Here is a 144179-nt window from a genome sequence, read left to right as displayed (position 1 = left end):
TTTCCTAATGTCTAATCTAAACCTCTCTTGCTGCAGTTTAAGCCCATTGCTCCTTGTTCTATCCTCAGAGGCCAAGGAGAGCAATTTTTCTCCCTCCTCTTTGTAAACCTCTTTGAGGTACTTGAACACTGCTACCATGTTCCCTCTAAGTTTTCTCTTTTCTAAACAAGCCCAGTTCTTTCAGTCTTTCCTCATAACTCACGTTCTTTAGACATTTAATCATTCTTGTTGCTCTTCTCTGGACCTTCTTCAATTTCTCCACATCTTTCTTGAAATGTGGTGCCCAGAACTGGACACAGTGCTCCAACGGAGGCCTAATGGGTGCTGAGTAGAGCGGAAGAATGTCTTCTTGTGTCCTGCTCACAGCACTCCTGTTAATACATCCCAGAATCATGTTTTCTTTTTTTTGCAACAGCATCACTTTGTTGACTTATATTTAGCTTGTGGTCCACTATGACCCCTGGATCCCTTTCCTCAGGACTCCTTCCTAGACAGTCACTTCCCATTCTATATATATGAAGCTAATTGTTTCTTCCTAAGTGAAGTACTTTGCATTTGTCCTTATTAAACTTCATCCTGTTTACCTCAGGCCATTTCTACAGTTTGTCCAGATCATTTTGAATTACAAGCCTATCCTTCAAAGCAGTGGCAACCCCTCTTAGCTTGGTATCATCTGCAAACTTAATAAGCATACTCTCTATGCCAATAATGAACTCATTGTTGAAGATATTGAATAGAACCGGTCCCAAAACAGACCCCTACAGAACTCCACTTTTTATGCCCTTCCAACATGACTGCAAACCATTAATAACTACTCTCTGAGAACGGTTATCCACTCAGTTATGCACCCACCTTATAGTGGCCCCATCTAATTTGTATTTGCTTAGTTTATTGATAAGAAGATCATTCAAGACCATGTCAAATGCCACAATAAAGTATAGATGTATCACATCTACCACTTCCCTTAATCCACAAGACTTGTTATCCTGTCAAAAAAAAGCTATCAGATTGGTCTGGCATGATTTGTTCTTTACAAATCCATGCTGAATGTTACCTATCACCTTATTTTCTTCCAGATGTTTGCAGATAAATTCCTTATTATTTGCTCCATTATCTTTCCCAGCACAGAAGTTAAACTGATTGGTCTGTTGTTTCCTGGGTATAGATGGGCACTATTTTTGCCCTTTTCCGGTCTTCTGGAATCTCTCCTGACTTCCAGGATTTTCAAAGATGACAGCTAAAGGCTCAGAAACCTCCTGTGTCAGCTCCTTAGGTATTCTATGATGCATTTCATCAGGCCCTGGTGACTTGAAGGCATCTAATTTTTCTAAGTAATTTTTAACTTGTTCGTTATGTATTTTACCCTCTAAACCTAACCCTTGCCACTAGCATGCATTATGTTAGGCATTTCTGCATCAGTTTTCTTGGTGAAGACCGAAACAAAGAAGTCATTAAGCACCTCTGCCATTTCCAGGTTTTCTGATATTATTTCTCCATCCTCACTGAGTAGTGGGCCTACCCTATCCTTGGTCTTCCTCTTGCTCCTAATATATTTAAAGAATGACTTGTTGTTTCCCTTTATGTCTCTAGCTAGTTTGAGCTCATTCTGTGCCTTGGCCTTTCTAATTTTGCCCCTGCATACATTTATTGTTTGCTTTTATACATCTTTTGTAATTTCTCCTAATTCCACTTTTTATATGACTCCTTTTTGATTTTGAGATTCTGCAAGATCTCCTGGCTAAGCCAAGGTAGTTTTTTTACCATACTTTGTATCTTTCCTATGTGGTGGTATAGTTTGCTTTTGGGCCTTTAATAATGTCCCTTTGAAAAACTCCAAACTCTCTTTGGTTGTTTTTTCTCTTAATTTTGCTTCCCAGGGGACCTTACCTATCAGCTCTCTGAGTTTACCAAAATTTGTTTTCCTGAAATCCATTGTCTCTATTTTGCTGTTCTCCCTTCCACTATTTCTCAGAATCATGAACTCTGTAATCTGTTGATCTGTTGATTACTGTTGACAGAATGTCTTGGAAATGTGAACGTTCCACAGTGGAGACCAGTTTTGTCAAGAAAACTCTGTAGTGTAGACATAACCATTGAGAGGAAGATACTAAAGGGAAATAGCAGTAGCTATTGAATGTCTTCAGGTAAAAGGTTTTGGATAAGCTTGTAAAAGGAAGACTTGTAGTGGTGCTCCTGGCTGGAAAAGGTTAGGAGCTGATAGCCAACGAAGCACTGAGGATGTGTCCTGCAGAGAAAAGAACCTTGGGGCAGAATGATTGGTTCAGTGGATTAAAAAACTATTTGTGAGGGCTGACAACTTAGCTCTGTATTGAAAGCAGGATTAGAAAAAGGCCTCCAGTAGGAATTGCTGTAGGGCTGCAGGCTTGTAGACCTGCTCCTTTGAGGTCCTAAGCAGGGCTTTTTCATACCCTTGTACCAAAGGAGAGATGAAGGTGCACCCTTGGTATAGAATGCTTTGATCAGGAAGGTGGAAAGACTGTTTTTGTTTTGCTTTCTTTTCTGAGATGTTATTAATCAAGAGGGGAAGACTCTGTGCTTTGTCTGCATGTCTAAACCACATCTAAACTATCAGTCTGCCAGATGGGAAACTGGGCCTACCAACAGGAGTCTGCAGCCCAGAGGGCAGACTTAGGCATTCTGAATCCCAATGCTGGAAAGATAAAACAACTGTAGAACAATCCTCACTAATCCTCTATTGTCCATCATTACAATTATTCTTTGTGTAAACCAACTGCTAGGGTTTTTTTGTATGACTTTTGAAGGCCAATGATTTAAAAAGATAGGTAGCTTTCCAAAGGGGTTGTCATTCAGTCAGAGGTCAGCCACATCACTAGGTCTGAATAAATCTCTAGGTCTGAACACAGCATAGGACCTTAGAGTTCTCCTCCTTGTGTGGGGAAACCAGGTCTCACTGAGAAGTTGAAGTGTGTTTCACTCCCTCCTAAATCACTGCTGGTCCTGAAATGATAGAATCCACTTATTCCTTCCACCCGACAGGCTCTGTAGCCGACTCTGGCACCAGTGAGTCTGGATTCTTTGTACTCCTTACTTACTTCTATCTCAGAGGCTATATTTCCTCCTGCTGGAAGCTGAATCTTTGAAGCTAGCTCCCATCCCCTGAACTGTGCATCTCAATAGTTTCAGTCCCATGCTGGCTGTTGCAGACTTGCACTTGCCTGCCTTGGTGTATGAAATGGGTATCCGGCTTTGTAGCTCCCTAATCTGACCCTCTGTTTCCATGCTCTCTGTGTCTCAGGCACCATTTGGAAATTCTGGAGGATCTTTGGCCTGTCTGCTGCCCTCAGATAGGAGTCCTACTTAGTACAGTGAGGTAAACACTTCATACTTTTCTCACTGAAGTTGCTTTTGGGCTGGTTTGTGGGTACTGCTGCTTATATTCCAAAATGATATAAAGGGGTCCGCATGTGTAATGCTCCCCCAACTGTTCTGGCAGGAGCAATGCGTGGAAGGAGCATACATGGTCACATGGTCCACCTTTAAAGGCTGAGGGGAGCAAGGGTACAGTGGCAGAGCAGGAAAGTAAGAAGGGATCCAGAGCCTTTTGTCTTCCGGTCATGGCCAAGCTGCCAGCCTGTGATGCTGCCCAGTGCAGTGCAATGGCTACGCTCTCACAGGCAGCCTTGGGCAATATTCCAAACATGTGGTGTGACCTAAGATTGCCTGTGAGAGTGCCTGAGAAAAGACAGAGCACACTGTTCCACCCCCCACCTCTGCCCGGTAATGTGCCTCGGAGAGGGCATAAGGAGACTGAGGGGGACCCAGGCTCAGGGAACGAATGAGTCATGTGGGGGGTTACATTTTTGCTCCCTACTCAGCTAATGCTCCCTTCATGTCCCTCCCACTAGTTGCCCCACTTCCAGGCAAGAAATGTTGAAATTCTCCATTAAAGAAAGCACATACCACCCACACGCTCCTCTGCTTTCTGCCAGGTGAACATTCTGAAGCAAAGACAACTTTTCATATCTGAATCTTTCTCCAGTTTTTCCTGAAAATAGCAAAACATTCAGACTAAAATCACCAAGTGTCTTGATCTTGTGAAAGTAATGAACAAAACATACCTCCCCAACCCCTACCCTTTGATGTTTCTTCAGCGTTCACATCTGGATACACAGAAAATAAGTAGATATCTCTTTTTATGTTGCCAACCTCATGCACCGAAAAATTATGAGCCAGACCACCAAAAATCTTGACGCTTAAAAATAAAAAACTTAATTTGTTTTCTGTTTGTTTTTGGTTTTCAGTCTTCATGAATTTGGGGTTTGTTTGTTTGTTTGTTTGCTTGTTTGTTTTCAAACTCTTCCCCACAACCATAAGTAAGGAAAATACAACTGGAAAGAGATAAGTTGCATGGAAAACATTGGCCCCAAACTGAAATATTTCCATTTGAACATAGCACTGTGTTGTCTCACAAGAGGCATAATTCAGGCACCTCATGTTCCCACTTTTTACAGGCCAAGTTCCCAAATCATACTACAACACCCAAAATATTTGATTTTATTCAGAGCCCTAACTGCCATCCAAAAACAGTTTTAATGGGGCATATCTAATAAGCCGGACTGAAAAGATCTTTTGATTGTGTGGGGCTTTGTGTTTAAGATGAGAATATCTCCTTTGCTTGTCTCTTGGAGCTAGGGCTTAAAGTGGTAGGCATCCGTCAGTCCCAGAGGACTATGGTGTGTTGTTCCACTGGGGTAGGATCGACAGCAGCATCTAGCGTGGCTGTGAAGTCCGATTCTTGAGTGACAGTCTTTTCCGCACAGGTTACAGGAGAACACTGATCCCTGGTTGATGGACTGGGGGCGGGACTTCCTCAGGGTTCTTTTCTCTTCTGCTTGTTGCCTGAGGTTGTCTTCATACTGGGACAGTCCTTTTTTCACCTGTTGCTTCCACAGGCATCGATCGGTGGTGAGTGTCTCCCAGGTGGCAGTGCTGATGTTAGCAGCCTTCAAGTCACGCTTGCACACATCTTTGTAGCGGAGATGAGGTCTTCCAACCAGCCTGGTCCCTGTCGCCAGTTCACCATAGAGCAAATCCTTAGGTATGTGACTGTCCTGCATGCGGGAGATGTGACCTAGCCATCCCAGGCGTCTCTGCTTGACCAAAGTGTGCATGATGGCAGTCCCTGCTCGTTCAAGCACCGTGTTGCTGGTCACCTTGTCCCACCAGGAGATTCCCAGGATGCATCTCAGGGAATGCATATGAAATGTGTTGAGCCTCTTTTCATACTTGGAGCTCAGCTTCCAAGTTTTGCAGCCGTACAGGAGGGTACTCAGTATGCAGGCTGTATAGACTTGTGCTTTGGTGTGCTCTGTGAGTTTCCTGTTGGACCATACTCTTTTTGTTAGCCTGGATAGTGTGGTGGCAGCCATTCCGATACGTTTGTTAATCTCACTTTCAAGGGAGAGGTTGTTGGATATTGTGGAGCCCAGGTAAACGAACTCGTGGACAACTTCCAGCTGGTGATCGTTTATGCTTATGCCAAGCAGATGGTTAGTGTCCTGACTTATCACTTGCGTTTTCTTGATATTGATGATAAGCCCGATCTCTTTGCAGACATCCGCAAAGCGATTCATGAGGTGCTGTAGTTCCTCCTGCATATGAGTTGTAATAGCTGCATCATCTGCAAAGAGGAAGTCTCACAAGCACCTTGTTTGCACTTTGGTCCTTGCTTTTAGCCTAGACAGCTGGAAAAGCTTGCCATCAGATCTTGTGTGAAGGTAAATGCCTGTTGTGGCTGACCCAAAGGCATATTTGAGCAGGACGGAAAAAAATATTCCAAAAAGCGTAGGGGCCAGAATGCAACCCTGCTTCACTCCACTGTGGATACTGAAAGGTTCAGTGGTGGATCCATCATAGGCAATGACTCCCTTCATGTCCTCGTGGAAAGACTTGATAATATTGAGCAGGGTGTGGGGACAGCCAATCTTTTCCAGAATTTGAAAAAGACCATTTCTGCTAACAAGGTCAAAAGCCTTGGTTAGGTCGATGAACGCAATACAGAGTGGCCTTTGCTATTCCCTGCACTTTTCCTGCAGCTGCCTAAGGGAAAATATCATATCGATGGTAGATCTTTTAGCTCTAAACCCTCACTGTGAATCAGGATAGATTCATTCTGCAAGGACTTGGAGCCTCTTTAATACTACCCGGGCAAAGAGCTTTCCAACAATACTAAGGAGGGATATACCACGATAGTTGTTACAGTCGCTCCTGTCACCCTTGGTCTTGTAAAGAGTGACTATGTTGGCATCTCTCATGTCTTGTGGTACTTTCCGCTCCTTCCAACACTGACACAGCAGCCCATGCAGTTCTGGAATCAGGCTGCTCTTAGCACACTTGAGAATTTCTGATGGAATGCCATCTTCACCTGGGGCTTTCCCAACTGCCAATGCGTCAAGTGCCTGGCTGACCTGTTGGTACATTGTCGAGCTCTGACAAAGTTGGACGGCACCTAATGGCATTCAGTGCTTCTTCTGTGACAGTGTTCTCTGAAGCATACAACTCTGAGTAATGCTCTACCCACCTTTCCATCTGTTTGGAGCGGTCCTTAAGGATCTCTCCATTGAGTGCCTTCAGGGGAGCAATCTTATTTTGAATTGGTCCAATGGCTTCCCTGATTCCATCATACATGCCCTTTATGTTGCCATTGTCTGCATAGTTGTGGATTCTGGAGCAGGGCTGAAGCAAGTAGTCATTAGTACAGCGCTTGGTTGTCCTTTGGACTTCACCACGAGTGGCCCTGAGTATCTGCAAGTTCCTCTCACTAGGGGATGTCTTGTATGTCGTGGCTGCAAGCCACTTCTCCTCAACAATGGGCAGCAGCTCTTCTGAGTGTGCTTCAAACCAGTCAGCTGACTTCATCTGCTTCTTACTGAAAGTCAACATCGCTGTGTTGTAGATGGTGTCCCTAAGGTATGCCCACCTTCCGCTGGCATCTGCACTGGTTGGGACAGGAAGGGCCGCATCAAGGGCACGGGTAAACTGTGCAACCCTCTCGGGGTCTTTGGTCATACAGATGTTGATTCATGGCCTACCCGCATTCTTTGTTCGATACAGCCTCCGAGGTTGAAGCCTGATCTTGCTGGCAATGAGTGAATGGTCGGAGTCGCAGTCTGCACTATGATAGCTGCGAGTCAGCTTGACGTTGCCTATGCAGATGCGCCTTACAAGGATCAAGTCCAGCTGGTGCCAGTGTTTGGAGCTGGGATGATGCCATGACACACTGTGCTGGGGCTTGGTCTTGAAAAAGGTGTTGGTAACACAGAGACTGTGCTGGCAGCAAAGCTCCAGCAGTCCCTACCCATTCTCATTTAACTTCCCAACTCCGAAATGCCCTAAGCATGTGGGCCAGCTGGAATGGTCAGCACCTACTCTTGCGTTAAAATCCCCAAGAATGATCAGTGGCTCGCGAGTTGGAATTTCTTCAGTTGCAATGCTGAGCTCATCATAAAACTTGTCCTTAGCTTCTTGGGAAGTGGTCAGTGTTGGAGCATAGGCACTGATGATGTTGATCAGGCCTGCAGATGTTTGCACCTGGAGTTGTATAAGCCTTTCTGAGCGCCCTGTGGGTGGTGTGATGGAGCCAATCAGACTATTCTCGATTGCGAAACTCGTGCCGTGCTCTTTGGTCTCACTAGGGGGTTTTCCCATCCAGAAAAAAGTGAAATCTTTCTCCTTTAGACTGCTGGAAGATGAGAGTCTTGTCTCCTGAAGGGCGACAATGTCTATTTTTACCCTTCTCAGTTCATTGTTAATAACCGCTGTCTTGCGGATATCATCTATGTCTTCAAGGTTGTCTGAAAGTCCAGTTATCATGGTTCTAACATTCCAGGTGCCCAGTCTAAGAACCAGGGGCTTTTGTGTTTCTTTCTTTTTGTTTGGTGCACAGATTTCAGACCACCTGTTGGGATTGATCCCTAAGCTCCACGCACCCAGTGAAGCAAATGGACTGTGGCGAGACAGCACCTTATTGGCTCGGGGGCTGCCCAGTTTGAGGTGGGCAGTAGCTGTCCAATGAGGCTATGATGACCCCTCCCACTGTCGGAAGCAACCCCTGGCATCAAGCTCTTCACCAACGAGCTATGACTTATAACCAGTATACTGTTGCATGCCGTGTTATGCCAAAGCTGTGAGGCGACGCTGGAGTGTCCTCTCCAGGGCACATGCCTGGGCAAATTTTGTATGGAGGATGAGCTGTTGCCCATGTAGCAGATCCCCCCCTCTCCATGTTGCTGATGAATCCAAAGGAACGGTGAGCCGGTACAGTTTGGCATCAGCAGCATCGCAGGAGTTGCCAGGAAGATGTCAAAAGTAACATCAGGCTGCCTTCGGGTCTCCAACTCCGGATTTTTCCTCAGGGTTAACTCCCAAAGCCCTTCCCTAGAATGGGTGTGACCGCAAGGGCTTAAAGTACACAACAAATATATGCAAGATTTGCCCTTTTTGTGTAAATTACATCCACCCAGTTTGTCTACATGTGGACGTTACAGTGATTGTGACAGGGTGAGGCCAGAGGGCTAGCTTACCAGGGGAGAGTAGCAGCACTAAAAAGCAGAAACAGCTCTGGCTAATCAAGTATCATCACAGATACCACAGGAGCAGCAGGGGTGGGAGACAGGAGGTCTTGGGGGGAGGGCTGCTATAAATCAGTTAGGGCCAGCTGGTCCCACTTGAGGCTGCCATGGGTCTCTGAAAGGCCTTTCTTGGCTCCCAGTAGAGAGGGTGAGGAGATTAGAGCAGGCAAGGAAAGAGTTAGGCAGTAGTGAAGGTAAATATCAACAATACCAGAGGCAGCAGAGGAGGTGAGGAGCTCCTACAGGGAGTACTTGTGCTCCTTGGTCCTGGCATTCTCAGAGTTCAGCCAGAGGCTGGGAAGGCCTGGTTATTCATCCTGGCTGGACCAGGGGAATCCTACCTACTGCCCTTAGAGTCAAAGAATGAAGCCTGAACCCCAGCAAGGGCAAGCAGGCCACATAACTGTGGCAGTGTGGACTGAAAAGAGGTCTGTGGCCTAGGAGTGGTACTGACGCTGATGCCTGGTATAAGGTAGGATGGGAATTTAAAATGTTGTCATTCCAGTAATACACCCTTAATCTGGTATGAGGGTGTTATTTCTCTTCCTCAGCTTAGTTTATGAACCATTGGAAGCCTGAAAAAAGCCACTCTACTCTGGAAGAAGAGTATCCACACAGTGTCCATGCCAGTACAATGCCAAGGTTTTAAATTTGCTATGGTGTACTGATGTCATTGATGTCATTGAACCTTTATGTACTGGGGCCTGCTGACGAGGGGAGGGTTAAAATGAAAGCCTAGGGGTCAGCATTTAAGTCATACCTTCATTCCAGTGCTCTTCTTGGCTATGTCTACACGTGCACGCTACATCGAAGTAGCTAATTTCGAAGTAGCGACATCGAAATAGCCTATTTCGATGAATAGCGTCTACACGTCCTCCAGGGCCGGCAACACCGATGTTCAACTTCTACGTTGCGCAGCCCAACATCGAAATAGGCGCAGCGAGGGAACGTCTACACGCCCAAGTAGCACACATCGAAATAGGGATGCCAGGCACAGCTGCAGACAGGGTCACCGGGCGGACTAGCGCTTCCGGGGCAACAGCTAGCCGCTCCCTTAAAGGGCCCCTCCCAGACACACTCAGCCTGCACAGCACGCGGTCTGAGGAGCCATAGGCACACAGACCCCGGGCGCCACAGTCATGGACCCCCAGCAGCAGCAGCAGCAGCAGCAGCAGCAGCAGCAGACAGAGGTCCACCCAGCCCTCCCGGCAGGAGCAGGGCTTGCCCTGCTCCGTGCCATGCGGGAGGCAGCTGAGCACCTCCTTGCCCCAGAGGAGGAGATGCCCCCAGGGCAGCAGGGCTCAACCCCTACCCCTGCAGCACCCCGCCCCCCCGCCGCCTCACACGCCGGTGGCTGTGGAGCTACCCCACCAGCACCGACTGGTGGGAGCGGCTGGTGCTTGGGGAGTGGGACGACGACCGCTGGCTCAGGAACTTCAGGATGAGCCGGCAGACATTTCTGGAGCTGTGCCAGTGGCTCACCCCCGCACTCAGGCACCAGGACACCGCCATGCGGCGTGCCCTCACAGTGCAGAAATGGGTCGGCATCGCTGTCTGGAAGCTGGCCACTCCAGACAGCTACCGATCCGTGGGCCAGCAGTTTGGTGTCGGCAAGGCCACCGTCGGGGCTGTCTTCATGGAGGTAAGCGAACCCACGGGGGGAGGGCAGGGCAGGGGAGGCCAGGGCAGGGGAGGGAAGGGTAGGGGAGGCGGGCCAGAGCAGGGGAGGGCAGGGCAGGGCAGGGGGGCCAGGGCAGGGCAGGGCAGGGCCACGCACACCCTGCTCACCCCTCATTGGTGCTGTCCCATGTGCTTTCTCTGCAGGTTGTGCGTGCCATCAATGCCATGCTCCTGCACAGGCTCGTGAGGCTGGGGGACCCACATGCCACCATCGCCACCTTTGCCACCCTGGGCTTCCCCAACTGCTTCGGGGCTCTGGATGGGACTCACATCCCCATCCGCGCCCCGCATCACAGTGGAGGACGATACCTGAATCGAAAGGGCTACCATTCTGTCGTCCTCCAGGCCTTGGTGGACAGCCGGGGACGTTTCCAGGACATTTACGTGGGCTGGCCTGGCAGCACCCACGACGCCCGGGTTTTCTGGAACTCGGGCCTGTGCCACCGGCTGGAGGCGGGGACCTACATCCCCCAGCGGGAGATCCCTCTGGGGAACACCACCATGCCCTTCTGTGTCATCGCAGATGCGGCCTACCCCCTCTGGCCGTGGCTCATGCACCCCTACACGGGCCATCTCTCCGCTAGCCAGGAGCGCTTCAACCAGCGCCTGAACCATGCGCGCCAGGTGGTGGAGCATTCATTTGGCCGCCTGAAGGGACGCTGGAGATGTCTCCTGACCCGCCTGGATGCGGGCCCCAACAACATCCCCCAGATTGTGGGTGCCTGCTGCGCCCTGCACAATTTGGTAGAGAGCAAGGGGGACACCTTTTTCCAGGGCTGGGCTGCGGAGGCCGGCAGGGCAGACGTCCAGCCACCTGCTGCCCCCAGTCGGCAGGTGGACCCCGAGGGGACCCGGGTCCGGGAGGCCCTGCGGGCCCACTTTGATGAACAGGCCGCGGGGTGAACTCTGCCCAGGCCCCCTACTGCCCGCCCCTTCCTCCACCACACTCCTGCCCCAACGCCTACACCATGGAGCACCCCACCGCACCCCGCTCCCACTTGTCCTGGACAAATGACAGCACGCACTTGTGGCTGAACTTAAACTTTTTTTTCTCTTTCCGAACCTTTTTTTTGGAACTGTAAATAAATATTTGAACCAAAAACCAAAAACTACGTGCAAACACGTTGAACAAAAGCAATATGTACAAAAATAAAACAATACAAAGAAACAACAGTCCTCAATAATCAAAAGAAAACCAGGGAGGATAAAGGGGAGAACTATTTACATGGGGAGGATGGGGCAAACTGGGGGCAGAAAAGGACAGGGTCCAACTATATACAAGGGGGGGGGCCACGTCCCGGGCCCCTCGCCCCTATAGCCCGGCACCGGGCGTTGGCGGCCGGGAGCCCCGCCGCGGTCGCAGCCTGGTCCGTGGCTGGGTGGGGGCGGGCTGGACCGGAAGGTACGGTGGCCGGCGAGTGTCAGGTGGCTCCAGGGGTCCCTCAGCGCTCCGGCCCTCGCCGGTGGGTGGCGGGGCGACGGCGGACGGGACGGCGACGGGCGGAGCAGCTGGTGGTGGGGCTGCAGGAGCAGGCAGGGCGGGCAATGTGGCGGCCAGCACGGCATGGGGGGCCAGGTAGTCCACCAAGCGGTTAAATGTGTCCATGTAGGCCCCCCATGCCTCCTGGCGCCAGGCCAGCGCCCGCTCCTGCAGCTGGAGGTGCTGCTCCGCGACCTCCAGCTGCCGATGGTGGATGGCCAGCAGCTGGGGGTCCGTCGCCGCTGGCTGTTGGTGGCGCGGGGTCTGCCGTCTAGCCCACCATGGGGCCGGTCGGTCCTCGGCCGAGGGGCTGGCCTGGAGCGATGGTCCCGGAGGGCTGTCCAGGACGACTGACACCTCGCCGGCGCTCTCTTCCAGTCCTTCTGATGGTGCAGGTGCAGGACACAGGAGAGGAGGGGGGGAAGAAGAATGGAGACAGGCGTTAGTGTGGACCCCGAGCCGTGGCCTTTGTCCCCCCAGCCCTGTGCTGCAGGTTCCCCATCCCCGTCCCCGGGAGATGCTGCTGTGATGGATGGGGTTCAGGGGTCCCCCTGCCCTGCACCCCGTCCCCTGGTGGGAGCGACTCTCACTTCACCCCCCAGGGTCTGACAGCAGGAGAGGTTTCTTAGGCCACAGATGCCCAGTTTCTCCCAGGAGTGACAGCACCAGCTGTCGGAAGAGACAGTCCTTCCAACCCATCCTGGGGAGAAGACCCCAAGGGGTGCCCCTCTGGGATGCAGCTTTCCCCCTCCTCAGGCTGGCTGCCTTCCAGCTCTCCCTTCCCCTAGCCTCTACCTGTGGGCCCCGCCCTCGCCTCCCAAGTCCAAGCCAGCTCGGCTCCTCCCTCCTGTTTGTTCAGGGCAGAGGTGTCACCTGCCAGCTGTAGCCCCAGGATCCTCCTTTGCCCCTGGGAGCTATTCGGCTCTTGTTGCTCATATGTAGCCTGAGTCTCCCTTTGGCACTCCCCCCACTCCATCACATGCTGGTGCTGCGGGGTGTCCCACCCCCTCCTCCCGGGGGCCCCTCGAGGTTCTGCTCCCCCCTGGCCCGGGGATGGGGCATGGCACTGTCATGCGGGGTGCGGGGGGCAGGGGCTGATGCAGTGCTGTGAGGGCCATGGCCCTGGTGTCCTTGGGGCCATGGCCATGTGAGCATGTGGGGGGCCCTGGACACATCTCTCTTACCCCCGCCCCTCAAGCCCAGGGGTGTCCACCAGAGGGGGGCACCTACCTGTCGGTCCGCTCCCACAGTCAGGAGATCCCCGGGGGGCGGAGGCCCTGCTGCTGCTCCGGGATGCCAGGAGAAGGATCTGCAGCCTGGATTCTGCGGAGGAGGAGCCCCCCTCCTCCTCCTCCTCCTCCTCCTGCTGCGATGTCCCGGGGATGGCCTCCGGGGGGGGGGGGCCCCTGGGGTGCGGGGCTTGCCTCCGGGGTGGACTCCGTCTGCAGGGCCTGCTGGGGCTCGTCAGCCGAGGTGTCAAGGGTGGCCGGAGGGGAGGAGGTGTGCCGGGGGCCTAGGATGTCCCTGAGCTCCCTGTAAAAGGGGCAAGTGACGGGGGCGGCCCCAGATCGGCTGGCCGCATCCCGGGCCCGGGAGTAACCCTGCCGCAGCTCCTTGACCTTACTCCTGACGTGGTCAGGAGTGCGGGCAGGGTGACCCCGGGCAGCCAGGCCATCGGCCAGCCGAGCGAACGCATCCGCGTTCCGCCTCTTGCTCCCCATTACCTGGGGCATCTCCTCCTTGCTCCAGAGCCCCAGCAGGTCCCACAGCTCGGCCTCCGTCCAGGAGGGGCCCCGCTGCCGCTTGCCAGCCTGGCTGCCCTGGCTCCCCTTGGGGGGGGGTCCCCTGGGGGCACTGGGGGGGCTGCCGGCCAGCCATCGCAGCTCTGGGGGGGGCTGAGGGTGGTGCAGGCTGGCCGTGTGTGCAGGCTGCAGCCTGCACGTTCCCTCAGCTTCCTGCAGAGGAAGGGAGGGGGAGGGGACCTTTAAGGGGCCGCTCCACACGGCCACCAGTGAGCTGAGGGGCTGGAGAGAGCGTCTCTCAACCCCCCAGCTGATGGCCGCCATGGAGGACCCGGCAATTTCGACGTTGCGGGACGCGGATCGTCTACACGGTCCCTACTTCGACATTGAACGTCGAAGTAGGGCGCTATTCCGATCCCCTCATGAGGTTAGCGACTTCGACGTCTCGCCGCCTAACGTCGAAGTTAACTTCGAAATAGCGCCCGACGCGTGTAGCCGCGACGGGCGCTATTTCGATGTTAGTGCCGCTACTTCGAAGTAGTGTGCACGTGTAGACGCAGCTCTTGAGTGCTGGTAAAATATTCTGATGCTTCTCAGAACTCTAGCCAGGTCTGTGTGTGGGAGAATTGGGGCTGCAGTGCCAGAGCCTGGTGAGGGAAGCTAGTCCTGGACCAGGCATCCCTTTTCAGTGGGATGTACTGGGCCCTCCAAGCTGGCAGGAGCTGGGCCTAGGCAGGGAATGCTTGGCAGTGGTATGGTGCAGCCAGCACTGGGCAGAGGAGCATGGGGTTACACCACTGAGAGCACTGGGTAAAGCCAAAGCCAGGTAATATCAGGAGCTGGGTTGTACGGCTGCCGAGAATGCTGAGCTCCCTTGATGAGTACAGCTAGAGAGAGGCATGGCAGAACCAGTAGTGCTGAGGCATCTTCTGGGTCTTCTCTGTATTCCCTGTTGTGCCACTTTCTTTCCCCATTTCCCCTATGTCCTCCCTATGTCCTTCCCCAGGGCCTCCCATGGCCCTAGTGTTCAGCTGAGCCCTGCATTCACAGCAAATTGCTGCTGCTTTTGGGGTTCCAGTGCCTTTTTTTTTTCAGGACTGGGACACTGCTGTGAATCCAAGTGGCACTGTCATAGATGTAGTAGATGTCTGGTTACCATGCCTGACTTAAAAAGAGCAGACCCAGCCCACTTTGGGGCTGACTGGGAAGAAGAGTAGAGATTGGCTTCTCCTGATGTGAGAAGAACCTGGCGGTAGTCCAGAGACTGAGGAAGCTGGGTGGATAAGCTGCCTTTGTGGAAAGGCAATGAAGAGTCCTGTGGCACCTTATAGACTAACAGAAAAGTTTTGATCTTGAGCTTTCGTGAGCACAGACTCACTTCATCTGATGAAGTGTTTCTGTGCTCACGAAAGCTCATGCTCAAAACTTTTCTGTTAGTCTATAAGGTGCCACAGGACCCTTTGTTGCTGTTACAGATCCAGACTAACACGGCTACCCCTCCAATACTTTGTGGAAAGTATGACCAGATTCTCAGAGATTTCTTTTTACCCCTCAGAATTATATTCCTTGTAGGCCCAGGGTTGGCAGTATTCAGTCCTGAACTCATAACATTTTTACTGGGTGATGTCTAGATATTATAGACTACACACTCATTTTTGTCCCTGGCCCTGACCCAGACAACCTTTTGTCTGTTGACTTAAAATTAGCATGTGAGTAGTCCCTTGTGAAAGCAGTGAAATGCTTTGCTGGATCAAGACACATGTAAAAACCTGAAATCCAGATGTTCCAAACGTATGTCCAGACAACAAGAACATTTCAGATCTTAACATTCTTACAACCTGATATACAGAAAAGCTATTTACAGCAGGATTTATACTTCTGATTTTCTATCGTTTGAAGACCCATATATATAAAGGCAACTTTAAAAAGACGAGAGATATAAAAATAGTACCATTTAAAACCTTTTTTTTTAAGGCAAAACAGCTTTGTGCTCAAATGTAGCACAATGGGGTGGTATGATACCGTGGCTTCTTGGCACTGGAGATAATTAGACGTTTCCATTCCATTTCACACTTACAGCAGGGCAAAAAAATTGCACACAATGGTTTTTGGCAAAAAATGAAGTGTTTTTCAGATTTTTTTTGTGGGGTCACTTTTTGCTACACCTAAATAATAAAATCAAAACTTCAAAAAATGAAACAACTTGTTTCAATATTTCTGAAACAAATGATTAGATTTCAGTTCATAATTACTTTTTGTTTCACAATTTTCTTTAATTTATTAAAGCAAAGTTTTAAAATCGGTCAGCTGAAACATTTACATTCAGACAGAATCTGCTCAACAACCATTCAGATTCTGTTAACTTTCACAGTGCTGCAGAAGAAGCAGGCGGTAACAGATGCTGGGGGAAGGAGCTGGAAGGGATGGGCAGCTGGTGCATAAGTGAGCCGGAATGGAAGCTTATGGGATACATTCTGTTAATGCGGCAGTGATAGGTGACATGGAGGGATTGAATATCTTTGTGTGGGAGCAAACCTAGGAGATGGGAGGATGGACAGGTGCTGTGTGAGGAGCTGGCAGTGGGTCCTGAGCTGGGGCAAAGTATAAGAAGCCCATGTATAGTGTGTGTGATGAACTTTCAGACTGGAGTGAGCGTTAAACAGGGAAAGCATGCTTGTGCTAAAAGGAGGCATGTCAGTTACATACAATATAGGTCAAGAGGAGAGAGGTGGGAAAGCCTCTTGCCAGAATGGTGTCGCTCATCTAAAGATGATATGCTAATGTCCCAAAAAACTGTAAAACCATCTCCAGTTGGTGATGAACATGATTTGCTTTAGCATGGTGAAATGGGAAATCAAGTGGTGTACTGAACAATTTGTAAATTTTACGTTTTGGGTCATATGTTGTGGTACATGGATGTGACGCAAGAACGTTGGTTAACGTCACTGAGTTTTGCCTCTGAAATTCCTTCTTTCTAGGCTGCCCTTTCTCTTTGCATTTGTAGACTAAGAGGCTTCAGTGAAGTCCTAGAGGTTTTGTTTTCTTTATAGGAAAAGGCAGAAGATAAATAGTTTGAAGAAAAATAAGAGCTCTGTAGATGCAGACTGATCTGCTGCTGGCAATAGAAACTGAAAGGAAGACAATGTGGGGGTTTTTGCCTAGTACTTCTGGATCGTATAGGAAGTTAAAGACTCATGTATTTTTGTTCATTTTCAGCAAGTTACACAGAATTCTTTCTTCCAAAAGAATGATCCCTGAAGGAAGAGTTAGCTAGTAGTTACAGGTTGGCAGATATCTCTCAACGCTGCTAATTTCAAGAATGCCTGAACAGATGAAGAGGGGGCTGGAGGAGAAGGTTCAGAAATGTGCTGAGCAAACAAAGTTAATATAAGATTTCTCTTGGCTCTGCGTGTACGCATATACATGTTTCTTTTCTATTTGTTTCATTTTTGTCCTTGCATGTGATTGTTTTACAACTGCAGTGAATTGTTTGAATGAAAGAATATAAAGATTACACCTTTATTTCCAATTTCTTTCTCTGGCAAATGAAGGAAATACTTAAATAACGGCCATGAAAGATTTATTAATATGAAACTGAGAGTTTGTAACAGGAGCCACATGCATTATCTAACAAAAAATTGACTTTGTCTGAACAGAGGAGAGGAACAAGATCCTGAAGCTTGGGGCGTTTGTGTTTTTGGGGGTAAGGATTGTTTTGCATGTTGGGGAGAGATGTATGAGGGAAGGGAGAAGGCATTACGTCCCATCAGCTGGGGGGGAATACTGTCGAGAACATGAGGTGTTGCCAGTAGTGGAACTTGAGGTAGAGTTTTGCAGCTGTTGTATGAAGGAAAGGAGTTAGACATTGGTGGAGAGGCAGCGGGGGAAGGAAGGAGTATGAGGAGTCAAGAGTTTGTTGTGGTTTCCCCACTGGGGTGGGGAAGAGATGATTGGTAATGTGGGAGAGAGGAAACTTGGGAGAAACATGCAGTTTCAGTTGCCCTATACTTCTTGTCTACAAGTCTGAGCAAGCATGAAGGTGATGCGATTCAAAACTGAATGAGAATAAATATCTTAGGCTCCATCTACACTACAAGATAAAATCGAATTTAAAGGCATTAACTCAATATTAAAACGTTACTGTCTTTACTGTAAATACCATTAACTCAATTTAGTGAGCCTTAATACCGATAACAAAATATTAATATTACCTGATGGGTGTAGTATCAATTTTGAATTTAAAATTTTGACTAAAGGCTAGTGTAGAAGATCCATAACTTTAATTCAAATTTATTAGCCTCCAGAAGTGTCCCGTAGGTATCCCACAAAGGTACACGGTGACTCTCCATGTATGGCCATTTCCTTCGCCGCTTCTCTCCATCAGGTATGCAGGAAGGTCACAGGAAGCCTGCAGATTTTAGATTGAATTAGAATTTGAATTCTGCAGCACCCAGGCCTGCAAATATAATGGTCCAGACACAAGGATGACAGAACCAGGTAGGGAGGGACAGGGCTGATGGCACAGCTGCCTGCCATGCTGCCAATGTCCACAGAGGGTGCACAGCACATGGAACCCAGGCAGGTTTTGGGGAGGGTTGAATTCTGTTACGGGGTGCTCTGAAATCTGGGATAGTGCTTTGCATGCTGGGATCCGAACATGAAACACCCACAAGCAACAGGATCTAAAGCACTGTGGGATAGGTACCCACAATGCACTGCTCACGCTGTCCAACTTGCATAGGGCAATGGGGAAACCTGACATAGAAAAATGATGGGTTGAATTTCAAGGTTTGTGGACAGCCAAATTCGAATTCATAAGAACAAGGTTAAAAATTGAATTTATTAGAAATCAAATTTCTTGTAGTGTAAACGTAGTCTTGGGTGACAGAGGGCACCAAAGAGGGAGATGTGACTGTATTCCTAAATAAATGGCTAGCAGTATCCAGGGAAATGATAACCTTCACCTTAGTGTGGCACCTGCATAACAAGAGAAATGGTAATGCCCAGAAACATTCCTGCAATTTGAATCTAGTTAAGCACTGACCCTTCTGCCCTTTAAAAACTCTGAAATGCTCAGCCAGATTGCTCAAATGGTTGAATGGTCTAATATGTCAATGTGGAATGCAGATGTTGTATCCATTCCCTACATCCTACACTCCTCACCGCTTCCTGTGCCCACCAACGACTGTCCTACCAGTAACTTCTCCATTCATGCATGTAGGGGTTTACATCTCATAGGGAAGAGCTGGATAACCATCTTACTTCATTGTATGACCACGTATTTCAGCCAGATGGAGTTGAAATTTAGTTCTTCACATGTGATATGTATCAAAAAATATAAAATTGTTAATACGGCTGTAGTCATGCAGATGAATGGATATTCTTCTGCTCTCCTAGGCTGCGTCTACACGTGCACGCTACTTCGAAGTAGCGGCAGTAACTTCGACATAGCGCCCGTCACGTCTACACGTGTTGGGCGCTATTTCGAAGTTGAAATCGACGTTAGGCGGCGAGACGTCGAAGTCGCTAACCCCATGAGGGGATGGGAATAGCGCCCTACTTCGACGTTCAACATCGAAGTAGGGACGTGTAGACGATCCGCGTCCCGCAACATCGAAATAGCGGGGTCCTCCATGGCGGCCATCAGCTGGGGGGTTGAGAGATACTCTCTCTCCAGCCCTTGCGGGGCTCTGTGGTCACCGTGGGCAGCAGCCCTTAGCCCAGGGCTTCTGGCTGCTGCTGCTGCAGCTGGGGGTCCGTGCTGCATATACAGGGTCTGCAACTAGTTGTTGGCTCTGTGTATCTTGCACTGTTTAATGAAAGTGTGTCTGGGAGGGGCCCTTTAAGGGAGCGACTTGCTGTTGAGTCCGCCCCGTGACCCTGTCTGCAGCTGTGCCTGGCTCCCTTATTTCGATGTGTGGTACTTTGACGTGTAGACGTTCCCTCGCTGCGCCTATTTCGATGTCGGGCTGCGCAACGTCGAAGTTGAACATCGACGTTGCCAGCCCTGGAGGACGTGTAGACGTTATTCGTCGAAATAGACTATTTCGATGTCGCAACATCGAAATAAGCTATTTCGATGTTGGGTGCACGTGTAGACGTAGCCCTAGAAGACCCTACATACTTATCTGTCACTAGTAGCATGGTAAACAATTCTGAGGTCAGGTCTTTCTGAGTAGACAGACCCCAAGATGGAAGCTGTCACAGTTGCAGACCCCTCTCTTCCTGCTGAATATAAAATTGAATTCCTCCTTCATCTAGTACAATTTACATAGATTGCTATACTATGCTCCTGGGAGAAGTGGTAAGAAGAACTGAAGGTCAACAAACACAGGCGTTAGACCTAGAAGCAGAGCTTTTCAAAAATCTCACACAAAGCTTTTGTCTAAAATGCAGAAAAAAAATAACTCCCCCTTCCTTTTCAAACAAAAGTTTTCACTAAAACTTGTCATCAGTATCAAAGCTCTTATTTATTGTGACATTTTTAACTGTTTCTTTTTAAAAAGTTAGTGAATATTGTGTTGTCTTGTTGAAATAAAAATTACTGGAGGGGTCAAAATGTAGCAGAAACAACTATTTCAATATACTTCAGTTCTAGCATTGAATACATTTTGAGAAAAAATATAACTTTTTAAAGCAAATTTCAGTACTTCTGCTGATCTCAACTCTCATGATATTTCATAAGATGGTTGAGTGCAGAGTACCTCAGTGATCATTTAGATGTTTATGGGGTCAAACAAATATTAAATTGCATGTGGAAAATAGCTAGAAGGCAATGCGGGTTCTGGAGCTCAAAAAGAAGGTATTCCCTTCTGGAAATAAAGTTTAAGAAGCGGTCAGCTACATTTTGCACTATGGGCTTGCTCCAAAGTCCATTGTAGTAAATGAAAGATCCCTATGGGTTTAAACAGGCTTTGGGTCAACCTTAGCTGAAGTTGTCAATCAGTTTTTGTTAAATATACTGGGGGAAAGGTACTACATATTTTCCATCTAACATGGGAAGTTCTGGGCTTTCTCTCTAAGAGATGCACCAACTTCTGATAAGGAGGAGAAATGAGCTCTCTACGTTGATATTCCACAAGCAGTTGCTAATCTTGTCTGCATTAGTTGCTCACACATATTCATTTTGGCATCGGAGAGGATGATGAGCAGAGCAAAGAAGTAACTAGATTCTACAAGGGGATGTAGGGGGAGATAGATTTTCAAGTTCCACAGTCATGAGGTCCAAAAAGGAACTTCTGAGGACTCAGTATCAAGTTTTTAGCTTCCTTTGAAATTGCACTAATTACTGTAATAAAGGATGCTGTCTACTTACAAATGTGAATAAGGGCATGTGTTCTTACCATGTAAAAGAGAACCTCACTCCTTCACACAAACTGAGAAATTCTACAAGACTGACCCTTGGGTATTTATTAGCCATTTCCAGTTACTGTGTACTGATATTTATTTAACTTTGTTGAAATGAGACGCACAGGTTATGTCTACACTACAAAATAACTTTGAAGTTAACTTCAAAGTAAGGGGCTATTTCAAAATAGCCTGCAGAGCATCTACACACGCTTTTCCTTACTTCAAAGTAAGGGAGACTAACGTGAAGTCACTACTCCAATCCCCCCAGGGCACTGAGACACTCTGGCCAGCCCACTATGGCCCCTGTCAGCTGCCTGACAGGAAGCAGCTCCCTGGCAACCCCAAGCAGGAAGCTGAGAGCATGCCACAAGCAGGGGCAGCATGAGATCCCACTCGGACTGCCCCTGCTCGAGGCTCCAGCTAGTGCATGCACCCCCCTGCCACAGTGACAGCACAGCAGGATCCCTCTGCCCCCCACGGGCCCCAGATGAGAAGTCCAAGGGCTCACAGCGCCTGGGCAAGGGGTGTGCTAGGAGGGGACCCTCCTGGACCCTGGGGGAGCTGAAGGACCTCCTCACTCTGTGTGGGGAGGAGGAGGTCCTTCGGCAAACCGGCACCCGACAGCACAACACGGAGGTGTATGACAGGCTAGCCAATGGGCTTGCTGCCTGAGATCACCCAACTGCACCAGCAGCAGCATCTGTATAAAAGTAAAAGAACTGATGCAGGCATACTTCAAAGCCTGTGGTGCTGCCAGCTGGTGGGGGGCATGGCCTGTGCACTGCCCCCACTAGCTGCACAGTCTCCTGGGGCTGAGGGAGGTGACTGCCCCACAGCACCTCGTGGACACCGCCATTCCCCCACCCCCCTATGGACACTAATGATGAGGTTGGCCCCTCTGGCATCAGCAGCCCCCCGCAAGAGGACTGGCCCACCAAGACTGAGGGCGATGGCGAGGGCTCCAGCAACAGGACCCTCATCGTTGCCATCCTCTCCATGATGCCCAGCCAAGCCTCGCTGAGCCGAGTGGAGCTGAGCCTGATCCCCAGCAGGTTGCAGCCAGTAGGTACAGGGTGATTGGGATGTCACAAAGCCCCCAGGAATGCAGCCTCTCCAGAACAACCTGCAGCACACATGCCAGGGGATGGAGGGTGAGAAGCAAACATGTCCTGACCCTCACCAGGTGGCCACCCTGGGGCACCCTGGATCCCACAGGGCTCACAGGCCATTGGGTGCCAGGGGGTGCAATGGAGTGGGAGCCTCAGCCCCCTCTGTGTTGGGACCCAGCACTCCTGGGCCATCCCTTTCTGTCTTCACAGGTTCATCTTCAGGCAGCTGCTACAGCCCATTGGAGAGGGCCACAGCTGCAGGGGGCTGGGAGGCTACCCCATCCCCCCAGCCCCCATCCTCCCCATGGCCACAGCTGGGCCACATGAAGATGGTGCTGGAGGGATGAGGAGGTGGCCACCTCGTGAGGGTTGGAACATGTTCGCTTCCCCCAAAGCACCCACTGCATGATGGACCTGTCCCTAGCCACCTGCATCAAACTGGCTCAGAAGCTAGCCAGTGTGTGCGCACCTGCACCAGCCCCAGTGGCTTCCCCCTGCCCACCCTGTGGAGGCGGAGCCCATGGCACGCCCACCCCACTCCACCCCTACCTCCATGTGGTCCTGGCCTGTTGCAGCCCCACAGGGGGTCCTGGACCTGGGGCAGTAGGGGCAGCCATGGCAGCCACTGCAGCTCCCAGCCCTCCATGCCTCTGGGTGACTGAGCCTTCTCCCATCCCAGCCCCCTACCAAGTTCAGTCCCTGCAACCAGCCCCCCACTCCCCTCCATGGAGCATTCCCCCTGTGCACTGTACATAGTTTGACATGTTCTGTTTTGTTCATTTATTCCACCATAGGTCTGTGTATTTTTCCCACCCTAATCCTGAGTTCCCTGTGCCTGGTGGGGGAATGGTGAGGGGGGGATTGGGAGTGGGTGCATTTGGTGGTGAGCATGAGGGATGGGGAGTGGGGAGGCCTGTGGTGTGTAGTGTGGCTTGGAGGGTCAGTGCAGGCCCTGAGTGAAGGCCTGTTACAGGGCCTCCTGGACCCTGCCCCTTCCCTCTGGGCCTGGTGGCATGGGACAGCAGGTGGATGCTCATAGCCATCCCCCAGGTCCATGGCCGAGCCCTGGATGAAGGGCTGCTGTATTCCCTCCACAAGATTGTGGAGGGCATAGCATGTGGTGACTACCACGGGGACATTTGGGAGGCTGATGTTCAGCCTCATGAGAAGGCTGAGAAACCTCCCCTTCAGCCTGCAAAATTCCCACTCTACTGAGCCCCTGGCATGGTTGAGGCAGCTGTTGAGGGTGTCCTGGGCCAGTGTGGTGCATCTGGTATAGGGCCGCATGAGCCATGGAGCAGTGGGTACATGGTGTCAGCCATGATCCTGGGGGCATCATGATGTCCCTGAGCAGGAGCTCCCACAGGGGGACATACATACCTTCCTGCATGCGGTGTCCCAGCCACAAATTCTGAAACACCCAGGCATCATGGGCCCTGCCCAGCCTTCTCACGCACATGGCCAGGAAATGGCACCTTGTGTCCCCCAGGACCTGAAGTACCACCGAGTGGTACCCCTTCTTGTTAATGTAGGCACCCCCACTGTGGTCTGAAGCCCAGATCACCAGGTGCGTCCTGTCCAGGGCTCTGAAACAATTCAGGCACCCCAGCTCCGCGAATCGAGTGAGGGAAACATCCAGGTCCCCAAGGATGATGATGTGACACAGGAGCACTGTGTTGATGGCTCAGACAATCTGCAGGGGTGGAAGGACAGCACGTCCACGAATGCCAGACTGGGAGGCCCCCCGCCTCTCCCCGCCAAGGCCCCCCTGCCCCTGCTCCCATCCCCTCCAGGGGCCCTCTTCTCTTCCCCACCAAGGCCCACTTCTCCTCCCCTCCCCACCAGAGGCCCCCTTCCCCTCCTCCCCTCCATGCCAGGGCCCATTCTTCCTGCCCAGTGGCTCCTCCCCAGGGTGGGTCCGTGGGGGGCCTCGACTTACCTCTATCAGCACTCCTCTGACGGTGGCCTTGCTGACTCCAAATTGGTGGCTGATGGACTGGTGGCTATCGGGATTGGTCAGCCTCCACAGTGCAAAGGACACCCACTTCTGCACTGTGAGCGCTGGCCATATCTGGGTGTCCCGGTACTGGAAGACTGAGTGGAGCCAGTGGCAGGGGTCCTCGAATGTCTGCCAGGTCATCCTGAAGTTCCTCAGCCACTGCCCGTTATTCCAATCCTCCAGCACCAGCTGGTCCCACCACTCACTGCTGGTGGCGAAGGACCGTTGGAGCAAGATAATGGGGGCCTGAGGAAGGAGCAGCAGGGCCCTGGCCGGGGCCTGGAGGCTGGGGCCCAGGTGGGCAACCCAGCCACACAGCTGGAAAAGCACAGCTAGCAGCATGACCAGCAGGCTGGCCAGGGTGGAGAGGAGGTCCTCCTTGGGGCACATCTGGGTAGGCATGGTGCGCAGCTCTGTTCCCGAGCACATCGTCTGTCCCGCTGTGTGCAGCCTGGCAGCCTTGAGCACGTGTATGGAGGGGGTGTTGGGAGGGGCCCTTTAAGGGGTCAGTTGACTGCGAGCCCAGAAGGGCTTGTTGGCCATGAGACCCCACACCTGCATCATTTTCTGGCCCCTTACTTTGAAGTGGGGGCTATTGGTGTGTAGATGCTTTACTTCGAAGTAGAGGGAGCCTACTTCTAAGTAAGGGAGGACTGCTTTTTGTGTGTAGACACACTACTTTGAAGTTGCTCACTTCAAAGTTGTACTTTGAAGTAAGCAACTTCAAAGTTATTCTGTAGTGTAGATGTGGCCACAGTAACCTTGCCAAACAAAGACAGGCTGGTGGTGATAATTAACATCAGAAGGATTTTGATTCGTATTCTGACTTGTTTGTTTATCTTCTGTTTGCAATTCTTCCATATCTCTTTCAGGTAGTCTAAATTTTAAGAGAATGACCCTATACAAAATATTTAAAGTTTTTTTTTCCTGCTCTAAAAAAGGACCTTTTTAGGCTATTCTTCTACCGCCTTGTTTTTGAGCATTCTCCCTCATGTCTCTCTCTAAAACAGTCAGGGTTTTTTTCCTATTTAGTGTACTCTTGCATCTGTCCCTTTTCCCTCATATCATGTCTCTTTATGTCATGCTTCTCCTTTGTGTCAGTCCAGCTTTCATCCTTTCTTCTTTCCCCCTATATGCAGCATACATATGCATGTTTTCCTCTTTACGTAGCTGACAGCCACATGCTGTGCACCTCGCTCACGAAGGGAGTTTGCCTCCTAGGTTTGCCATGTACTGAGACAGGTTCATTTAACAGAAGCCCATACATTTGTGATCAAGAAAATTCCCATTTTTAGCTATAATAGATCAGTGCATACTATATTCATGGAACAAAAAAGCAGTCCTGTAACACTTCAAAGACTAACAAAATAATTTATTTGGTGATGAATTTTCTGCTTACTCTGAATTTTCCAGATCTGAAGAAGTGGGTCTGTCCCACAAAAGTTCATCACCTAATATATTATTTTGTTAGTCTTTAAAGTGCCACAGGACGGCTTTTTTGTTTTGTGAAGATACAGACTAATAGGGCTAACTCTCTGTGTATGTTCATGAAATGCAAGTTGATTTGAATTGATTCATCACTGTAAGGGTAGATGCCATTGTGTTGTACTTTCACCGGAAAAAAACAAAATGGAACTCATGATATTACACCACTCCTTACCGCCCATAGGATATCTGGGTCTTAGCCCACAAAATAGTTGCTGTGCTATTGCACAGGATGGGAGACGTAAGTGTTGAGTAAAGCTGGGAATTACTTGTGAAGTATTTGTTTTGTGGGAATTCTAATATGTGACACTCAATTCAGTTCATGGTCACACTGAATCAGATCAAAGGTCTTTATAGGCCAAGTATCCTGTCTTCTGACAAAGCCAATGCCAGGTGCCCCAGTAGGAAAGAACAGAACAGGCAGTCATCAAGTGATCCACCCCTGTCACCCATCCCCAGATTCTGACAAACAGAAAGAAGCTAAGTATACCATCCCTGCCTATCCAGGGTCATAGCCATTGATGGGCCTATCTTACATGAATTTATCTAATTCTTTTTGAACTCTATTAGATTCTTGGCCTTCACAACCTCCTCTGGCAAAGAGTTGCACAGGTTGACTGTGTGTTGTATGAAGTACTTCCTTTCATTTGTTTTAAACATTCTGATAATTTATTTCACTTGGGCTGTTTCTACACCAATTTCAGGAAGAAGAGACCTCCAGAAGAAAGACTTCCTTCCTGAAGACCCCCGGGGTCGCGCTTCTACATGGTGTTTTGGAGTCTGGAAGAACAGTCGTCCGGACTCCAAATCACATGACGTTATGCTAATGAGGCACAGGGAATTTGCATCCGCACCTCATGAGCATCTTTCGCTTCGTGGCTTGTGTAGAAGGAAGGAGGTAGCCTGTGCAGAAACAGCCTTGGGGTATGCTTACACCACAGCGTTATTCTGAAATAAGCTATTCGGAAAAGAGATTCTGGAAAAGCCTATTTTGAAATAATGCTGCTACACACACAATGCATTTTGAAATAGCACTTTGCTATTTTGAAATACAGCCTCTACACACAACAGAAGCAATTTCAAACAGAGCCTTGGATTCACTATGGTTTATTTCAAAATAAGCAATAGTCCCTGTCTAACCTGCATCTATTTTGAAATAGGTGTTATTCCTCATGCAATGAGGTTTACCTACTTCAACATAAGTCAACTGCTATTTCAAAATTATTTTGCATCAGTGGTTTTATTTGGTAGATGCTAGGAAAGTTATTTCAAAATAACATCTGTTATTTCAAAATAACTTTGCCGTATAGACATATCTTTGGCGATCTCTAGTTTTTGTGCTATGGAAAGAGTAAATAACTCCTCCTTATGCACTTTTTCCACACCAGTCCTGATTGTAGAAACCTCTATCATATCACCCCCTTACTCTCTTTTTCAAGCTGAAAAGTACCAGTTATATCTCTCCCCATATGGCAGCTATGCCATACCGCTAATAATTTTAGTTGCCAATTCACGCTTCTGGCTTCTGAAACACCAGAATGGAGAACAAATATGCAAACTCTCTGTCACATACACACATAATGCTCCTGACATAAAAGAAGGTGGGTAGTTACAGAAGTAGGCATCAAAATGCTCAAAATTCTTATCTTGACTCTGCTACTGATATTAACTCTTTGTACACTTCAGTATAGTAATATTACTTACTAACGTGTATATTTATAGACTGCTTTATAAGCAAAGTTCACATAGAAAATCAGTTTTGTATCCTGGGTTACAACCCTGGTCTGTTAACTTCTAGATAGAACTCATCAAAAATATGGAAAATCATTTCATGAAAAATATCTTTCACTGACAAATTTAAAATTTTGCAAATTTCCAATCTTCGGTTTCTACTCCTGTGTCTAATTATTGAAGCTTGACGATAATGTCTCCTTGGAAAACCACTTCTGTGCTTCTATTTTTCCATCTGAAAAATGTGGTCTATTGTGTTTTTACTTTATCCCAAGCAACTTACAAAATTATAAGTAGTTTGATATCCTCAGTCATGTAAGCATGTTCTAGCCCATATGCAGTGGGTGTGGTAAGGATGTGAATTCATCCCCTCACCCATATTCAGTTTATCGCCCTTCCTCCTTCCTGCACTGTGCAGGGGGGAGCCTACAGGGAATGATGGGGGAACTCAAGGCACCCTAGGAGCTAATTCCTTGGCCAGCTTCCTGCCTAGAGAGGAGAAAGGACTACATTTCCCAGCATGCTCTTGTCTACTAGCATCAGGAATCTAACTATGAACCTGACTTAGACACTGCTGTGAACTTACTGTCATGCAGAAAAATTTGCTGTTCCCTAAAATCTATTTCATTACTATTAGCCTACAAATAGTCTTAACAGAAAAACTCTGAAGATGAAGATGAATATTTTGGATTATTTTTTTCACTTGCAATATTATCGCAAGATCCTGGAAGGTAATTTCTATAAAAACCTTTATTACTGTGTAAATTTTGAGTGTGTTATAACAAAGTCATTTTACCAATCACGCCTTCCACTCAAGTTTTTCATTAGCCTCTCTTATGCACACTGATACCATGACTATTTTAAGCTCCCTTATATATAAAAATTCTTTTATATGGGCCTGATGTTTGAAATATTAGTGTCACTTCACAAATGGAGCAGCTTTGCAAAAATTTTAGGAAAGATTTCCCAATTTTGCAGCATAATATAGCTGAATCTCAGTGCTTATGAAGTCTCAGTGCCTATGATTTTCAAATGCATTATCTGTTCTGTGACAGCAACTCCTTACATAATTTTGTCAACTGGTATTCATGAACTACTTACATAACAGATAAAGAAACTGAAACTACTTCAAATAATGTAAAAATGAGAACTTCACAAGCAGAATAGATTAAATTTGACAATGATTTGTTACAAATGATTTGTATATCTGTAGAGTCCAACTTAAATAACAAATTTGGTGCCCATAGCCGTTGACAAATTCAGAATTAATTCTGATGACTGAAAAAGTTGTTAACTTAGAGCTAAGCTGGCTTTTTTCCTGGGCAGCAAAATTGAGACTTCCCGAAAGATAAAACCTGTTTTGTGGGGCTAGGGGATTATGAAGGAACTGGGGCTGAGGGGAAATGTGATTTTCAGACTTCTGAAAGAGTATTGAAGTACAAGAAAACAAAACACTAAAAGAGCTTGAAAATAAGGTCATACTTTGTGCTGGTGTAAATTGACACAACGCTGCTGAAGTTAGTGGTCCTATCTTGATAAATACCAGCTAAGGATTTAGCCCATTTTTGACAGTCTCGGTGACAAAATGTTTCATAGATATTTGCTTGATAGAACTTGTAGAATTTAGAGTTGTTTTGCTTGACTGATCCTTTGTGTGTGTGCCTTCCCTCTCCACCTACCATGCTGAGGGCTGTGTCATTTGGCATGACACCATTGTATTCAATTGAGTAGTGGCTGCGGGAGGCCAGACAGCATATGTCCTTGGGCCATACAATTGCTATTTAGTTACATGTACCCTGCAAAGCCAGAGGCACTCAAGGGAGGACAAAAAGAGTCACATTAGCAACAATAGTACCAAATGCCTATGCAGTGTTATGTAAATGCTTTTGGTGATGAAGTGTGTGCTATTTCTTCTCAGCTGCCTACAATGTTGTACTATGTATAGTAGGTTGTTTCTGCTTGCAATGAAGAATTCATAACTAATATTGTTGGCTACCTGTCCTGATGAAGTGAGTTAAAACTATATAGTGTCAGATGGGCTAATACCTTTGTCTTTTCTTAACAATGACTTCACTCGTATCTTCCTCCCACCACCTTTGTGAAGAAGAAGAAGAGTGGAAGCGGCTGCTTTTGAGATCTGTAGAACATGTCCAGCAGTTCCTTAATCTCAGGCTTTTTGTAAACACAAAGGTTGTGTCTTCACTAAAAGAAATCTTTGAAATAGCCATGCTAATGGCCATTTTGAAGAATACCAATTAGGCACTTAAATGCATATTCAGAGCCTCATTAGCATGCTGCTGGACGAGGCACTTCGAAATTGCTACTTTTTATTCTCGCATGGCTCGTCCAAACAGGGGTCCTCTTCAAATGGACCTCGCTATCTTCAAAATCCCCTTATTCCTATCTGGTCATAGAAATGAGGGGATTTCGAAGTTGGTGAGGTCCTTTCGAAAAGGACCCTCATCTGGATGAGCCATGCAGGGGCAAAAAGCAGCAATTTCGAAGTGCCATGGCTAGCGGCATGCTAATGAGGTGCTGAATTTGCATTTCAACGCTTCATTAGTATTCTTTGAAATGGCCATTAGCATGGCTGTTTCAAAGATTTCTCTTAGTGTAGATGTACCCATACTGTACAAATTTAATTAAAACCCCGACGAATCTAGGAAAGGATTTGCCTACGTACCAAACAAGTTTGGGTTTCTTATATAGTGCTGATTTAACTAAATCAGTTTCTAAACTGTTACCTTTCTGTTTGTTCACAAGGCCTTTTCCCTAACTAAATATAGAGATACAAAAAAATAATTTGACAAAAATCTTTAATTTCCTCTTATCACTGGAGCAACATAACCAAAAGTGGTATCAGTGTTCTCTTGTTAGAAGCAGAATGTTTATTGGCACTGCCATCAGAAGCTGTGCACTGATGGTACGGAGTAGGATTGAGAGAGTACAGAAGCTATTTAAATGTGTGTGTGGAGGGGGAGCAGGGATTCTTTAAATGTGTTGTAAAAGTAATTCTTTTTATTTTAACTAACCATCTAAGCGCTCCCCCACCAAGAAACAAAAAATGCAACTAACAATAAACGTAAATGCCTGGCTTTTCCATCCATTCATGTTGTCTCTTTTTTTTAAAAGCACTCTGGTTCTGATCCAATTCATCCTGAAGTTGAATAAAATATGAATATTTTAGTCATTTCAATACGCATTGGATTGGGCCCTTTGTAGCTAGGCTCTAAAGGTGTCTGCTTCCTATCATTTTGGTAATGCTGTATTTTACTCAAGTTACAAAAAATAAATTACTTGTAACAGTGTTGCCTTCCCTTTTAAAGCCCAGGAGACTTGGGGGTAGCTCAGCCCTGTTCAGTCAGTCCTACATGTGATTTAATTAATTGTATCCCAACCTGAGGGGCAGAAGTGAGGGAATCAGGTGTCAGTATGAGGCCCAGCTGTTCACCACAATCAAAAGAATATAAGAGTGTAAGAGAATGCAGTCAGGAGGTGGGCTAAGAACAGCACAGAGCATTTTAAGATCCTATGGGAAGCCCTGATATACAGGCTATAAGAAAAAAGGAGTCCCTGGGAAAAAATAGTAGGCCACTTGTACACATTCACAATCCTCCAGAAGATGATCTTCTGGAAGACAGCTTCTGGAGGATTGTCTTCCAGAAGATCACATCTACTGGTTAAACATGCTCCAAAAGATCTGCCCCTTCTTATGGAAGATCGGGTCTACACATGCATGGGTGCTCTTCTGGAAAAGCAGGGCAGGAAATGGTGTGGATGGGTCACGTGGACGGAGAGCCATTCTGGGGCTGCAGGCTACGTGGCCCTTTAAATGGACCCACCCAAACAGCCCCTCCCTGCACAAGCTGCCAAAGCCTCCTGTGCTGCTTGCAGCAAGGCTGATCCAGGTCCCTGTCCTGACTGCCCCAATCAGCAGGCATGGACCCCCAGCAGCTGCGGGCCAGCAGGATTACCCTGACTCACAGTCTGGCCATCCTCCTGGCCACTCTCCTTAGCCTCCTCTGGTGACAGAGACCCAGGCTCGTGGGTCCCGACCCTGCACCGCACCTACCAGACCCCTGCCTCCAAGGCTGCCCAGCATGTCTGGACCCACACCACCAGCACGGACTTGTGGGACAGGGTCATCGTGGGGGAGTGGGACAACAAATACTGGCTGTAGAATCTCCAAATGAAGAATGAGACCTTTCTGGAGATCTGCAGCTGGCTTGCCACCATGCTCTGCTGCCAGGACACCTGGATGAGGCTGACCCTCTCCATGGAGAAGTGCATGGCCATCACTATATGGAAACTGTCCACCCTGGACAGCTACTGGTCCATTGTGCGGCACTTCGGGGTGGGAACATCCACTGTCAGGGCCATCATAGTAGAAGTAAGCAATGCCCTGGGCCCCACCCCAGCCAGGGGAGTAGGGAGGGAGCTGAGGGGCATGGGGGACCCCAGCATCCAGGGGGCAGGGGGGCCAGGTTGGGGGGGTGGGTGGGCATAGCTCAGGGGGACCACCACACTCCCACTTCCAGAGGGGTGCCCCGGTGGGGGGCAGAGCCCCGTAGGTAGGGGGCCAGGGAAGGAGAAAGGGCACCCCATGCATGGCCATGAGTGTGCCCGCTCTCATTCCCATGCAGGTCATGACAGCCATCAATGACTTGCTGGTGCAGCGGCTGGTGCACATGGAGGACTTGGATGATCTCATCAAGGTCTTTGTGGAGCTTGGGTTCCCCTCAGGAACTGGGGCAATTGATGGGATGCATATCCCCATCAGGGTCCTGGACCACAGCAGCAGCCACTACGTGAACTGCAAGGGGTAATGCTCCATCACGCTCAAGGCCATGGTGGACTTGCTGGGGAGGTTCATGTACATTTACATGGGCTGGTCAAGCAGGGCACACAATGCATGCATCCTCTGGAACTCCGCACTGTTTCGCCGGATGGGGGATGGAACATTCATGCCCCGGCAGAAGAATGTCATCGGGGAGGTCTGGCCTACCCCTTGCATCCCTTGTTGATGTGTACACACATGGGCCGCCTCACACCCTCCCAGTGGCTGTTCAAAGCCCTGCTTACATGGGCCTGGTACCTGATCAAGTGCATTTTCAGCCATTTGAAGGTGAGGTTCAGATCTCACCTCACCTGCCTCAATGTGGGAGTGGAGAATATCCCACAGGTCATGGCTGCCTCCTGTGTCCTCCACAAGCTCATCAAGACATGTGAGGGGACCATCCCACAGGGCTGAATGGTGCAGCTGGCACCCATGTACCAGCAGCCCTCCATGGCCCCCGACAGGTGGTTCAACCATGATGAGGTCCACACTTGGGAGGCACTACAGGAAGCATTTGCCCAAGGGGAGTACTAACCTCCCTCACCCTCCTCCACAGGTCTCCCCTACCTCCTATCTTCCCCCACAATAATCAGGCATATGGGCGGGCGGGGCAGTGCCAACTGTAATAGTGTATATAAAACAAAACTTACAACCATAGGAAACAATTGTAAATAGTTGGTAGGAACCAATAAGCATAGATGTCAAAACCAGAACCTGCATAACTATGTACATGGGGGTCAGGGAATGGGAGCATACGAATTTGGATGGGGCCTGGAAGAGGGATGGTGGGGGCCCTACTCGAAGGATGGGGTGGAGGGCTGCAAGCCCCAGCACCTGTGAGTGCCCCTCCCACCACAGATGCACGGTCCCCTGCAGGGTGCTGATGAGGTCGGGAGTACCAGGAGGTAAGGGCAGTCTGTTGCAGGCCTGGGATCAGAAGTGGGGTGTGGGGAGATGGGACCCTCCAAGGGGCAAGCTGTGGCCACAAGCCAGGCCATGAGGCTCCTGAGGGCAGCTGTGGGCAGGCCTGGGGGCAGTAGGGCAGACAAGGCCTCAGGGTCATGGCCTGGGGGGGGCAGGAGCAGCAGGGGGGTCAGGGGAGCAGTGAGGCAGGGACCTCATGGGGAGCAGCAGGGGGCAGAAGCGGTTGGGGGCTGGTCAGCCAGGGCCCCACACAGGCCCCACACACTGTGCAGAGCATTCCCACCATCTCCTCCCATGTGTCCTGCCACCAGTTTAGTTCAGCATCATTGAGGGCCAGATGCCTCTCCACAAGGGTGTTCTGGTGGTGTAGGGTGGCTGTGTAGGCCACGTCCTCATCCTCATGACCCCAGCGTTGAACCTCTGGATCCATGGCCACCTTTCTGTGGGAGGTGGGGCTGGTCTGCGTCCGGCTGCCAGGCTGCTGAGTCCTCCAGCCTGGATGGAGCTAGTGGGCCCTGGGCTCCTTGTCCAGTTCTTCTGCCCCTTGGCTGGCACCACTGTAAGATGGGGTGGGGAGGAGGGGGGTCAGTGTCGCATCCGGACCCTGTGTGCCATGACCCTGGCTCCTATGGGTGGCTAGCCCCCACTCCAGACCCATGGAGTCTGGATCTCCCAAATGCTTGGTACACTGGCCTCTGGGGCACAATGCCGGGGTGGTGGCATTGTCTGTGCTGACCATCCCTGAGAATGGGCTTCTGGGCCTTGGGGGGCTTGCCTGGGGAGTGGATGGGTTGGGTGCTGGCATGCTGCCCGAGGGTCCCCTGGCACGCTCGTGGGGCTCTCCATAGGGGAATACTGCCAGACATTGCCTGCAGGCATGGCCATGGCCCCAGGCCCCATTCTGGCATGAGGCATCTGAGGTTGGGGCATCACCTTGGGGCCTGTGTGTGCCCTACACCCCTGGGGATGTGCCACGCATGTGCTTATCTGAGGTGGCCTCAAACAGGTCAGGTGATGCCTGACTGAAGGTGGCCTGGCTGCTGATGGCTGCGGGCAGCTCTACCGTGAGGGAACCATTGCAGGACTCCCCACTGTATGGGATCCACAGTGGCAGGGCCCTCCTTGCCCTCTGGTGCAGCATGGGCCTCTGCTGTGGCCAGTTGAATGGTGACCCAAGGTGGTGATGTGTCGTCCCCTGCCAGGAGGTCCCACAGCATCCTGAAGAAGGAGTAGCTGGCTGGGGCATGGCCAGACCTGTTGGTGCTGTCTCCTGCCCACATATACCCTGGCACAGCTCCTTCACTTTCAATCAGACCTGCTCAGGGGTCTGTGAGGGGTGGCCTCAGGCAGCCCTTGCCGAGCTGCGCGAATCTGGGAGCATTGCAGTGGTGCCCGCTGGTGTCCTGGAGGACGTCCTCATCATGCCACTGCCCCAGGTTATCCTGGAGCTGGCTTTCTCCAGGAGGTGGCCCTCCATTTAGGAGCCCGGTAGGGGTCCTGGCTGTCCTTGTTTGGGTTTCTGGAGCTGCCCTGGGGCCGTGGGGTGCTGGCCTGCTGGCCTTCTGACCAGCTTGGAGCTTGGTGCCTGATGCAGGGCCTCACTAGAGTGTGGCTGGTAGTTCTGCAAGCACTGCCTGCTTCCACACCCTCAGTTTCCTGCCATGGGGTCTCTGGGTCCTTGTAGCTTTAAAAGCCACAGGACCCAAAGACCATAGAGCCCAGCTGGGGCCGCCTGAAGCTTTTCCACTCTCTGGTGGGCTTCCGCCATGGTGGACTGCTTCTTCCAAAAGAAGCAGTCCACAAGCGTCTACACAGGCTTTCTTCCAGAAGATTTTTCTAGAAGAAGGCCCACTTCCTGGTTTCACAGCAGAGTAAGGAATCTAGAAGGCCATTTCTACACATATACGTTCTGATATATGCTAATATAAATCCTGAAATATGCTAATAAGGCATGGATGTAAATTCCCCATGCCTCATTAGCATAAGGTCACATGATTTGGAGTCCAAAAGAAGCTCTTTCAGACTCCAAAACAGCTTGTAGAGGCATGGCCCCTTGGGGGATCTTCTGGGCTTGGTATCATGAAATTTCATGAAAATTTTTGGGAAGAAGGGGCCTCCAGAAGGAGGACTTCCTTCCAGAAGACCCTCCAGGGGCCATGCTTCTACATGCTATTTTGGAGTCTGAAAGAGCTTCTTCTGGACTCCAAATCATCTGACTTCATGCTAATAAAGTGCAGGGAATTTACATCCATGCCTCATTAGTATATTCTGGATGTTTGTTAGCATGCCTTCTGAAAGTGGCATGTGTAGAAATGGCTGAAGATGTGGTGTCTTCTTCTGGAAGGAATCCAGAAGAGCACCTGGCATGTGTAAATGCACCACTGATCTTCCAGAAGAAGGCACTGCTCTTCTGGAAGATCATGCATGTGTAGAAGTGGCCCTAGAGTCCTTAGGAGGGAGAGCAAGGGGAAAACCTATCAGGCCTAAAAGAATCAAGTTGGTTGCATGTCTTGTTTGGATGTTTAAATTGGACTTCTCTTTCCCAGCCAGAGAATAAACTAATCAAACTGGGCTGGACTGAGTTGCTCAGAAGAATACCTCTGCAGCAGCTGATTTTCCCCCCTTCCCACCTGCATCCCCCGCAAAAAAAAAAAAAAAAGAGAGAGAGAGAGAGAGAATCAGAGAGAGAGAGGTATAGATGAAGTGCCTACCATATCACATCCTGGCATAAAGGGTAGGTTCTGGTGGTGGGTGCCCTTCCCCTATACAATGACTTGGGGAAAGATTTTTCAGACATGCAGTGGGCAAGTAAGTATGCAATTCCCATGGCCTTTCAAATGTCTTCTGGCAAATAGTTACACATATGGTTCCTGTTCCTCTACACATGAGTTCAAGATGTCTGTGGGGCTAGTCATGCTAAAAGTTAAGCACACCACTTTTACTCTTCCAAGTAAAAACATAGAATGATCAGAGTACAGTTCATATTGCACTCTCACTTCTGTTTTGGCTTTCACTTAATAAAAATGTTTATAATATAAAGGTAAATATTTTAGTAAACAGGCCTGTGTAAAAACTATCACATAAAGCCATGAGATTTTTAAAACACACAAATAAATAAATTAAGCAGATAAGCATATTTTTAGTATTTCTTCTATTTAGACACAATAATAAAAAGAAAAAAAAGCCACAGATACCAACTACAAGCCAGCACGTCACCTAGCATAAATTGATACCACTCCATTGACCCAGTTGAGGTTTCTGCTCTTTATCTGGACTTTCAGTAAGATCTCTCTGAAACCACCATCCTATCAGCCTGGATTTTCCATAGCAGTTTTTTTCAGTCCTGTGCTATGCCAGTGTTTGAAACAGAGTAAAGGTTAAAGTGGGATTTAGATGAGAAAAAAGGAGCTTTATTCCTCTAGGTAGTACATTTTCTCTGTTTGAAGAGTAAGGGATGAATTGGTGGTGCTTCTGCCAATGGGATGGGTCAACTTTTATTACCCCCTCAAACTCAGCTGTATTCTGGGCTAAGTAGCTACTCCCTAGGCTGGGGAAGATCTTTTAGCTATGGATGAGCTTATGCCTGCCTACAATCCTATACTCAGTAGGAATAGGATGGAACAGAGAAATCAGAGCTAGTGAGTAGGTCTTTGGGGAGACATGCTGTGCACACTAGTACTGTCCAATCCAAGAAATAAATTAGGAATACTGCAGACTATTATTGTTTGTGGCTATGTCTACACTAGACATAGAAGTCAACTGCAGATATGTGATTTTAGTTATCCAGTTGCATAGCTAAAATTAACTTATCTGTAGTCAACTTCCATGTCTGTCTACATAGGAGAAGGTCAAGGGGAGTGTTTCTCCCTGTAACCTTCCTTATTCCTTGCCTAGTGTGAGGAGCACAGAGGGTTGACTTTGATCCCTGAGAGCGCTGTGTGTGAAATAAAACCCCAGAAGATTGATCCTGAACTTGTTGATCTTCCGGGGTATTGTAGAGGTTGCTTGTGTCTGGCTTTAAATTACATCCTTATACATAAGCAATTTGACCACTTTTTTTGCATGATTTTTGTTTAGTTGGGAGTTTGTTTCTTTCCAGTCTTAGGAAAAAGCAGCAGCTGTTTCCCTTTTCTCATCCTTATTTTGCCCTGTTCATCATCTAGGGGTATGAGTCTCATGTCAAATGTGAGAGGCCCTGGATTTAATTCCCAGACAAGCCCTTGCTCTTCTGTTAGTCAGCAGGAGGGGTAGGGAAGTGGTTTGTGCATTAGCCTTGTAAATCCGGGCTTGTGAGTTCACTCCTTGACAAGGTCATACGGGGTCTGGATGAACGGGCTTCTCTAAAAAAGAATCTGTCAGGGAGGGTGCTCCCAAGAAGGCAGAGGACCGGACTCAATGACCTCTCCAGGTCCCTTCCAACTCTTTGAGATATGTGTATCTCCCTACTTTATTGTCAGAGATTCAGCAGAGAATAAATACCTTTGTTATAGAGAGTGGAAACTTAAATAAGTTGGCAAAACCTACAATTTTATAATGATGTCATCTTCTCTAGACTTTCCCATGTCTGTTAAATATAGCAGTCTCCCAAAGAAATAATTCAATGCAAATTTCATTTATGTTCACAAAACTTCTTGTGTCTTAAGTGCATATGTCAGAGGTTTATGACTCTAGGTTAAATCTTGTACTATGATTCCTCTTATACACAGGCAAGGCTACCACTGTACTGAAGACTTATCCATCTTTGTGCTCTTGGCTTTCTTTTTCCTCTGCATCCTAAAGATCTCCTTTTTCTTTAAAATTCTGTTTGTTCTTGGGTTCCTCTGTTCCAGACACCATGTCTTGCCTAGCACAGTTATTTTTCCACCAACTTACATATATCCATGGGGGGAATTCAGAAGTTTTACAACAGGTTAAATAAAAAGTACTAGCATAGAATCATAGCACACTAGGCTTGGAAGGGAGCTCGAGAAACTGAGTCCAGTCTCCTGCCCTCATGGCAGGACCAAGCACCTTCTAGACCATCCCTGATAGATGTCTAGCTAACTTACTCTTAAATATCTTCTCTAGGCAATTTATTCCAGGGTTTAACCACCCTGACAATAGTACATTTAGAATAATACTAGAAAAAACAGGTATCTCTAGTAAGCAAATAGTGAGTGTGTTTCACAGCAAAGATCTGGCTGGGAAGCATACACATTCCTAAAACCACTCATTAACATTCTTGACTGGCTTCTCCCAGCATCATCTGTAAAGAGGAGAGATGCAAATATGGGCTGAAAAGACTACCTTGGGGGTGGGGAATAGGAAAAAGCCTTCCAACGAAACATGTGAAAAGCAGAAGGAATCTAGAATAGTTTTCAGGACAGTGTGTATGCTGCTGCATGATTCAAATTAAAAATGGACATTGCGTAGGTAATAGGGATACCCTATTCAGTGAGGATATACGTGTAAATGCATTTCTTGATGATTGTCCAATATTCTGAAGATCATGCTGACACCCCAAAGATCAAAATGCAACTAAGCTATGATGATTCCCTACAGGGACAGCAAGGTGTCCCAATCTAACTGATCAAGGGGTCAATGAAAGGAAAGGCTCAGATTACATTGTACCTGACTTCTGTAGAGCAAGGACTAGGCATGTTAAACTCCCTTGAGGTTTTAATCCGATATTCTCTCACCTTAACATATGTTGCTTTTAATTAGACATCTTGAGTCCTAGCTTGCTTGGGAATTTAACTCAGATCATCCATGACAGAGAGAACCTTTCAGCCTCTGAGGAATGGTAGTGAAGAGATGGCGTCTGCAGCTGAACTCTCCAGTGTTCTTCCTCCAAAAAGAGGGCTCTGCAGAGGCCTCCTTCGTGAGGCGTGTCACTTGCTAGGATGTGATCTGATGGACACCTGGAGAAAGTCTTTATGTTAAAACTAAGTTTGCTCAGGATTCAGAATTTAGTTTGTCAAAACTTAAAAGAATAAAATTCATCCTCCCTACATAGCAGCTTTGCTGTTGGGATGCTGATGTTGAGGATAGGCCTGCAGATAAAATCATAGTACAGGAAAGGACCTAGAGAGGTCTAGAAGAGGAAGGGAGCTGGAAAAGTCATGTAAGCCAATCTTTTGCACTCAAGACAAGACAAATTATTTTTAGACCATCCCTGACAAGATGTCTAATATGGTCTTAAAAATCTCCAGTGTTGGAAATTTCCTAGACAAAGTATTCCAATTCTTAGCTATCCTGACTGAAAGTTTTTCCTCATATGAATCCTAACTCCTCTCCATCTTCTTGCTGCAATTTCTTTTATCACACCTCTTTGAATCTTCCCTTCTCCAGATTAAAAACACACTTTTTTCAGTTTTCCTTTGTGGGTCATATTTTCTAGACCTTTAGTTATTTTTGGTTGCTCTTTTCTGCACTTTTTCTAATTTGTGTATCTCTTTTCCTAAATATGACACCCAGAACTGGGCACAGTATGCAGTTGAGGCCTAATCAACACAAAGTAAAGTGGAGGAATTACTTCATGTGTCTTGTGTACAACTGTCCTCTTAATACATTCTAAAATGATCTCAGAGGAGTAGTCATCTTAGTCTGTATCTTCTGTATCTCCTGCTAGATTCCATAATGATCTTTGTCTTTTTTTGCAACAGTGCAATACTGTTGAGCCATATGTAATTAGTGATCTATAATGACCTTCAGATCACTTTCTGCAGTATTCCTTCCTTGGTAATCATTTGTTTTTTGATATATGTGCAACTGATTTTTCCTTCTTACGTGGACTAGTTTGCAGTTGTCCTTGAATTTCATCCTATTTATTTCAGTCCACTTCTCTAGTTTGTTCAGATCATTTTGAATCATTTTCTTAACCACTAGTAATCCCTCCCAATTTGGTATTATTGGCAAACTTTATCAGGACTCCACTTGATATGCCTTTCTAGCTTGATTGTGAAACAATGATAACTATTCGCTGGGAATGGTCTTCCACCCTGTTAAGCGTTCCCCGTGTAGTAGCTCCATCTAGGTTGTATTTCCCTACTTTATTTATAAGAAGGCCTCACAAGACAGTATCAAAATCCTTACTAAATCCTATACACTATGATGAGAGAGGAGATTTAAAAATTTAGATGGGATATACCATGTAAGAGATTCCAAAGTAATTATTCAAGAAGACTTCAGTGTATTCTGTTCTTTTTTTTCTGCTCTTTATTTTCAATACATAAAAGGGAGTACTAAAAGTGAGTGCTGTTTTTTACCTTGTAATAGATGATGAACTAATAGACATTTTCCAACACTTTCTATACTGTGGTGCTAACTATTTGAAATGTCTAATTGAAGACATAAGGCTGAAGTCCTAACAAGTAGTGGGATAACTTGTCAGAGGAAAATTAGAGGACAGATGAGACTGGAAGTTCTTAGGAAAATAATCAGAGCTAAGTAAAGTGCTTAATTTTGGGGAAAATGCAATTATCTAGTATGGTCTGCCATCAAAATCCAGTTACTTCGGACAAATGATCACACCTGTCATCATCCACCAAACACCAAAGTATAACCCAACTGTTATCAGCATGGAATTCAGAAGAAACTTTCAGAGGTCTGGTAGTGCATTATTATTTGCTATGTGTGTTATACACCTTCCTTTGAAACTTTTTGTACTGGCTATGGTTGGATTACAGGACACTGGGCTCAATGGATCTAATCTGATATGGCCATTCCGATGTTATACATGCTACTAGGTTCTGGCCAGAGGAAAATGAACCTGATAAAAACTGGTCAGAAGAAGCTTCATGGGGTTCATGAATTATACAGTTAGGGCTTGACTCTTATTTTAAAAAAAGTTCTTTCTCCCTGGTTGTAACTGCATCAAACTGGTAAGGTATTAGAAGGGATTTTTAGAAGTGCTCAGTTTTGACTCAGCAATGAGTGTTTTTGAAAATCCTGCCCTTGCTAATAACCCAGTGCTGCCTACTTCCCTTTGGTGTTTAAAAATGTGGCTTCCTGTTATGAAACAAAAGTCTAATGTGACACTGCGGGTCTATTTCTGCAGCCTCCAATCCTGAATGAATTCTCTGGTTGCTGCCACATTCTAAATGTTAATAGTACTGTTTTGCAAATTTCATCATCATCATCATCATCCTCAACAACAACAACAATAACAACCATGGGCTAAGCACCCATTCGTATCTGATGCCTCCCTCACTATTTCTTTCCATCTTTGCCTCTCCAGTGTAGAGTGGCTTAGTTTCTGTGGACTAGCTCTGCACCAATCTACTATATCATCTATCTATTCTCTGTGGGGTCTTCCTCTCCAATTCGAACTGTCCATTACGCTGAATAACAGGTTCTTGATTTTTTGTTAATCGTTCATTTTGCAGATGTGCCCTAATAGCTGTAACTTTCATCGTATAACCTTCTGCAGAAGGTTCTCTTTCAGCTGTCACTTCCTATATAATTCCTCGTTGGTGACCTCCTGCATCCCTCCTATTCTCAGGATCTTTCTATAACAACTCCTCTTAAATGGCAATATCGTTCTCTTAGAATCTTTCATTATCACCCATCTCTCACATCTGTACATAACATGCTGCTGAGTACATACATTTTCAAGATGCTCAGCTTCATTCCTAAGCTAATCACTTTGTTTTTCCAGACCTTATTCACCACCTTCACACTTGCTCTTGCTTTCAGTAGTCTAGTTGCTATTTCCTTCTTACAGTCTCAATCATATGTTATGTTGCTTCCCAGATATGTGAACTTCTCTACACTCTCTAGTTTGATCCTGTCTACACTGATCTTCCTTCTGATTTTCTTATCTCCAAACACCATTTTTGTTGATCAATGTTCACAATCAGTCCATACTGCTTTCCTTTCTCGTTTAGTACTTGTACTGTTCTCACTCACTTCTCTTCCTCTACTTCAATGATAATTATATCATCCACAACCCTCAAGTTGTTGATTTTCATCCCATGCACAGATGTCCCTTCTACCTTTTTCTTGATCTTGTCCATCAGTCTCTCTAGGTGCAAGATGAAGTTATTCAGTGATATCGGATCTCCTTATCTCATACCTTTACTCATTCTAAACCAACTTCCCATCTCTCCACATGTTCTCACCCTTGCCTCTACATTGTCATTGATATCCTTCAACAACCACATCAGTCTGCTATCCACTCCATATAACTCCAACACCATCCAAGTCACTTTCTGAGCTTTATTGGCAAATGCCTTCTGAAAACTGATGAAGCAATTGTTGATATTCTTTTGTCAAGCTTTCTCTGTTATCAATATTAATGCCAATATCTGCTTCATGGTACTTCTATCTTTCCTGAATCCTCCTTGCTCACCTGCTAGATGCTCTTCTCTATGCAATCTCAGTCTCTCCATGAGTATCATCATCAGCATCTTGCCTAGATCACTCATTAGGGCAACCATTCTGTAGTTCCTGCATTCTAATGAACTTCCTTTCTTGTGTATTGTCACTAGCATGGATATTGTCCATTTCTTAGGTGTCTTCCCTTCTTTGCATGCTATATTACATGGTCGGTGTATTTCCTGAATCATACTTTCTCCACCATATTTGATCATCTCTCCCATGACCTTATTTCCAGGGCTCTTTGTTTCACTGCTCTTTCTACTTTCTCCTTTGAAATATCAGTCTCACTTTCAATTCTCGATGGAGATATCTCTTTCAGTTCTGCAATCAGTCAATGTGAGACATGCGGATCCAACTGTGCTTTGTACAGATAGGTGCAATATTTCATCTGTCACTGTACAATCTTCTCCTTGTTCATGGGCACCTCGTCATTCTCATCTTTGATCACCATGTGCTTCAGCTGTCACTTACTATTAGTATTCCTGGTAATCTCATACACCTGCCTAGTCTTACACTTACTGAAATACTTCTCTATATCTTCACATTGCTCCTTTAACCATTTTGCCTTATCCTCTCTGGCCACATTCCTTACTTCATTGCATTTCACTCTATACTGCTGTTCTGCCCTCTCAGAAACACCACTTATGATCTTCAATGATCTCTTCTCTTGGACCAATTTCAGTGTCTCCTGTGTAATCCACTTCTTATTGATCATCTCTTCTTCTGGAACAGTCTGCATAATTGCCTCTTCTATTGCCGTGGCTATCCCTTCAACTCTCTTATCTAGTTCTTTCTCTGTGCCAGCATTCCTAATCTCTTTGAGCTATACTATCTGTGCATTCCCTATGTGTTCCTCGTCTAGCCTTGTCATGTCTCTTCTTTTCTTAAACTATGTATTACACTTGGGCCGTTTCTACACATGCCACTTTTTCTGAAAGTGGCATGTAATAAATGGTCTGAAAAATGCTAATGAGGCATGGATGTAAATTTCCAGCACCTCATTAGCATACAGTCACATGATTTGGAGTCCAGAAGAAGCTCTTCCTGACTCCAAAACAGCGTATAGAGGTGCAGCCCCTTCAGGGATCTCCTGGAAGGAAATCCTCCTTCCGGAGACCCCTTCTTCCTGAAAATTCCTGAAAAGGAGGATTTCCTTCTGGAAGTTCCCCCGGCAGCTGCACCTCTACGCTCTGTTTTGGAGTCTGGAAGAGCTTCTTCTGGACTCCAAATCATGTGACCGTATGCTAATGAGGCACTGGAAATTTATATCTGTGCCTCATTAGCATTTTTCGGGCCTTTTATTAGCATACCACTTGCAGAAAAAGTGGCATGTGTAGAAATGGCCTTTCTCTTGAATTTCATCTTGATGTTTGCAGTCACTAGACTGGTCCAAGACAATATCTGCTCCTTGGAAAGTTCGGCACTGGTGTACAGATGTTACCCATCTTTTTCTTATCAAGATATCCCATCTTCTTCTTATCAAGATCATATTTAACGTGTCTATCCTATTGCCATATCCACTTCGTATAGTCCTTTTGTTGGAATCTCATGTTGCAGGTCATCATCTCATGCTCCATAGCAAACTCTAGTAGTTTCTCACCTCTTTCATTTCTTTCCCTGTATCCAAACCTTCTGTGACTCTCTCCCAACCTTCCTTATCTGTTCCAGCCTCTGTGTTCCAATCTCTTCTGATGATCAACACATCTCTCTTCAGTATCTCCTCCAGCGTCATTTTCAAGTCTTTATAGAATAGCTCAATCTCTCCCTCCATACTGTCCAACATAGGCACATACACCTGGACAACTGAGATCTTGAATGGTGTTGCTTCAGATCTCACTACCATCATTCTTGCACTCATCAGTTTGTATCCAAACATTGCTCCTCTATCTCTTTTGCTAAGAAGGAATCTGACTCCTGCCTCATGCTTCATTTTGTTCCCTGACCAAATGGCTTCGCAACCACACATCTCTCCTGATGCAATCCAGTGCATCTCTGCCAATCCAAGTATACGGCATCGGTATCTCTCCATCTCCTTTCAAAGCAGACCTAACTTTCCAGTCACCCACAGTGTTTGTATGTTCTGTGTTCCAGTTGATAGTATATGTGTTAGTTGTAATTTTCTTTTGGTAGCCTACTTATCGACTCAACCTCAGTTGCTCAGTTGGTGCCATGGACCTTGTTTATCTGGGTGACATCTGAGCTGGCATCTTTTATCACTTAGTCATACTGGCATCAGATTTCATTCATATTGTTGTTTCATGATTAGCACATCTACACTCATCTGACCAACCCTCCTCCTTTATCCAGGCTTGGGACTGGCATGGAACCTCTAGAAGCTTCCTGGAAGAGTCTTTGCAAATTGACTTGAAGTTTAATAATTTAAGATGAAACAGAGACATTGTAAGAGCAAATCAGATGGCATTTCCAGCAACTAGGTATCACTTCTTTTTTGGAAAAGGATAAAACGTTTTGGTCCTTCTCATCTCTTCCATCGTGCTCCACCACCCTACCCTCAAGAGGTGGCCCACTTCTTCCCATTCACATCATGTTTTCTTCCATGTTGCCCATTACAATTGGCACATCCCCCTGCCTCAGTTTGTCATGGGTTCATCCTCTTCTCAGTCCCCTTTGACAGAATATTGTTTTGAGGATATCAAAGTATTTACCAACTAAAAAATATTAAAAGTAAATTAGAAATAACAAAATCCATTGGTCATCACTGCGCAGGCCTTCTGTTGCAGGCTCCTCCCTAAGCTTTGTTTATGTGGAACCCTCATCATGCAAAATATTCAACATATGCATAACTCGTTGAAGCATTGTCTTGCTCTGTTTGTACTGTGTTTAGCATGACAGGGGCTTGAGCTATGTCTGGGGCTCCTAGGCAGGGGCTGGAGAGTGCCATTTAAAGTGCGTGTGTGAATTTAGATTTGCATGCCACGCACACCTGACTTTCTTCTTCCCTTCCCAGGAACCCTCCTCTCAACCAACTGTCTTCAAACTTCAGTGACTGGTGTATGGGATCACAGCATGCTTCTGGTCTGGCTCAACTAAAAAGAGATTTGGCCATGGGCTGAATTTCCCCACCTGCCTCTGGCTCCACAACCTATGATCCTAGATTTGAGCATAATGCAAGTAGTAAATAATGATGCACGAACACTTCTATCTATCTCTGAGACATGGGAACTATGTATGTGTGTGGTTATTCATATATGTAAGGATTTGCAACATTGGCACCTAACATTTCAACTCCATAAGGTACTTGGGCATCTGCTGAACTCCAAGCCCATTAGTAATCCCATTAACATCTGTGTGGCTTGGGAAAAACAAAGTCTGCCACGTAGAAGAGCAAAACATTGTTGTATGATACATTGTTCAGATCAAAAGTAAATGTGGCATTTATAGCTGCGCTTGCTTTTATGTTATTCAGTCTACTCACTTGCTTAAAGTTGGATATTTATTCAAGTGTCTTGCTGAATTAGGGCCATAAATTGTAGGTCTTCAGGGACCTTAATTGTGGCTCTCCACCCTCTTGCAAAATTCCTAGCCTATTGTTGGCCTTATTTTTGGTCATGTGACATAAAATTACCAAAACAAATTAATTTAGTTTTACTTTATTTTTAATTTAAGTACTACATCAAAGTGCTTTAAACTGGGAAAACTCCCTTCAGATTCTAGTACTGATCATATCATTTGTTCCACTATGGCTGTGTCTAGACTGGCCCCCAACTTCAAAGGGGACATGGTAATTAGGGTGTTGAGAGATTACTAATGAAGTGCCGTGGTGCATATGCAGCACTTCATTAGGCTAAATCTCCATTGTGGAAAATTCACAAATGTGAAACTTGGAAGTGTCAGCTTGCATGTAGCCGTGGGTCAGCCGCAAGTACTTCAGAATGCCAACACTCCTTCGAAGTCCCTTTACTCCTCAAAATGTTGGGACTTGGAAGGAGCGTGGGCACTTTGAAGTACCCACAGCTGACCCACAGCTACATGCAAGCTGGCACTTCAAAGTTACACACTGTGAAGTTGCTGTGGGGGAGATTTAGCCTAATGAAGTGCTGCATATGCACCACAGCATTTTATTAGTAATCTCCCAATACCCTAATTACCATGCCCCCTTCGAAGATGGGGGCTAGCCTAGACACAGCCTGCGAGATTCAGAATTTACATGATGCTTTCTGATTTAGCCAAAAGAGTTTACTATTGCTTAAGCAAGAGTATAAGCTAGTAAGAATTGTAAAACATTACAGCTGCGTCTACACGTGCACGCTACTTCGAAGTAGCGGCAGTAACTTCGAAATAGCGCCCGTCACGTCTACACGTGTTGGGCGCTATTTCGAAGTTGAAATCGACGTTAGGCGGCGAGACATCGAAGTCGCTAACCCCATGAGGGGATGGGAATAGCGCCCTACTTCGACGTTCAACATCGAAGTAGGGACGTGTAGACGATCCGCGTCCCGCAACATCGAAATAGCGGGGTCCTCCATGGCGGCCATCAGCTGGGGCGTTGAGAGATACTCTCTCTCCAGCCCTTGCGGGGCTCTGTGGTCACCGTGGGCAGCAGCCCTTAGCCCAGGGCTTCTGGCTGCTGCTGCTGCAGCTGGGGGTCCGTGCTGCATATACAGAGTCTGCAACTAGTTGTTGGCTCTGTGTATCTTGCACTGTTTAATGAAAGTGTGTCTGGGAGGGGCCCTTTAAGGGAGCGACTTGCTGTTGAGTCCACCCCGTGACCCTGTCTGCAGCTGTGCCTGGCTCCCTTATTTCGATGTGTGCTACTTTGGCGTGTAGACGTTCCCTCGCTGTGCCTATTTCGATGTTGGGCTGAGCAACGTCGAAGTTGAACATCGACGTTGCCAGCCCTGGAGGACGTGTAGACGTTATTCATCGAAATAGCCTATTTCGATGTCGCAACATCGAAATAAGCTATTTCGAAGTTGGGTGCACGTGTAGACGTAGCCTACATGTATTATTAGAGAGACAAAAGACCCTATTAGATTTAGTAGACCACTCCCCTCCCATTGTAGGATTGTTCACTGCAGCATACCCTCCAGTAGTTTGGTATGGTCCAGTTATTAACAGCAAGCAATATGGCTTTGCTATTCCCATAAGAAATTATATCACGGCCTAATAGGTCAGACAATTAGGAATCATTTCCTGATAGTCAACCTCAGTATTTCTTTGCTTAAAATTCTCATTACTCCTAGCAACACCTTTTAGGAGACCCTAAACAATTGCTCTCCCTCCTCAGTGTTTTGAATCATCAAGAACATGAAGAAGGTGATCAAGTCGAGTCCTCCTTTAGTTATTTATTCAAGCTCTGTGTATTTAGCCTTTTTAATCTTTTCCTATAAGCTATTCCCTCCAGTCCCTTAATTGTTTTTATTGCTTTTCGCTGAATTGTCTCCAATTTGTTGACACCGCTGTGGGGCTGCTCCTTCTTCTCATTGATGTCAATAGCAAAACTGCAAGCACACATCCCTCAGTAAATAACAAGCAGTAATCTTTCTATTTTTATACAGACTTGTGAATAAATTCAGATAATCATGAATTGTGCTCTAAATCTTCTCATTGTTATAAACAAAACTTTCATTGAGGTTCTGAAATAGGTTAAGTATATTTTCACTTCAAGCTTCTGTTTAAACCTAGAATTCAGAGTGCCAAATGGTTGGAGAAAAGGTTATTAGGGTGTTTCTGCATAGGAACGGTGGTTCTGAAGAGATCATGACAGAATCTTTTCTCATGAGAATCCCAGTTCTGAAGAATTTGTTTAGTCAGATCTTTGAACCTTTAAAGTGTAACATGCTTATCCAAAATCAACCTGCAATATGAACTTCTGGGGACCTTTCTTCTGTAATACATGGAGTCTTCTAGTCACAGACACTCTCTGTCTCTCAAAAAAAAAAAAAAGGGGGTGGCTATCATCAAACTGTTCTATAGTATATATGTACCTCGGCAGCCCCAAATTGACCAGTAGTTAGATTACCAATGGCTTGGAACAGGCATTACTTTTTTTTTCTACATGTACAATCCCTTGCCCAATAGTGTTTTGGTCCATTACTGGCACTACAAGATGACATAGTAATACAAATAAATAATAATAATTATAACAAAAGTTTTTACATTTTACATATAACTGGTAGTTATGATCAGATTTATCAGTTTTGAGAGAAGTTGAAGCTTATGGGTTGTCACAGCACTAGTAAAATTAATCTAGTGCTTTCAACCTAGGACCTTAATATTTTTATATTATGTCTACACACATTTCTCCATTCAATTTGGCATAATTGGCAGTCTGTGCCTTATAGTTGTCCAGGATAAGAATAGTAAAGGGTATTTCAAGACAGTTTAAAATGCTTTTGTAAAACTGTCTTGAAGTATTCCTTATATTTGTTTGGATGAATCAGGATTTTATCTGTTCAGCTTAGCCTTTTAAGCCAGAGTCTCAGTCTCACTGCAGCTTTCAGACTGGTACATTTCATCAGCTATCCAGCAGAATGCACTGGAGTATGGGTTTTTGACATGTATTACAATGGGCCTGATGAGTACTGAAGTAGGCCACTACAATGGACTGAACTGAGAACATAAATTTCCAGGGGTCTTTTTCCCCCTACATTCCCCAACTGTGGTGGCTCCAGTCACTAGAGAGAAGGCATTCAGGGATAAGAAGGTGATATTCTGGTCTAACAACTGAGCAGTCATCCACATCACCAATCATTAAAGGTTTCTGAGTAAGGAAGTTGTTAATGGTATTGCAGCTGAATTTTCTCAGATAGATTATATTCCTCAGGCCTGCCTAATTAAAGGTGTGAGTAAGAGCAATATGGTCTGTGTCTCATTTTCAGAAGACTGGTTTTAGAAACTGGCAGCTGGAGCAGAGCAGTAGCTCTGTGGAAAGCCAAACGCTCTGGTGGCTTGACATATGGAGATGTGGGACATCTGGAGCATTCCATTGCCCTGAGCACATAAAGGCCATGTAGGAAGGGCTTCCAAAGATCCTTGTTATTTGCTTATCAGCGAATGGCCCACCCCTCATATCCATTTGAACAATTTATGGTAGATCTGAGCTAACGGGGGCTAGTTCATTCTATTATTGCCTACTAGCTGGCCAGGTTTATTTTTCCTTAGATGGTCCAGGACTGTGATCTGTACCAACTATAGCTTTGTATAAAAGTTATGGAAGTTGGGCTAGGAAGAACGCCCACCATGCTACAGGTATTGCAGGATCTTTTCCCCCAGCTTAGTTAATGGCCAGTTCAGTTGTGGAGTAACAACAGGTCTAACAGGCTACATGTACTTTTGCCTCTTTGGAGACATTCCAAAAGAGCAAGCTTGCCATGGAAACTGGCGACGGGGGGGCACGTGCTTGGGGAGTTTGTTTGAGACCAGATAGTCTGGAATATAACACATTTTTTCCAAAACCGAATTGCAGATTATAAACTCGGCAGCTACCTGATGGCTATACTGTTTCTCCATCAGGACAGGACTCCCCAACACAGCTCCTACTCTTAGTGGTCCTTCAGAGGTTGCAGGTACATGTGGGGATTTCCCCTTGGCAAGTATGGTTCTCACTCCTCTTTGGAGCTGCCTTCATGGAGTTCCCACAACTTGAGTTATGAGCAGTGTGCAGCTTTCATTCAAAATGTCTCTGGGGATATACTGGCTTCCATCATGAGGTGCCAGACTCTCAAAAGCTTGTTCCCTAAGGCTATGCTACCCTATTGTTGTTATTTCAGAATACAAATGTATCCCAAAATATCAACTCTGGGCCTAAAAACCACCTTTGAAATAGAGCTGCTCTTTTGAGTTTGGTATTCCATTTCTGCTATCTCTCTAAATGATGGGGAAGAGGAAGCCTTTGAATAGCCTCTTATTTCAAACTGCAGTGCTGTTTGGACAGCACAGAGTTCGAAATAGGTAACTTGATATACCTTACGTAATTTGTGGTGCGCAAATTGCATAAGGTTATTTCGAGTTATGGCTACAAAGTAGCCATATCCTCAGAGTCTGACTGTCAGTTCTAGCTTCATTTTAAATGGTAAACAGGCAGCACCTTTGCTTCAACCATGATGCAATTCACATCCACTGGGAACCAGTTGGGAATATGCATGGTACCAGTGCATGCCTCTCATCCAGCATAGCTCTCTGCAATACCATTTTATTGCTGCCAGCAGCCACTTGGTATTAGCTAGTGGAGCAAAGCTGACTTAACTGAAAAGGAATTGGACAGAACTTTGTAGGCTGTTCCTGTAATCTTCATTGGTCTGATGTGAATGCCTCTCTCAATGGGCATTGCATAGTACACCCACCTGCCACTATGGCAGGGGGTAGAATGTGTAGCAACAAGTCTATTAAAGATTACTATGTATTTGATGACAATATTGCCCAACACCCTTTCAACTGGAGCCGTGGGGTCTGGGGGGAACCATCTTTTGTTGCCATGGGCATTCAAAAAGGACCTAAGCAAGATGTAGTAGTTGATGCCAGATAATTTGCTATCAGCATCTTGTGGCAGCTAAGCCTTATAAAAAAGTCAAAGGGACAAATGGTATAGGAGGCTGATGGAACAACTTACACCCTGTTCCTGAAGCACTAGTGCCAACTGTTAAGGATAGATGACTGCCTGGCTGTATGCAGAGCTCTAGAACACTCAAAATGAGACAGGACAGGCAGCACGAGAGATGACTTATGCTTTGATATGCATACAGAATCACATTTAGTGGGTGTCAAGATTTATGGATCAGTGGAAAGCACTAGGGTAGACATCATCCCAAGTGGGAAATTTATAGCAACTGCTCCCTCCCTTTGGCATCTGCTGCTTTTCATTTAATTTAGTTTTGATAAACATAACATCATCCAAACCAGGGAAACTCATGTCTGTTACTTCCATTGGGCTGGTGCTTACAATATTTACTTTCAAGAGTATCAAGTTCATCTTAAGTTTATTTCTTTAAAGAGAACAGACATCTATTTAAAAAAAATACTTTACTATGTAAAGCTTTGGCGGATTACTTACAGACACGCTGGAAGACAGCATGAACTGTTTATCTTTTGCCTAACACACTGCACCTGTATAACAACAGAGGGCTCAGTTTCTGGACTGCTGAAGTACCCTCTACACCCTGAGCTCATGTTCAAGCGAGCTGTTATTGGAAATGGGCAAAACTGCACAAGAGGGGTTAAGACTAAGTAAGGGCTGGTAAGCAAGGGAATCTATACAGAACAGTGTTACTCAGAGAACAGTGTGCAACAAACGCCCAAGGACAGCAGAAAAGCAACTCGTATAAATAATTTAAACAGAGACTCGGCAAATATTTGGAAGGGGGTGGAGTATAGTGGAGGTCTAACAGCTAAATATGAAGAAGAGGTGGATACCTGAGCTTACTGCTCCTTTTTTGCTCTAACACGTCCTGCAGTCCATTCCGTTGTTATCTGCCACATCCCATAATTTTTCAGTTTTGATCTGGAGTTTTTGGAAGCTTGCGTAAGAATTGACTTACAACACAGTCTGGAATGCGGCTCTGTCCCGTGATCTGGCTTTAGGGTTCACACGTTTTCCTGGACTTTATTTCTCCTGAGTTGGTTTGGGGCTGGCGTTCTCAGTCCTGCAAAAGCAAACCGGGATGAGGGGATGGATAGAAATGCATCAGCAGAGCCAGACGGGGGCTGGGGCATTTGCTGTCAATATCCTGAAGCTGGAGTACATTGACAGGAGGATGGGGGAGGTGTTCTGCGGTGCCATGGATCCCAGAAATAGGTTAGCTTGGGAGCCAAGGATTTTGTTTTTCTTCCCACACACACTCCTCCATCAGCACAATAGTTTCTCGTGTCAGTGAGATACAGCTTCAGGTAACCGACGTCTCTTTTAGGAAATTCCTGTTTTGAAGCTGATCGCTATCTTTGCAGCGTGGCTGTGGGGGAAATGTAGATGAAATTAGAAAATAAAACAGGAAAGATAGTATTGGTCTGTTGTAGGCAAGGGAAGCGGACAATTTACATTCACGTGATTCATTTTTTCAGCGCATAATTTATGACGGCGAGTTAAAAACACAGCTCCCCTCAAAACACTCCTGTGACGGGGAAGGCAGAAACCCTCGCCACCCCCACGGACGGGCAGCTAGCTGTGAAACAGCTCTGGTTTTCCTCTCTAGTTCCCACGTTCCACGTCCCAGTCTTAGCTCGCGGGATATTACTGGGCAGCCCTCGAACAATAACAATCCCATGGGATTTGCAGCCTTCTGTGTCACGGCAGTGGCTGAGACAATCTTAGGGCGTTATCTTTTATTCCAGGGTGAGCACCCCCGCCCCACCCTATCCTGAGCATTTGTCTTCGCTCACACACGCTGGAGGCAGGCGCCAGGGAAAGCCCAGCCTTGCTCTCCTGCAGTCAGGCAAATACGAGCTACCATTTTTTAGCAGGCAGTGAGAGCAGATTCCTTCTATTCTTTGCTCCACAGAACATCCGATGCGGTGTCCAATCCGCTGGAAAAGCTGCGCAGACGTCATTAGTGTGTGTGTGTGCGTGCGTGTGTGTGTCGCGCACAGCCAGCTGCTTTGCTGAGTGGAACCTCCATTAGAGCAGCTCTATTGATTTCTGATTCACGCTGCAGCAGCAGGGGTAGCGTGCAGAAAAGAGCACGGCTTAGGCACCAGACTGCACTGAAGGCATCTCGGTCCCTCTGTGTGTGTAACACTGTAAGATGCCCAGCGCCGAAGCCCCCAGCTCAGCCAACGCAGGGTTAGTTTAGGAGGAGTTTCGCCCACACAACAGAGAAGGTCAAGCACCGGCTGAACTTCCTTCCCTTGCCTCATAAAACACCCAACCTGGGCAAACGTGGAATAGCAGGCGCGCCTTCGCCGCGCGCCGGGAAAGCCGGCTGGTCCCAGAACGTTCTTTCCATTGTTAGCGGAACACTGACATGTCACACGTGCCGTTCAATCGTTCTTTTGTGTGTGCACGGGCGATGGGCAGCATTAGGGCGTTTCCCTGGGAGGGTTGCTCAGGTGGGATTTTCCCAACACACATTTCAAGCAGGGTTGCAGACCCGGGCTTTTTTTTTTTTTCGCGTGCTGCTAGCCTCGCTTGGGCGGCACGCCGCACGAGGCAGCCTCTCGTGGGGAAAGTACATAAAAAGAGGGGTTCCCCCCATGGGCTCCCTGGCAGGATATTCGGCTGTGCCTCGATGGGTGGGGCTTCCCCCCCCCCTCCGCGCGATCTGTTTTCTAGTTAGTAGCTGGAAATAATTTCTAGCCGCACGCGCATAGGTTGTCTCGGGTTCCGCAGAATATTTGAGGAGAAATTCCCTGCGAAGACAGCGTGTCTTTTCCCAATAACGGCGTGTCAGTCTGGCAGACTGGAACAGTGAGCAATATGCAATTAAGAGGGGGAGGGGAAACCCAGCGCCACTCTCTGCTGGGGAGGAAGGGGCGATGGTAATACCTTGAAAATGAAAGGCAGTAAGCCGTTATTAGCAAACGCTATATTGAGCGTGCCTGCCAGACAGGCAGCCCCGCTCGGCTCGGCTCGGCTCGGCTCGGCTCTTGTGCCGCCCAGACATGTGCCTTGCCATTTTCATTTTAATCAGCCTGCTCAGGATGGCTGCCGATTCACTTTGCGGGGTGGCCCCCTGGGAGCCAAGGTGGAAGCCTGAGGCGAACTGCTATTGCATCAATGCAGCCCGCCACATCAGAGCCGGGGTGGGGAGCAAGGCTCCTGCGGCGGCAGAGCGGGCTGGAAACAGCCTCGCTCCTAGCACACCCAGCCCCTGAAAACCCCCAGCTCGCCCCCCAGCTCAGCCAATACAACACAATTAGCGCGGCCGGGCGGGCGGAGCGGGGATCTCTCCCGAGCGTTCCCGCCAGCCGCGCCTCAGGGCTGCCGTTCCTTTCCCCAGCCCCTGGTTGTTTGTTGTTGTTGTTTGTGTTGGTTTTAAACGCGCCCCCACCGCTCCCCACTTCTCTGTTTACCTGGTAACGACTCGGGGGTGGGCTACCTGATTTAGCCGGAGACTTTGATTTGTGGGATTGACAACCTTATTATGCAGCGAGCTTATTATTGATATGATTCCGCTCTCGGTTGCCATGACCACCTTGTGAGAGACATTCAATTTTCTCTCTTCCATCATCATTATCTATGAGGCCATCTGTTGTGGAAAATGAATTCAGCCTCATTTGCATGACTGATAAGCAATTTTTTTTTATCTATTTAACAGAAGGTCATATGCCGGGGATTTGGAGCTGGTGAAAAAAAAAAAAAGTGGAGGGGTGGGGTGGGGGGAGCGTATCGAGAGGATGAGTGGGAGTGCGTGCATTAGAGGATGTATGGGGAAGTAAAACAGATCCCTCAGGCCTGCTAGCCTATCGTGCTGCATTTGTCATTCCTGCCAGGGCGACATTTCCACCCCCCCTAAGCTCCTGCACACTAAGGAGAGTGAGAGAGCTTTTTCCCTGCAGTCTTCTTGAAGCCCCCTGGTTTTTACTCAGTGGTGGTGGGTGTATTTCTCTTTTTTCAATCCCTGGAACGTGGGGTGTCTTTGCAGTGTTCAGTGAAGAAAAAAACAACCTTTTTCTGGGTCTCTGTGGTATGTTGCTTACTCCTCATCCTTTTCCAAGTTGTCGTGAGCCACGGCTCTTTTTTAACCATGCTGAAATGTCGGTATTGTGGTTAGTTGGTAATACTTTATGAGGTAGGCGAAGGGCTGTGTTTTGTTGAGGGAGCTGATTCTAGGAGGGTGGCTAATGCTTTTTGCAGTAGTTCACTAGTTTATACTTACATGTCCATTGTTTGCTCTTTTCAAGTTCTTGCAGTGTTTCTGTGCAGCTGAGATTGTATAGAGGGGACGAGAGGTTAGGTTAGAAGTCTGACTTCAGTGCATAAAAATGTTCTTATGCATCAAATATGCTGTTTATATAAACATGCTGCATGTTGTACAGTACTTTTGATATGAAGATCTTGAGACAACTACTTCTGGTATCTATAAAATACCTGAACATTGCAGACATTCAAATACGTGTAAATGCAAGATGTTTAAACTACTATGGTTTGGTTTTTTTTGTTTTTTTTTTTTAACAAAATATGACTTGCAGTCACAGTGGAAGGAAAATTATGGATTTATACATTTTTAACGTAATCTTCACATAAAAGTTGAATTTTAAAAATAACTTTCTTAAATATTTCAAATCTACAATAGTTTGACACTGTATATTGATCTTAACATAGAACCAGCTTTGCAAATAATGTGGGTATATTTAATATACCATGTTTAAATCTTCATTCTCCCATAGTTCAGTTAAAGATAGTTCAGATAAGTACAGCTTGAAAACAATGTACAGTCTGGAGCCACAGTCTGTATAAATGTTTTGAAAATTATAACAAACACGGAAAAAGTAGCTGAAAATTGTGAAAAGGAATCACAAGTAATTAAAACTTACTGGATAAGCAGATTCTCTTCCTGTACTTGTATTTCTGACTAAATGAGATTAAAGTCATCGAGCAAAAGCAAGCAATTTTTTCCCTGTATAATGAACACTGTACACAACCTCAGGTAGACAAAATTTAAATCAGAGGGTTTTTATTTTGTTTTTAATGTTCATTGTCATAGACGAAATGTGTATTTGCAAGCTTAATTTAAAAAATCACAAATATTTCATACGGCTGACAAATATGACATATGCTTTAAAGGCAGAAAGTGAATTACAAAATATTCCCTTTTTTACTACCAAACATGGATGAATTTCAGTTATTTGCTATTTAGAAGGGACATCATTTGTAAATTTTATACTCCTTATAACACTGAAATTAATTTCAGATGAAAAGAAGTTTCACTTATTCAGGTCAGTTACAATATGGCAGGTCTCTCACTTGGCCACAGAAAGGAAGTTCCACTGATTTACTTAATTAAAATTATTTATATTTTTGTTAGAAGAACCAGTTTCCAATAGACCCATTAGTTGGTTATCATCATGATAACATGTGACTGCTATTTTAAATGGTGCTGTTCTTGTCCTCCCCCCGCCAAAAAAGTGGACCTTGCGTCCCAGATTCTTTAAAGGAATTAATGTATTTTTTATCAGCCTTATGTATTATCCGTATTAGATTCTGTGGCGTAAGTTGGATTGCAAAACTGATTTTGCACTCATAAAGTTGAGCACAATGTGGCCCTGATAGTTTGGGTGATTGCTTGAAATGGCAGTTATTTCCTCCGTGGACTTCCACTAAAAGTTATGGAAAAGTAACAAGACACTTTGCATTAGCTGGCTGTCTTGTAGCATGCACAGGTTGATGTCTTCTTGTTTACCTTTCCCTCTTGGATTGTTAGACTCTCCCAAAGGCTTGCCAAGAGAAATGGCTAAACTTGCGAAAAAACCTGAGAGATAGCACAGCTGGTTCTCTCTCCCTGACCCCAAAAAGTTAATTACCAAGCTTGGTTGGATTCCTCCTTGCCACCCTGACATTTGACTGCTGCTAATTCACTGATTAATCTCATTAATGTGATTATAGTAGGATTTGGAGTTGGCTGCCATTGTTCTGCAGACAGAGCTATTCAGCCGGAGCACTTGCCACCTCACTCAGTTTTGCTGTGATTTTTCAAAGGCTGGTTGAGTGAGCTATTGTGAAAGAGGTTTCTCTGCCTTTCCCTTTCAGCACCAGGAGCTGTCCGCTGCAGATAGCAATTACGTTCAGCACTGACTGACTTCCTGCTAGTTTACTGGCAATGTGAAAATGACTTACTTTCATCACCTTAATGATTGTGCTCATTGAGGTACAGGCAAAAGAAGCTTTTATGCTTTACAATTAGACAATATGAAGATGGCTGGAATAAAAATATAAAATCTATGTTGCTTCATTTCTTTCATTTTAAAACGCTGTCCTTGCATACATTTTCTTTTAGTTTGTGTAATCAACAGACTATTTTAAACAGGTCTTATTTGAACCCTATACAATTTTACTATCAAGATATAATGGCACCACAGACTTTATTATATTCAATAATGCCTTTTCCAGGTATTCCACAATTGGTTAATGCCACTAGTTTTTCTCCTTTTTACACGAATAAACATAGTACCAAGTTTAATTCTTCAGCAGCATGACTGCCCTTCACTGGCACCAGTGTACATGGTGGATTCCCAACGTTTGAACTGCAAACCCCAGTTTTGCAGCTTGACATTGCTAAACATTCAATTTGGCTGCAACTTCGTGTAAAGGAGCTGTTGGTGCATACATAATATAAACGATTTGCCTGTTCTCGGTTGCAATAAAAATAATATACTTATATTCTGGTTTGAAATTTCTAAATAAGACTAGGCATGGTTTGTTTAAAACATGACCTTTAGTGCATGATATGCTGCTATACTGTTTCATATTTGATCTACACTGTGTAAAAGTTATATTATCATTTAATAACTGGCTACTGCTCATGCGCAGTAACTTCTTTTGTCACATTTTTCTTTCATTCGTATTCTTTATGAACCTGACCCTATATCCAGAACTGAAGCCCTACACTAAACTGCGTTGTATCAACGATTTGTCATGTCTTCAAAGGACAGGTTGCGAATCACTAAAATAAAAACATACATTTACCTTAAAAGTGCCTAGCTGAAGAGCAGTGAATCTCTTAAATGAGGCACGTGAAAATATTCAAGTGCCTGGTTACATAATAGAGTCCAATGACTCCTCTACAGCCACGAAAGTCCATTAGATGATTAACCTCTGTTTTCAAAATTCTTCAAATACGTCGACACAGATCCTACTTTGAACCTTTTGTGGGGTTCCTGTACCTCCGACTTTCACATAATTGTCAACAGTGATGAAACCTGCTCTTAAGAAAGAATAGGTCTTTCCCTGTCACTTGCCTCACCTCAGAAGTGCTTTATCCTCAGTTGTTTAATAGGGGACAAGGGTTGGTTTGCAGAAGACTGGGTTCCTACGGACACATTCTGATTAGGCTTGCTGGTTGCTGGGCTTTTTTTTTTGTCTGTTTGTTTTTATGAATTCAGGACTCTCATGCCAGCCTGACGGAAGGAAGTTTGTCTTCTGCACGAGTTATGTTTCTGATGTCCGTCTAAGGATGCAAGAAACTATCACCAGTAAGCAAGTAAATGAAATGGTAGGTTTTCCAGGATAGGTCAGCTGAAATTAGTTCACTTAAGGTAGCCCACAGAAAAAATACAGTGATCTCTCATTAAGTCTCATCATCTCCTTCCCCTCCCACTATTGGCACTGACTGAGGGAGGGGAGCCCTCCCAGACATTAGCACCATACCCTCACGTCTTAAGGCGGATAATTAGGCCAATGAATCACCAGTCTCCCAGGTTATTTTCCACAGTAGGGTTTTTTCCCCCTCTTTCAAATGCTTCTAATTTATGCAGCTACACCCTGCCTCCATCCTGCTCCCCTGGGGGCCCATGGGATGGTTTTGGTGTTGTCTTTCTTTCTTTGCACCAACTCTAAATCTGAAGGTCAGATTTTTTCTGCCAGGTGCCATTTTCCAGCCACCGCACAGTTTGTAAGCGCCCTGTCAGTGGTAATGTCAGGTTCTTATCCCCCTCCCCCATCAAAGAAAGAGAAAGTTACTATAAAATGTTGACCCCAACGGTGACCTCAAACAATAGACGCACATAGAGGCTTTTATTGGACAACAAACAGTCCTGGGGCACCTTTAGAGACTAACTCATTTATTAGTTCAGGAGCTTTCGTGAGTAAACCCCACTTCCCCTTGAAACCTAAGAAATGTGCTGGTCTGTAAGGTGCCCCAGGACTGCGTGTGGCTTGTGACGCTACAGACTAACAGGCTACCCCCCTAAGGCTCTTTTTGGTGCCTACACTTCTGCAGGTGTTCTAACATTTGCACTGCTATTTTTAATCGTGGCTTAGGATGGTTAAACCCCCAGAGGAATTAGCCCTGTTAGTCTGCATCTGCAAAAACAAGGGGGAGTCCTATGGCACCTTGGAGACTGACACATTGATTTGGACATAAGCTTTGGTGGGTAACACCCGCTTGGTCAGATGCATGGTGCTTCGGAGGAAAGGGCTTTTCCCCACGAAAGCTTATGTCCAAATAACCCTATTAATCTCTGAGGTGTCACAGGACTCCTGCTTGTTAAAAATGACCCCAGCTCCCCCTTGCTGCTGTATAAGGCAGCAGACATGGGAGCCAGCCCTCGCTTTCCGCCAGAGAGGTCAGGGGAGGATTTCTCCTTGAGACGCTGTCTCTGTGGAGCAGCTTTCACTGTCTGGGCGTCTGCCCCTGCGGGTCACACACCTGCATTGCTGGAGCTCTCCGAAGGTTTTCCCTGCGGTTGCTCCCACAGTGTTGCCCGCTCTAGGCGCCGGCGTCAGAGGAGTCCTGGGAGTAAAGGTAGATGTAATCAGAGATGACAGAGAAGAATTACAGACAATACAGGGAAAGGGGGTGGGGAACACAGGAACACGACTCCTTTCAGCTTTACGGGTAAACACCCCATTTCCCACCCTACCAATTCACCCACCCGAGGGTCTGGGTCTTGCTAGCCCCTTCCCCCGCTTGCTCGCTCTTCCTTTTAACCCTCCTTGACAAGGGAGAGGGGCTTAGACAAGCTCTGCCATCCCTGTGGCTGGGGAGCAGCTGGGATGCAAAGGGCTGCTCCAGGCGGGCTTGCCGCTCGCCTCAGCCTGCAGTGTGGTTCCTGGCAGTGCTAGATGGGCAGGGAATTGTAACCTCTGGAGCAGCCAACGTGTCTGGTCTCCACACCTCCGCCACAGACTTAGTGGGATTACCGGGGGCGGGGAGCGGGGGGTGGGGGTCTTGCGATTTGCCACTCCGGTGTTCAGCCTCTGCTGCCCCAACCGTGGTCAGCCCGGCCCCCCTCCACAAGCCTGCGGTGCTTTTGCAGCAGCGGGGCTGCTTGCGCAGAAGAGAGCATCACGGTAGGCAGCGAGCTAACAGAGTGGAGGAACCCGGGGGACTGCGGTGACTGCCAGGGCAATAAAGAGGGCAACTATCCCAACGCGCGGCGGCTGACAGGGAACACAGCTGCTTGGCAGAAGTGGATGTGGACAGAGGGCTGTTGCCTTGGTAGCTGCTGCCGATTTCACCGAGAGCGGCTCTACGTCTCTGCCCATTGTAGGAAGGGCAAGGATGCAGCGGAGCAGCCTGGGCTGCCAGCTGCTAGACTCGAGCATTTCAAGGGGCTGCAGTTTCCTTGCAGGCGTTCTGCTAATACGGACTTCGTGCAAAGAGCGCCTCAGCTCTAGCTGTCTCGCAAATTTCCCCCCTGGTACGAAAAGGGCATGTTTAAGGGACAGATTTAAACCGAGCCTTTTTCCTCGCGATAGCCCCATTCGGGAACCCTGCCCCATATTTCCAGCGCTATACAGATGCATTGTTAAATCAGACACTCTGTAGTGAAGGTTATTACAGTCTTGGGGGAGGGGAGGAAAGCTAGAAAAGGCTTTGTCAGGACAGTGAGTAAAGCGGGGAGTGTAGTTATTTGAGTGCCCCTTGGAGTGACAAAGCCCCTGTCTTTGATAATACAGCTCATTTGCTAGTCCGAGGCAGCTAGAGATGCAAAACCAACCTGGTTTTTACGGCAACATTTTTGAAAGCCGCACGTAGATTTCATCCTTTTGTGTATGGGGTCTTGTTATAGCTGGTCTGTTTGTCAAATGAAAGTTTCCTTGCCCAAGTTTATGTCACTGGTAGACGCCTGGTAGTCCTTTCAGCTGGAAATAGTTTATTTCCTTTGTTTTAAAGGAGAGAATATGGTGCTAGCTGGTAAAATAAATGAGGTTTCAGAAATCTATTTGAGTTAACTCTATAGGCACTGGAAGGTAGTTTTAGACTCGAGCAAATAACTTATATTTGCTGCTAATGGTTTTTAAAACAATGGACATTTGTAAGTGCACAGGCTGGCTGAATTTTCCAAGATTTATTTTATCCAAGCTCCATTTTACTTTTAGATCATTGCGAGAGGTATTTTTAGAGGTATCACCTACTCCGTATCTGTTAACAGCCTGACTGGTATTTACAGTTCCCATCTATTACATTAAATACAGCACTGCATATGATACACATTCTGCTCCAGAGATTTAGGGGCCTGTGGGTACAATGCAGGAAGCATTATAACAGACAACCCCAGTCTTGTCTGACTATTGCGAGCTTCATAAACAGGACAGTTAAAATATTGTTTTAAAGCCAAAACTAGAGGAGAAAATACATTTTGTTGAGCCCTGAAATCTTCCCCCGGTATGATTTGGGGAAATGGATATGTTTTGTATGGCTTAGAAGGATGCAGACTGAGACAGGGTAAGTCAGCAATATGCTACTGATGTTATTCTGCTGCAGTAATGTGGTCTCTAAGGGAACTTGTGCTTGATGCATACTACACAGCCTAGGCTTTCTGTAGCCCATCCTCTGCCTGCTGCTTTTAAATGGAGGTTACAGCTGATCCATCAGCCACAGTGCTGCACGCATGCCCATCTTTTTGCATCGTTTAGTGGTGTCAATTTATTAATTTCTATCTTCTACTTCAGGCCCGTTGGTTTCCTGTCTAAAAACATTATTACTTTTGTCCATGTGGCAAAATAATTAGCATACAGATGAGAAGTGATCCTGTCTCTGAGTCTCGGTAGCAGGAGAAGATGTGCAGTGAAAAGTTGATTGGATGAATGGAGAACAAATGGTGGGCGTTCAAAAGCATTAGAAGAGTTTTGTTGTCGTGGAGCAGGTTTGTCAATTTTCTGGGTGAATCTCTTAAGATGGAAGGCAGGGTGGCTGGCTGGCTGGTGCTGAAATGATTGCTTGACAGACTGTGGCCTAGTTTAAGGTGCAGAATTGGACTGCAATGCATAGATAATTCATTTGGACTACTTTGTTTTGCAAATCTTCAGCTCTCCTTTTGATATTCCCTCAAGGTAAATATGCCCTTTTCTTACTGTTATTGTTCTCAGATCACTTTGCTCTTGTTCAGAAAGTGAAGGAAAGTTCAGCTCTGTGCACAGCAACAAAACAATAGCCAGTTTACTGTACTTTTTTGTTAAACTGCTCAACAAATTTTCATATGCAGAGATCTGGAGATTATCTGAACTGCTTAGGGCAAGATCCTGCTCTCTGTCAAGTCAGTAGAGACTTTTGCCATTCATTTCAAAGGAAGAATTTTTTTCTGAAATTTGAATTTGCAAATTTCCATTGTTATATGCATTAATGCTGGTTAGAATAATGTTTGTCCAGTAATATTAGTATATGCTATTTCAATTAAAGCCCAGAAGTAGGCAGTTCTGGCTGTCAGATATTTTCTAGTTGGTATAAGATTGTAGTTTATCACCCAACTCACTAATGATTCTAAAAACTCAAACTTAAGTTAAGATCTACTATTGCTAGTGTGTGTGTCGGGGGGGGCGATGATTTCTGTATTGTTGAGGGAGGTTCTTTATTGAAGAGCAGGCTTAAAACAAAAACAGGGAAATAAATAAAAACAGCCTTTTATTACACATAATTCTGCCAGAGAATAACACTAAACATGAATAGAACCCTAATTTTCTAATAAACCATCCATTGACGTGTATTTCTTACATAATTCTAATACTGTATATACTGCAACATGGAGTGTTTGCTGAATTTGCTTCCTTCTTTGTATAGTCATTTAGGAATAGTTTTATCCCATTTTAATGGTTCTTAATCTTCTTAAAAATGGAGCTGTTCCTTTTTAACTGACCTAATTTTTAAACTGCTGTTAATGTTACATAGAAATGATTATCCTTGAATTGTCTTTACATGGCTTTCTGGCCATTGCACATCAGTTAAAGAATGACTGGTTTTCATTTTAAAAGCTTGTATTTTTAGGAGTCATCTTTAACTATTTTGCTTTGGAGAACAACAGTTTGTATTTTCAAAGGAATATAGCTTTTTATCTTTTTGGCATTTCATTCTTGTGTAGTTGTTTATTTTCATAAAATATCAGACAAGCAGAAGTCTTCACCATGCCAAAAGCTCAAAATATGTTGGAATAAACTATTATATCCAAAGAAGCAGTTTATAGTTACTTTTGATTCTTTCATAGTGTTTGTTCAAGTTTTGAATGCTAAGCTTAACTTGGTTGTTAAGGTGAAGACAGGTAGTCTGATGATTATATAAGAGCATATATAGCTGCAAATATTCTAAACAAGTAATCTTACATTAAATTTCAGAATAATATTCTAGACATCAGAAAAACAAAGTAAGGTAAAATTTCTTGTGATGAAATGGAATCCTTAACTGGAAAATAAACCTCATATTTATCTCTATTGCTGTTTTCTAAATTATATTCATTTAGCAACTGAAACAAAGAAAATAAATAACAGTTACAACTGGCAGATCCAAAATTCAGTACGTTTTAAGCTAATATAAAAGCATGAATTGATTTTATATTAAATTTACAACTTAAACTTTCTGGGGGATGAAATATTAAATTATTTTCATTTCAACCTAGCAGTATAAACTGGAAACACAGGAGAATAGTTTGGTTTAGTATCTTAATCTGCAGTGGTTTCTTTGTCTTAGGCTGTACTACTTAGGTATATTCCTGCATTTTTAAAGGGGACCAAATTCTATTACAATAGTTTTTAACCATAGGATGACTTGCTTCTTCAAATGTGCATTACTGCAGATTTTATGAATTGTAAAATCTAACTATTGCATATTCAGATACAGAGACAAAAGAGAAACTCAAAATATATTGGTTTATTATTTCTCTGGATTCATAGAAGACTGCTTTGGGGATTTTTCCCTTTACTTTTGGTTAAATTTCATTTTCAAGTTGTATAGCTGAGTGTATAAAAAAAGAATTATTTTAATCAAATGCAACTAGTAGTAGACAAATACCTAAAATATTGATTAAGATGTTGAAACTTTGGTACGTGAATGGTTGAGAAGTACTCTTCTGAATGCTCCACAGAAACAAAACACTAATCTTGCTGTACACTAAGGCAGTGAAAATTCAGAATTTCCATGAATAATCTGCATGTAATTTTTAAAAATACATACTATAAGCACAGATTTAAAATGAAGTTTTGCTACAGAAGAACCTATTTCTAGATGAGTTCTGGGTACTATAATTGTCTCACTGGTGGCAGAAGAGTTTTTTTCGATTTTTTTGGCACCACTTAACATTATTTTGGAAATGTTGCATGTAATTTTAATTGATCTGAACTAGATTAATGTTTGCATCCCATAGGTCAACTCTGAATGCAGTTGTGAAGATCTTGATAGTATAATGCAAGAAAATTTCCTGGCTATAAATTACTTGCTGACTACTCCACTCTTCTTCCCCTCCCAGAGGTGATGAAGAGGTCTAATGATACTAATAAATGTGGTTTAAATACCTATAGAAGTGCAACCTGATTTTCATTCAGTGAATCAGCATTCAGCCCATGGCTTGCTCTGTGCTCTTACTAAAGCATGCTTTAGGTCAATAAGTCATGAGGAAAGCAAATATATATAGAATGCCATCGTGACTATCTCACTTAGAGTTAGAGCAGCAAATTTTAATGACACAGATCTTGAGAGGGGGCCCTTGAATGAATTTAGCTTGTGGGCCATGAGAGTAATAAGCACTGTTATAAGTCTGGATTTTAAATCTGATCATATCTTAGATCAGATTCATTATAGAGATAGTACTTTACTACATTTACACTGAAACTGAAAACACAGAGTACAGTCACCATCAAACAATCCTAGCCAGTCTGGTTGTAGAAATAATCAAGGCTGCAGGGCACCCTATAGAGAGCCATCAAATCAAGTCTGCTATGGAGCTGCCTGGTATATTGTGAACATTCAGAAATCAATGTTGCATCTGCCAGCAGACCCTTTGGTTCACTGAAACTCCCACCTGCCTAATGCATCTGGGCAATTGGTTTCAGAAACGAGTTTCCTTCAGGATAAATTTAATAGATCTTGAGGGTCAGGCATAAGGAAATTGATCATAGCTCTGCATCAGGCAAACTCATAAACACCCGTAACATCACAGATTTTCAACCAACCCTGCATTGGGGGCTATTATTTTGTGTACTATTTGAAGCCTACGTTTCTCATACTTCATGCCAACATGGCGTTTTTTAATTAGGATGTTGATTAAAAAGGGCACAGGATTTATGGTTGCATGTTCATCTGGCGATCCTCCAGGCCCTTCAGAGTCTGGGTCTGTGGAAAGTGTTGCTCATCACCAGTTGCAGTGGTGGGGAGAATGTGTAAGGCTGTGGCTCTTTAAAAATCGATTTGGTTGGTAGGTTCTGAGAAGGCGGTTCTTTTGTTCCCACTCAAATTAAATCAAGATACTCATTGACATCAGTGAATTTTGGATCAGGCTCTTTATATATGATAGTAAGATTTTGGGCCAATCAATCTGTAGTATTACACCAATGATGGATTTAGCCTTCTATATTTAAGACTTGGCAATATACTATAGCTGCCTGTGTGTTGTGGCTAATTAGGTGTTTTAAGGGCAGAATGTATAGATAAATACAATAGAAACAGTAACTCAGATGATCCTTCAGACTCATCAATGAATGGTCTATGTTTTTGTTGGTCTCTGCTACAGGAACAGTTATACAAATTATTACACGTTTCTTTAAGACTGAGGGAGAATGGGGATATTGAAGAGGGACAAGTTTTCTATGATCTGTGAATGATATTAACTTGCTTTATTTTTCCAGGGGAAACTCCCTCTTCTCCCATTCTCTTTGGCAGGGCAGGAGTAAATTACCAAGGGAATAAAATTTTATGCCTAATTTTAGTGTTCTTCTGCCTAATGTGGTGTGAATAAGTGCCATGTTACAGCATTTAACCTTGCTCATCTTTGTCACTTCAGGAACATTTGCTCAGACCAAAAAACAAAACAAAACAAAACACTCTGAACAAACAAAAAAACCCACAATGAAATAAAAAAATAGACATCTCAGGTTTGTTATTTGGCTAAACTATGGAGAGTGATCTCTCTTTTACTAAGTGAAAATGCTCTCGGATTCCTTTGTGCTCCAGCAGAGATTCGGGCTTAAGGATCAGGGAATACCTTTTAAAGGGTTTCCCCTGCCCTCATGTGCTGCTGACTGCCATTGGCTCATTCTGTTAATACTTATCTCCTTCCCCAGAATGATTAGCTAAATCAAATGCTTAATTTTCTGAATTTAGGAATAATTTATGCCAATCCAGCTGTTAAATCAGAAGACGACGCTTGTTCCAAGATAATGTTTCAGGGATACTGAATTTTGTCTCAAAGAGCCAGAGGCCTAAGTTTGGGTATGAAGTGATACATGCATCAAGGCTGTGCACAACAGTGATGCCAGGGCATGAGTACAACTATAGAGAATGACCATCATATGAACCTACTTGGGGAAGAAACTTGTGCGGATTTTACAAGATTTGTATGTAACTACTAAGGAATGTTGTATGCATATTTTTAGAACTTCTGGGTAAGTTTGTGGAAGCTGTTGGCGGTTGGTATGCAGTAGCATGTTTTTGGTGTGCCTTGGTTATATAGTAGATACTGATTGCCTATGTGCTGGCACAAAGGCCTGGCTCATCTTTACTGACTTCTGACCTTTGTGTGTGATATAAGTGGTATTGCTACAATGTAGTTTAGTAGGCCAGTGGAATTTGCCCATCCTGACCTGTCCATTTGAAGGTAAAGGAATATTAAAAAGACAAATGTAGAAGCTTCTATGTGTGTTGGAGCCTTTAGATTTATTATTAACATAAAGCCAAACTCGGCCCAATTTACTTGATAAATTCATATTTAAGACTGTAAAGACTAAAAGAATTGACAGGAGAATTTGGATGCTACTGGAGCTCTACTGCCTACTCCCACCAGTGACTAAAAGTGACCTAGTACTTCAATTAGTACTTGGGCAATAACCATTAAATATATTTTCGTTTGAAAATAAAAGAAGATCAGTAGTAACTGATTCAAGAGGAGTTTGTCAGCCATAAACTTAGAATAAGGAGACACTCATGTCAGCATAGCCATATTAACAGAACTAAGGTCTCAATCCAGCTTCTGTTAAAGTTTTGTCATTGACTTTAATGGGGACAAAAGAACAATCCTACTCTAAAAGGCATACAATAGAGTTCAATTTCTGAAGCATGATAACTAACCTGTGATTTAACAATTCTGTCTGTAAGAATCAGGTGCCTTTAGTTTGTCAGTTTGTCCAAAAATATGAAAACTGATATTGAATTTGAAGTTTCATTACTGAACAGTTTTTTCTGATAAACCATTATAATGGTTTAATAAGTTTAAAAACAATCTTTCCCATGAGATCTCAAAACCCACAATGCTGGCAAGAAATGCTCTCCTGTCCTCTCCAGAGGCATGGCACTGCACCTGTTTACAAATATACTGAACGACTAATGATCAAAACAGTGGTATATTGAAAGGGTTAGCGTATTTGTATCAATAAATCAGTTTTTAATACCAGCAAATATTTTTTTCTCTTTATTTAAAAAGTGATAGATATGGAAGACTTCATGACCACTTCCTGATCCTTGTAAAGATCCTATCTTGCTAACTTATTTACCAGTACTACCAATCTCTCTCTCTCCCAGGGACTTATAGTGCTTTTAAATTGTGTGCAGAAATTCCATTGACTTAATTTAAGCATCAATATGCATATCAAGAGTTTTGGACTGCATTAAGTAAATAAACAGTTGTATGAGATATGTTCTTTATGTACATCACCAGAGACATGTATACAGCAGTGCAGACCTCACGGCAGATATGAGAAGTGTCTCCCTGGTTATTTCATAGAATGCATATATGGCATCAGACTATTAATACAGGTTGAATCTCTCCATTCAGCACCCTCAGGATCTGACTGGTGCCAACCCAGAAAATATGCCAAACCATGGGAGGCCAATACTTTCTAGCAGCATTACTAGTCTCTTAAAAGAAACGTAGGGGTAAATCAGAGTGAAATAACAGCACAAAACACTGAGAGCCAGGACTGGCAGCTATAAACAACATTCATGGGACCCCAAGAAACTTAGTCACACCCATGATAAATGGACATCCAGCTAGCTAATATAATGCCAAACCACTGATGTTGTTGGACCAGAGAATGCCAGAGTAGAGAAGTTCAACCTGGAATCACCATGTATCTGTTGGATTTGTGCAGCAAATTCTTACTGTTTCAGAGAATTAGGCAGCTGTTCATAGAGAGTAAAAAACTATTCTCCATATCATGCTAAGGGGTTGATTCTGAAAACATTTATGCATTTGAGTAGTCTCATTGAACCTAGTAGGGCTACTGATTTATAGTTTAGCTTGCCTATCTTTTCAGGATTGGGACCTAAGTGCTTAAGCTAGAGACTTTGCTACAACACCAAATTACTCATGGTTTCCATAAAAATTAATTTCAAGTAGCTTGGTCTGGCAGTGATACCCGTGATTTCAAATTCTTCATTTCTTATTTACTGTATGGGCATTCGGGCATTCTTATACTAAACACAGCTGTATCTGCTCCCTTCTGTAACTACCTAAACACCACTCCCTTCCCAGAGCCAAGATAGAGCTCAGGGGTCTTGACTGCACATGATTCTCTCCCTCTCCACAAAGCTAGTAGTGAAGCAAGACTATACATTAAAATTTTAAGTCTAACCAGTGTCCCTTGGTATTAGAGCTGAATGGATCTAATATATATTTAATTTTCTTTCTTTTCTCTATGAATTAGATGCAGTGCTCCTGTCAGCTAATTGCTGAGTTATCTGCCAAAAAACTCAAGTGCCTTAGTAGCCACTGGCGAGAGATGAAGTGTGTGGGAAACATGGGGGTAGAGCGGACAGGTTTGGTTCACCCCTCCCCGCACCCAATGTGCTGCTGAACACTGCTGTCACTCTGCCTCTCTGCCACTGTCGTGGTATGAATAGTTCACCCCCCGTAAAAATTTGAAGTGGTGCTCCTATTGTCCCTGCTCCTCACTATATTACAGACAGAAAATAGTCTTGGATGTATCAGATTGCTTTACAATATGTTGCACATATCAGCAAGTGATCCTGTCTTGTGGGGTGCTTTCCCATTACAAATGGTTTTCCAGATGTGTCATCAACACAGCTTTTTTGGTTTGATCCTGATTTTTTTCCTTTCCTCCCTTTTTTAGGTCCTGGTAACATATTCTTATTTCAGCATGTCCTTTCTGATGCAGAACCCAGGGATCTAGTCTGGAAATTGACGGTAGCAGCATTTGCAGACATCTTCCAGTGCCACCAAGAGAATTTCTAACACGTACTGCTAGTTACTCTTGTTCTTCTAACAGTTTCTTCAGCCAGCAGAGAAAGGCAGGGAGTTAACAGAGTTATGGGGAGGCTGGTCTAAGTGGTGTTAAATAGCATGACTTGATTTCTCAGATAGATGACAGGAGCTAATGCTTTTCTCCTGGATATATTTTCTGATTGACAGTGCCACCTGGGCACTGGCCTTAGAAACAAAAAGGTAGCCATCTCAGAGGAGTAGATGCGTTAGTCTGTAGCTTCACAAATAACAAACAGTCCTGTAGTAATTTAAAGACTAACACATTTATTAGGTCATGACCTTTAACAGGTAAAACCCTCTTTTTAAGATTATAATAATCTGAAGAAGTGGGACTTACCCACAAAAGCTCATAACCTAATAAAGTTGTTAGTCTTTAAGGTGCTACAGAACTGCTTGTTGTTTGTGAAATAGCAGCAGAGGTGTTAGCATAAGTCTCCCTGATAAGGTTTGCCTGATGAACCAAAAAGCCTGCTGAGCAGAGTGGTGTTTGAGACAATTCACTTTCTGCTTTTTATTTCTCCAATTTCCTTAGTTTTCTTTGAGTGTGAAGCCCCTTACAGTGTGCCTTACATCTGCACTAGTGGAAAGTAGGTATGAAATGTCACTAAACTAAGATGCCAGCACTTTACAGACACTTTGCCCTTGTGTAACTGGACTTGGTGAATATCAGGCTCTGAGTGCTTTCTTTTCTTTTCTTTTCTTTTCTTTTCTTTTCTTTTCAGACCAGTAGCAGTCTGGGACATGCAATTTGGCAGAAGTCTAGATCATAAGCACAAGATAAAATCATTACTAATATAACGCTTTTGTGTTTCTTGTTTCCTTCAGCTAAAGAACTCAAAGCGCTGCATGAATATGTCTCAATTAACTAAGATTCACAATATTCCTTTGGGGTAGTTTATATTATTTCTACTCTTTTTCAGATGGGTGAGCTACAGCACAGTGAGGTTAAGGGTCTTGCCTGAGAAAAGTAAGCCAATCACTGCAAGCAGAGAACCTAATTTGCCTTTCCCTCCTCTGTTTTCTCAGTACAGGTTGAATTAATTAGAACTAAATAATCAGGATTCTTGAACTTTCCAATAAAGCACCAACTACCACCTACAGTGTCTCTTTAACAAAGTTAGGGAACCATGTTTAAATTAGAATAATTGAGCTGGACAGGTTTCCAGTATGGGTTGACTCATCATTGGTGATGGATTCAAACTGTGTTAGAGCTGACTTAAAACCTGACTTGAGTCTACATATGGGCCTGTTGGACCTGTATGAGATTGTTGGACAGAATAATTTAAAAAAATCTTAAAGGAAGTTCGCTAATTCTGCATAAGGCCTAGGTTCAGACCCCCACAAGAATGAACTGGTAAACTGAAATAGTTCAACTAACTTCAATTTGTCCTAGCATGCGTTGTTTTTCAACAGGTCTCCAACTATGTCTACACTTGTTCTCTTCTTCAAAGGGGGCATGGTAATCAGATTGATGGGAGACTACTAATGAAGTGCTGCACTGAATACGCAGCACTTCATTAGGTTAATTCTCCCCTGCAGCAACTTCTAAGTGTCAAACTTCAAAGTTCTGGCATGCTGTGTAGCCAGGGGCACTTCGAAGTGCCCATGCTACTTTGAAGTGCCTTTACTCCCTAAAATTTTCCTAAAAGGCATTTCAGAATAGTGGAGGCACTTCGAAGTGCCTGCAGCTACACAGCATGCCAATACTTTGAAGTTTGATGCTTTGAAGTTGCTGCGGGGGAAAATTAGCCTAATGAAGTGCTGTGTATTCACCACAGCATTTCATTAGTAATCTCCCATGGCCCTGATTACCATGCCCCCTTTGAAGTTGGGGGCAAGTGTAGGCTCAGCCTGAAATATATTGTAGGAATCAGTCCGACACTGGCAGGGAGATATTCTGGTTGGCTTCAGTGGTCTCTTCCATCTTAAACGCCTTTCAAGGAATCAGAAAAACTGAAGTATAACAAGGCAGTATGAAAAAAAATGTGAAATCAAGAGAGGGCTACAGCAAAATGAGCAGAAAAAGAATGATCTAGGTTATTTTATCTGGTTTATTTGTATTAAGGAGGATGCAAGTTTGTTATAATTCAACATAGGATATACAGCAAGGGAAGCAGGTTAATTCCTGTGTCTCACTAGCAAAACATCGTGTTTCACTTCTTACCACTTTCCTTTGTGTTGTTATGGGCTGATTCTGAGAATTCACAGAATCAAGTTGAAGAGACTATACAAAGCTGTGTAACACAAAAAGAAAATGTAAACAGTATGGTGCTGCTTGATTTGCTGTGTCACGTGTCATTACACTGTAGAGAGACATAATATTTGTCTTAGACACAGCCAGAGAAGATTAAGGGCCAAATTTTTCTCTTTGTAATACCAATGTAAACCCAGAGTGTCCCCACTGCCACCAGTGGTGTGTCTCTGGATGTACAGCGGTGTTGCGAGAGAAAAATTTCACTTTGTTTTATCACCTCTTGAAGAACTATATTGTATTCTGGCAGAAGGCTGGGCAAGACGGTAGAACATAGATATGTGATATTATATCTGAAGACCAAGTAAAAGAAAATAAGTTTTAGGCTTTATTGAAGAGATGTTATGTTTTTGGAAATTAAAAAATCAGAACTTCCTTAAAAAGACAACACCTCTTTCATACAATCCCAAAAGCAGAGAAGACAGAGAGGACATGATAGCAATTTACAAGTATCTAAAAGAATGTTACAAGAAGGAGTGAGAAAAATTTTCTCCTTGGCCTCTGAGGATAGGACAAGAAGGAACAGACTTAAACTGCAGCAAAGGATGTTTAGGTTGGACATCAGGTAAAACTTCCTATCTAGGTGGTTAAACACTGGAATAAATTGCCTAGGGAGGTTGTGGAATCTCCATCACTGGAGACATTTAAGAGTAGGTTAGATAGACACCTATGAGGAATGGTCCAGATGGTACTTGGTCCTGCTGTGAGGGCAGGGCACTGGACTCGATGACATTTCAAGGTCCCTTCCAGTTCTAGTGTTCTGTGATTCTATGATCTATGTCCTGCAACTTTCCTATTTTCAAATACTCTTACATTAAACTCAGCTTAACCGTTTATTGATTTTCTTTACAGTCTTGAAAAATAACTTTACCAACTTTACCCAACCCTCCCTGGCATCTGTCTGACACTGAGTCAAAATGAAATTGTTCTAGGCAATATTGGGAAGAAATAAAGAAAAAAGATTGCATGGCATAGTGGAAGGTTGGCTCACTGCAAATATCTCCTCCCCCATCAGCATTCCCAAGCTACATGTTCACAGACAAAAAGGGCAGTGGTGCTAGCTATCTTATTGTAAACACATAGTGAAAACCAAGCACTTTAGGGGACATTACAAACCTGTAGCACCAAATCTTAGAAGCCAGATCAACTGACTTGGAGTGATGGGGCTCAGGCTCTGTGGCTAAAAATTGCAGTGCAAGCACTGGAGTGGTACAGCCTGGGTCCTAAGACCCTTTCTGCCTCATGGGGTTTCTGAGCCTGGATTCCAGCCTGAGCCTGAACAGCTACGTTGCAATTTTTTGTGCTGCAGCCCAAGCAAGACAAAGCCATTCCATGGGTCTTTTAGTGCAGTGTAGATATAACTTCACCACAAGGTCAACCAGAGGGGCTGTGGCCACACTTGGCCAAAATTTCAAAAGGGCCATACTAATGGTCAAATCGGAGGATACTAATAAGGTGCTGAAATGAATATTCAGTGCCTCATTAGCATGCTGCCGGCCACAGCACTTCAGAAGTGCCGATTTCAGTCATGCGAGGTGAGGCTACACGGAAAAGGACCCCACACATTTCAAAATCCCCTTATTCCTATCAGCTGAGAGGAATAAGGGGATTTCAAAGTCTGCAGGGTCCTTTTGAAAAGGACCCCCATGTAGCCGAGCCACGCATGATGAAAAGCAGCACTTTCAAAGTGCCACAGTTTGCAGTATGCTAATGAGGCACTGAATATTCATTTCAGCGCCTCATGAGTATCCTCTGATTTGGCCATCAGCATGGTCATTTTGAAATTTTGGCCAAGTGTGGCCACAGCCAAGGACTGTAGCATCGAGCTTGCGTAGTTACTGCATGGTAAACACTACAAGTGCCTTGTCTTCAGGTAGGATTTGATAGTAAGGTCACAATCATTTATTAGTTATCTTGCTGTTTTAGGAAAAAAAACCAAAAAAACACCCCAACAACTCACCCAGCTTTTCGCCAGCGAAGACAAAGCCAGATCCGGTTCAGACTAGCCAGCTCTAATAGCCTCTCATCCTCGTTTTTATCTTGGTGTAACTTTGCTGAAATCAATGGCATTAATCATGATTCACAGCAAAACCCATGAGAGGAACAGTCCCATTGTTTGTAATGTCAGTTATAGAAGCTTTAAGCAGTGGTAGGTGAAGCATAAGCACTTGTCATGTGCTTTTGTTCAAAAGTGGGCAGGTATGTCTATGTTTGGAATTACTGAATATAAACTCTTCCAAAACTAATTCAGTCTTTCTTTTGTGTAGCATATTTTATGTTCTGGGCCCTGTGTCCTCTGCAGCACTTTGGACTTGGCTTGTGTGGTACCACTCTTCCAATGTCTACTGTACATGAGTGCTAGATTCTGTGGCATCCTGACACTTCTGCGGCAAAATTAGTTGATTATAACATAATTCCAGAGTACATGTTTACTAAAATTAATAAATAAATCATGCCTTGGTTGAAATCAATGTGTAGGAATATGCCACTTGGCCTTCTATAGGCTGCAAAAAGCTACTATTACATGTTCATTTTGGGGATATGAAGTGCACACATTGGCTTTTTGCAACCCATACATCATATCTGAGCACAGGCAGGAGAAAAGAGCACTGGAAAGAATAAAATGTTGTTTGGTTATCCACATGGGCAAGTGAAAATAATTTGAAAGAAATTCTTAATAATCAGGAAATCTTTTGGATTGGATGAATTTTAAAAGAAAAGTGGGGACACGTAGGAAAGGGATAATATAATGACAGCTGGGAACAACTTCCTCAAAATGGGAGCATTCTTAAATACCAATAACAGTTTAGAAAAATAAAATGTTTTCACAACATTATAAATTCAAGTCCAAATAAATTTAAAATGTATACAATAAAAACAGTTTCACTCAAAATTTAGGTGCAGGCTTGGCAAAATTAGATTTTTATTGTTTGTTTTATAATTGGAACAGATAATATTGCTTATTTTGAAACTTTTTTATCATTACCAATTTTAAATGTTCATAGTTGTGGGAAAATGAGAGGGGTAAGGCAATAATTATTTAATGGCCCCAGTTGAGATTTGAAAAGTTAAAGCATTATAACTATGGAAACACAAATAGTTGATTTTACATGTCAAAATACCCAAAGCTAATAACCTTAAATCAATAAATTGGCAAGCACCATTTGTCTTACTTTCCTTATCTGTACATTTTATTATTGATGGAACTATTTTTAGTCAGTACGTATGTATACAGTGAAATTGGTGCAAACCAACATTTACCGGTAAAACTGAAACCTGCTGAGTCTAATTAAAGGTATTAGCTAAGGTCCAACAAGAAGACCCTAAAGCACGCACATAGCTTTACTACTCATCTCAATGAAGTCAATTTTAAAATTAATTTCCTCCTCAAGGCTCATTTGAAGTCATTGGGACTTATTATTTAAAATTTATGTTGTTGTAGAGCTTAACCAAGTCAAAGCCCCATTGAGTTTGGCTTTGTGCAAAATAGCAAATGGTATTCCCTGTTGCAAAGAGCTTTCAGTATAAAGGACATGATATGATGAGATAATCAAGTGGATGAAGTGTGTGGGGAGGACAGAGTAACACAAAATAAAACATTTTAGTGCAGACTATTCATTTGCACAGTTCTTAGCTGTGATTACTGCTATGGATTTGCTAACTACTTGCCTTGCTATTGTCAGGTGAACTATGAACATGCTTAAAGTTATGCAAGTAATTATGTGCCTATAGTGTACTTGGTCTTGTATGCTTTAAAATAAAAAGGCTCAGCTTCTGGGACAGTTAGATTATGGCTACTCTACAGAGCTATTTCGAGATAACAGCTGTTATTTCGGAAAAAAAAATTGCCAGTGTCTGCACATGAGCTAGTTAAAAATAAATTTGAAATAGAGTCTGCGTTATTTCAAATTCGGTAACCTTCATTGCAGGAGGAATAACACCTATTTGAAAAAGCTATTTCTAAATGCATTGTCCATTAAGACACAGAAGTGCACTACTTTGAAATAAGCCATAAGAGCTGTGTCTACACGTGCACGCTACTTCGAAGTAGCGGCACTAACTTCGAAATAGCGCCCGTTGCGGCTACACGCGTCGGGCGCTATTTCGAAGTTAACTTCGACGTTAGGCGGCGAGACGTCGAAGTCGCTAACCTCATGAGGGGATCGGAATAGCGCCCTACTTCGACGTTGAACGTCGAAGTAGGGACCGTGTAGACGATCCGCGTCCCGCAACGTCGAAATTGCCGGGTCCTCCATGGCGGCCATCAGCTGGGGGGTTGAGAGATGCTCTCTCTCCAGCCCCTGCGGGGCTCTATGGTCACCGTGTGCAGCAGCCCTTAGCCCAGGGCTTCTGGCTGCTGCTGTGGCAGCTGGGGATCCATGCTTCAGGCACAGGGTCTGCAACCAGTTGTAGGCTCTGTGTATCTTGTGTTGTTTAGTGCAACTGTGTCTGGGAGGGGCCCTTTAAGGGAGCGGCTTGCTGTTGAGTCCGCCCTGTGACCCTGTCTGCAGCTGTGCCTGGCACCCTTATTTCGATGTGTGCTACTTTGGCGTGTAGACGTTCCCTCGCAGCGCCTATTTCGATGTGGTGCCGCGCAACGTCGAAGTTGAACATCGACTTTGCCAGCCCTGGAGGACGTGTAGACGTTATTCATCGAAATAGCCTATTTCGATGTAAGCTATTTCGATGTAGGCTTCACGTGTAGACGTAGCCAAAGGCACACAACGGCACTATTTTGACTATGCATCCAGAAATGCTATTTCAAAATAGCTGGTTGCTATTTTGAAATGCATTTTGTGCATACCTGTATTGTTTTGAAATAAGATATAAATACATCTGTGGTGTAGCCATAGCCTAACTCTGCAGTGATATGCTTCCTGCAAGTTTCCTCTCTGCCTGCACCAGCAGATAGGGAATTCCGTGACTGATGTTCACGGCTATATCAGATTCCAAGTGTAGGATCACCAGATCACCTGAAATTAGGAGCTGTGTGTTATATCAGCCGTTGTAACCCCCATATGTGTCCCAAGTTTTCATACTTGCTAATGTCACCCTACCCAGTCACGGACTTTTTATTGAAATAACTTGTGGCAATGAGTCTATACCCAGTAGAGCAAGTTGGCAGCACTGGGGCCTTATTATTTAGATTAATGGTGAAGAAAAGTAAGCAGTAGAATTAATGGAGACATAGAACACAATGTCAGTTGAAAGTGCTGCAAATCTGAAAATACTGAGTACTTCTGCAGCAAAGGAAGGATTTCTGTGGCAGATTGCTCTCAATGTGCAGCTACACAAACAAATTTTCTTGTTTACATGGGATCTTTACCACTATGCTAGAAGTGAAAACTTCCTTGCAGGAGCTTATGGTCATACTATAGGATCCCATTTAAAAACTGTGCTGAAATGGACTTGTCCAAACCGTCAGAGTACAGTAATTCTATATATATTATTAATGCAGAACTGCAATGCTTTCCCCATTATGAAGTTTTCTGCATATTGATTGATTCTGAGAGTTTATCTGAATTATCAAAGTACAGCTATTGCTCAGTAGCTATGCATTAGATGGGAATCCCTGTACAGGCAACTGCATCGTTACAAGTACTTCAAAATTACTGTACTATGAATCAGCAAATTCAGCCTTTTATCGACTATTAGAAATCCTCTACTCTGATTGTCCCTTTTAATCAGAATTCTTAACCAGTATGCCTGCCAGAAAATGCTACCTCTGCATCTCATTAACGTTAGGTGAAGCAGAATAATACAAAATGCATGTGTCAGAAAAGGAAAAATAAACCTAAAGAAAATGTCTTTGAAACCTTTGGAAAGTGGGGTGGGGTGTTATTAACCCCTTTGCGCCACCCTCCCAAATCAACATCAGTCTTTGCTGGCTAGCCACTCTACTGCTGCCACAATAATGGTCTTATGGTTTCTGAGTGTTTACATTAAGAAAGTCCCAAGCACTCTTTTCCAATTAACGTGTGGAACACACAGTGGAAAAAATCTATTTTGCTGTCTCTCTTTCTTTCCACTTATAAAAATGTCCATGGGCTGCAGTGTTCAGTCTGAGAGAAGAGACATGCTGATCTCTAGGGAGAAAAGAGGTTAGACTGCAGGAAGACAATGCAGAGATTATATAGGGTGAAGAGGAAGAGCTGAAAGCTTTTCAAGTGTCTTAAAATCAACTTCCTGTGGTTTTGTGGGCCACATTGTTGGATTTGTTCTTTTTCTTTATGATTTGGATATTGAATGAAAATCAGTATAACAACAATAGCATAAGTGTCACTTCATATTTAAGTACATAGTAACCATGACCAGCACAAATAAGCTCAGGAGGAAATTCGGGTCCCAGGAAACTTTGTCCATGATTCCACTAGGGCCAGCATGTCACCTTCTGAGTCTAAAAATCCTGAGTTACGCTGAAGCAAAATAGGGAACAGATTTCTGGCATCACCATGATAGTCTCTGGCCATGATGTCCAAAATGAAGTATGTAATATCAAATAAAAAATGACAGTGCAATTGGTAGCACTAGAATTCTCTGATTTCAGCTTTATATATTGTATACATGAGTGCTAGATTCTAAACCTAGTTAACTAATTAAACAAACCATAAGGATTAGCTAAGCTAAACTTTTTTTCCCAGCAACCTCCAGCATGGCAAACTGCTTGGAATATACTTGTCAAATCACACTTAAAGCTTAGGGGCTACATCTACACTAGCCAAAAACTTTGAAATGGCCATGCAAATGGCCGTTTCAAAGTTTACTAATGAAGCACTGAAATACATATTCAGCACCTCATTAGCATGCGGGCGGCCGCCAGCACTTTGAAATTGACGTGGCTTGCCGCCGCGCGGCTCGTCCAGACGGGGCTCCTTTTTGAAAGGACCCTGGCTATTTCGAAGTTCCCTTATTCGCATCTGCTCATAGGAATAAGGGGACTTCGAAGTAGCTGGGGTCCTTTCGAAAAGGAGCCCCATCTGGACGAGCCGCGTGGTGGGGAGCCGCGTCAATTTCGAAGTGCCGCAGCCTCCCGCACGCTAATGAGGCACTGAATATGTATTTCAGCGCTTCATTAGTAAACTTTGAAATGGCCATTTCGAAGTTTTTGGCTCGTGTAGACACGGCAATAGAGATCCTTAAAGAATGATGCACTGCAAAATGACTTATTTAAGTTACTAAAGAGTTGATCAACTCAACCAGATCCACATCTTCATCCACAATAATCAGTTTTCCTTATGATATTTTATTCTTGCAACTAGGCCCTGCATCTTCTTCTTACACTGGTTACCCTTAACACACTTTTTTTACCCAAGGAATGAATTTCTTCAAAATATTCCCAGATAGGATCTCTTAGGTAGAGAAGTCATGACAGTTTTTCTGCAGCAAAAGTGGTGGTGGGAGGAATATATGAAGCTGTGTGTATGCTGAAAAATGTCTTCCCTTTTTCTTTCTAGTTCACTTCACTGGTCCTTTCTATGCCGCCTCCATCCTTTCCTATAAATTCTCTCTCTCTTTTAAGAAAAGGACTTAACCAACTCTTCTGTCATGCTTGCCCAAGGAACATGACCACGTAAGCACAGAATATGAACAATCTCATCTGGCTTGTGTCTTTCTTCATCCATATTACTTTTTCATATGGTGGAAAAAAAAATTGAAAGTCCAAAACTCTCAAGAAGTAAGAGCTAGTAGTTAGGCCAGACAGACTAGAGCCATCAATTCATTTTTGCGACAGTAAGCATATGTGTAGCATATTTGTGATGAGATTTAATTGTAACTGTTATTTTGAAATAAGAAATTTAGTATTTTGTGGATTTTAAAAATAAGTCCAATTTAAATACAAATAAATATGCTTTTTATTTAAAAAAATCCATTGATTTTAATGCACCCTTGTAATAAGGATAATGCTTAGCCAAGAGAGTTCTGTGTGACCAAATTGTTTCTAAGTACTTTGAGATCTTTAATGATAGACAAGAGTCACCACTGTCACTAATAATAAGAACATTTATGTACCTCTCTCTTGTATTCTGGAGTGACAAAACAAGTCATTCATTTGCCAAATGAATTCCCTCATCTCTGCTTCTTGATAAACATTTTGGGCCTGATATAAAACACACTGAAGTCATTGGGGAGACTCCCACTGACTTTGAAGAATTTCTTCTCTGCCACTCCTTTTAGATATACAGGGAAAGGTTTACCATTATCTGCATATTTTACGTAAGCTGTTATTACTTTTTCCAGAAGCCTTTTTTGCCTATGTGTGATGGTATTTTGTTATATAACAGTGACATTTAGTCCCCCGCTCCACCGGAAGTTATTTTATACAAGCAATACTGACTATTTAATACTTTAAAGTTAATTTTTTTTCCAGTTTCTGCTTTGCAGAAAGAAATGGGGTTTCTTAACATGAAATGGGTGTAATTATGGGCAGAATTCAGTCCTTAGAGTTTCATAGAATCATAGGGCTGGAAGGGACCTCAGGAGGTCATCTAGTCCAGCCCCCCACTTCAAGCAGGATCAAGCCCAATTACGTCATCCCAGCCAGGACCTTGTCAAGCCAGGACTTAAAAACCTCTAGGAATGGAGAATCCTCTACCTCCTCAAGGCAACACATTCCAATGCTCCACCACCCACCTGGTGAAGTAGGTTTTCCTTATATCTAACCTACTCCTCTCCTTTGGTAACTTCAGACCATTGCTCCTTGTTCTGCCATTTATCACCACTGAGAATAGTTTCTCTCCATCCTATTTAGAGCTCCCCTTCAGGAAGTTGAAGGCTGCTATTAAATCACCACTCAGTCTTCTCTTCTGTAAACTAAATAGGCCCAAATCCCTCAGTCTCTCCTCATAGGTCATGTGCTCCAGCACCTTAATCATTTTTGTTGCCCTCCACTGAACCTGCTCCAGCACATCCACATCCTTTTTATACTGGAGGACCCAAAACTGGACAGACTATTCAGATGCAGCCTCACCAGTACCAAATGGAGGGGAACAATCACTTCTCTAGATCTGTTTGCAGTGTTCCTCCTAATGCATCGTAATATGCTGTTAGCCTTCTTGGCTACAGGGGCATACTATTTACTCATATCCAGCCTTTCATCCACCATAACCCTTAGGTCTCTTTCCACTGTACCGCTTCTTAGCCAGTTGGTCCCCAGCCTATAACAATGCTTGGAATTCTTCTGTCCCAAGTGCATGATTCTACATAGCCATGTCTACACGTGCACGCTACTTCGAAGTAGCGGCACTAACTTCGAAATAGCGCCCGTCATGGCTACACGTGTTGGGCGCTATTTCGATGTTAACATCGCCATTAGGCGGCGAGACGTCAAAGCCGCTAACCCCATGAGGGGATGGGAATAGCACCCTACTTCGAAGTTGAACGTCGAAGTAGGGCACGTGTAGATGATCCGCGTCCCACAACATCAAAATAGCGGGGTCCGCCATGGTGGCCATCAGCCGGGGGGTTGAGAGACGTTCTCTCCAGCCCCTGCGGGGCTCTATGGTCACCGTGTGCAGCAGCCCTTAGCCCAGAGCTTCTGGCTAATGCTGCTGCAGCTGGGGATCCATGCTGCATGCACAGGGTCTGCAACCAGTTGTCGGCTCTGTGTATCTTGTGTTGTTTAGTGCAACTGTGTCTGGGAGGGGCCCTTTAAGGGAGCGGCTTGCTGTTGAGTCCGCCCTGTGACCCTGTCTGCAGCTGTGCCTGGCACCCTTATTTCGATGTGTGCTACTTTGGCGTGTAGATGTTCCCTCGCAGCGCCTATTTCGATGTGGTGCTGCCCAACGTCGAAGTTGAACGTCGACGTTGCCAGCCCTGGAGGACGTGTAGACGTTATTCATCAAAATAGCCTATTTCGATGTCGCTACATCGAAATAAGCTATTCGATGTAGGCTTCATGTGTAGATGTAGCTCATTTCTCCTTGTTGAACGGCATCAGATTTCTTTTGGCCCAATCCTCCAATATATCCAGGTCACTCTCGATCCTATCTCAACCCTCCAATGAATCTACCTATCCCTCTAGCTTGGTGTCATCTGCAGACTTGCTGAGGGTTCAATCCAGTCCCTCATCCAGGTCATTAATAAAGATGTTGAACAACACCGGCCCCAGAAACGAGCCTTGGGGCACTCTACTTGAAACCAACTGCTATCCAGATAATGAGCCATTGACCACTACCCATTGGGCCCGACCATCAAGCCAGCTTTCTATCCATCTTATAGTCCATGGATCCAATCTACTTCTCAATTTATGGGCAAGAATGTTGTGGGAGACTGTATCAAAAGCTATGCTGAAGTCAAGTTATATCACATCCACTGACTTCCCCATGTCCACAGAACCTGTTACCTCATCATAGAAGCTAATCAGATTGGTCAGGCAGGATCTGCCCTTGGTGAATCAATGTTGACTACTGTTGATCACTTTCCCCTCTTTGACGTGCTCCAAAATGGATTCTTTGAGGATCCCTTCCATTATTTTCCCAGGGATTGAGGTAAGGCTGACTGGTCTATAATTCCATGAATTTTTCCTCTTTCCTTTTTTAAAGATGGGCACCACATTTGCCTTTTTCCAATCATCTGGGATCTCTCCCGATCTCCAAGAGTTTTCGAAGATAGTGGTCACAGGCTCAGCAATGTCTGCCAATTCCCTCAGTAGCCTTAGGAGCATTAAATCCAAACCCATGGATTTGTGTACATCTAATTTTTCTAGGTAGTTCTTAACTCGTTCCTTCCCCACCGATGGCTGCCCTCCACCTTCCCATACCGCATTGTCTAGCATTGTAGTTTAGGATCTGCCCTTGTCCGTGAAGACAGAAGTAAAAAAAGCATTGAGTACTTCAGCTTTTCTTACCTCATCTCTAAGTTACCTCTTTCATCCAGTAATGGCCTCACACCTTCCCTGATTACCCTCTTATTGTTAACATGCCTGTAGAAACCCTTCTTGTTACCCTTTTTGGGTAAGTGGCTCTCTGGAGTGTGTGGGTGCCTGGGTTTGGGGGTTCTGGGCCTGGGTTTGTCTGTTTGTTTGGTGTTTGGAGTGCTGAGCTGTCTGTTTGTTTGTTTGAAAGGCCATGTGCTCAGGCTGGCCAAGTGCTCAGGCTGCGTGCCGACTGGCTGAGTGGTAGTCAGAGGGAGGGGCTCTCTCAGGTAGGCCAGAGCTCTAAAGCCCTGCTGGCAAGCGACCAGGGAGCATGCGACTGGGCGCATGCGAACAGGGTGTTTGCTAACAGGAGGGAGTTTTGAGAGGGGCTGTCCTGGGGAAGGAGGGGGCAAACTACAGCACCTTTGGGTAAGTGGCTCTCTGGAGTGTGTGGGGGCCTGGGTTTGGCTGTTTGTTTGGAGTGCTGAGCTGTCTGTTTGTTTGTTTGAAAGTTCATGTGCTCAGGCTGGCCATGTGATCAGGCTGTGTGCCGATTGGCTGAGCGGTAGTCAGAGGGAGGGGCTCTCTCAAGTAGGCCAGAGCTCTAAAGCCCTGCTGGCAAGCGACCAGGGAGCATGTGACCAGGTGCATGCGAACAGGGTGTTTGCTAACAGGAGGCAGTTTTGAGAGGGTAGTTTAGAGGGGGAGCTTAGAGGGAGCTAGTTATTACTTCAGGTGTAAGAGGCAGCATCATCCCCAACTGCTGGCTGGAGCTGAGGGACCCGCTGCAGCATGAGGAGCGGGGTGGGGGCGAGATCGAGGGATGTCAGTGGTGGGCAAGTGGTTTGGGGGTGTCTGGTATGGCTGTGACGATGGCAGCATCCACGGAGGCTGCTTGCGGCGTGCTGGCCCAGATTGTATGACCTCCAGGCCCAGTCCTGCGCTCCCTGCATGCACATGCCGCACCAGATCTGTGGGGTTCCAGGGACAGCCATAGCCAGATGAAGAGTTGGTGGCTTTGGCTGGGACCCAGGGTGCGGCTGGGCTGCGAGATCAGCGCCTTCCTCGAGGATGTTGGGCTACAGCAGAGTGTGGCCAGGTGCGGAGAGGCCAGGGGAAGGGGGACCTGGGGGCAACGAGAACTGATATGGGGCAGTGTGGTGCAGTTGGGAGACATGGGAGTGGATGGGGGAAAAGGGGACAGGGAGGGAGGATCTGGGGGGTGATGGTAGCCAATGAGAGGCAGAGGGGTGGGGAGGAGGGACCTGGGGAGGCAAGGTGGTCGTCCTGGGGAGCGTTGGGGACATGTGGTGCCAGGGAGGTACAAGAGGTAGTGGGACCGTACCCACGTTCTCCATTCCCCACTGCCTTGTGGGTTATCCTGGAAAGGAGCAAAGCTAAGGGAGTAAACCCTGACAGAAAATCCGCAGGGGAGTCCTAAGGCGGTTCTGTGCCAACTTCTGGCATTGACCCGGCAACTCCTGCAGCTGAGCTGGTACCAGACGTAGAGGTTATCCTCTCCTTTGGACTATATCAGTAAAGCCGAGAGGGGAACACTGGCATTGGCAGCCCAGGGTCCCAATAATTGCCCAAGCTCGCACCTCGAGAGGTAGTCCAGCATCGCTAACAGCGTTGACCCAACACGGGAGGTAACAGATACTGGTTATAAGCTCTTGCTCGATTGGCGTAGAGAACGAGTGCCGGAGGTTGCCTTCGACGGTGGGAGAGATCATTGCATCTCACTGGACAATCACTGCCCGCCTCAAGCTGGGCAGCCCCGAGCCAACAGGGTACTGTCCTGCCACAGGTCACCTGCCTCACTGGGTGCGTGAGGCTTAACGTTCCCAAACCTGACAAGTGACCTGAAAGCTGAGCACCAGGCAAACCAATAAGAAAATCAACAAGAAAAGGAAACCATCAAAGCTTTAAGCTTGCTTGCTGGAATGTGCGGACCATGCTGACAGGTCTGACTGAAGATCTTCAGGACACCAGCGACACCCGAAAGACCGCTGTCATCAATGAGGAACTGAAGAGGCTCCAAGTTGACATTGCTGCTCTTCAAGGCCGTGTCTACACGTGCCCCAAACTTCGAAATGGCCATTTGCATGGCCATTTCGAAGTTTACTAATGAAGTGCTGAAATGCATATTCAGCGCTTCATTAGCATGCGAGCGGCAGCGGCGCTTCGAAATTGACGCGCCTTGCCGCTGCGCAGCGCGTCCAGACAGGGCTCCTTTTCGAAAGGACGCCACCTACTTCGAAGTCCCCTTATTCCCATGAGCTCATGGGAATAAGGGGACTTCGAAGTAGGCGGGGCCCTTTCGAAAAGGAGCCCCGTCTGGATGCGCTGCGCAGCGGCAAGGCGCATCAATTTCGAAGCGCCGCTGCCGCCCGCATGCTAATGAAGCGCTGAATATGCATTTCAGCGCTTCATTAGTAAACTTCGAAATGGCCATTTGCATGGCCATTTCGAAGTTCGGGGCACGTGTAGACGTAGCCCAAGAGACAAGTCGCGCAGATTTGGGATCTCTAAAGGAAAAGGACTACACCTTTTTCTGGCAGGGTAAAGCCTAAGAAGAACCCAGGGAGCATGGTGTTGGCTTCGCCATTAGAAACACCCTTCTACAAATGGTGGAATTAGTCATGGGTGGATCAGAAAGACTCCTTCAGGTCATACTTCAAACTTGCGCCGGTCCTGTCCACCTGATCAGCGCTTACGCCCCAACCCTGTACTCCACACCAGAAGTAAAAGACAGGTTTTATGACGTGCTTAGTGCTGCCATAGCACAAATACCTGCTCGCGAACAACTGTACATTTTGGGTGACTTCAATGCGAGAGTTGGAGCTGATCGTGACTTGTGGCCTTCCTGCTTAGGCCACTTTGGTGTGGGAAAAATGAATGAAAATGGTCAGCGTCTTCTCGAACTTTGCACATATCACAATCTGTGCATCACAAACACATTTTTCCAAACGAAGCCACAGCACAGAGTGTCATGGAGACACCCACACTCAAAACACTGGCATCAACTAGACGTGGTCATCGCTAGACGTGATAACCTCAAAAACATCCTTCTGACACGCATCTATCAGTGCTGACTGCGATGCAGATCGCTTGTTAGTTTGCTCCAAACTCAAGGTGATTCCCAAGAAGCTGCACCGCTCTAAACCAACTGGAAGGCCCCGCATCGATGCCAGAATGATGGTTAACTCAGAGAGAGCTGAAAAGTTCAGAGAGACCCTCGAGGAGAATCTGCGCAGCAACCCTGGGGGTGCCGATGTGACATCGAGATGGCAGCATCTGAGGGACACAATGTACAACACGGCCTTGTCGGTGTTTGGAGCAAGAGCTAGAAACACAAATGACTGGTTTGAAGCTAACTCCGATGAGATGATTCCAGCCATCGGAAAAAAAAAGTGCACTGTGCTCCTGGAGTACAAACGTTTGCCGAGCCAGAATACCCTGCAAGCGCTGAGAGCAGCCAGAAAAACAGTACAGCTGATGGCCAGGTGCTGTGCCAACAACTACTGGCTCGAGCTATGCAGCAGCATCCAGACTAGTGCTGACTTTGGTAGCCTCAGGGGAATGTACGAGAGCATCAAGAAGGCTTTAGGACCCACCCAGAACAAGATGGCACCTCTGAAATCTAAATCTGGTGATGTCATCACTGACAAAGCCAAACAGATGGAGTGCTGGGTCGAGCACTACTCCGAGCTGTACTCACGCGAGAACATTGTGGTCGACTCAGCCCTTGATGCCGTCGAACTCCTACCAGTAATGGATGAACTGGACCAGGAACCAACTGTGCATGAACTGAAGAAAGCCGTTGACAACATTGCAGTAGGGAAGGCCCCGGGCCAGCATGGTATACCACCAGAGGTAATCAAGTGTGCCACAGACGCTCTCCTGGAACCCCTACATGAGCTATTGTGCCTGTGCTGGAGAGAGGGAGAGGTTCCACAGGACATGCACGACGCTAACATCATAACCCTGAAAAGAACAAAGGAGACAGAAGTGACTGCAACAATTACCGTGGAATGTCCCTCCTAAGCATCACTGGTAAACTGTTCACTCGCGTCATCCTCGGCAGACTCCAGAAGATTGCTGAGAGGGTGTATCCTGAATCACAGTGCGGATTCCGCGCAGAGAGATCTACCGTCGACATGGTCTTCTCTCTGAGGCAGCTGCAGGAGAAATGCAGGGAGCGAGGAAGCCACTCTATATTGCCTTCATTGACCTAACCAAGGCCTTCAACTTGGTCAGCAGGGATGGACTGTTCAAACTGCTCCACAGGATAGGATGTCCGCCACAGTTACTCAAGGTGATCCAGTCTTTCCACGAAGACATGAGAGGAACTGTCCAATACGATGGCACATTATTGGATGCTTTCAGCATCAGGAGCAGCATTAAACAAGGATGTGTCCTTGCTCCGACACTGTTCAGGATCTTCTTCGCACTCCTCCTTAAACACGCCTTTGCATCTTCAACAGAGGGCATCTTTTTGCAAACAAGATCTGATGGGAAACTGTTTAATCTTGCAAGGCTGAAAGCTAAATCTAAGGTGTGGGAAGTCCTCATCAGAGATATGCTGTTCGCAGATGATGCTGCTGTCATGTCACACACAGAAGACCAGCTTCAGAAGCTGCTGGATCGGTTCTCCAAAGCATGCAAGGACTTTGGGCTCTCCATCAGCCTAAAGAAGACAACTGTACTTGCTCAGGACGTTGCTGTTTCTCCATCAATCAGCATTGACAACTATACCTTAGAGGTCATCCACGAGTTCGTTTACCTCAGATCCACCATCACTGACACCCTGTCCTTGGAGACTGAGCTAAATAGGAGGATCGGTAAAGCAGCCACAACTCTGTCCAGACTCAGCAAGAGAGTGTGGAATAACAACAAGCTGTACACTCACACCAAAATGCAAGTTTACAGAGCCTGCATCCTCAGCACCCTCCTTTACGGCAGCGAGACTTGGACCCTGTACGCCTGCCAGGAAAAGAGGCTGAACATCTTCCACTTGCGCTGCCTCAGGCGCATCTTTGGAATATCGTGGAAGGACAGAGTGTCCAACACTACTGTCCTTGAGCAAGCTGGAATCCCAACTAAGCACGCCCTCCTCAGGGAGCGGCGGCTCCACTGGCTTGGCCACGTCCACAGGATGAATGATGGAAGGATCCCAAAAGACATCCTGTAGGGCGAGCTAGCCTCTGGCAAAAGACCTCCCGGATGCCCCAAGCTGAACTACAAAGATGTTTGCAAGAGAGACCTCAGGGAAGTACACATCAAACCAGACAGCTGGGAGGAGCTGGCAGACGATTGCAGCAGATGGAGGCAGGAACTATACAAGGTCCTTCAGAAGGGTGAGTTGAGGATCAGACCGCTAGCAAAGGAGAAGTGAGCCCACAGAAAGCACAGCAAGGACCTGCCAGACACCCATTACATATGCAACAGTTGCAGCAAGGACGTCACTCTCGTGTGGGTCTTCACAGTCACAGCCAACGCTGCAAATGAGGATGCCAAACGGAACTACGAAGGGCGTGATCCATAGTTTACGTAGACTGAAGGATGCTGCTACTACTACTAGTACTACATCCCTTGCCAGCTGCAGTTCCAATTGTGCTTTTGCTTTCCTGATTACTGCCTGGCATTCTCCAGCTATATATTTATACTCCTCCTTCGTCAACTGTCCACATTTCCATTTCTTATATGCATTCTTTTTGAGTTTAAGCTCATCAAGGATTTCCCTGTTAAGCCAAGCTGGCTGCCTACCATATTTGCATTTCTTACTATGCAGTGGCATGGTTGTTACTGTGCTTTCAGTAAGACTTCATTAAAATACTGCCAGTTCTCCTGAACTCTTTTCCCCTTCATTTTCATTTCCCAAGGGATCCTGCACATCAGTTGTCTCAGGGAGTCGACGTCTGCTCTTTTAAAATCAAGGGTCTGTATATTACTGCTCACCTTTCTTCCTTTTGTCAGGATCCTGAAATCTACCATCTAATGGTCCAGCCCAGGTTGCCACCTACTTCTATTTCTCCTACTAGTTCTTCCCTGTTTGTGAGCAGCAGGTCAAGTTGTGCATGGCCCCTGGTTGGTTTCTTCAGCACTTGTACCAAAAATTTATCGCCAACATTCTCCAAAAACTTTCTGGATTTTCAGAGTCCTGCTATATTGGTTTCCTAACAAATGTATGGATGATTAAAGTCTCCCATGAGAACCAGGGCCTGTGATTTGGAAGCTTGACTTAGCTGCCTGAAGAAGTCCTTATCTACCTGATCTCCCTGAACTGGAGGTTTATAGCAGACACCAACTACAGCATCACCTCTGTTGTTTCCACCTCTAAGCTTAACCCAAAGACAATCAACTGTTTTTTATCCCTCCTTATACTGGAGCTCTGAGCTATCCTACTGCTCCCTCACATAGAGTGCAACTCCTCCTCCTCTTCTCCCATCTGTCCTTCCTAAACAGCTTATGCCCTTCCATTTCCATCCTCCAGTTATGCAGATCATTCCACCAAGTCTCCATTATTCCAACCACCTCATACTTTGACTGTGTCAGGGCCTCTAATTCTTCCTGTTTGTTTCCCAACCTTCCTGCATTTGTGTACAAGCACCCTAGAGAAGTGACTGATTGGCTCACTTTCTCCTCTTCACCCATGAAACCTACTTTATTGTTCCCTACTCCTTTCCCACTCACCTCAGGGCTTGTGTCACTGTCCCCGATGAACCTAGTTTATATAATTGATATCTTGTCAGCTCTTCCTGTGCAATGGGTGACAGGCTGATCAGCAGAATCAGGATGTTTTATTCTCTGAACAGCAGGTTATGCTTGAACCAACTTCCTGGGGTTGTGGAGGATTTCAGGATAGCGGTCAGGTCACACTGTAATAGGGAGAGGATGGACACTGAACTCCAGCCCACACAAGGAGAGTTTAGGCTTCTGCTTCAGATAAAACTCTTGAACATTTCCCTTGTCAGGAGCATAGATGTTGCAGTCATGTGCATAATGACATGGGGCACTGGTAATGTAAGAGAAAGGAATGGAAAAGAGGAATCATGTTCTTAACATGAGCTTTAAAGTGTCACCGTTTTGCAAGGGCATCTTTTTTAAAAGAAGTGACCCATGCTTTGGGGTCAACAGTCCTAGAAGGAACAAATCCTTGTCTATTTCTTAATGAATTCGTCTTTCATTTACCAATGAGCATTTTATAAATCATAATTTGTCGGTCTCCATGCTTATTTACACTTTTCTGCTAAACTGGATCTGGCCCAAGTCTCTAGAGATGAAACACTAATGCATTAAATCACCTAGGCTATGTCTACATGGTGTGCTGCTGCTAGCAGGGTCATGCAAGTGAGGACACTCAACAGTGCAAATGAGGCACTAATTTACAAATCATGCATCTCATTTGCATACTCTCGCATGATCACTGTCCCGGCAGAGGCTTCTGTTGCCACAAAACAAGCCATGTAGATGGGGGTCTGTTGACCAAAACCCCCTTTTTTGGTAGCCCCTTAATGCTCCTTTTAGTCAGGGATAAGGGGCTGTTGACAAGGTAAGTTTTGGTCGACAGAGCCCCATCTACACAACTTGTTTTGTTGCAACAGAAGCCTCTGCTGGGGGACAGTAATCACGTGAGGATATGCAAATGAGGTGGGAAATTTGTAAATTAGCACCTCATTTGCATGATCAGGTGTCCTCATTTGCATGACCCTGCTGACAGCAGTGTGCCATGTAAATGTAGCCCTAAATTCTGAGCAAGACTGTACAATTGGGAAAATGTAAATCACTAAGCATCTAAAAATGCTTGAACACACAGGCTACGTCTACACAGGCAGCTTCTGTCAATAGAGGAAACCCTGGCAAAACTTCTGTTGATGGATCATGTCAACACACAAAAGCAGATTGAAAGACCAATCTGTTCTGTTGACAGAGAGCAGCCAGACTGCCCTGCCCTCTTTCGACAGAATGGCTGACTGGAAACTCTGCAAACAGGGCTGCCTCGGGGAACTGGAAGCTGTCTCTGTCAACAGAAATGTCTACACAGGCACTTTGTCAACAAAGCACTGCTGACAGAGGCGCTATACCTGAACAGGGAGAGGTATAAAGCTGCTGCCTGAACAGCTGAGTTTTACTGACAAACTCTTGACAGAGTGCTTTAACTGTAGCTGCTCAGCAAGTTTTGTCTATAAAAGCCCAGTTTTGTCAACAGAAGCTGTCCATGTAAACACAACCACACCAATGTTTCTGTCAAAGTTAAAACAAAAAGAAAATAAAGTGAGTTCTGCCAACTCTATTTAATGTCAACGCAATACTATCAGGTTGATGGTAGAAAGTACATGACTTAGTTCATTAAAATCTTGTCTTTGATGTGCAAGACTCTCATTAATAGAGTTATGTTTTCAGTTTGAAATAACGTATTCTGCAGCTATAAAAATATTCACTGATTAATTTCCTACTTTTGTACATAAATTCTATAAGCCAGAAATTTTGGTTTAAAGTGGAGTGGAGGTAAAATGTTAATGAAATAAATGTTGAGAGTTACATTGATTATTGTTGAGTTAGATTCATCTTGATCCTAAAAGAATTATTTATAATGATTAAACAATTGCCATTACAGCTGGTAGAAAAAGAGGTCTTTTTCTGCAAACAGCTTACCCTTCTCAGTAAAAAGTGAACCGCCCCCAACCCCCTGAATTGTTTTGACTTGAAACTTAACATTTTCCCTTGTAAATGCCACCATGGTGCCTCATGGGATTTGTAGTTTAGGTACATCACACCCTTATTTTCCCAGGCTATAAGGTGAGACTACCTTTCCAGTGATATCACCAGTATAAATGCCATTTTTGCTGAATACCTGTACACAAAATGAATCTTCTGTCTGAAAGTATGACTTTCCTTTTATTTTTTTTCCTAACACAAGTTCCAAACAAAGCCAATGTTCTTAGCTGTTTTCGGAGTCCCACAAAATATGATTCCATCTGACGTGATGATTTTGCTGTCAATTAGAATATTCTGTCATAGTTCAGAGATCCTTCCATCCCAACTCTTCTCCCTTCCCCCACAACAAATTAGGTTGCACGTAATGAAAATATTTTAAAACACCCTTTCCTTCCTACCAAAAAATCGACACATTTATACATTTTGTAATTTTACAGTGTAGTATCCTCAATGTATTACCATAACAGCACAAGAACTTTTCCAACTGGAATGATCCCTTTTAATGATTGGGATGGGTATTATTGGCAGGCGATTACTTAGGGACTGATTCTGCATTCCTTGCCTGTCTGATACTTTTTGATTTGTGTGAAATGAAGGAAACGGTCTTTAATTGGTTTTCTTGCCACAATTAAAACACAAATTCACACTCACCCACACGTGGCCAAATTCTGACCTGCTGATTTTGACAAGTTTGCACAGTTATAACAAAGGGAAGAATTTGTCAGTTATGTGACTTTTTTCATAGCAGCATATTTCTGTGGTGTGGTGTTAGACAAGCTTATTAGCAAAATAGGGGCTAATCCTAAATTAACTGGAGGACCATTGTTGTTCCATATTAAGTGTCTGCAGTGAGAAAATGTTGGCATAAATTCTGGTGGTGGCAGTTGCTGGGGGCAGCAGTTCAATCGTGTAGTTACCTCACTGTATAGCTGCAGGCTCCAGGAGAGTGGAGGGAAGATGAAGTTATTTGAAAGACTGAAGAACGTACAAAAGGGGTGTGGTAGATGGCACTTGCAGAGCTGCAGCTTACCCAGAAAGCAGATGGTGGACCCTGAAAAGCATACTTAAGTGGGGAAGAACATTAGAATCTGCTCAAAGAGACAGAGGGGGGAAAGAACAACTCCCACCTTACTTCCTGTCTCCTTTTAAGGGGTCCTGGTTCAACCTGGACAGCCTTTGGCCATGGGAAGGGAGAAGTAAAAGGGGTCTTTAGGGTGTGGGTAGCAGCCAATAGAAGACCTGACTACAGGTGAGGCAGTTAATGGTTGTGAGTAGACAGTGCTAGATCTCTCTCCTGGTAGCCCCACAAAGAGAGCAACAGCCAAGTATGCCAGGATACAGGTCACAGCATGCTGGGACCTAAATCAGTTTGAATGACAAATACAGGCTGAACATTACTAATCCAAAGCTCTCTCATCTGGCAACATCCATAATCCTACATGATTTTAGTTAGCTGGACAGACACTTATAACAGGTGTGGCCAAGTTTCCCATAGTCCCATAAAGTTTGCTTGTATCCACGAGTCCTGGCTCTCAGGTTTCTATATCATTGTTTAGCTGTAATTCACACTTAATTAAATGTCTTCTAAGAGACCACTAAGCAGTGGAAGTGTTGGTAATGTGCTATAAAATATTGATCTCCCATCGTCCAACAAATTCTCTTGTCCGGCACTGGTCAGGTTCCCAGAGTGCCAGATGAGAGAGAGGTTCAACCTGCCTGCAACTAAACCAAATATTTGAAAATTAGTTCTTTTACATTTAATTTTAAATATATATATGTACAGGATTTCATTTGCAAGGGCTGATGTGCTAACAAACACCCATTTCCATATGCAAAACATTTTCCTGCTGATTACTGACCTCAGTTCTGGACAAGTAAGAAAATGAGAGAATAGTCTCTAAATAGTGTTTAAAAAACAAAAGGTAAATACAGTTTTAATTTTAAAATGTATGTTTATATTCCCTTACTGATTTGAATTCTAAATTTTTCAAAAAATATTTATTAAAACTTTTCAATTCACCTTTATTTCATGCATTAAAATAATGTAATTTAACCATATGATATCCTAATTGGGACTGAAAAATGTGAAGCAAATCCTGATCTTGCAAGACTAAGCACATGCTTTACTTGAGTTCTTTGAAACTACTAAACGATTCAAGCTAAGCCTGTAAGTCTTTTCAGATTGTGGTCTCACTGACTGTACGTGATATGCTGAAACTGACCATCCACAAAATTCTGTCAGATTGACAAAGTAAATTGACAATGCAGAAAGAATGCTTTTGGTCAGCTTCTGGAAGGTACAGTAATTTTATGTACTACTTGTGAGACAGTGAACACAACATTTTCCAACAAAAATGTAATTTTGAAGCTGTTGGTGTCCGTATAATGGGCAAAATGTTTATATGTCTATTAAGAAATGGAACAACTATGATGTAGTATGTGATGCTTTCCCACCTCCCAACCCTACCCCCATGCACCAAGCTTTATGCTATTAATCTAGTGCAATGCTATTTGCTTCTCTTTCACCAAGGGCTATTTGATGCAATCTGAGTTGTTCCAGAGGGCTTGTTTACAAGTTGCATGTTGACTCTATTGTATATGTTCATGATGTAACATTTTTTTCTCAGCCATAAACCTATCTTGTTACTTTTTTATACACACACACACATATGCACGTATGTACATACATACATACGTAAGATTGGAACTGCTGCGACTAAATTGTATGTAAATATTGCTTTAAATTAAAAGCTTTTATCCTTCACACATGGAGAATTAGTGAAGCTCTGCATTCTGGAACAAGTGTCTTCAGCAATTCTGATCCCTGCAGGGTGAACAGTTTAGATGAACTGACTCTTCTCACTTCTATCGCCTGCTGGTCTGCTTGTCCGACACCCACATCCCACTCCCTCCTCACCTTTTTCCTAAGTGCAATTGTATCAGAGGCACATAAATACCAGAAAGAAAAATAATCACTACCTTATTCCAATGTCACAAGAAATCTGCATTAATCATGAACTTTACAGCTAATCATAGTAAACAATACAGATAATTTCCCCTCCAGTTGCAAATAACCTCATATGCCAAATAGCAGATTGCTCATACCAGGAATAATATTCCACTTCTGCCAAGTGAGCTACAATTCTCCGACTGAAACCTAAAAGATGCCACCATTTTCTTTTGATAAGCACCCTCCTCCCCATTGTGTACATGTTATGTATCTTAGGTACTTATATCTCCTTTATTACCATTATTTCAGCACATTACCATTTTCAGTTATTCTCACAACACTCCTGTGTGGAAGTGCTATTATGCTCATTTTAGAGATAGGAACTGAGGCACGGAGAGGCAGCAGGTTGGTTTTCATTGTAATTAGACTCCCACGGCTGCCCGTGCCAGTTGACTTGGTCTTGGAGAAGTCCTGTAGCAGGGCTGTTTCTCTGGAGGTGAGACTTCCAGGCTTCAACTGCAGCCTGAGTTCATGGACTATACCCACCTCTCTGTGTCCTAGGGCCCAAACTCAACCCGAAGCCCAGAAATCTGCCCTGCAGTGAAACAGACCTGCAGTCTGAGCCTTGGGGGCCGAATCCACTGGTATGGGGCAACTTTGGGTTTTTAATTATAATGTAGACCTAAGTGGCTTCTACAAGATCACACAAAATGTGGAAAAGTAGGGAACTGACCCACATCTCCCTAGTCCCAAACCAGCATTCTGTGTTCCTGGATATCATTCCTCTATATATGATCTAGACATCCTCATTATTTCTTGCTCCTTTAAAATGATAATAACTGCATCTGTGTGCAGAGATCAGCTCTTTAAGAACGTAGGGACAGCCATGCTTAGTCAGACCAATGGTATCCTATCTTCTGACAGTAGCTGTTGCCGGTGTTTCACAGGCAATGAATAAAACATGAGCTTATCTAATTCTTATTAACCTTATTTTAGTTTTGGTCTTGTAAACATGGCCTGGCAATAAATTCCACAGGTAGACCTTGTGTGAACAACCTGCTGAGCATTAATTTCCTTGGGTGATTTCTGTTACATGAGGGATTAAACACTTCCTCGTTCACTTTCTCTACAGTGTTCATGATGTTTTATACCTCTTTTATATCCCCGCTCTGTTGTCTCTATTCCACGCTGAACAGTCCCCATCATTTTACTCTTTCTTTGTACAGAAGCTGTTTCATACCCCTAATAATTTTTGATGTCCTTCTCTGCAACTTTTCCCAATTCTAACATATCATTTCTTTACTATGGGGTGACCAGAATTACTTGCAAGGTTCAAGGTGTGGTCATACAATGGATTTATTCAGTGGCATAATGATATTTTCTTATTATCTCTTTTCTATTGGCGCCTAACATTGCTAGCTTTTTTGACTGCTGTCACACATTAAGTGCGTGTTGTCACAGAGCTCCCAACAATGACTTTGTGATCTCTTTCTTGAGTGGTAGCAGCTCATTTACACCCCACCATTTTATGTGAATAGTTGGGAATATGTTTTCTGAAGTGCAGTGCTTTCCATTTAGTTCCCAGAGTTGCTGACACTTGTTCCTGAATGAATCTCACATACTGTACTCTCTCAAAGAGGCTTTGGTTTTGTGGCTTTTTTTAATGTGTTTACTTAGTAAGCTCACCATCATTCAGAAAACTTCTTATACACAGAGCATACGTGGTACTTTTATTCCATAGTGACTATTATTTTAGAAGAAAGGGAACAAGAAGAAGAAACAAAAAAAGATATCCATGAGAAAGCAGAATTTTAGAGACTGTTGTGCTCCAGGCCTTTGATAAAATATGGGATAGAAAAGGAAGAGATGACACTGGGCAAAATAGGAAAGAAGGTCATAATGGAAGGGAGACTGATGCTGGAATAAATAATGAAGATGACCAGGGAAGCTATATATAGCAAACTCTTTTTGCTGCATGTATTATTACCAATATGTTAGGTCATGTTAGTCATCAGACAAGAAATTGTTGGTCCAAATTATTCAGAGGATATTTGGGCATAACAAATATATTCATAAAAGTCATGATCAGTTTGCAAGCATTAAATGTGTATTTGTAGTGAACAAATCAACTAACTAATCATTATAAATTCACTTTGGGAGATGGTCAAATAGGTGTTCCATCCCTTTCCTCTACTCTAGGAATTGGCTTCCAGAGCACAGATTTCCCTGGGTTGGCATTGTGCTGTGAAGGTGTTTGCTTTGATGATGCAAGGCCATGTAGATGAGCATAGGTTTCAGATTTGCCAAAGTTAAAATAGGACCTGAAATGTAACATGGATGTGAGTTGCTGTAATTTTTTTTCCTACCAAACTTAATGGTGTCTGTAATAATAAACCTTGCTTTCGAACATGTTAGAATTTAAGGTGATTGTCCATCTAATCAATTTACTTAAAGGATCCACATCAGCATAGCACTGTGTTCTAAGTTTCTTTCTAATTTTAGCAAAACAATATTAAGCACAATTCAAAATTTTTTCATGTTTTTTCCAGGAAAGAAATATAAATTACATGTCACAATTCCTTTAAACCAACATTGTTTTCTTCAATTTCTAGACTGCTTGGATTACCTGCCAAGTGTTGTTGTTCTGGTTTCTTTCACTAAATAATGAATTTAATCTTCCTGACCTATACAGATAGATGCTACTATTGGAGTATTGCAGGGGCTGATGCAGTTAGTGTAACTTTGCTACTGTATAAATGAAAAGTATTTCCGAAGAAATGAAAATGCCATAAAAATAAATATATACAGACTATCTTCATTAATTTTTTTGTTTTTTAAAAAAAAATCTGAGGGTGGGAGAGTTCTGAAAGGAATACTGCTAATTTCTGTGATGTTTTATTATGATGGTAGTAGAGAGTCATAGCTTCTGGAGCAATTATCCCAAGTGGTCTGAATTTTAGTAGGTGATAAATGGTTGTGAGCTGAGTTATTCTTCCCAAACCAAAGGCAAGGGTGCATAATGGGGCCAGTATCAAGAGTCTCACAGTTAAGCTTTGGAAGAGGTACAGCTAACAATATTAGAAATACTATTAAATGTATACTTATTTTAAATATGTTAAATTATTGAAAATTATATTTTTTTTCCCTTTTTTGAAATAGTGGGAAGGGTGACTATCCGTCCTGTATTAGGCGGGACAGTTCTGTGTTTGTGACACCAAAAATGTGTCCCTACTTATTTTTTAAAAGGGACTAACTGTCCTGTATTTGGGCCCTCCACTGCTGACCTTTTCCAGCAGCAGCTATGCAGGTACACCTGCTGGTGGGAGTCATGTCCCCGGGGCTCAGGAAAGAGGGGAAGCATGGGTAGCTGCCATGTTCCCGCCGCTTCCCCAGGCTTCCTGGGAAGGGCTGGGGGCTGGCACTTCCCCAGAGGTCAGGGAGTGCTGGGGGCTGCTGCTTCCCCTGATCCGGGGGAGGCCTGCCAGCTGCCACCTCCTTCCCAGGTCCATGGGGCTTGGTGGAGCTGGGAGAAGTCGCCCCTCCCCCCATATCTCCCTGTTCCATATTTGAGACAGGGAGCTATGGTCACCCTAATAGTGGATGATCTATATGTGTTTAGTAGCATTAACAGTAAATATAATGTTAAATAAACTGAATAGTTTTAGTATCATACGATGCTTATAACATGGATTACAGTCAACAGGAAACAATGTGGATCTTCAGTGAATAAGTTCAAGATACATTCTGTATGGTGTTTCATATAGCAAGGGAGAAACAGAGACAACTGCCTAGAAGGCATGTTTTTATTCCCACTCTGCAACCACTACATTTAAAATGATCACACTCCAAATGTTTACCTTCTTTCTTTTCTAAAACAGTTAAGGGCTGAAGAACGGGATGGCAACTTTTCATATTTAGGTCCTGGTTCAAGTTAGGTATTGGTGAAGCAGCTCTGATAAATCAAGAACTGGCACAAACCTTATCCACAACTGAAACACAATATCAACTTCTCTTGAGATTAGGTTTATTTAAAAATACAAAAATCAGTTCCTTTTGAATGGCTTGGTTGAATTCGAATCAGAGGTAAAATGACAAAATACGAGAGAGAGAGACTACAGGTTGCATATTTCTGACCAAACTAGAAGATGAAACCGATGGATATCTTGTAAGGAAAGGTCTCATGAGATTTCTTGCATGATTTTGTGGATTCAAGAGTATGGATAATTCACCTTTATGTAACACTATTAAATTGAATAGAGGAAGACACTAATGTGATTTTTTTTAACAGAAAATTTTCTAAAATTCTGTAGAACATACTCTATAGATTTGGTAGAGAATTTTGTGATTTTTGCCACTTTTTTTAATGACAGAAGTTTATTAGAAGTGTGCCCCCTCTATGAAATTCTGTAGACAGCTATTACCTTCAACTCTTCTTTTTCATAGAGATAGAGAGTTTGGCTCCAAATTCAAATATTCAAGTCCTTATGAAAACTACACCAAATTTACAAACTCTTTTTATGTTCTACCATGGCTAGATCAGATCTAATCCAGTTATCCATGTCAAAATAACTCAAAGATACCATTTGCCCATTGTTTGATGTCTTACATGAAATAAATTGGTGTCTGTACAACTCCTACTAGAGGCTATGTCACAAAACCCACCGCTGCAATTAGCTTTAATTGTTACCTTTGATGGTAGTCTCAGTAGAGAAGCCAAGAACTGAATAAGCACCAGAAATGAATTTCCCTCTAAGAGGGAAGTATAGAGGTTTAACAGAACAGATACTGAATATTGAGCTAACCTTTCATGAGGTTGTGATTCACTTTATGAAAACAAAATGAATGAGAAGATAACAGGATGGTTAAAAACCTTCACTAATATTTAGACAAATGGGAGGTGTGTAAAGCCTAGCATGAGAAAAAATCTTTTGAATTCTTCCTGAAAGCAAAAAAGACAAAAAACAAACTACTGCAAAAATATCTAATCCAATCTCTAGAAAAAGAATATAAAGATGTAGAATTCAAGTGGATGACTAAATTATTGAATAAACATGCATAGCTATAGGGCCAATTTCTTTTTCAAAAAGGCTGTTATCCTCAAGCTTGTGTACAAATACAGCAGTTGCATGTGTTTTGTGTGCCGAGTTAATTTTTTAGGCCCTGAATCAGCCCATGGTTTCATGGGATTTACGCAGGCATTCAATGCTTTGCTGAATTGTGGGCCCTCGTGTGCAAACTGGCTCTGACATGAACTGTTCACTTTTGATCTTTGGCCTGCCTTTAATTAAAAGTTCGATCCTGTTTGGTCTAGTGTAGCAATAGCAGATGACAGAGTAGGTCCTACTAGGTGGTCACAAACCTGGAGCTGAAATCCTTCTGTGCTACAATGCAGAGAAGAAGCTGGTGTGCTCCTATGTATAGTAACTGTGCTTTTAAAATCTTTTTAAAAGTATCCACTAATTGTGTAAGTTAATTTATACATTTTTTGTAGGGCACACCAAAACTACCCAGGCCCTGATTATCAGTGGTGCTGAGCACCCATAGCTACCGGTGACTTGGAATGCATTTTTTATAAGAACACTTCAAAAATGTTTTAATTTCAAAAAGTCAAATCATTGTACTGCTTCTGGGGGACAGGCAGGAGCAGAGAAACATAAAGTGTAAGTGGTTACTTTCTATTATCTTAACAGTTGATTTCCGGGTGCAGCAGTTTGTCTTAGTGTCTGTGGGTGCTAACTTAAAGTAGATAAACTATACTATTTTTTCCTGACTTTAAAGTTAGATAATAGGAGAAAGGATACTGTAGTTAACAAGCCCCAAATGATATGCTTGATACCTACCCAGTAGAAATAAGAATCACAAAGTGGGAATGTCAGCTTTCTGTTTCCACAGATATTTAGGGGTTGAGTAGAAGGCTGCCCTTGACTCCCCACCCTGCATTCTAGGGCACCAGAGAGAGGAGGCTGTGGAACGTGGTAAGGAGGGCATGTGCTTCATTATGGGCTGGAGGGGGGCTCTGTGCTCCACCTATTTCTCCGTTGCCTCTACCAGGCCTGTCAGGAGCTATGGTTGCTGCCCCAGGACCCTCAAGATCTCCTGGTAGATCTTGGCTTTGCATTTCCTACATGCTGTCCTCACACTCCATTTGCATCTCCTGTAACATCATTCTCCTCCACATGTTGTGGAAAGATACTCCTGAGTCTTGCTGGGGTCCAACATCTCTCTGTTCTTGCTGGAGGGTTTAGGCTGAACAGATGGTCAGTCCTGTCCCCCTTTGTCACAGTCAGGGTTTCAGTCTTGTTGGGAGATGGGAGCCCAGGCACTCTCCCATTGAGCTACTCCCCCACCCCTCCACTATCATTCATAAACACTGCCTGTTCTTTTCTCCTTTTATCTCAATCTCATCCACTTCTTTTCTAACTCTCTTTCTCCTCCCTGGCTGGGAGAGCTTTTGAAAAGCCTGCCCAGTATGCTGGCTGTGAGACAAGCTGGCCCTCAATGATTAATTGCAGCCTCTCCCTGTTACCTCCATCTGGGTGCTTAAGCAGCTCTTTCTTTTCTTCCCCTAGCCCAGACTGCACCCTGAGCTGCCTTTCACCCTTCCAGCTGAGGTCTGCTGGCCTGACCCAGTTACAGCATGTAATTGTGCCTTGTTGGTGCAGGCAGATTGCATTTACTCATGGAATGTCGTCCTAAATCTGTTTTTGCCTTCAGATCTGTGCTAGCCAAAGCTCTGGGGCAGTGGGCAAGAGGGTCTCTGTTGCACCGGCTGTAGCAAAAAAAGTGAAGGGCAGACTGTAGAGGAGATACATGTCCAAGGTAGTTTCATGAAAGAGCATCTGTCCAACACAAGAAGGATGTGTCATGTATGAGACTAAAGTTGTGCTTTCATGCATCCACTATGCTGCAGGTGCAACACAGAGATCTTAAGAGAGCAGCTTGACTCAGTTTAGTGGCAGGCATGGTAAGGAACAGGTTAAGACTCACTATTTTGCTTCTAATTTGAAAGCATGTATGAGACAGTGGGTGCAAACAGTGGCTCCTACAGCTAAGCAAGCTCCTGCATTTGCAAAGGGGGCCACAGAGGCATGGCAGCAGGCCAAGGCATGGCAGGGCTGGGGCTCTTGTGGTCACAGTGGCTGTTTCTACACCAGCCACTTCCTTCAGAAGTGGCATGATAATACATGGAGCGAAAGATGCTAATGAGGCATGGATGCAAATTTCCCACACCTGATTAGCATAACATCACATGATTTGGAGTCCAGAAGACCGTTCTTCTGGACTACAAAATTCCGTGTAGAAGCGCAGCCCCCAGGGGGGCTTCCGGAAGGAAGTCCTTCTTCCAGAGGCCCCTTGTTCCCAAAAATTTTTGGGAACAAGGGGCCTCCGGAAGAAGGACTTCCTTCCAGAAGCCCCCCAAACGGGCTGCGCCTCTACATGGCATTTTGGAGTCCAGAAGACCATTTATCCAGACTTCAAATCACGTGATGTTATGCTAATGAGGTGCGGAGAATTTCCATCCACACCTCATTAGCATCTTTCTCTCCGTGTATTAGCATGCCATTTCGGAAGTGGCCTGTGTAGAAACAGCCAGTGTATTTGGCATCCTACCCTTACCACCCATTTTTCAGAAGAGTGCAACATTCCTTTCCTGGAGAGCCTGGAGAGGGCAGGGGTGGGAAGGGAAGGAGAGGGGAGCTAGGCATGGTGGCAGACTGTCTGTTTGCCTCATTTGTCTTCTGGTAAGCCTGTCTGAGCTCCTTTACTTTCACATGACACTGTAGGGCTTCCATAGTGTAGTCTTTTTCCACCATGCCCTGTGAGATCTGGGCATAGATAGGTATGTTTCTTTTGTTGCTTCATAGTTCTGCCAAAGCAGATTCACCCACATCCCCATACACAAATTAGGTCCAGGATCTCATGCATACTCCATTCTGGAGCTCATCTGCAACCTTGGGCATGCATAGTCAGGTGTGATGCTGAGGTGCACTGCCTGCTCCACTTACCACACTGGCTAAACAGGGAGTGAAATTCAAACCTTCCTTGGCCTTTTCCTGTGCAACTGACGAGCAGCAGAGTTGAAAGTGCTGCCTAGAGCAGTCACATCGGGGCACTGTGAGACACTTCTAGGGGGCCAAGATTGTTGACTTTCACAGCAGTGTGTCTCTACGACCCTAAAGTCAATTGTGCAAGGTCAAATTTAGCAATGCTCCTTGTGATAATCAGGAGTTACTGAAATTGACCTTAAAGTTAGTGGAACAGTCTTGTTTGTGTTGACTCATGGTTAACAAAATTGACCTAATGTGGCTAAATTCAAACTAATCTCATAGTGGAGACCAGGCCTAGCACTCAAATGATGGCTCAGGGAGACCCTCAGTGTCACAAAATGGTAAGGAACTAGGATTCAAGTGCTGTAAGGACCGGTGCTGCCTAGGTGGGCCACATGGGGGACCATGAATAAAAGATGTAAAAGTTCCTGTGACAAATGAGCAAGCAGTGTGCATTTATAAGCTATCTCCACAATGAGAAAGGCTAGTCACTTACATTGATTTCTAAAAGTGGCCAACAGGAATATACACTGTCTCCAGGCTGACCCCAGGAGCTCCAAATCAGGGCATGGCTTCTACAACCAGCTCTGAAATGGCATTTGCATTTTGGCTAAGTCTAACTGATAAAAAGCATCATTATTAATTCAGCTGAATATATGAGCACTGTCTAGATTGTCAGACTGCTACGGCTAGACAACTGTCATGTTCCGGGCAGCAACACCATCTCACTCGTCCTCTGTCACCTTCATTGGCTTACTCAGCTGAACTAACTCCAAATCCTCTTTCATTTTCTCCTTTTCCCAAGCTCTTTCTGCCTGCTCTTCTGTATAGCTCCATCCTTCTGTCCACCTACTTTTCTTACAATTTGCTCACTATCATTATCCTCGGTCTCTTCTCTCTCCTTTTCCTGTGCCTGTCGTCACCTGAGAGTAACTCATTGTGCTGCCCCCTCTATCCAAAACTATCTTCTTGCTTCCTCCCATTTAGCCACTGAATCACTTCCTCTTCTAGTCTCAACTTCAAACTTTTCTGTTCATCTCTTCAGCCTATGGATGACTGTAAATTTTTGCTCATTTAACACTTTCCATGTTACCTCAACTCTCCTTCCTCCTTCTCCATGCTCTTCTGGGGCTTCACAGGGTTGCTGAGGCCAGCTACGTTATCTCTCTCTATTATAGAGTAAACTCTGTTATATCTGGCATTCTATCATGCAGAATTCTCAAATAACTGGCATTTTAACTGTAAGTAAATTTTAGTTAGGTTTTCCATAAGTACGGTATAGAAAAAGTAAATAGAAATAAATACAATGAATGCAGTATATGTTTACAGTGTACAATGCTACTGTTGTTGGTAAAAAAGTATTCTGCATACATTTTTGTTTGTTTCTTAATATTTAATCTTGCTTTTCTTTAGTGTTATGCATTGCTCGGTGTACCCCTCTATTATTCAGAATATTTGAATATCCAGCAACCTCCCAGTCCCATGGCTGCTATATATGAAAGTGTTTACTGTATGTTTCTTTTCAAGGATTTACCTTTGGTACTTTGTGTAATGCTGATGTATCTGGATTGTCAGTAGAAGGGTCTGAATCTGAGACCATAGGGGCTAAAGCCCTGTGCTCTACCACATGAGCTAAAAGCTCTTTGGCTCTCAGCCAAGGCAACAGAGCAGAGACTTTATTCTCTCTAGAATATGGTCTCAGTGACTCTGGGGTTACATTTGCATGAAGAACCCTGTATAAAATCATTTATTTTTATGGAACTGAGTTCTAAGTACAAATACATCCCAAAATGTGTTTTAACAATATTTGGGGGAAATGAATACCAACTAATTTAAATGGTAATTAGATTTGAATAAGATATTAAAGAGAAAGTGGGAATGTAGTTTTCACCCGAAAAAGATTAGCTTTCTTCCTTTCCACAAAGAATAAAAAATGACCTCTGGGGGGCCTGAACACAATGGCTGAGTCTACACTAGCAGGATCTTTCAGAAAATGCAGCCTTTTTCCAAAAGAACCCATAGAGCACCTACACACAAAATGTGCGCTTCCAATCTGAAATTGAAAGACTGCGGCTCTTCTTCTGGAAGCCCTCTTCTGTTCCCAGATCAGGAAGAATGCCTTATTCCAAAAGCATGTGTAGTCGTTTTGTTTGACAGATTAGTCCTTATGGTGCCAGATTTTTCAGTCCCTGGCCCGTTCTTTTGAAATAGCGGGAGCTGCGGGGACTCTCTCTGTTGAAAGGATGGATTGATTTTTTTGATCCGCCTTTTTGTTTGTGGATGCACTCTTTTGAAAGTTTTTTTTTTTTCAGAAGAGATCTTCTAGAAGAACTTCTTTTGAAAGATCTATGCAGTGTAGACATAGCCAATGTCTCTCTGTGGACCTCACAGTCCAAATTTTCTACAATGCATCTTGCAGGTTCTGTAGCTGTCCAGGATGAAGCTTATTCTAGCATAGCTAAGCAAGCCATGGGACAGACTTTTTCAGAGCAGCACTAATACGAATTAAGTGAATTGTGATTGAAACTTGCCTCTCTGGCTTGTGAGCTTGTGGGAGTTAGAGTATGCTGATCTGACGTAAGCTGTAACTCTGAAGATTTTTTCCCTAATTTTAAAATAATTTAAACTTATTATGATGAGCTGAGAAGGTGGCAAAGGCTGTGAGACACCAACAAACTGCTTTGGTTAGGAACATAGCTGAAGAGGAAAGCAGGCATATGTGGCATTCTATAGACAAGAAAAAAGACTTGGAAATGGCACAAGGATCACATAGAAATTCTGAGGGGTGAAGCCCCAGTCCCAGGCTTGTTGAGCTTCAAAGGCCTCACAGGCCCATGTTTTGCAAGCATTAGACAATTGGTGGAACCCTGATGCTGTGATTTTTTAATATTTATCATAATTGTCTGCCATTGAGTCCACATTTGACTTGCAATCCTGAAACAGAGAGAAAAGAGTCAGGCCCAATAAGTAGATATCTCACATCAGCTTTATAACAGGGTAGCATCAATGACTTTAGTTTAGATACTCTTGACTTACATTAATGCCGAGGACAGGATAATCAAGCTCACAACATCTCAATGTACATATATGACACACACATACACAAGAGATATATTTGAATGCATGTATCCCAGTATTTAAGTATACCGGATGTGAATACATAAATACCTTTTCATTTAGAGACAGAATTTGTCATCTTTATGCTGAGGTTTTTTTGAAACAGTGGAACTACTTGAATAGGCCAGTATTCTGAACTGTTTGGGCTATGTTCAACGCACCTCAAGAGGGTTGGGTGCAAAGGTGGCTTTAACATAATTTGTATTTCCTTGTCCAAGAGATATCTGGTCCCTGAAATAGCTGAGAGCAAGCCCATGGCTGGTCTAATTTGTGGATATTGTTCATAACTCCAAAGAGCCATTTCCTAGACCCATGTCTGCATGGTTCACTAGGATATAGAGTTGCTTCAGCCATGTCTTCTTTTCTGGTGGCTAAAAGATTAAGAAGGAGGTAAAGTAAGCATCAGTGTGGCAAATCTGTTCCACCAAAGCGTTCTCCTAAAAATAAGGAATCCTTAGGTGTCTGGTGAATTCAGTTTTAATGACTTTCAAGCTGTATTGATACAAAGAAGCCACAAAGTACTGGACTTTTGAACTGATGTGAATATGGGTGGAAGAATTAGACTTTCACTCAGGTATAATGTAGCTACATTTTAGTAAAAATCAAAATAGCATATTCTCAAAGTTAAGAGATGAAATGAGGACAGGTCACCCTTCCCTGACTGTTGCTTGAATCAGCAGTTCATTCTGCATGGAAAAAGAAGGGAATGAGAAAAGGGATAATGAAGACTGAAAGAGAGCTACCTTCTTGCTCTTCTGTGTAGAAGACTGGTGCCTTGCTAAATGACTGCATAGCAAAGAGAATTGTAAAAGGGATACATTCAGGTAAAAGGAAGGAATAATTTGGAAGACAGCAATTAAAATGATTAAAACAAATAACAAGATGTCCACTGTATGTTATAGTAATGATGCTCTCATATCCATGGCTTCCTCTGATAAGACCCTGGGATGGGCAACCATGAACAATGAGTGGGTTGCATGGGTGGCCTTCCTTTAACTCAATGGGATACAGGAGTCTGCAACCCAATGAGTTTCCATTTGTGACTCGTGGACTTCCTGTCTCTTCTCCTCCTTCATGTGCCTCTCACACCCTGGGGCCCTGGAGACCTGCACTTTCTACTCCCCCTCCTTCCCAGCACTTTTGGAGTGCCATGAATGCAGTGATCTGCGCTCCATCCCTCCCAGAGCTTGAGCAGCCACGAACAGCTGATTCAAGTTGTTCAGGCTCTGGCAGAGATGGAAATAAGCAGGGATGGAGCATGAGTAGGGTAGGAAGGGTGGGGCTCCAGTGTCCCAGTGCGTAAGAAGAACATGGCGGAGGGAGGCAAACAGGAGTTCTGTGGGAAAAGCTCCCAGGGGGCCACATGTGGCCTGCAGGCTGTAGGATGCCCACCACTCTCCTGGTGCCTTTTCTTACCAAGGCCTGCATTTTCTTTAGAGCAACCATCTTCCTGCCTTTTGCACCATTTTTTTCCTTTTTTAAAAAAAGGCAAATAAGCCATCATTTCAATAGGTGCAAGACTTCAATACAGAACGTTTACTGGCCTCCCACCAGATCCTTAGCTGGTTTAAATCAACCTAGCTCCATGGATTTTCGTTTACAACAATTAAATTGTGCCTTTTGACAGCAGCAGAGAGCCTGGCGCTGAAGGCCATGTGCTCCTTACAGCCTCTGCTCAGGTAAAGGAGGGGTTTCTGTTGGCCAGAACCAGGGTTGGCAACCAAAAGAGCAAGAAGAGCCATTTTTTTCTAATTTGGTAAAAACTCAATTCAAGAGCAGCAGTGCATGTGAATACTAGATGGTCCTTAATAAATAACCTCAAACTATACATTTTGTACCCCTATTTTAAAGAACAGCCCACACACAAATGATTTGTAATGCAATATGTGTTTACTGCAGGATGTTAACAAATTTTTGACATATTCTGTTTCCTCACACTTGACGTGTGTGTTTCTACCACTGTCTTCCTGACTTTCATTCCCAAACCCGCTTTAATTATGTCAATTTTACTTCGCATTTAATTTCAGTTTTCCTTCTTAAAATGCATGTTCCCCTTCACAGCAGGAATGCTGCAAGCTTCCTTTTCCTTTTCAAAGTCAAGGCTTTTTCAGCAACATGATCAAAACAGATACAGTATCATATCCCTCAATGCACTGCATGTACTGAAAGGGGGAGCTATCCACTGTTTCAAGATCACACATTGTTTGCTGCTTAGATGCGAGTCGTTCATTGTTGGGCTTTTAGATGTTAACTGTGTATCAAAAATAATCAGGAGGGTTATTTTTTACTTTTCAGGTATAGTGTTGGGAGCCACAAACGAGTCCTTAAAGAGCCTCATGTGGCTCCAGAGCCACAAGTTGCAGACCCCTGGCTAGAACAGACATCACTAATAGGTGCTATAATATGGGAATGCAGGGGAGTTTAGGTGACGAGAGGAAGTCAGTCAGCCAACATAAAATCATATGCAACAAACCTGTATATTACAAATGTTTCATATTAAGGAAAGTCTCTAGCTATTTTCTACTGGCTAAGTTCAATATAATTTCCTCTCCATCTCCTAATGAACAAACAGCATGTGGGTATGACTGATATTTCTTTTATTTACTTTTTGTGATTGATGTAACCTAACATATGGCTCTGGGTTTATCATTCTATATATGTCCAAAACTTCCAGTAAAATCAGTGTAAGTTCTGAATGCCTGAGGGATAAATGATCAGACCCAAAATAGTTTTGGAACAGGAAGAGCAATAACATTCCCTAGCATGGTTTCTTCTAGTATTGAAGTATTTGAAGCATATAGCAGCATGAAGCAGGTTTTTAGTAATTCATCTGTGAGGCTAGAGTGCTAACAATTTTTGCTGGAAATGCATTTGACTGTACACATAAAGCATGATTTTGCTGTCATTTGTGTTGTATTATAGTTAGTATCTTGAAATTAATGACTAGTTTTCTTAAAGCTGTATTTCTTTTGTCCATATTGGTGATCTAACTGTTAGGAGATTTATAAATGTTGGATAAGCACATAGCATTTTATTCTAATAAAATGGCATTTAATAGGGCAATGAATGATTGGGCCTGTTTTAACAAAGACTCTCCTTAAGACACAGTACAGTGTATTTAATTTGCAGCATATGTAGTAGAGAATATATTGTATGCAGAGTAAGGAGAAAGAGAAGAAAGAAATGCAGAAGAGTTACTAAAAGACAAATGGGGAAGTTTGCAATTGACTAAAGAGAATTAAGATATTGTTAAGAATACTGGAGGGCACAACTGATACTTGGGGGCAAGAGTGAACCCTCAGTCTTTTTACTTGGGGTTGTGTGTGTAATTGGTTTGAAACACTGTCTTGCTGTACCTCTGAAATCTCAGTCTGGAGAGCTTTGCACTTCTTCTCAGAGAGTAATCCTCTTTCACTCCACCCCCTAAAGCATTATCTAAAACAGCAGATCCACCACAAAACTGGCTTCCCAACAAAGGCTTACTGGAAGCAGGGTTCCTTTGTGAATATGCTGCTGTGCTCTGTCAGGTACTGACTTAGGACTGAATCTTGCCAAAAGCAAAGGTGAAACACATTTCTTGGGCTGAGCAATGCCCTGAGTGGATAGAAGTTGTTAGCACAAAACTAATAACCAAGGTGCTGATGAGAGTTAAAAGTGAATTTAGGGTCTAGGGAGAAAAACAGGGAAAAAATCACTGCTTTTGCTCACAAAACGTCATGCAGTGAGGGAGTTGCGTAAGACTTTGTTTTTCATCCACCCACATGGAATTTCGCCTGGGGGTGCACATGAAGATTAAGGCTCTGTGCAGTGTTCAGCACTCTTTAACCCTCAGTATTAACACAGGCTCTGCACCAAGCCATTCTAAAGACAAGATCTATCTGACCTGAATAGGGGGAAAAGGTCTAAAAACCAAAAGATTTCCCTGTTTTGTACTTCAGTCTCTAGTCACAAAAGGAAAGAAATTCTCATGTAGGAGTGCGCTTGTATGTTCAGACTGCATAGATATGGGAGGACATACATTGATTAGGTTGAGGCTGGCTCACATAGGCTTGCTTCTCTGGTGCATTCACATATACTCTGGCTGTTTCACTGCCTGTGTTGGAATACTTTGCATTTTATTCCTTTTGTAATCATAGTGTACAAACCATAATGCTCTGGAGGTACTGTAGGGGCCTGGTGTGAAACACACTGGCTTCTCTGTTGCCACGGCATAACAATAGCAGCAATAATAACTATTATGCCCTTAGCCTAAAATTTGCATCCCTTGCTTCGGGTGCCCTAAATTCCTACCTCAAGTCACACAGATATTGACCAGTTTCCCTTGTGGGAGTCTGAGGCAGGAGAGAAAGAGAGTAGCAATAGTAGGAGACACCATCATTGGTGATCAAGCCTGCTTCTTCCCACCAACTGCCTTTTGCGCCCTTTGCAGCAGTGAGGTGGGAGGAACTCTGGGCAACCAGAGCTCTGCTCATCCAGATTTCACTCACAATCCCACAGTACTTATTATGCCATGCTGGGAGAAAGCAGCCTCTAACAACAAGAACATGCTGTACTCTGCAGAAAGATGCAGTGACTACTGTCTCTACTTCGTGCCCATTAATAGCTCAGCATGGCTCTCTGTCTCGGACCACTGTACAGGGGAATCTTTGCTGGCCACAGGATCCAGTCCAGATTCTTTATAATATAGAGAATGCATATGTATCTGGTCGTTTCTCTGCCTGCATGACCTGAGCCCATTTGTTGCTTCTTCCTTTCTTCTCCTATTGCCATAAATCAGGGTTTACAAGGCAGCTCTAATGCACAGATTCCACGACCTAAAGGAACCATTGTGGTCATCCAGTTTGACCGTTTGTGTAAGATGGCTCAAATTAATTCCTAGAATGTATCGTTTAGAAAAACAATACAATTTTGATTTAAAAACTGCCAGTGATGGAGAATTCTTGACCCTTTACAGTATATTTAAATTCACTCTTGGTGGATTTATTCGATAATAAAATATAGGTGTCAAGTATCGGAGGGGTAGCCATGTTAGTCTGGATCTGTAACAGCAATGAAAGGTCCTGTGGCACCTTATAGACTAACAGAAAAGTTTTGAGCATGAGCTTTCATGAGCACAGACTCACTTCATCTGACGAAGTGAGTCTGTGCTCACGAAAGCTCATGCTCAAAACTTTTCTGTTAGTCTATAAAATATAGGTGGTAATGCTATACTTATAGAGGGAAAAACGGCTGTATGTTCCTTGCAAGAGAAATAAAAAGTAATGAAACCACAGAAGTGCACTCAGTGCGGGAAGGAGCTAAGCTGATAAAGCCCCTCTCTGATTCTTTGAGATTTACAACTTATATCTAATTAGAGCTGCAGTGTCCAATACGCTGTCCATTTGCCACATGTGGGCTACGTCTACACGTGAAGCCTACATCGAAATAGCTTATTTCGATGTAGCAACATCGAAATAGGCTATTTCGATGAATAACGTCTACACGTCCTCCAGGGCTGGCAATGTCGATGTTCAACTTCGACGTTGCGCAGCACCACATCGAAATAGGCACTGCGAGGGAATGTCTACACACCAAAGTAGCACACATCGAAATAAGGGTGCCAGGCACAGCTGCAGACAGGGTCAAAGGGCGGACTCAACAGCAAGCCGCTCCCTAAAAGGGCCCTTCCCAGACACAGTTGCACTAAACAACACAAGATCCACAGAGCCGACAACTGGTTGCAGACCCTGTGCCTGCAGCATGGATCCCCAGCTGCCGCAGCAGCAGCCAGAAGCCTTGGGCTAAGGGCTGCTGCCCACGGTGACCACAGAGCCCCGCAGGAGCTGGAGAGAGAGCGTCTCTCAACCCCTCAGCTGATGGCCGCCATGGCGGACCCCGCTATTTCGAAGTTGCGGGACGCGCAACGACTACACGGTCCCTACTTCGACGTTCAACGTCGAAGTAGGGCGCTATTCCTATCCCCTCATGGGGTTAGCGACTTCGACGTCTCGCTGCCTAACGTCGAAGTTAACTTCGAAATAGCGCCCGACGCGTGTAGCCGTGAGACATGGCTGTGGTGAGATGGACACCATGGTGTGGCAAGTGGCTCAGCAGAGCTGCACGCATGGTATGCTCTCTGCCTCTCTGCTCACACGCTGCATCGCTTGGTGGGATAAGCATGTGGCAGCAGCGGTGGAGGAGGCTCTTTCTGCAGGTTGCTTGGGGCTGCAGAACAGCTCAGGACAGGGCCGCGCAGGTGGAACAGCTCAGGGCAGCTTGCTCAGTGCATCTTGGGGCATCAGGGCAGCTTGTGCATTGTGGTGCAGCTTGGGGCAGTGGGGCAGCTTGTGGGGCACGGCTCGGGGCAGTGAGGCAGCTCATGTGGTGCAACTCCAGCAGTGGCTTTGTTGAGTTACCAGCAGTTTGAGTGGGTGGGGAGTGTGCCTGGCCGGGGGTTTAGGGAGCCTGGCTTGTGGGGCAGTGACCTAGCTGAGGGGTGGGGGAAGCTTCAGCGATTTGTTAAATTTTATTTTGGACACTACTAAATTAGACCATATATTTTGAATAGTTAGGCAGAAGTTGGGGCTTTTGCCACATTATACCAACAGGAAGATTTATTTTGCATAAAGGGATTCCATTCTGAAATGAGTGCCACGTGTGCATAGCCCCTGAAGATGGAAAAGCCTCTGCATTTGAGATGCTGGCTGCAGTCTGCACTCAAAAAGGTAGCATCCTGGGGATACTCTTGTGCTCCCAAAGGCACATTAGGACAATGATAGCAATCTAATATGCCAGTAATAGATGATGCCAGGAAAAGCACGTAATGTCCCCAAATTGGCAGATTTCAGCCCTTTACATCAATTATTCACAAGTTCCTGTTGCAAACAAAGAGAGCTGTGCCACCTTTCATAAGTGAAAGTTGTCTCATATATTTGCTGGAATAAACAATGCACAACAGCCTTGTCAGATGTACAGAAAGCAGGAAGCTCTCTGCCCATTCACGATTTTTGTACATTTTTCAGCCAATTCAGAGATTTAAACATAAAATCTAACATTCAGGGACGCTGTGTGGATTTGTGATGCTCCCTGAATGATTGTGAGCAATAGAACATTTGCGTGATCATCTACCATCCATATCTGTAGCTTTTCACGTGTGACAGATGTAATATGAACAATATTCCTCATGCAGTAAATTATTCCAGGGTATGATTATTGATATGAACTAAAATTATTCCTCATTTATGCCTCTTTTGTGAGCTCTAATTGATACATGTTCTTTTGTTGTAAAGAATGACATGGCACTTTCCAGATGAAGCGCAATACCTTTATTACATGAACTTCTGTCGGAGGAGAGAGAGAGTCACTCAAGCCACACAGAACTTGCAAGCTTGTCTCTCTTATTGGCCAAATAGCCACAGAGAGGTGGCCATGTTCATCTGTATCTTCACAAAAAACAACAACAACAAAAAAAGGCAGTCTTGTAGCACTTTAAAGACTAACAAAATGATTTGTTAGGTGGTGAGATTTCATGTTAGTCTTTAAAGTGCTACAAGACTGCTTTTTCACTAGCAGAAGTTAGTCCACTAAAACCTTGGCTCTCTGATATCCTAGGAGTGACATGACTACAGCTGCACTGAATATTTTCAGGATGGTCCACTAAGGCATGCAAAATCACAATGATAAGTTTGTGATATGACATCAGTTTCACAGTAAATCAATACACATACTACAGAATACTGACATCTTACATGCACAGTGCTGCAGTACATTTAGATTTTGATTGTGACTTTTAAGGTCACAAATACGTCAGAAGAAATACTGGCAAATATTCTGTATTGTAGTTTTTGTTCAAAAAACAATTTGTAGCTGCTGTTTCAGCCGTAGATCCTGTATTTGAAGACTAACACTAACTTAAGGCATTGCAATCTGTACGTGTAATGTCTTTCTTTAGGAGTAGTAGACCTGTCCTGATTTTGTCAGACGGAAGGGTAGAGAAAAGAACCAGATTCTGAAATTATTAATGCCACAGCAAGATGCCCAAATGGTTCACAAATTATGAAAATAACCTGGTAGTTATCATATATTACGTCCACACGTGATAGCACAGAATTCCTGGGAAACCACACAGCTGAGGAATGACACCTCTATCTGTAATCCCTGGCTCTTGTTGTACAGGGGAAAGAGAAGAGTAGCCAGGTAAGGGGAATGTTACAAACTCTGCCATGATCCAAGCACTGAAATTTGCCAGGTATGTGGAAGAATGAAATAACTTGCATCTGAAATACTTTGGGCTACGTTTTGCTCCTTCATGGTGAGACTTGGTAGCTGATAAATATGGCATGTGAAATGCACTTCCACCAGTGTCGTTTGGGGTTCAGTGTGGAAGACCCGCATCTCCTGTGAGTGGGAGATGGAAAGGGAGGCTTTGCTGTGCCACAGTCCAGCCACTCTGAAAGCCCCATTTTCTGTCTACATCAGATCTCTTTGTAAGGTGGGCAGATACATTTCCTTCAATCTCCAGAAGATTTGAAAGTGAATGACATTAGCTCCTTACAAACCAGAATGCAGGCCTGGTTTTACAAAGGATTCCACCATGATCTTGTAAATATTTGTATTAAATCATATATAAGAGAGGATTTGGTCCCAGGAGAATGAGCAGGCAAGTTCTGAGCTACATACCCTATTTTACAGAAGTCCCAAATATGGAATCACCACATGCACAACTAACATACAGTAATACATAATATCATTTCTGGTGCCCTTTGCACCCACAAAAACACTATGTCATAGCTATTCCTTTTAAAAATATATATATTACTAGTAATTGAGCCCAACAAGGTTATTAATGATCTCACTTTTATTCACAGATGTAAACTCTTGTAAGTCCAGGATAGTTCAAGTGAAGTCCAGGCAGTTATTCTGTACTTATATCAGCATAAGTAAGACCAGAATATAACCTTGAATAAAATTTTCAGTTAGTTTTTACAAAAATAAATGAATGGAGTTTTTCTTTATTAACAAACAGTAGTTGTGGAGGAAACCAAATTTATTTTTGAAAATAAGAAACAGGCCCAGGATGTAGATTCTCTAGTAATACAGAAGAACACTGAATATCTGAAAATGGGTCATGTCTCTTGGCGGTTTAGATAGTTAACCATTCACTAATCAAAAAGAAAATGTCTTAAAGACACTGAAGTTCTTAGATCCAAAATGAAGAGTGTTCAGTTCCTCGGTATCTTTGTGAAGAGCCTTCAGACAGAGCATTATTTGCAGAACTTATTCTTCATAAAATTACAATAACTGAGTAGTTTTAGAAAATTATCATCTTCTTGTACAAAAATTGTGACCAGGATAATCAGAAATGTGTTGACTTTATGATTAATTTTTAGAATTATCTGCAAAGATCTCTCTCTGGCTGGGAAAATTATGGAAAAAACTGAGAGAAGAAGAGGCATCTTCATTCCTACTTTCTAATCTCTTTGTGATGTTTCTCCACCTGCAGTCTATTTCTTGTATTCATTGTTAAATTTTAAAAAGAACATATTTGTTTCTCACTCTGACAGGGGACTTCTGCCAGTAACAGAGTAGTGAACTATAATGGAAAAGTACAGATTCCATAATTGTTCATTAACACATCATCTTAAGCAGGATTGTCAAATTCATTCTGTGAGAGCCCAATACCCATTCACACAGAGAGTCCACGGGCTGGAAGTGAAAAATTCCTCAGGCTAGCAAAGTGTATACACTCATCCTTCATGTAATGAGTAGTTTACTTATAAGTAATATAAGCTAATTAAGTATAAGTATAAGCTAATACGAGGAACGTATATACCTACCTTTATTCACTATATGAGTGAACTTCCCCTGCTTATATGAGCGGTGTCCTTGGCCAGGGTGGGTCGACCCACAGCCCTGTGACTGGCTCAGCTGCAGCCATGGGGTCCCTGGCTGGGGGCGGGGACACCCACAGCTGGAGCCTTCACCATCCCTTCCCTCAGATATGCAGCTGTCTGACAGTCCTTTGGCTGGGGAAAAGAGGAAGAAGGCTCTTAGCCTCGTTCCCTCCCCTGCAATGGTAGGGATGTGAAACTGGCCAGCCATGAGCCAGCCTGCCCCTGGTTCCCAGCTCCTGCCACTCTGGGAGCCAGGAAACTGACCAGCCCTGGTGGTTCCTGGCTTCACTCCCCTTGCAGGAAAATGCAAGTTATGCAGGGGTTGCAGGAACAACCCCTGGGTAACTCCAGGGTTTACTGTATTAGACCCCCCCCCACCTGCCCCACGGACCTCTCCCTCAGCCAGGTTTTAACTGCCCTCCCACGGTCCCAAACTGCCTCCAGCCTTAAACCCGCCCAGCAGCCCCAAACCTCCTCCAGCCTTAGATGCTCCCCAGCAGCCCCAAACTGCCCCCCAGGTTCACACGCCCCCTGCAGCCCCAAACCGCCCCCAGCATTAGGCTCTCCCTGCAGCCCCAAACTTCCCCCAGTCTTGGACCCCCACCCTGCATCCCTCAACAGCCTCAGCCTTAGACACTTCTCCTCCTCTGGCAGCCTCTTCACCAGGGCTGCTAGGCTGGGTGGCTCCTCCAGCCCTCTTGCTCCCAGCAGTTAACTTCAGTGTTAAGGTTTCAGCACCTAATCATGAGGTAATTGCTATCCGTAGTAACAGAGATAACTGCTGGAGATGGCAGCTATCGCTATTGACAGATGTCTGCCTGAGGTAGCAGTGTTAAGAAATTGCAAATGGCTCCTTTAACAGCCACATGCAGCTGGGAACTGTCCAGCTGGTGATCTTTAACAAATGTAATGGGACCCAACCCATAGGCTGGATATCCCTGCTCTACATACATATACTATGTTCCATCTCTGGTGCAAAACTATTTAAATACGTCAGAAAAGTATCTAAATTCAACTGGTTTATGTCAAGTTACAAGCCTTTGGAATGAATTGGAGACTTTTACATGTATTTTAATGGGAATCTAGTGTCACTCTTATGAGTTTTCACCTATGAGCAGAAATTTGGGAACCAATTGTGTTCAGATAGAGATGGATGAGTGTATTCCTCTATCACCACTCTCTCGTTTCCAATACACACTAATGCACACATTTCTCCACTTGATACAGAGCCTCCTGTCCATAGGACAAGGTGGAGCAGCTGACCCAGATCCCCATGCTTTTGAGGGCCCCATGGTGGCTGCCTAACTGTCCAATGGATGAGAGGGACAGAAGGGCTGAGTGCCAGGCTTGACAGAGGTAGCTGGGATCACTGTCCCCTCCCACTCAACACACGGGCAGTGGAAGCTTGGCAGACTGCTCAGCCCTGTGCCACTCTCCATGCCCTCTGTGCCCAGCTTCTCCATAGGGATGGGAGGTGGAGCACCCTGGAAGCAAGGCACTCCACTTCCTGCTGCCATGGGGAAGGGGGACGCAGAAGCAGGCTGGGAAAGCAGCACAGTGGAGCACTGCTCCAGCTCCCATCACACATGAGATGAGTGGTGGTAGGCGATACCTGGGGCAGCATTGCTCTGGGGAGGGAGTGAGCAGGGCTGAAGAAGGGGCTACGTCTTTGGCATGGTTGTGGGGATGGTGTCATGGGCCCTACAGTTGGGGCACAGAGAGATTGCCCTATGCTTCAGCCCCCAAATGGCCCTGGGGTGATATTCACACTTATTTCTTTCTCTTGCACTCTAAGGTAGAATTATAAGGCCTTTTGAGGTGAACCAGGTGAGCAGCTGAGGCCTACATCCTTTTGTAAATTTTAGAGGAAGATGTGAGCTGGAGGAAAGGGTTCTGAGGGCTAGGTCCAGCCCATGACCATACGTTTGACACCCCAATCTAAAGTAGCTTTGCTGCTTTGATAGAAAGCACAGAGCCAGACAGAACCAAAGCACTTGCAGTCTGGGAGAGAAAAAAAAAAACATTCCAGACAAGCAAAGTATTGGCTACCAAAAGACGGATTTGTCACCAAGCAGTACAGCATTCTTCTTTTCCTTTCAACATTGCTTCTAAATTTAAACAACTACATTTGAGTGTTGAATTAACACTGATCGGTTTCATGAAATAAGTGAGTTTTGAAGCTATGTTAAACAGATGTTGATTACAGTCTTTGCTTCCTAGTGTTCTTTGGGATGATTTTTCCCCTGATTTAAAACTCTGTTTAACCCCACTGACTTACATGAGGTTACACACATTGCAAGTGAGAGCAGAATGTTTCTTTAATTATTAAACTCCCCCACCCTTGCTTCTGCGGCATCAGTAAACAAATTCTCCCCCCCACTGAAAGCAGTGAAGCTAAACCAGTGTTCTTGTTTTTGTAGTCTGTGAAATGGTCTCTTTGTGGGTTTTTAAACCTGGACAAACCTTTTCTTGATCCGAAGTATGTTGGGAACACTGAAATAGAGTAATTAAGAGCAAAATATTTAAGTAATGTGTATTTGTGATGTAAGAGTTCACTAGGTCTCTCTCTGGGCTTGTCTACACTTGCCCCCAACTTCGAAGGGGGAGTGTTAATCAGGGCGATGGGAGATTACTAATGAAGTGCTTCAGTGAATAGGCATTAGGCTACTTCTCCTCTGCGGCAACTTTGGAGTGTCGAACTTCAAAGTGCTGGCATGTGTGTAGCTGCGGGCACTTCAAAGTGCCTGTGCTACTTTGAAATGCCTTTACTCCCCAAAATTTTGAAGTTTGGCACTTTGAAGTTCAGATCTAGAGAAGTGGTTGTTCTCCTCTATTCGGCTCTGGTGAGGCCACATCTGGAATATTGTGTCCAGGTTTGGGTCCCCGCAGTATAAAAAGGATGTGGAGGTATTGGAGTAGGTTCAGTGGAGGGCAACATAAATGATTAAGGGGCTGGAGCACAAGACTTATGAGGATAGGCTGAGGGATTTGGGGCTCATTTAGTTTACAGAAGAGGGGACTTGGGGTGATTTAATAGCAGCCTTCAACTTCCTGAAGAGGAGCTCTAAAGAGGAGAGTGAGAAACTGTTCTCAGTGGTGTCAGATGGCAGAACAAGGAGTAATGGTCTGAAGTTGACAAGGAAGGGGTGTAGGTTAGATATTAGGAAAAGCCTACTTCACCAGGAGGGTGGTGAAGCATTGGAATGCGTTGCCTAGAGAGGTGGTGGATTCTCCATCCCTTGAGGTTTTTAAGTCCAGGTTTGACAAGGTCCTGGCTGGGATGACTTAGTGGGGGTTGATCCTGCTTGAAGCAGGGGGCTGGACTGGGTGACCTCCTGAGGGCCCTTCCAACCCTATGATTCTATGATTCTAAGTTGCCATGGGGGAGAATTAGCTTAGTACTTATTCACCGCAGCACTTCCTTAGTAATCTGCCATCACCCTGATTAACATGCCCCCATCGAAGCTGGGGGCAAGTGTAGACCCAGCCTGTGTGTGTGTGTGTGTGTACACATTAAACACTTTCACATCTGACATTCTATTATCCAGAACTTTCAAATAACTGGCATTTTAACCATAAGTAAATTTTAATTATGTTTTCCATAAGTACAGTATAGACAAATTAAATACAAATTAATACAGGAAATACAGTATAAGTTTACAGTGTACCATACTACTGTTGTTGGTAAATAAAGTATTCTGCATACATTTTTGTTTGTTTCTCAATATCTAATCTTGTTTTTCTTTAGTGTCGTGCATTGCTAAGTATGCCCCTCTATTATCCAGAATATTTGAATATCCAGCAACCTCCTGGTCCTGGGGCTGCTGGATATGAAAGAGTTGACTGTATAAAGGAAACAGAGAAACTTGTATAGAACAAATCAGGGTAGCAGTGCAGAGATAAACCTAAAGTAGGCAGGCTTGTTTGGTCTACAGGGCTTTTGTTGGCCTATAGTTCCTTTATTCCTTATGAAAGAAAGCCAGGTTTCCCCAGACTTGTCATACCATTCATAGCTAGATGAATTCAATTCCAACTATTGACCTTTAAGTGACATTAAAGGTCCAACACATAAGACCATATTCACTAAAACATGGATGCACACCGCTCAGGCTGAAAACAGAATATAGAATCTGCCCTGAATAAAGAACCACTGATTTCTTTCCTAGCCTCTATTTCAATTCCATATGTAAAGGGCTTGCAGGTTTGGAAATTTTAAATTTTCTGGGGTCAAACAAAATCTAACATTTGAATTCTTAATTCTTATTTCACTGCTCCAGCTAGGCAGCATTGTTCAGATTAACAGCAGGTGGGTGTGTGACTCCCCAGGGCACCAAGTTGGTCAAGTGCCCCATCTATATATATATATGTCACAATGGCTATGTCTACACTAGCCCCAATTTTTTGAAAGGGGGATGCTAGTGAGACATTTCGGCAGATGCTAATGAGGCACTGCTATGAATATGCAGCATCTCATTAGCATAATGGCAGCTGCGGCGATTTTAAACCTATTTGGTTTTGGGAATAAGGGGTTTTTGAAGACTGGGGGGTCCTTTCGAAAGGCCCCCCATCTACATGGCAGCACGTGATTTGAAAGCAGCACTTTTGAATCACCACGCCTGGCATTCTGCTAATGAGGTGCCTCATTAGCATCTGCCAATGCATCTCATTAGCTTCCCCCTTTTGAAAGGTGGGGGCTAGTGTTGACATAGCCAATATGTTTTACTTGCACCCTATTAAAAGAGTTATTTCAGCCATTTTGCTAACTCTTGGTATTTCAGGAGAAATGAGATACACCATATAGCTCCCAAATGCAAAAGCATAGCAATTTACAACAGAAACAATGTAATAAGTATAAAATTATCTGTCTTCTTTATACATCATTTACATGCATGACCCCCATTATGATTATTACACAGTATCTGTGATGTATGGAGGTGTATTAGAAGCAGTTAAATAGGTTCATCTCTGTTGTTGCAAAATTTATTTATTTATTTACTTACTGCAATGTGGAGATTCAGATGTTCCATTAAGGCAGTACTTGTTCATTATTCCATTTGTAAAGTTATTTCTAACCGCCTGCATTTCTGGATTAGTGAGTAAAATTTGTATACAGCTTCCACGTGTTATATTTATTATGACACAGTGGGGCTAATGCATTTCCTCATCCTTACATTTAAAAGACTCAAAAAGAAATGGCAACCTAGCACCATATTGGGCTATGGAAAATGTGTGCTGTCCTAAAGCTCTTGCTGGCTGCCTGACTTCAGAGGATATAATTGTTCTGTAATGCGCTATCTTCAGCTGTAAGATGAGGCTAATACTTCAGGTGAGTACTGAAACGGGGTTAATTATGGTTATCTGCTTTTGTTACGCACTTGGGAGGTAAAACTGCAGAAGTACTAAATTTTATCCTTATATTTATTTACTGCACAGAAGTATTTGCTGTGGCAAGTATTCATTCCCGTTTTTGGGAGAAATGTTATTTTTTTCTCAATGGAGTTGTGTGGTGTATTGAGGGTGAAGCTATGCAGCTATAATATATAACTACAATTGTCAGAGTTACCATTGCCTTCAGAAGGGAATTAGATCCTAAGTCATTACCAAATACAAACTGGGATGAACTCCATTTAAGCTTTGTGATCACAGAGTTCAACAGAAAAGTCTCTCTGTTTCAGGCAAGAGCTGGGCTGCTGTCAAGTGTGTGAAAGCTGTTTCTAAGCTGAGAATGAACGTGGATGGCCGCTTGCAAATGTGTAAAAACATTATTCTAGAGAGAGATTTTTGTTCTTAGCTGAACCAAACACAGCCACCCACATACAACAATTAAAAGGAAAAATGAATGTCCTTTGAGGACTGAAATTGAAGTGGTTGCTTTTGAAAAACTCTTCTAAAGGATGAAAAGGAGAGATCTGATATTTTTAAAAAAATTGTCCTAACAGTCTTAGGCTGCTAACTGACACAAAAATCCAGTGAAAGAGGTATGGAGAGCACACATGCATACATCCATATAGGATCCATATATACAGGCACACACACACAATTAGGTGGGGAAAGAAGTAGTACCTTTCTAGAACAGCTGCCTCAGTCTGCCATGAACTCAACAAGCTCTTTCATAGTTTAGTCAAAATCCAGACTTCTTATCAATAAGAAAGGAATAAACCCTTAACATGAAGACAACAGACAGCCTAACTGTAAATATTCCTCGTCTGGCTGAATGGCAGTAGTGGCTGAGTAGACACCAGATCCAGCTCTTCATAGATTAATTAAATAATCAGGGTGGACTAAAATATTGGAATGCTCATGACTAAAATGAGAAATTCAGGTTCAAAAAATATAAGTAGTGACAAAACTTAGTCTGTCAAAGAAACATTTCTGTAGCCTTTAGTTCCTCCGAATGTATTTTTAAGTAATTTCACCAAGATTGCATAATCATGTGATAAGTTAATTTTCAAGTGACTTCCCAATTTAATCACACACATATCACAAATGTACATAATGAGGGGGGGGCGGTGTGTGTGTACACACTATATTAGTTACCCTCAGTCTTTTCAGTTTCCTGTATAAACAGCATTACAAGAGTATTCACTTTGTTCCATAAAGTATAAATAATATTGCAAATATTACAGTAATGCTGTATAACCCCAGGTAAAATCTGAACTCTTTAATTGTGACCACTGTGTGCTTATGCACATATTTTCCCAAAAGTTTTTACGAAAATATTGATATATATTTTTGCAATCTAATTGGTGCAAGCTTAATAACAACTAAAACTCACCTGTTACGTCAAGTTTGCAGGACCAGGTGCTCCTCTAGATGTACTGTACCCTTGGGTTATGAAAGTTCTTCCTATATCAAGATCCTGAAGTCTTAAGGGGTATCTGTGCTGCAGATGTCTCACCTCTTTGGTCTTTAGCTTAATGAGTCTCTCTGGACTGAGTCTCCCCATGACTCTTCCTGCCTCCTGAAGAATGGAACTCCCAAAACAACACCTGCTGTGGTCCCTTGGTTGTGGCTTCCCTCCTAAGACCTTTCTTACTCTTCCACCCTCATCCAAGTGAGAGGCTTGTACATAGTCCTAACTCAGAGCAGTTCTTTTCCAGACTGGATTCCAGAAGTTTCCCCTCTTTCTTGAAGGGTCCATGTCACAGTTCTACGTTTTCCTGCTTATCGAAGTTGAGAAAAGGTTGAATTGCTAACACATTGGTGAAAACCGAAGTTGGTTTCCTACTAATTCTGCTCCCAAAGCAAAGGGCTCAGCTCTGACTAGTACCAAAGTACAGGGCTCTGGCCTCGAGTGGAAAGACAGATTCATGGTGCTCTGAAAGTTCTGGGAGGGAGCAGGAAGAGAAGGAAGTTCGAGGTTCCAGAGCCCCAGTGCTCAAGAGGTTTGTGGGGGAAGAAGGCAAAAAGGGGTTCAAGTACCACAGATGGAACCCCAATGGGCTGCATGTGGCCTATGGACCACCCCTTGCCTACCACTGGTGTAGAAAATCATAATAGTTCCTTCTGGTCTTAATATCTGAATCTCCAACTACAGGAAGTGGTGAGGCAGAATCAGATGAATTAACCTACTTGGTAGGAATAAGAGGTGTTTCTCTATCACCTGAATACATAATGATGAAAGAAAACAGTAAAAAAGGTAAAAGCAAAGTTGGGAGAGGAGTTGTTTTGGGTTACTCAAAGGAGTATAACTAGGAGCTTGCGTGCATTGCCTCATTGCGAATAACAGTGCACAACCAAGAGTACTGAACTGTCACTTCTCAATAATTCAAGAGCTACCGTTCATGTGAATACAAGCTGATCCTTAATAAATAATGTGAAACCACACCTTTTGTAAAAACAACAAGCAGTCCTATGGCACCTTATAGACTAACAGATACTTCAGAGCATAAGCTTTCATGGGCAAAGGTCTGCTTCATCAGATGCAACATAGTTTTTGCAACTCCCATTCTAAGAGCAGCGCATACAATGATTTGTAACATGATACATGTTTACTACAGGACATTCACAGACTTTCTGCATATTCTATTTCCTCACACTTTACATGTGTGTGTCTGTATCACTGTCTTCCTGACGTTCACTCCCAAATAGTCTCGCTCTCTGGAGGTCGCTTGGGGGAGATATCTGACATTTCAAGATCACATATCGTTTGCTATTTAGATATGAGTTGTTCATTGGGGGGCTTTTAGATATTCACCTTTATCAAAAATAATCAGGATTGGGTTATTTTTTTTTACTTTCCAGTTATAGTGTTGTGAGCCACAAAAATTCCAGAGCTGCAGGTTGCCGACTCCTGCACATGGGAGAGTAAAGCACAGCACTTTGGTCCATGCAGCTTTTCAAACCCCATGATTCAAACTGGAAAGCAACGGAAACATAGCTTTTATACAGTTCAGGAAGAGTTAGGAGCAGAAGATGTCTGCCAACAGGTCTGTTGCAATTAAACTGAGAAATAATTTTCTTACAGAAAAGGTGGAATTGCTAAAACCTTGGTGAAAACCAAGCTGGTGAAATGATTGGGAAATACAGGATAGAACTTTGCTCTAGCAGTGGGATGGAGATCTAGTAAACCTTTTGCTGTTGCAACTTTATGTGATGGTATTGGCAGAAAAGCCTGAGATTTGAAAAATATATTTTGTAGTTAATATACATCCCAACATATGATTGGAAGAGTATATATCCAGCAACTGCCCAATACCATCAGTTGTGATAATCAAGGATTTTCAGATATTAATCATCTCTTGAGTTTCACTTTGAATTTTTTATTTGGCTGAACCAAATTTGATGAGAGGTTTGAGTTTCACCTGCTTTTATTTAGAAACAATGTATTAATGCAAATTTCACAATTTAAATAGAAAACGTTTTTTTGCTCAAGTTAGCTCAAAACTGGACCCAGTGCTTGCTTGCAGTATTGCAAACATTAGCAGACATTTCAGCGTCGTCTGAGTTACAACTTTGTAATGGAATTCAAAGCCATTCAAGTTGGTCTCAAGTTACCTTCAAAATGATGGACAATTGTGCTCATGCAGTCTACAGAAAACTCTTATAAATTTATGAGAAAATTGCATCATTAGAATTCCCTCGTCCAAGAAAGAGTGTTAATTAAAATTTGATTTAAACTGCATATTACAAACTGTTACATGTTTCTTTAAGATGGTAATTTTCCCCGTGACCCATTAATAACATTGATATTATTGCAGTCAAGCTCCCCTTTAAAAACATAACCTGTCGTCCACAATCACAGCTCTTGGGAGCTGATCAAATTGCTGGGCTGGAATTATTTTCCTATCTGACCAGGGTGGGAGAGGAAGGTATCAGCGCTGTGGGAGGAAAAGGGCACTAATTCAAATAGAGATGGGATATTTTCTTGGCTACGAAGCCCAGCATCCCTGCAGATCTTCAGAGATCCAGCAGTCATGGGAATAATTTATTCATAGACTTGGTGGATAGAATGAAGGAAAATCCAACACAAAGTGACTTTGTAAATTCATATTGTCCTCTGATCTCCACAGTTTTCCTGTAGAAATATGTTTTGTATGATGGGTTTCTTTGAACAGGCATGAGTTGTTTACAGGAAATAAGCCTACATGTTTGAAAGTCTCCCAACCATTTCTCTCATTGCATTTTCTTGCCAATGATGGTGAGGAAGTTTCTTTAGCATGGCCATTCAGTTTCTAGAAAAGTACATGGATTTGATCTTTCCCAATTTTTACCAAAATCAAACTAGGAATCTACTTCAGGGCAATATGGGTCTCAAAAGATATCCATCTTACAAAAAGAAAAATAGTCATGCATAAATAATTAAGTGCACTCTTACCAGAAGTATGGAAAGAGATGCAAATAACTGAATTACTCTGTTTCAGCAAACCAGGTGGCTTATTATCAGCTCATTTTATATAAAGCAGATTGAAAAGCTAGTTTTCCCTTTGACCTCATGGACAGACATGGCATTCCGTCTAAAGATCAGGACTTTTCGAAGTTACTTGTACAGGTTGAACTTCTCTAATCTGACACCCTCAGGATGTGACCAGTGCCAAATGAGATACTTTTCCAAACCACAGAAGGTCAATATTGTCTAGCAGCCTTACCAACACTTCCACTGCATACTGGGTTCTTAGAAGACTTTTCAGGGTAAATAAGAGCTAAATAGCAGCACAGAATACAGAGATCCAGGGCTGGTGGCTGTAAAGAAAGTTTATGGGACCACAGGACATTTGGCCACACCCATGACAGGTGGTCATCTGGCTAACTAAAATCATGCCAGATTATGGATAGTGCCAGATATGAGAGTGCAAGATTAGAGAGGTTCAACCTGAACTGTTTCCTTCCCACTGTAGTAGTCCATAGTTATTATGACATGAGACTGTATCTTGGGAATCAGTGACTTTAAAAAAGACTTGGGGGTCATAGTAACTGACTAATCAGCTGAACTTTGACTTCCAGTATGATACCATAACGAAGAGTGTTAATATGCTGTTTGGATACCCAAACAAGAAAATATTGAATAGGGCTGTGTCTACACTAGCTCCCTGCTTTGAAGGGAGTATGGTAGGTAGGGTGTCGGGAGATTATTAATGAAGTGCTATGGTTCATATGCTGCACTTCATTAAGCTAATTCTCCTCTGTGGCGACTTTGAAGTGTTAAACTTCGAAGTGCTGGATCGCGTACAGCCGCAGCTAACCCACCAGTACTTCGAAGTGCCTGGGCAACTTCAAAGTCCCTTTACTCCTCCGCTGAAATGAATCTGTTTCTCTGCTTCCAGTCACCCCAAAAGTGCAGTCCTGCTCCCACCTCTCAGTTACTTTTCATTGGAACTGTTTGAGAATTGTCTGATGGAATATTTTTTTCTATCAGATCGATCATCCAATTAGCTGAAGCTGTTTGTGAGAGAGGGTTAGCTTGAATCTTCTGACTTGAAAAATACTTGAAACTACCAAAGCAATCCATTTTAAACTTTTGGGTTTTAAGTCCAAAATTGTTTTTTGACCTGAACTTTTTAGTAAATTCATACTAAGAATAAAGACAAAATAAAGCTAACAAAAATGAAATTTAAAGTAAATGTGTAGAAATTATTGAAACAAAATATTTTAACCAATTTGATACCTTTTATTATTAGTTTGTGAATTTTTTCAGGATTTCACATTTTTGTGTCAGATCAAGATGGGGGAAAAAGTTTGAAACCAAGTAAGTCTTACAAGACAGGAAAAACATTTTTCTTTTTGCCCAGTTCCACTCTCCAGCATTTTAACTAGTCATCTGAATGGTGCTTGAGCTAGGTGAATCTACTGTGGGCATAGCTGTATGGTCCTTTAGCTTTGATTTTTTGAGATAGTTAAACATTTATTTTCCTTTTAACATCTTATTGTTTGCCGACTTCCTGGTGTTTATTTGTTCTAACCTAGGGGTGGCAAGATATGGCCTGCAGGCAGGATCCATCCCACCAAGACTTTTAATCTGGACCTTGGGCAGCCCCTCTGGCTGCAGAGGGGGGGGAAAGTTTCTAGTGCTGCTTGCACCCCCAGCAAAATCTTTCAGCTCTCATTGGCCAGTTTCACATGCGGCCACTGCCCCCAGCAAAATTTCTCAGCTCCTATTGGACAGTTTCTGGCCAATAGGATCTGAGTGATTTTACTGGAGGCAGTGGTTTCCAGACAATAGGAGCTGAAAGATTTTGCTGGGGTTTGGGGGTGGTTCAGAGGCAGCTAACAAAACTGGACAATGCAAGCTGAGTAATTTTGCTGTTAAGTGGAGGCAATTCAGCACAATTTGTCAGCTCCCTGTTGGCCAGAAACCAGCCAATGGGAGTGGAGAGATTATGCTGGGGCCATGGGCAGTGCACAAAGACCTCCCCAGGTAGCTTCATGGAACAGCCAGTGGGCTGGAGCGGCTTAGAAAAGTGCCTCCTGGCTAGAGTCCACCTCTGGCACCACAACCCAACTCCCTCCCAGACCCTTCACTCACTCCTACACCCCTACCTCAGAACAGAATCCTCTCCTGCACTTATACCTTCTCCTGGACCTTCCACCCCAATACCCTACCCAAGGTCACAACACCCTCTTCACCCAAACTCCCTCTCAGACCCACATCCTTTCCTGCACTCCAGTCCCCTACCCTTAGTAACCTTCTGCTCCAAACCTCCACCCCAGACTTTGCACCTACTCCATAGAAAAGTGTGGCCGTGGGCCACTTACCAAAATCTTGGAGTACCCCTAGCATCAAAAATTATTGGTCAATCCTATTCATAGAATCATAGAATTCTAGGGCTGGAAGGGACCTCAGAAGGTCATCTAGTTCAGCCCCATGCCTAAAGGAGGGTCTAATCTGTGTTCTTCTCTTCTTCCTTTTAGGCTGAACATGGGTTCTCAGTGTTCACTCCATATTAACCCATTTTGATATGAGCATTTTATATGTGTAGCCCCCGTTGATTAAATCAACGGTGTTCTGGTTGTGTAGCTCCCCAGTGGTTGTAGTAAGATGATTAAAATAAAAGGACAGGATTAAACAATACAATAGATGGATCATGTAGCTCTTTGGGGCAAACCTCCTGTAAGAATGGAGACAGCAGCAGAGAGTTAGAAATCTTGAGGCGCAAACCTCTCTGGATATGTCTACACTGCAGTTGGACACTGGGAGGCATTCCATGCCAGATGACTTGGGCTTGCAGTGCTTGGGCTACACAGCTATTTAACTGTGCTGTAGACATTCCAGGTTTGGCTTCATGCTGAGCTCAGGGTCCTTCCACCTTGCAAGGTCCTAGAGCCTGGGCTCCTGAATAAGCCTGGACATCTGCACAAAAATTAAATAGTCCCACAGCCTGAATCCCATGATCCTAAGTCAACTTACGGAGTCCAGCTGCAGATTTTTAATTGAAGTTTAGATAAAGAGTTTGTCTTCTTATGAGTGACTATGGGTAATGTAACCGATTAGGAGCTGAGACTCCCAATTGCTGAAGGAAACAGATACGCAGTTTGCTGAAAACCACGGTACCTGGGAGACAGTAGTAGATTTGTGGCAGGGAGCACAGGCCTTTGCTCAGTCAGCTGAAGATATAGATCCCTTTATGCAGCAAGGAGTAAAATAGGCCCAATTTGTAATCAGAATGGAGCCTACAATGTGAATATATAAGAAGATTTAACATAATTCATGTAGCAGGGAACACCCATCTAATAAGATCTGTTCTATGATACAAAGTTATGTTGGTATAACTTTGTCTATCAGGTGATGGAGTTATACCAACCTACCCCTCCACCCTCCATGTAGATAGCTCTGTATTGATAGGAGAGGACTTTTCCCTTCAACATAGCTACTAGCTCTTGAAGACACGGAGAACCTACACTGATGGGAGAAGCTCAGCGTAGGTATTGTCTGCTAAGTACTAAGAGGCAAAGCTGTGCCATTGCAGTACACAAGCCCTAAGTAATTGTACACAAGCCAATTATATATACCTGCCGATTTATGCTTATGTGTAAGCATTTTAGGTAGTGCTTTCATGTGTGTATATGCAGCATTCACAGCTAAATGTACCATAAGCTCAGTTACTTTGTAAGTCCATATATGGATAGTAGCCAGTTTGGCAAAGTACACAGCAATGCATGCCCATATTTGCAAGAGCAGGTCTCAGACCCAAGGCTGTCAAGTAAAACCAGACACATATCTAAGCTGCAATATACTGGAGGAAAATCTGTGTACTATAAACAATAAATATTTATGATGCTTCATTGAAACTTGAAGTTGAAAGCAGAGAAGAGAAATTTTAAGTACTTAAAGTAGCCCTTAAAGTATTTTCACACTTGTGCCATCTCTTTAATTTTCATCACTCTGCAGACTTGTAGACCAATGCTGTGTACTTCAATTTGTTGAAACTGTTCTTCAGATAATTAAAATTCCAGATTTCTAACCCATATGTTTGCTAGTACTGAGATTGTTCAGTGCATTTTTTAACGCACGTTGTCATGATGAATTAAGAAGGCCTTATAGATGGAGGGCTATTATGATTATTATATATTTAGTTACGGCAAAATGCTGCATCCTTTGCTCACTTTTGAGCTGTATTCCAATGTTCTTAACTTGGTTGAATTACTTTTTACTACTTGGTGTTATTAACTGTGTATAAGGTATCAGAACCTGGTCCTTGATTGTACTTTACTCAGTGACTACTGACTTCACTGGGATGAAATACCGTGCAACATGTCTCTATGGTGGGGGGAATATAGATTCAAGTTGACTGGTTTCATGTGATTTTTTTTTCCGTTATTGTTTTAAGAATGGCCAGGAAATGGAAAGATTGGTTATTCCCTCAGCTCTATTATTAACCCATCCCTCTGCTTGAGACCCGGGACATGGTAATCTACATATTACAGTGAGGGAACACTTTAAATGTGTGACTGGACTGTGGGCCCTCTTTTGCTATAGGTGCCTGAATCTAAACCAGCCCTTTATGTTTTGCATTTTGCAAGCATCAGTTGGTGGTGGGGGGAACCCTTTCTTCAGTAATTTAAAAAAACAAAAAGGTCAAAGACCTGCCATCCTTATTCTTTCAAAAATCATATTGAAACTACTGAGCATTTTGCCTGAGTGTATCTGCAAGATATGGCCCAGGAAAAGACACAGATTTAGCATTTATATGGTGCACTTAATCTTCAAACACTTCACAAACATTAACTAATTAATCCTCACAACACATTAGGAGCTAGATAAATATTATATAAATGTAAAACAATATATGTACATTCACAAAAGATGTAATCTTGATATATTCTGTATTCTGTTTAGTAATCCAGATTTACAATAATACACTTGTGCATCATTTTCTCCCCTTGCTATTGGTATCCTGCATGCAGTATCTTTGATTGATTCTAGTGTTCAGATTCTGGCTGTCATTTATTTATTTATGCACATATATTTGTTCTCCCAGTGTCTCCTTTTTAATTGCACTCCCCTTCCCCCTGCAGAGAACTATTGCTGACAGCAGTATCAGTTGGTGATGCTGGACAGTTCTATTATGGCAGGATTCCCTACTGTGTAACTCTGGGTTTCGACCATTATCCAGGAAACTGGTATGCTGACTCTGTGAAACAGACAGATATTTACAGGTATTTTAATACCCTCCCTAGCTCCCTAGCTGGCAAAGGGGGTTACAATCGCTAGGACAAAGCTCACTAATCGGGTCTAGAATCTGAGAAGCTAGGCTTTTGTTTTATCATTTTGGATGCAGATTTTTGGAATGGATATTGCAATATAATATGCTTTATCTCTGCCATGTCCTCCACTTGGAACATCACAAATTGTGAACAAATGAGAAGGGAACATTTGATGGAGGCTGTGAGCTGGCATGCTAATGCAACGGTGCCCCCACCCCCCCTTCACATGGAGATGGCATGGTCTGGCCTGGAGGTGAATCAGCTCTGTTAGCCAGAGTCCCTTGGTAGTCCCATTCTGGGCTATAAAGAGCATTAATCTCAGTCCTATAGGAGTATGTGTTTCCTTTTGTACTTAGCAGGGTTAACTATCCTGGTCTCAACTGGGTCCAGAAGCTCCTTTGGATGGTAAGTGTCTGAGGGATCAGTAGGGAATCAAGGCCCACCAATTCCACTGTGTTCCACTTCAGGGCCCTTTGACCAGGCAGGCAGGCAGGCAGGCAGGCTGTCTGGTCTGTGCCCTGAGCTCCTTCCTACCTCTCTTTGTGTTATGGGATTCTCCAGCCTGTAGATCCAGTCATCTCTTCTTTGTCTTCTTTCCCCTGGCAGCTCCCTATCAGCTTGCTGGCAGGACTTTCCTTCTGCAAACTACCTGCCCCTTTGTTTCTCAGCTCTTTCACCTGTCCAAGCTGATATAAGGTGGCTGCTGGTTGCTATATTGGTGCGTTGGTTGCTAGGTCGCAATGAGGGCCTGTATACCCCATGCCAGAGGGACTTAGAGGGATTAATTTAAGAAGAAGGGACAGAAGAAATTACAGTAATGTGAAACAGCCCTAGTTAAAAGGCATCTCCTAAATGAGAAATAGGTTTTAGATCTTTTAGACATAACATGCATAGGCAACAAAAACGTGCGACATCATGGGCTCTTTGTTCAGCTCTGTGAGTTACTCCTGGTCTAATGCTTTTGTGCAAGTGAAAGCTATATTTCTGTGGCCAGAAAAACAACATACACATTGAACCTCTCTTGTGCGGCACCTCAGGACCTGACTGGTGCCGGGCAAGAGAATTTGCCAAATGACAGGAGGTCATTATTTTCTAGAACATTACCAATACTTCCATTGCTTACTAGGCTCTTAGAAGGCATTTGGGGTAAATTGCAGATAGATAACAGCACAGAACATTGAGAGCCAGGACTGGTGGCTGCCAGCAAATTTTAGGGGACTATGGGAAACTTGGCCACACCCATGAAAAGTGGTTGTTTGGCTAACTAAAATTATGCTGGATTATGGAGTTCACTGGATGAGAGAATTCCAGATTAGATAGGTTCAACATGTTGAATCTTCAGCACATTTTTCCACACACTATATACAGATGCACATGTAAGCACACAGGCTGTCGCCTCACTTGGCCAAAACTTCGAAATGGCCATGCTAATGGCCAAATCAGAGAATACTAATGAGGCGCTGAATTGAATATTCAGCACCTCATTAGCATTCACACATTGCCGGCCATGGCCCTTCAAAGGTGCCACTTTCGAACATGCATGGTTTGGCGCAGCTACACAGGTGTTCTTTTCGAAAGGACCCCACACATTTTGAAATCCTCTTATTCCCCTCAGCTGAGAGGAATAAGGAGATTTTGAAATGTGTGGGGTCCTTTCAAAAAGGACCTCTGTGTAGCCGCGCCGAGCTGGGTGCGTTCAAAAGCGTCTGGAAGTGAACGAGTGCTAATGAGGCCCTGAATATTCAGTACAGCGCCTCATTAGTATTCTTTGATTTGGCTATTAGCATGGCCATTTTGAAGTTTTGGCCAAGTGTGGCCACAGTCACATAGATTGCAGCAGGGAGGTTTAGGTTGAGTATTAGGAAATGCGTCCTAACTGTCAGGGTGGATAATCACTAGAAAAAATTGTCTAGGAAGATGGTGGAATTTTCCATCATTGGTGATTTTTAAGAGCAGGTTTGACAAAGGCCTGTCCGGATGGTCTAGATAGTACTTGGTCCTGTCCTGTCCGGATGGTCTAGATAGTACTTGGTCCTGTCATGAGTGCAGGGGACTGTACTTGATGACCTCTCATGGTTCCTTCCAGTTCTAGTATTCTATGATTCTATGCATTTCTGCAAACACACAAGGCAGAGGTCGGGTTTCAAAGGTATCCCTAAGTATTTATTATTTGATGAGAGAGTAGATTTGTAGTAGTTAGACATGAAAAAGATCTAATGAATCATTGAGTTCCATATATACACACTCCGCCCCATAGAAGCAAATCTCCATCCTCTAGTTGTACTACCTGTTGAGTTCATATATGCATATTTAAAATGAAATCTCAGTCACTTACCTTGGGCTTTTGGCATTTATTAACCTTCTGAGCAGTTGTTTTAAAGGGAGCTACTAGATGAGACTAATTTAAATGTTGCTTTTTGTGTCTGTATTGTATTTAGTTTTCTGTGTGCATCAAAGTGAGTTTCCCATTTCACAACTGAAATGCTCCGCCACCACCCCAATGGAAAGAATGACAAGGAAAGAAACTTTCTTATTCCTGTAAAGATTGTAATCTGTCACTGCTACTATATTCCTTATGATAATCCATGATAGTAAATATAACACATCACCTTCAGCATGTCGCTTCAGTGCTCTAGTCTTCCAGCTGCATTATTCTTTCTAAAACTGTGGTGCCCAATCTCTTCCTGTCACACCCCCATTTGCCACTAATGGAATCTGTCCATGCCCTTCTGCATTATAGGATATTAACCGGTTAACTGGCCCTTGACAGTTAACTCTGGCAGCAGCAGGGCTGGCAGGTGGGCAGTGGGATCTCAGCTGTGGTGGGACTGCACAAGCACAGCAGGGTCAGCTGCGGGAACCTGCAGCCAGGTGACCTAGGATAAAATTTTTATCCATTTTAACATCCCTACTCCATAGCTGGCTCAGCAGAGAAGCTCAGGCCGAAGGCAGTGCTGGAGGGCTGAACTGGGGATGCAGGAGGCTGGCTTGGGGAGAAGAAGGAATGAGGGCAAAGCTGGGATAGCGGTGAAGTATGAGGCATAGAGCTGTGTCTGGAGCTGGGCTGGGAACAGGGTGGGCTTGCTCTCCTGTGGGGCTGGCCTGCCCCCCATCTGTCCACCAAAACATCCTGTTTGCCTCCTAGGGGATATACCCCCAGTTTGGGGACCTCCTCTCTAATCTTAATTTTGAGTGCAAGTATATCTTGGAATAGTAAAGTTTACCATTACTTCACTTGTTGTTACTTCACTTGGTTCCATTATTTTAGAATCTCACGTTCAAAGCTTGCTCCCTTTAAATTAGCCTGTCTCCTAATCTTTACAGTTATACAACTTCCTTGTTCTCACAGACTTGTTGATAGCATTGACACAAAATGTTTTGTTTCCTTTCAAATATTATTTTTGTAAATCAAAGAAAACATATACGAATAAATATGAAGCACAGACTGAAATAAAAATAACTGCTGTAAGAAACAAGGAAGTAAAGATATCCTTCATAAGCAGTATAAAATGCAATTTAAGAGCTCTTGAAGTGATGTTTTTAAATAATTCAATCTATAATAGTGTAAATAACTGTTTTTATGCTAAGTTTACAATAGTTATACAGCTGCCAGAATATTCCATAAGGGGAAAATTTATTATGAGAATTAATTAATTCTGTCAATTTTTTTGAAAATGTTGTTTCCAAATGTAAGTACCTGTCAAAGATCCTAGAAGGGAAGTACCACAGCTATAAATTCTCTGTTTATGTACAGAATGAACAGAGCAAGAAAAACATCTCGATGAGATTTTCCACACTGCCCTTTGGGTACCCTGACTTGGAGTGCCTGGCTGAGGGGTGGGTTGCTGGTCACCATGTGAATATTGACTGTTTTCAAACAAAGATTTTAAAAAGTGATTCACAATGGCTGTTTCTACACATGCCACTTGTTCTGGAAGTGGCATGCTAACGAACAGCCCCGAAAATGCTAGTGAGGCAGGGATGTAAATTTCCGGCACATTGTTGGCATATGGTCACTTGATTTGGAGTCCAAAAGAAGCTCTTCCAGACTCCAAAATAGCTGTGTAGAAGCTTGGCCCCAGGGGATCTCCTTTCAGGAAATGTTCAGGAAGAAGAGGCTTCCGGAAGGAGGATTTCCTTCCTAGTGATCCCTGGGGGGCCTGCACTTCTAAACAGCTGTTTTGGAGTTTGGAAGAGCCTGACCATATGCTAATGAACTGCCAGAAATTTACATACGCACCTCATGAGCATTTTCCGGGCTGTTCATTAGCATGCCACTTCCGGAACAAGTGGCATGTGTAGAAACAGCCTATGAGTCAGTAAATTCAATGGCCATAACAATGGCAAAATAATTTAACAAAATACTTCCCAGACCTTATGATATTTTACAATGCACCAGAATCAGGTATTCTCAAACTTCAGTACATTGTGACCCCTTTTGATAACAAAAACTACTATATTACCTCAGGTGGGAGCCCCAAAGCCTGAGTCCAGAGGGTGAGGCCTGCAAAGTCCAAGCCCCTTTGCTGTGGGACCATGTGGAGGAAGGGAGCCAAAAGCTTCTGCTGAGGAATGAAGAGGACACCTGAGCCCTGCTGCCCATGGCTGAAAGCCTGTGGTGGGACTTGGGCTTCAGCTCTGACCTCAGGCCTCATCAACTATAAAACCATGTCTAACAACCCCATTGATATCGGTTCCTGACTCACAGTTTGGGAACCACTAGGCTATCTAAATCCTAAAGCTTCTGAATGGCCCCTAAGGGAGGGAAAGGAAAAAATGCCAAGGGATCAACCTCAGTTTTCTCACTCAGGAGAACACAGGGACTTCTCTGCTATCATTACCACAAGTACAAGGAACTCCCAGAAAAGGGAGAATGGAAAGAGGCAGAGCCATGTTCTTTCCATCACTCACCCTCAGCGGGGACAGTTTTCAGAGGGATGATACTGATCATGCGTTTCCCTTCCATGCTGCTTGACCCTGGGAGGGATTTTTGCCGTCCAATGCAAAAATCTCTCATGGAGTCCTCTCATGCTGGTGCAGCTGCTTATTGATCTCAGGGTATTGTACAAAGCACAGACTGTGGCCTTTTTGTATAACCTGAATTTTATGGCAGCAAACACTGGAATAGGAACATGTATTACCTTAAGCAGGAGTTGAACTCATCCAAAATTGATTAGAAATATTTATTTTCTGTCTGGAATATCTGAGTATTTTCAACACAAGAAATGAGATTTAGAGGACACAGTTTAGGCCCACTGTAAACAACAAAGTCTTCCCAAGACGTCCATGGGAACTGTGGCCCCTTTTTCTGGATCAGAATTTAGTTGGATGTGTCTAAGGCTCTTTTTCTGGCAGAATGCAATGGAATGGAATTCTGGCACCCTTTTTCCATTAGAACACCAGACAAATTTTTCACCACTAGTCTTGCAGCAGCAGGGGGACCAGAGTAGGAGACTGCCTGTCCTGCAGCAGTATGGGGACCAGAGCAGGAACCCCTGCCCATCCTGCAGCAGCGTGGGGACTGTGGCAGGCATCCCCACCAGTCACGCAGCGACCAGAGCAGGAGCCCCCTGCTGGTCCCACAACAGTGCGCGGACCAGGGCATTAAAATTGAACACCCTAACTATTATGAGGAATCATCAGACTTAAGTTCCAGCACCTTTTTCTTTTTGTAGAAACAAAGCATTGGATGTGACTGAAATTTTTGTCAGTTAAAAAAACTGAGTTTCCAGTATGAAATGGGAACACTGTTGCTGGCCTGTCTGGGGAAGTTTGTGCCAACAGCAGTACAAATCAGTGCCATTTGTGGGGGATGCCTTTAGTGATGTGTGCACAGCACTTCACTGAGAGCCAGACTGAGACTACCACATCCTTTTCCTTACAGTAGGCCATTGAACAGTCATCAGATGTTAACAACATTTGATCATTAGCAACCTGGTCTATGTTTGAATCAGTAACTTGGAGGAGACTGGCCTATTACCGGTTCCCTGAGATGATCTTTCTCTGCAATTATAGTAAATCTTCAACTGTGATACATTTGAGAAAATTCATTGTTGTATGGCCATCAAGCTCATACTTCCACTTACATAATAGCATATAATGCTAGTGTCCTCGGTGTAATATGAAGCATCAACAAAGTTGTACTATCTGCCAAGAATTCTCCTCTTAACACTTCCAGTTCACTAGCTTCTGTGTATACGGTAACATACACACTAATAGCCCCTGCTAGATAGAATGAAACCTGCTTAAAAGTTATCAATTTTGTAACTGTCTCACCCTCTAGTGGCTTGTCTGAAAACTAGAATGTGAGCCATGCTGAATAGAGAGAGAACTGTGTTTTGTAGTTGAAAATATTGAATTTTCATTTTTCACATGTTGAGCTGGCAGCTGCAGTGTCTGTCTGTCACGCTGGTGCCTGGTTGATCTAAGGTCCTGTGAACCCCAGATGCTCTTCACTGCTCTGTAAATTAACCTTGACAGGGGAGTATGTTGTGTGCTGGTCATCTGTCTGGCATGCCAATTTCTACAACATATAGTCTGTCCTGCTCAAGAGCTTATATATTTGTAAGAGTGTTGTAAAGGAGCAAGCCTACTGTTAGGTTCTGTCTATGTTAGAGTGATCTGGCAACAGAAGTTTTCGTCGGACGTTATCTTCCAACAAAACTCCATCAACAGATAGTGGCCAGACAGCAAAGCAGGTTGCTTTGTTGATCTGCTCTGTCGTCAGAGAGTGGACAGACTGCCTGGCCACTCTCTTGCTAAAATGGCCCCCTGGAGCACTGTTAGACAGGGTCGCATAGCTGGCAATCCCTTCTGGGAGCCCCAGCGAGATGTGCCCTTAAAGGGCCCTCCACAGATGCCCATTCCCTGCCCATGCCTACCTCCACAAGGGACAGCACAGCTGCTGTAGCAGGTCTGCAATGCTTTCTGGGAGACACAGCTCTTTCTAGCAAGCCATGGTGCGAAAGTAGCCCCTGGGCTTGCACTGGCCCCCACACAGAGATGCTTCAGCACCTGCTGCACCAAATGATGGCCGTCCTCCTCTTCCTCTGGGAGGGTGAGCCTGACACCACTTTTGAGGAACTCACCAGGACCGGTGGATAGTCAGACCTACTCCTGCCCCTCTGAGTGCATAGGCTGCTCTGGAGGCACTGAACCATTTCCAACTGGTGGGACTGGCTTGTCATGGGGAAGTGGGATGACCAGCAGTGGCTCCAGAACTTCTGTATGCAAAAGGCCACCTTCCTGGAACTTTGTGCCTGGCTTACCTCCACCCTTCGGAAACAGGACAACCAGCTGTGGCCATCCATTTCCATGGAGAAGTGGATTGAAGTCACCCTCTGGAAGCTTGCCACCCCCAACAGCTACTGCTCATTGGGAAGCCAGTTTGATGTGGGGAAGTCCACCATTGGGGCCCTCCTCATGGAGGTAAGGAACTCCCAGGTTGCAGTCCCTGCACAGGGGTGGGGGCTCTCCCACCAAAGGGGGACCCTCAGGAAGTGGGGCTGAGGGGAGGGGTCAGGGGGAAGCCCTATCCCTGGGGACTGTGCTGTCCTACCCTCACACAGTTCTGCTCCTGGGGGCGGGGAGCAGCAGGAGAACTCAGGGGGAAAGGGATGGAAGGGGGCAGAGGACCCTCCGGAACCTAGGGACACCCTCCCTCAGTCCCTGACATGTATGTTTGGTCCCCTCCTTCTGCAGGTTGTGACGGCCATCAACACCATCTGCTGCAGAGGGTCATCCATCTAGAAGACGTGGACTCAGCTGTGGTCAGATTTGCTGCCCTGGGGTTCCTGAATTGTATTGGGGCCATTAATGGGATCTATATCCTGATCTGTGTCCTGGATCATAGTGTGGCCAAGTATATAAACCGAAAGGGATACTTCTCCATGGTGCCGCCAGGCCTGGTTGACCACCATGGACAGTTCACAGACACTTATGTGGAGTAGTAACAGAGAGTAAGCCGTGCTAGTGTATACACTATCAAAAAGAAAAGCAGTCAAGTAGCACTTTAAAGACTAGCAAAATAGTTTATTAGGTGAGCTTTCGTGGGACAGACCCACTTCTTCAGACCAGAACAGACTCAATATTTAAGACACAGAGAACCAAAAACAGTAAGCAAGGAGGACAAATCAGAAAAAGATAATCAAGGTGAACAAATCAGAGAGTGGAGGGGTTGGGGGGAAGATCAACAATTAGATTGAGTCAATTGACTTAATCTAATTCTTGATCTTCCCCCCCACCCCTCCACTCTCTGATTTGTTCACCTTGATTATCTTTTTCTGATTTGTCCTCCTTGCTTACTGTTTTTGGTTCTCTGTGTCTTAAATATTGAGTCTGTTCTGGTCTGAAGAAGTGGGTCTGTCCCACGAAAGCTCACCTAATAAACTATTTTGCTAGTCTTTAAAGTGCTACTTGTCTGCTTTTTGTTTTGACTTATGTGGAGTGGTGAGGCCAGGCACATGATGCTGGGGTATTCCACAACTCTGGCCTGTGCCGGAGGATGGAGTCAGGCATATTCATCCCCCTCCATGAGCTGGTGCTTGGGGATGCACACATGCCACTGTGCGTCATGGGGGGACACAACCTACCCCTCATGGCATGGCTCATGAAGCCTTACAACATCCAGCTGGACCCAAGCCAGGAACTCTTTAATACCCACCTCAACCAGGCCTGGATGCAGGTGGAGTGCACCTTCTGCCACCTCAAGACATGCTTTTGGTGCCTGCTCACTTGCCTGAATGAGAGGAAGCACAATGTCCCCCAAGTTCTGGCTGTGTGTTGTGCCCTACATAACATAGTGCAGGGGAAGGGCTTCCTCCTGGAGTCTGGGGTGGATGCCAGCCACGGGTACGAGCAGCCAGGCGCAAACTCCCATCTGCCAAGCCCTTCAGCACAGGGTGAGGATCTGGGAGGCCCTGAGAGAGAGATTCTCCCAAGGCCCCCAGTAACCCACCCCAGGGGCCCTCCAGCAGGGACCTCAGGCCCACAGCCCTACCCCATCCCCCCCGTGACCCCTCCCCTCGACTCCTGCCCAATAAAGAGAGATGCGGGTGAGGTGAACAACTATTTTACTGACCCAAATAAAACATGTAGAAAAGAAATGGTGCAACAGCAAACTATATACAATAAGGTGAAGTGAAAAACCATTGAACAGTGTGTGTGTGTCGGCGGGGGAGCTTGATATGGAGATGTAGGGCATCAGAACTTGGATGGAGGGATTTGGGATAGGTGATGGGGGAGCCTCAGTCCATGGAAGGCGTGAGGGGCCCCAAACCTGACAGGGCGTGGGAATCCAAGTGGCGGTGTTCTCGGCTGCTGCTGCTGGCCTCTGAGGCTGTGTCTGCCTCCAGCTCTGTTGGGGATTGGGACTTGGAGGCCTGCTCCTTCTGCTCTGGAGGCTCCAGCTGCATTGGGGGGCATTCAGCGCTGTGTCAACAGTGTAGTTGGGAGGTGATGTGTTCCAACCCCACCCAGGAGGTCGTGCAGCTCCTTGTAATCAGGGTAGGTGGTGGGTTCTGCCCTGGAGCATTAGCCAGCATCCCAGGCCCAGACATAGCCCTGCCGGAGCTCCTTCACCTTCACTCAGACCTACTCCATGCTGCACTGCCGGGGGGGTGGAATTCTGCCAGGGCAGTGGCCATGTTGGCATGTGCAGGGGTGTAACAACACTTTGCCTTGAGGTTTTGGAGTAGCTCCTCCTTGTCCCTTAGGTCCAGGAGGTCCTGCACCTTATCTCTGGTCCAGGAGGAGGTCCACCTCTTGGTGCCCTGGGGTGGCTCCTGGGACCCCCTCAAACTGCTCCCTCAAGTGCCCAGGAGAGTCTTGGGGTGGCTGTCTGTCTACCATCTGTGAAGGCTCTTAAGAAAGGAGTGGCTGCAAGGGTGTGGGGGAGTGCAGATGATGCCTCTGCTGCTTTCATGCTCTCAGCTACCTGCCCCAGGGTTTCCCAGGATCCCTGTGACTTTAAGAAGGGGTGGAGGCAGGCGCCATAGAACACTGATTGCTGTGGACAGGGTGTCCCCCAGAGCACGTGCTCTGTGTCCTGGAGGCCTTTTCTGTCGACAGAATGTCCCCGCCGGAACATCCAGACTGGCTTTCTGTCGACTGAGGCATGGGGAGTGGGACACAAAAGTCAACAAAAGTGCTGTGTTCTGTCAATTTACTGTTGACAGGACACCTCCGTTATCTGGTTGCTCCTTGGGTTTTGTTGACTAAAAGCTAGTTTTGTCAACAAATCCCTCTATTGTAGACCTAGCCTTATTGAGCCCGGCAGAGATTCTGAACAGGCCTCTCTTTCTGAATCAGTTCCATTAATTTTGTTCCCCTTCAGCATGTACATTTATGATTAGGTGACAACCCACAGTGTCAGTATAGAACTATGCCCGTAGTTTTGTTTCTTTATTTCATTTTAGCTGTGTTTGAGTTTTTGTCTTGCTGACAGATATGATGTTCTGCTTAAAAAGAGGCATCAAAGTTTTTACAAGGTAGCTGTGGACCTTAGAATAGCAACTTGCAGGCAAAGCATTTCTAAAAAATCACTTGAGCACTGATCCTTTGGCACCCCAGGCTTATTTTGGCAAGCCCAAGAAAATGGGCTAGAAGGTTTTAGTTTCTGTTTTTTGTTTTTTGTTTTGCACTTACATTGAATTGCAGAAATAATGCTTAGTAACTAACTCACTGACGGTACGTAAAAATCAGGCAGCTAATATATGCATGTAACTACTGAGACTTGCAGCTAGAGGCCCTTTGAGTGCAGAGGTAATTTGTGCCTGAGACAAAAGGCTGTGCTGCAATTTGGCTTAAAATATGCCCTACAGGCTTAGGCAAAATTAGGGGTGGTATTATCTGATAATTGCATTATTTTTTTTATCCCATTATGCACTGGGACACCTGTTGGTGAGGTGTTGTTTCCTTTCAGTATGGTTGGATTTGAGTAGGTAAACACATCTAAGTCAGGCCTCATTTCAGGAGCATTGCCAAATTTTGTGGAGACTTCTCCAGGTTTTGGCAGAAACTCCTCTCCACTCAGGACCACAGAGCAGCAGTCTCGTGAGGGCATCCAAATGTCACAATACCACTTTCACAGAAAATATGGCAGGTGAATAGATTTTTACACTGCCATTCTACACTTTTGATCAATCAAGGCCAGGGTTATCTTCATTTTCCCCCTGCAATTAGCTCTAGAGATATTTAAACAAGTGAGCAACTAAGTGTCTGAGTTCAAAAAAGGGAAAAAGATCCTGCAAGATATTAAAATTAGGAATTGTATCCATATCAAGAACTTCACAAATATTTCCATGCCCTGTTAACATGCTGTCTCCTTTCCCCTGCCCCCTACATCTCCTCCCCAGATAACACTAGGACAATCTTTTGTACTAATCAGACAGGCAGACAGAAGTTGCAAATTTTCTGAAGGGAATTGTTCATAAAAGCCAGGATTTTGCTCTACTTCTATTGGGATTTACTGTCAGGAAGCAGTGGGGAAATGCTCATTAAAATGAAAAACTAGTTGTAGTAATTTTAAGCATATGCAAGAATTGCTGCGTGTTGCAGAAGATAATGATGTTTGAAATATTAACGTTAAAGCACTCCGGTAAAAAGCACTTCAGTATACTGCTGTCTCTGAGGTACTGAGTTATGGCTGGAAAGAGGTCTGAGGTGTATGTAGCTAACATAAAAGGAATTAGCTTCCTTTTTATTTGTTTTACATTGATATTTAGCTTCTGAGAATATTTAGACTGTGAAATAATTGAACATGTATTTTGCTAATGTAGGTCCTAACCATTGTGACTTAGATGTGAATTTTCAAAACCTGAAAATGGAACTGTGTGTGGGGCGGGGGGTGGGACCATGACATAAATATGTCTCGTTCCACAAAGAAAACCTGTTTAGAATATGGAAACTGGTCTCTGGTTTAGGAAAATTAGGGCACTAAAGGTCAGACAGCTGGCTTGTTACTAATAATAGTGTTATAACCAGAGCTTCCTCGATTCATTCAAGAAATTTCAGAGGTTGTGATGGCATACGGTATCTATTTGCATCACAAATTCAATTGCAATACTCATACAAATAGAGTGATTACTCTGCCTCCAGAGAACTTGATATGTCTTCCTGTCTGCATGCAGCGAAAAGCATTTACAGTTTAGCTTTCAGGATGCTGCACTGGAAGATCATGTAATCGATGATAAAGGAAACACTCATTATGGAAAATGTGGAAGTGACTAGAATGGTTGTGGGCACAAAATTTCCTTGTGGAACCAAGTTATTTGTGGTTGGAGCACATTAGAAACGTTGTCCTTTAAGAGGTGACTATAGCAATAGGCTGTGTGGGGTGATTTTGACTGACAGGACTCACTTACCCCAGCTAATCAAATTGTGTCAGCCAGGTCGAGAGGAAAAGAAGAAATGGAAAGGAGAAGTCACTGGTGTGGGTCACTTGCTCTGGGAAGCAGAACTACAATGGCAGCATTGGTCCAGAGGTGACACAAGATAAGTGGCAAGTTCAGGAGGTGGGGATCTTTCTGGAGAAAGGGAGGCCTGAGGGGTTAGAGCCAGGCACCTAAGAGGACAAAACGGTTGGTCCTGAAGCAAACATATGTGCCTGTAAAGCGGGGTAAGGGGAGAAAATGAGTGTGTGAAACACACACAGAGGTTGCAAAGGAGACACATACACTTCATTGAAAAGGGAGACAGACATCATGGGTCTGAAGAGGGGGGATAGCAACAGAGTAGGAGGGGGAGGTGTGCATGCAAATGAATGAAAATACTGAAAGTTCATCAGAACCAAGAGGAATGAAATAGAGGCAGAAACATTTTATTTGTTGGTGTCACAGATTTAAAGTGACCTGTTAATTGTGTGGAGAGGAGAGTTCCCACTTTCTACAATTCTTTTTAAGCAGCATTCTAGGAGTTCTCAAGTATTTGCAAAACATAAGGGACATTTTTAAAATGCCCATAGAATGTTTTTCACACAGATTCCCACACTGCTTTGTTCTAGTACCTGGTATGGGTTAACTTCAGTAAAGTCTTGTGCTTGTAGAGTCTGTCTGTATCCACTATAATGTTATATAACTTCCTTTCCCTCCACCTCTTACTCATGTGAATGCGTATGTGGTCAACATGCTGTATGCTAGCTTAATCTCATTACTGTAACCTCTGTCCTCCTCTCTCCCCACACTTTTGTTGTGGTACTACCTCCCTTTCCAGATAGTGTCAGAGGCTTCAAAGAATTCACAAGCCATGGCCATTTCATTTTATTGCCTAAATGAAATAATCATTGAACCACGTGTTCTTTTGAACCTTTGGCTCATAATATGCACATTCAAGTGCAAGAGTTATGGGCCAGGATCTTGACTTAATTGTTTTGTGAGGACCGTGTAGCTAACTTCTGAGTGCTGTTCGACAGTAGCAACATTTAAAGCTTTTCCTGTATGTGACTTAGAAAACAGCTAGATCACTCAGATCTTGTGACACAAATGATGTCTCTAGGATTTGTTGTTGCCAAATGTAAAGTAGAGTTTGCTAATTTGCTGTTGAGACTCCTTAATTTTGCAAGCAATTGAAATACCATAGATCAGGGGCGGGCAAAATCAGGCCTAGGGCCCAGATGTGGTCTGCCAAGCATTTCTCTTCAGCCACCCAGGTGATTGGCAGAGTGTGC

The sequence above is a fragment of the Carettochelys insculpta genome, chromosome 3, assembly GCF_033958435.1.
Source record: "Carettochelys insculpta isolate YL-2023 chromosome 3, ASM3395843v1, whole genome shotgun sequence".
NCBI lineage: Eukaryota > Metazoa > Chordata > Testudines > Carettochelyidae > Carettochelys > Carettochelys insculpta.
The sequence above is the reverse complement of the archived record's forward strand: the minus strand, read 5'-3'. Positions refer to the sequence as shown.